Here is a 106382-nt window from a genome sequence, read left to right on the forward strand (position 1 = left end):
GAGCTGTACCACCGCTGTCACCAGACTCAAGCAGGTAAGATGGGACCTTTCACATCCAAAACACAGAACCCAGCAGCCACCACCACCACAGGCAGTAACTGGTAAATGCTGGGGTAAGAGCTAGACATGATCTTGCATTGACAAGGTTGCATTTCTCAGTGCCAGTCCTTTACAGACAGGGTTTGGAGCCATCCATCCATCTTGTCTAACAACAGAGAAAAATGCCTGGGGTAATTACCGTGGATTTACAATACCTTCAGGGCTCAGCCTTATTTTGTGAAAAGCAGGCAGGAGCTGTATGTTCCCAGAGGGGATCTCTGAGAGGAATTCTCTTTTCCCCAGATAAGAAGGCAACCCCATTATCCAAATGGCTGTGGCCAGGATGGCACTGTCATGGAGCTGTCAGGGAACACGGCCACGGTGTCCTTTAACATGGCACGTCCCTCCTGCCATCTGGGCAGGGACAAGGTTTGTACCAGACTGGCATTCCAACACAGGAAAAAGGAAGGATGCTCCCTGCAAGCTCCCTTCTGTTTCCAGGGCACCTGTAAAAAAATTCCTGTCCCCACCCAGCCCCCTAGAAATGTTGGTGTCAGTTTGCATAGAAATAGGAAACAAAATCGATGTTTGAAAATGCCTTTAGTTTGCTCACTTTAACAGTCGTTGAACCAAACAGAAAAAAGTTAAGGAACAACTGAAGTCTTAACATCTTACAGCCAGAGATGACTATAAATTGTACAAGGAACAGGAGTGCACCTGGGAGGGAATTCTGTTTTCGTAACATGCAAAAACAGATTATGTGCAAGAACTTTTTCCTAACACATTTGCAAACCTCAGAGGAAAAAGACATTGTCTAATACTGTCACACACATCTTATATCACAACTATTAAGTGTGTACAGAATTGAGTAAGGAAAAAAAAAGCAAAAAAAAAAAGTATCAGTAAACATGATGGCTTGTAAAACCCATATAGACAAATGCAGCATTAAGTCAATCCTGACCTCATAAACTGTCAAGATTTGATTCCACTCCATAAACCTAAAGTTTTTTTTTTAAAGGGGTGTGAAGCAAGGCTGCCATCTAAAACTTTAAAATTAACCCAAAAGGCAGCCCTCATAACTACTGTCTGGGCCACTTAAGAAAGGGTATAGTTGGTTATGTTTCCCCCTTAAGTGGAATTCTGTATGTATCATTTGGGATTACAGGAAATTTCCTTGGAACTCTCCACAGCCCTTCTTACCACGCAGTCGAGGAGAGAGGTGCCGGTTGGATAGGGGGCAGGAATCCACTCCCTCCTTCCACCTCATGAATTGTCAGCACCCCTGGTGAAATTTTGACACACCTCAACCAGGTCAAAGTTAACAACGGTGTTTATTTATACACAAGCCAAGCAGAGCACACACACTTTTTGGGCAAAGTTGTATTCTGTTACACTGGAGTTAAGTTCTGGTTCCTTAACGCATATTACTGCATGGGATGTTACAGACCCCAAACTGCTCTCTGGCCAGAACAGTCCTCGTCACTCTGAAGGACTCAGATCTCTTATCAGATTTGGCAGCTAACTGCTTTTACGTGGTGTAACTAGGATCGGAGTCAGACCGCCTATCTTCCAAATACCCAGGTCAAATTTTCACGTTAACTACGGATCTCTGGAAGTTTTGAATGGATCAGCTCATGACCTGGACGAAAAAGAACCCTTCCATCTCGTTTTCACAGTTTAGACTATTACCAGCTTTACCTTGCTTACCCTGGAAGTTCTAGTAAAGCCTCCAGGAGCTTCAGCAGGAAAGGCAGATTAAATATCCACAAAGCGTTATGTTTTGTAAAAATAAAGGCTTTAGTGTTTACAGGCAAGAAAAGATCTTCATTTTCTGCAGGACTCCACCGCTGCCAAGATGTCTTGCAAAATGTTGTTTCTGTTTTCCTTGCTAACCTAGAGAAAGAGAAATTAAAACTGATGTAATTTGATGAATAACCTCTACATCACTGTTTACTCCAAAAAACAAAGCAGAAATTCAAATGCATTTCTTTCTTGGTGAAGGAATGTTGAGTGTCGAACACCTGCCTTCTTGTACTACTGAGAACACAATAAGCTAAAGCCACAAACCTGCATATGTAATTGAATATTCAGTGATCTTTTTGATTTAATTACCCATGGCATTTTACAGTATTATTCAGGGCTTGAATAACTAACAAGAATTGCTCAAAGAAGCTCTGTGTACTTTTGTCATTACTAGAAATCCTTTTTGATTACCAAGCATCATTTTTCTACTATAAAGTGGAGTTCTTACGCTTGAGAAGATTTTATTTCCAGGGATGACAGCCTGAGTCAAAAACATCTTCAGTGAAAAAATTAAAACAGGCTTAACAGTACAACTGTGTACTTAGAAACCTTAGCACTGCAGGACAGAAACGCCTTGAAAGAGAACTAAGACTACCTGAAGAAGCTGGGGGGCTTCTGTGTTGCACTGAGGCATGTCCTTGGTTTGACAGTCTGTGGCAATGCTGGGCATTAAGAAGAGCCCGTGTGGAAATCCACAGTCCAGAGTTTTTTCTGGGTCCACCAGTGTCGCAGCACCTGCAGACCACTGTGAATTGCCAAGGAAGCATTGCCAGCTCAGCTCCCGGGTACAGCAGTGACAGAGCACAGAACGGTGGGGCTGGGGGTGCAAATTACCCCTTCTTGAATGACCCTGCCCTCATGCAGAGCCTGGTGACCCACATTATGTACGTGAGTGGCCACAGCATGACCAACCAAAAACTGGGGTGGTGCAGACAAGAAACCCCAGTATACATGGCATGAAGCTCTCCACCAGCAAGGTTTCATTGCATTCCCTGTAGCTGCACTTAATACCTGAGCATGTGGGTCTGTACTCCTTCCAGAACTATGGTCAGTACTGAACAGGAGAAAGTCTATTATTATCATCATCATCAACAACAGATTGGTGACAGTCCTACATGAAGAATTTAACCCCAGGCATCTATTGCTATTCAGTCACAAACATCCTACCCAAATGCTGGAAAGCTGCCCTATAAACCTAGAGACAGCGGTCTCACCTATGGCACCTGAATTCAAGAGAGCAGATCAACATGGGACTGATGAAAAAGCGATGTTAAAAAAAAAACAGGAAAGGACTGGGAAGATCTGCCTGGAAGTTGCTGTTTTTATTGAGTATTGTTCCAAGGCTATTATAAGATAAAAAGAAAGGCCCACGACAGCAAAGAGCAAGACAATAAAGAATGGAATTGCTCTTCAGTAAGGCTATTGAGACACCCCGAGGTAAACAAGGCACAGAGCACAGACAAGCCAAACTCTAAATCTCACAGCAAGTGTCCTGACATCCTGACTTTCAAAGGACCTTCTGAACATTTAATAGCTCTTCCCACTGTCTCACAGCCAACAAAAACAATACTGCATTTTATCTGCCCCTCTTCCATACCTACATGCCAGAAGTCCAGTGAGAGCACCAGAGCGCGTGCCAAGTGCTGGGAAATTCTCACGAGTGTTTTGCAAAGGCTGCTTGATAGATACCAGCCTCCCCTTCAGATCTGGAGACATTCTGTGCAGGCAGCTTTCCCAGACAGAACCAGTCTCCCAGTATCCGTGCTGAATGTACAAAGAGATGGGCAGTTTCTTAGGGAGTAAAAGCAACTGCAGATACTGCTTTTGACTAAGCATTTAGGTAATCTGGAAGAAACGATCACCTAAACTCCAAGCATGCAAAAGGACAGAAGCTTTCGTCCCCTCACAGTTCAGGAACTGTTGAGGGAACAGTGCTAGCAGAGAGCATCCAACTGGAACCTCACCTACTACCCATTTAACTCTATTTTTCTGTCTCAAAAGACAGAAATAACCAAACTTCACTCATGGGTTTCATGGAAGCAAAATTAATAGAAGGGAAAACGGGAGAAAATGAATCATGCCAGCTGCTAGGGATAAAGTGATCCTATTTATGACTCCACGTCTGCAAAACTACGCAGAGCCAGGCAGTGCAAAAAGAGCCCCTGTACTTTCACTGGAAAGTTTAGTTCTCAGCAAAATGGAATTGGGCAACAATGGAAAAAAATGTGTTAAATATCAGATCCCCTATCGTTAAGTGCTCTAGATAAAATAAATTAAACATTGGGGACCGAATCTCAACAGCTTTTAGGGTATCTGGACCCATTTACACCAACTGAATATCCTTTCAAGACAGAAGGGGCTGTAAAACCCAAAACAGCTGTGTCCAGGCACTTAGTGTCAAACATCAGAACCATCCTTGTGACAATAAAAGAAGGATCAGAAAACCCTGCTGAGTTACTTGAATGCAGCTTAACTCCACGCTAAGTGACAAAGCAGACAGAGCTATTTTGGAAGATAGCCACCTACTTCTGCACACTTCCAGGCATCATAAAAGTTAGCAAGAAAAAACTACCGTGGGCTCTCTGGGCACTCCAGGCTCTCCCCGTGCCACAGCCCTTCAGTGAGGTAGCTGGTGATCCGGCATTTACTTCAGCCAGTAACACAGCTGACTCCCCAAGGGCAGGTTCTGCTCCTGCTCATGCACACGCTTTAACTAGCTGGGAAAGAGCATGCAGCGTGTCACGGGAGCTAGACAGATGCTCTCCTGTACAAGACTTTAGCGTAGCAGGCCTCTTGTCATCGGGGAACTATTGCAACCTGCCACGTTTCACACTCTTGCTTTTGGCTGAAGGATCCGCCAGAGAAATCTGTACTAAAACAAAGAAACCTGCACGTTCTAATCTCAGCATCATAAACAGGATGGCTCGTTTTTTTTTTTAGTAAAGGTTTTTTGTGTTAGAAAACATTGCTCCATTGAAATGTACAGCAAGACTTCAGCTGGCTGTAGACATTTAAGAGAAAGACGCACTGGCAGACTGACACACCCAGTCACCTGGGGCTGAGCAGCACGTGCCCTCAGAACATCATCTGACACGAAGGGACAGTGGAAAACTCTGAAGCTTCCTTGAAAAGCCAAGCAGTGCTTTCTAGCACTTTGCCTTCTTCCCTGAGAAGAAGGAACACCATAGCCTCACCATGACTGCATCCTATGCAGCAAATGACTGCTGCCTTCAGTGAGGCATTTGCCACCAACTCTCCCTCAGTTCTTCCACCAAAAGGCAAGTCACAGAGAATTCACATCCATGTGCATCCCTGGACAGTAGCCCAGCAAGCACGTCAGCTGTAGGGTGGGAAACACAGGGTTTAGTGTCTGAAAGGAAAGGTAGGAGCCAGATGTTTATGGGGGAAAGGAACATTCTCTTGTCTGCTCCTAGGGCTGCTTCGGCACTTACACAGGCTTTTAATTCAAAAACCAGAAAGTAAAGATGAGGAGGGGACCACCAACTAGGAGAAAGCCGAGGTACTTTTCTGAGCACTGCAGTTCTGTTAATGTCACTTTGAAGAGGAAAAAAGGAAATGGAGGTTTTTCTTTCTCTGCAGAAAGTAAGATCATTCAGGGCAGAGTTGTTGTGATCCAAGTGAAGGAGGAAGGAAAAAACAAATCACAACCAAGTACACGCTGTCACTGTGACCTGCATCCACTGCAGACCAGGCTGCAGCACCGTACTGCTCTACAGCTTACTGCCCCACTAGCGAGTGGGGACATCCAAGTCCCACTTACTGTATCCCTAATTTATAGATCCAGAGAGTTCAGTTTTGGATATATGCCTTAATTCTCTCCTAGAAACAGTAACACTGAGCAGAAAAAAACAAATCAAAGTGGGGGCTGTGTTTAGCTTGGTTTTGCAATGTATCCAGGGCACTTAGAAATGTTAAGGGAACCTCTCATGTATTCCTGTGAACAGGCTGATCTGTTGTGGTGAGTTTTTGAGAATTTCTCTGTAACTGATCAGAAATGCACTTTGAGGCCCTAATATCCTGAAAATTATGTCTGTAAAACAACATAATGAATTCCAAAGTTATTTCACTGACTCCGGAGAAAGCACACTCCATTTACAAGTGTCTTTCTTCTAGAAATCATTTCTGCAAACCCCACTGCTGCTTTTTTTTTTTCCTTGAATACGATTACTGGTAATATTTCTGCAAACCAGTCTGAAAAAAATAATAAAATGTGACTGTACTTTAAAAGGTTTAACTCTCAGGAATAATGAATACTTAGATGGTAATAATACTACAGCAAGAAAACCTTTAAAAACAACTACACCATTACTTCCACGGCCTCTCACAAGCAAAGCCAGCTGTGAGACTGCTACAGTAAGTGCCAACTGCGAGGGTTTTTTTTAATAAGGTGAACACCTGCCCATTAAGAACCAAATGGAAACTAAAAAACTTATTTCATACAAGCTACCCACAGCTATCAACTGGTAGTAACAATTAGTTTTTAAACATAGCCAAATACAAACCAGCAGCCCAGCACAGAAGGCTCTTTAAGAACATTTAACGTTACTCACATTGAACACTTTAACATCTTTCCTACTTCTTATTTCTTCAACAAGATCCAGTGGCTTTCCCTTCGGTACTGGAATCGTTCCAAGTACCACGGTGCCAGGGTCGGTCAGCGTTTCCCGAACAGCTCGAATAAAAGCCTGGCTGAAGAGCTCCATCTTACCAATCTCATCTATGACGCAGATCTTTTTCTCTGAATCGCTGCCGTGGTTTACCTGTGGAAAAATGCATCGGCAGGCTGTAAACAACACAGAGCTTAGAAACAGCAACAGAAACAGTTTCTGTGCTAATAAAAATTACCTCCACAAGAAATCGATTACATTGTAATTCTGGGGGAAGTGGAAGAATCAAAGCCACTGTTGGTGACTGACAGGCTTTAAGTTTGTCATTTATATTTCAGCAAAGATTGTTGGAAGATGAGAATGCAGGGACAGCGTAAATACCTAAACACCAACTACAATAGGAAATATTCATATCAGTTTTCCTTCAAAGCAGCATTGGCCCTGTAAGAGCTATGTGACAGTTCAGAACTGCACTTTGCCTACCTAGCAACTCTCGTTAAACCTGAGGGACTCCTGTTTCTCAAAACATTGGCTTCTGCATTTCAAATAGATCAATATCCACACTGCACAATTATTGAAAAAAGACTTGCATTAAATCTAGATTTGGAATCTTGTCTTCTTGTAGCTTCAGGATGCCATTCGAAAAACAATTTTAAATTGAGAAGCCTGCTCCTTGTTATTTTAGCATAAGAAATGCTAAATCAAATTTTTATACCCTTATCTTCAGTTTCCAAGTTGTAAGTAAGATTTCAGATTTCATAAAGATTACTCTTCCATTATCAAATCATACAGCAAGCAGTTTTGCCTGTGCCAGCTGAGCCCCTAATGCTGCAAACTCAGGCATGCAGAGAAGCGAACAGACAGACCCAGGCAGGTCTCAAGGACTTTACCTCTGGCTTCAGAATTTGTAGCATCATGGTAAAATTTCAAGAGGTCAAAAATGTTTGTCCAAAGTAGAACAAGAAGTCAGTAGCCAAACTGCAAACAGAATTGTGCTGACCTCTCCAGAAGCAATGGTAACATTCACCTTCACATTGTGCCTCCCTTTTCTGTCTGATCTATTGCTCTGGCATAGTATCTTGCCACAAAATTGACTTGAACATCAGATTTGTGATTAGAACCTGACATCACAGCAAGCAATGCAGAGGCACATTGTGATAGAAAGCCTCTAGAGTTGAAAAAAAAAAAACACATAACTAAAACAAACACCAAATAAAACTAAAATCAGAAAGAGTGTAAGAAGGGCAAAAAACAGCATTTCCCTCAAAAAAAATAACTTTTTTTAAAGCTATCTTTAAAAAGCTATCTTTTTTTTAAAGCTATCTTTAAACCAGGACATTTCCAGCTTTTTTCTCTCTACTTACTTCCAGGGAAGTGGAAGAGCTGTGTAACATGCATCCTGAAACTTTTTTCAAGCCAAGTCCCTGCTGAGCTGCTGTTTTATTTAAAAAGCTTTCACAGATCAGTCAGCTAAAAAGCCAACAGTCTCTAGGTCACCCCCAGAGAAACAGAACATTTTGCTTTGGATACAATCCTCAGTCCTGCCCAGTAACATTTCCAGAACCAAAGAGCTCACCCACTGTAGGATCTATCCCAGTTCTCAATGGAGCGAGCAAGACTCAAACCGTAAGAGCTGAAGCTGCCTGCCAGCCTAACCAGGCACCTTCCCACTCCCCGCTGCTCTTTGATCAAACCAGACCATGCCTTGTTCATTTCCCTCTCCTCGTCTCAGGTCTGTGATCTTCCTCGCCCTCTCTTGTCCTCTCCCCGTTCTGTACCACGTACACGCATGACCACATTCCCACAAAATGGATTAACGGTGCTTTCAGTGAGAACAGGGTCGTGCACTATCCTACCCCTCTGGCCCCTTTTCTTCCTCTCTTTGCTCTCCTGTACTTCCAGAAAGCTATAAAACAATCAGAAAAAATGAACACTGCTAATACCCTTCTAGCAAGATCATTCGTGAACTTCAAATATATTAAGACAGCAGTAAAAGGATTCAGAGTATAGCACTGACTTAATGAAGCCTTTTTTATTTATTTTAAGCTATCCTTCTATTTACTAACAGTAGATCAAGTTACAGTGAAGTTAAATATTTTAAAAGTCCCATTTTATTCATATTCCCTTTCTCCCTTGCCCCTAACATCTTTACTTTCCTCCTCTCAGTCTTTAGCTTTCCTTGACAAAAACAATCTGATCCTCAATCTCGTTTTAGCCCCTTTACACCCTTCTGTTTTATTACTTTTTATAATTATTATTATTTTTCTTTTTCTTTCTTTTTTTTTTTTTTCCTAAGTTCATTAAGAAGTCCCTTCTCCCTTGGCCCCTTGAGATTTGGCAGTGTAGAAAAATCACAACACGATTTTTAGCAGTACTGTTCAGCAGCTGCTGCACAGTTTATGATATGTTATTGCCAAAGTCAGGTCTGTTCTTGTTTAATTTTGGAGAGGGGAAAGGTTGGGATGAGAAGAAGGAGAAGGAAGAAGGGACACAAGTGTAATAATTGCTTGCACTGTTGTAACAGGATAATGGAAGGATAGGGAAAAGCCACAAAACACTCAGTGTGCAGCAGCCTGTCTCAAATTATAGACTGCTGTAACATTTAAAACCTAATAGTAATTATGTAGCTGTAAACAAAAATAATCACTGGATTCAAGAAACAATGCTTCTACTGGAAGACAAAAGGAATCAGTGAGAGGGGAAAAAAGAGATATAAGAGGAGCAGCGGGAAAATCCTTTTTCTTAGACCTACTAACTCCTGCCAGTTGTGTGGCAAGCCACCTGTACGTTTTGTTTACCTTACAACATGGAATCTGGTGGTATGGGAAGAAACTTCCTATCGGCTGTCCCTCAGCCCAAGGACAGCCTGGTCACAGGACGATGTCACATCAAGGAGATGGAAAGTGATCTCTGCCCCTTCAGCTTCCCAATCCTGAAGTCAATCGGTATCAGTGAAACCCAAGAAAGAGGCCCTTTATTACCATCAAAAACTAGGGCTGTACAAGGGCCTTCTGATAATGCTCATTATCATCAAGCATCCATTTTTCAGCACCTTTAGTGTAATACTCACATTTCTCAGCACAGGTAGAACCAACTGCTCAAATGAAACGAGGTCTACAACATACTGTCCAACTCGATATTCACGTCTTGAAGCAGAAGAATCAGAACTGAATTTGAAAGACATAAACAGATCATTCTAAGTTTAATGAGAATTGACTGCAGTCATTTCAAGTGCATTTATTAGAAGAGTTACCCCACTAAGTCAAACTCCTCTTAATTCTTCAAAGGAAAGAAACTCTGTAAGCCACGCATTAAGTCATGCTGCAGATAGCATAATTCAGATAATAAACATACCATAGGATACCTTCAGTACTATGCAAGCTTAAATTTGAACGTTGTATAGAAGGATACAGGAATATAAAAGCTGTCAGATATATCTGCACTGAAACCAAAATAAACACCTGCAGTTCATGGAAGCATGCAAGCCACCTTTGAATTAGGTATTGAGACATTACAGACAGCAGCACAGCAGTAGCCGAAGGCTCAGAATGGGCTCCCAAACACTTAAATGGTCTTGGGAAAATATTTGGAAGGTTTCCATGTGCTGCATCACATATGCAAACATCAGTCTTTTTCTTAAAATTTCATACATCACTCTTTTTCTTGAAATTCACACGTGGGATTTGTGGGCCAGTCAGTGGCTCCTTAAAAGATGTTGCATGCAATTTCACTTTAATTTTCAGATTTTGTACCCATCAATTAGCTTGTGGAAACAAATAATCTTCCTTTCTGTCTACAACAAGCTATTCACTGTATCCCAAAGAGACTTGGACTTGTGAGAAAAGGCTGAGCAGTGCTTCCTCTAATGGTGTAAAACGGGCACTAGAAGAGACCATCCTTCTCTAGCATATTTTCCATGTTTCCCTATGCGATAGACGTAGGCAGCAATACAACAATGCAGGCATCGGCCAGGTCATGAGAACTGAACAAAGAACCTGACACAAAAGCCATATGTGCAATGGTAATCGCCTTCTAGAGGAGCATTTAACATATTGACACGCAAGAGAAGCCTAAAACAACAAGCTGCTTATAACAATTAAAATTTCAGTACCTGACTCTAGATAAAGGACCTCGTTTTCCAGATAAAGTGACAACATCAAATCCTCTTCTTCTGCCACCTTCTTTAACTTCCTCTGTGTAAAATCCATCAATGGGAACGTCTGAGGATCTTAGTGCCTGAGTGACTTTCTGGATCAAAGTAGTCTTTCCAATCCCTAAAATCGTAGGGGAAACAAAAGGTACACAGGATTAATCTTCTTTGGAAAAAGCCTATTTTTTAAATACCACAGCAATGACGTGATTTAGAACAAACAAATAAAAAAATAAATAAATAACCAGTGTTTATTTTTAAGAACAATTTACAGACTTAAAAAGTGGTAGGAAAAGCAAGTACAGAAGCACCTTTTAAAGTCCACGTTGTACCAACACCATGTTTTATTAGTCTTTAAGAAGTATGCCTACAGTGAAGTCACAACAGAACAGTAAAAACATCCCAGGCTACCACTGAACTTGTTCACTTAGTGTCTGGACAGGCCACGAAGCTTGCCCTGCGACGGGCAAATACACAGGAGATTAGCCCATGCTGGGAGCCACACCGTTACACAACTGATATCCAAGCTAGCTACGAGGCTGACTGATCAATCTCCTTTTCTTTATCACTGCTCTTCGCTATCTTTTAAGATCAGAGATGAATTCATCCACTTTTTATATTAGGTCAAAACTGATTGCTATTACCAGAAGCCTGACTTCCAATGGATTAAGCATGCAATACTTGATTCGTGTCCTAGCAATTGGAAGCACTCAGTACCCCCAAGATGTCAGATCCCACATGGCAAAAAAATACTTCCAACAACAGCAATTGAAGCAAAAGAGATTCCAGCTAGATATGGGAAGGGAAAAGCTTTTTACTTTTTTATCGTGAAGACAATCAAGCCCTGGCACAGGCTGAGCACTGTGGTTGTACAGTTTTCATTCTCAGGAGTTTTCAAAACCTGACTGGATAAAGCTTTGAGCAACCTGGTCTCATAGCTGGCCCTGAATTTCCTTCCTGTGTGAATTATGCTGAGGTCCTATAACCAATTCTCCCAGATCTAAGAAAGATCTTTAAGACTCTTCCCATCTGATGTCTCCTAGCACAATTTAATGTACCTTCTATGTGAATGTTGGCCATCTTCCAGGCACCCTCTGTTCTCACAAAGGAGCCCTCTCCCTTCTTTGCTGCTTTAGAAGAACATCCCTCAACAAAGCTGAGCATAAAAGAAGACAGTCGCCTCTCAGAATTTATTGTTAGCACTTCATTTTTTATCGTTCTTATTAAGAAAATCTGCTTTAGAAGATGGAAATTATCCTGCAGAGTAACTCTTTAAATTGCTGGAGACAAGGAACATAGAGAATTGTGATGTGTGTAAAGATGCCAACAGAAGTCTTTTTAATAGGGAAATTCCTTCCCTAGATTTTAAGCAGATTTAGGAACTACTTCACTGTCAGTCTCACAGAATGCTTTGGGTTGGAAGAGCCCTTAAATATTATCTAGTTCCAACCCCTGCCATGGGCAAGGACACCTCCCACCAGACCAGGCTGCCCAAAGCCCCATCCAGCCTGGCCTTGAGCACCTCCAGGGATGGGGCACCCACAGCTCCTCCGGGCAGCCTGTGCCAGGGCCTCACCACCCTCTGAGGGAAGGATTTCTTCCTATTACCTGATCTAAATCTATCCTCTTCTAACTTAAAGCCATTTCCCCTTGTCCTATCCCTACACCCCCTGACAAAGAGTCCCTCCCCAGCTTTCCTATAGCCCCCTTCAGACACTGAAGGCCGCTATAAGGTCTCCCTGGAGCCTTCTCAAGGCTAAAATACCACAGGCAAAATCTTCTGTGGCTTCAGGGGCATCTTAGCCAAGCACAACTTTTAAAATTGAAGGCCAGAGGGACCCTTGGCATTTGAACAACAACCAAATAACAGCCGTGGCACCATCGGTATCCGCCGTCTTCCTGAGGCCTTGTGTCTACATGGGAATTGATACTGATCCAGCTAGGTGGATGTGATCTCTCTGATTTGGTTACCTTCATTCAGTTAATTGCCAAAGTAAGCTAAAATGATTCCAAGAGAGTTTAAGAAAGCTTAAAATTACACATTTATCTAATCAGAAGAGTACATTCAATTTCAATTGAATGAACAGAGGCGAGGCCAGGGTCAGCCCAACCTCCAGCGCCTGCCTTTATTTATGGGGGTGGAGAGGCAGCACGAAGCGGGGAGTGCTTGAGATTAATTACAGACAACACCAGGATCAGGAGAAGGCTCACAAGAAGGAGAACCAGGCTCACGGCTTTATTAAAGCGAGCTCGGCAGCCGGAACAACAGATCCGGCCATTTACCACCCTTACAGCTCGTCCTGAGGCGGAGCCTCCCGCGGCCGCCTCAGCCCCGGCCGCCCCCCGCAGGCGCTCCCCGGCTCCCAGCGGCTCCCCCCGGGCACTGCCCTCGCCCCGCGCTCCTCCGGCTGCCAGCGCCGTTACCTGGGGGTCCCGTGAGGAAAACGTGCCTGGCCATGGCGGCCGGCCCCGCTCCGCACCGGGAAACGCCGCCCTCACACCGCCCTCGCCCCGCCTCGGCCCCGCCGCCGCCGCAGCACGGAGCCGGCCGGGCCCCGGCTGCCTGAGATGGCCGCCCGGGAAATGGCGGGGCCCGGGGTGGTGCCGGGGCTTGGCGCTGCCCGGCACTGGGGTTGGCTCTGCCGTGGCGTTTGCCAGAAGGGGGGTGTTGTTTAAGGGTAGGGGAGAGGTGAAATGGAAGAAAACTGATTTCTGACACGTTTTTTTAGTCAGCTTGACCTACCTCTCTGAAATATCTCCCTAGATATCCCTGAGTATCTCCCTAGATATTTTTTTTTTAACCCAGTTCAGTAAACAACATGGTCCAGGATGTGTGGAAACAGACAATGAAAAGACAAACGAGTTGTCCTGACACCTCGGTGTGGACACCAAGTGAAGGGTGACCGGGGGTTAATCGACTGGCTTGCTACAAAGCTGAGCGAATTCAGGCACAAATGAAAGTGTTTGGCACGTCAAAAAAGATGCTGACAGACGTCTGTCCACATCCCCAAAAAACATATACTGTCAACACCCTTTAGGCCCTGGAGATGGAGCTTTATAAGAGAGCAGGGGAGAGGATTTTGGAGCCCAGTCTCCAGACATACAAGGGTCAGCACTTCCATGAGGTGGAAATCGTCACCACCGTTTTCAGAAGACACTGCGGCACAGTGCTGCGAGGAGGTAGGGTTGATAAATCAGGTATTTGGCCCTCAGACGGCACTCAGAACCAGAGCACATCCTCTTCAACTGCAGCCTCAAGCAGAGGGAGTTGAAATCCATTTTGTCCATTTGCCGGGAGAGTACCCTTATAACCAAATTCACATGCTTTTCCTGTTAAGGCTGAAGCATGGCACAGCCACAGTTTCAAGCTGATCAATTATCATGCTCCAATACTTCATTAAAAAAAAATAAAAAACTCTGACATGCCTCTTGGGGGGTAGGAGGGTGGAGAGGGAACAAAGCTTTCCATATTATCTAAAAATGAAAAATATGTTTTCATAGTTTACATCCCAGTACTTTTTTTTCTTCTTCTTTTTTCCTCAGGAGCAGCGAAGTTGTCATGATGTTAACTTACAGCTTCCAACAGGGGTTTGTCAGGCACCTTTAATCTAAAGAAAGAACTACAGCAAAGAACTGCATATTGACTAGACTATTAACACAAGCACAATGCTTTATAACTGGCTACTTCACCCTTGGCCTGGGCTTCCTGCACAGAACTTATTGTGATTGATTTTACAGGTAGGTTTTCTGTATAATATTAAGCTATTTCAGACTACTGGCTGGTTGCCCAGGCAAGCCACATAAAGAGACCCATACAATGTTATTTTGTTCAACATACAGTTTTACTAGGTTTTATAAATCAACCTTTCATTTTCAGAAGTGCATGTGGAGAATTTTAGGGCTATCACTACTGTTTGACAGAACCCTTGGTTTCTTGTACCATAATCGAAGAACCATTTCACCCTGTTTTCAGAGAGAGGACTCTTGACAGTTACTTCACTGTGTGGCTAAGACCTTGGTCTTGCAAACAAACGTGTGAGTAAAGCAGTTGCAGTATCAGGGATTAAATTAGTTAGCATTCCACTTAGATTTCCATTATAATTTATGCATTTTTGACATAAAATGTTCTCCCCTTCTGGGTGCTCTGTTTAGGCTGAAGTTATTTCAAATGCACCAAGAACGGGAGGTAGTTATGCCGGCTGTGCCTTTGTAGAGTTCTGCTGTTGAGGGGACTTTATGTTTGCTAAATGCATTTGAAGTTTTATGTACATTTCCTCTAAGAATTACTGTTTAGGTCTGCTCCCTTTGATAAACTTATTCTATAATCTAGTCACTGCAGAGAACGCAAGCTGCTCAAGAAACATGAACTGCAGCATGCAAGTTGTCTTCTTTGTAGCTATGTGCTATAACCAGTTGTCTGGAGTCAGCCTGCTTGCTCTCCTGATCAGGGGATTTTTGCATTCTTGGCTAGGGGTGGTTAGCTGAAGTAAAAGAAGCAACACATAGCCTAGTAGCGTCAGTAGCTAAAAGAAAATGTACAATATGGGGTTTACTCCTTTTCGGATGAGGAGAGAAAAAGACAGCTCTTTGTTCTGAAATAGGTAGTTTAATTAATAGTAATTTATTTCTAAAAGATTAACAGTCTGCTGGCTCAAAGTATCCTCCTGTCCAGTTACCTAGACTTTTTGGTATGTGGATGTCAGTTAAATTCAGCTCCTGCTGAATTGAACTGTATGGCTGGGCAAGACCATGAAAGAAGTATTTGCAGAAGTCTCGTGCCTGGAAAATGCCCCTGCTGGAGTACCCGTGATTAGTTGTGATTCTGAGTTCCGAGTGACCTGCAGAGACTTTGGAAGGAGCTGCCAATCACAGTTATGAACTGTTGCTAAGCCTGGGGAAGCCTGCTTTTATTGCTGGATGTTCACTAAAAAAAAAAAAAACTTGGATAGAGTCCTAGATCTTTATGGTGAACGGGGAAAAATTAATTAAGTGCAAGTTTCCAGACCAGTGGCTAAGAAAAGAGGTCATTTAAGATATTTATGGTATTCCCTAGGGCAGAAGCTGGAAGGAATGAGAGTGTAATCTACCGTCTCTGACCTGCACCCCCAGTTGGGCAGTAGTTTACGTTTCAGCACTCTGCCTCAAGGAAGGCTCAGCACATTGTTACAATTCTAGTCCTTCCTATATCTGGCGTGTTTTTTTTTTCTTACAGAAGAGAGAAAGTTTAAGTTGAAACACTTTTCTTTCTCTCCTCCAGCACTTTTCTTTTTGATTCATAGTGCCCTGAGTTTGTACAGCATTTTGCTTAGGTCAGGGTAGAGTACATGCTATTTTTTTTAAGGATTTAATTTTAGAGAGTTCTTTACTTCGTCCTTCTTCTCACTTGCAGAGAATGCTCCTGCTCACAGATTGTGGACCTAGCTGTATCCCACTAGGAGTCTAATGACATTAGTGGCAGTATTCTTATAACTGCCTCTGGTTTGTCTGTGGAGTACACAAGGCGTCAGCAGGTGCCTGAGAATAAGCACTGAGCATCTACGGCCTGCCAGTCTTTAATCTCAGACTTCCCGGAGAGATAAGCCACTAGCTACACGCAGGGCCTCCTCTAGATGAAAACTGGTGCTCTCTGTGTCAGTGATTTCTTCATGAATCTTTCCTGTGTGGTTCACGAAGTAGAAATTCTTTATGTTCCAGCAATGGTTGTGCTCCCCAGAACAGAAGAAACTCCTGAAGTATTTCCTGAAAATAGAGGCATAAGAAATAAGTCAGGTCAAATGTTATAAACACCTTCTAAATAGAAGTGGAGAATACTTATGGATAAACTTAAATGAATTTGCTACTGTAGAGACCAGCATTCAAAGAACAGAGTTCTGTGTTTCTACCAGCACAGCACATCATCCACCAGAAACGGTGTTTTTCTATCAATCCATATGGTTATATTCCTTATCACTGTAAACACGCACACGTCTACATGCATGCATCTATATTTGGCAACATATACCTTGGGGGATTAGCTGCTCTGATTATAAAGACTTAGACTGTTCAGAGAAATGTATGGTGTTAAGAAAGACAATCAGAGGGAAACCAATAAAAATAGTTTGTCTGTATGATAGGACTGAACAGGCAAATTTGTACAAGCATACCCTGTAGATGAGAAACCAAACAGAATTTCTGAGGAGGAAAATGGGTGATGATTTCACACTGATCAGGAATAAAAGCAGCATAATCTTGAGAACCTCTGCACACCACTGATTTTGTTGGAGCTTGCTCAAAACTACAGGGTGCACCTGTATGTCTCCTTACAGGATTTAAGTTTAAATAATACACTTCTCCTCACTGATGATACAAAAATTATACCATTAAAAGATGTTTCCTTCAGCTGATACCAAAATGCATCACTATTTCCAGATATAGTGTCCTCCTGTAATTTGGGGTTGTGATTAATTGCCTCAAGGTCAGCATGGCGTGACATTGAGAGGAATTCATCCATCATGACAGCATGACAGTGATGCTCCAAAGAGTCAGTGTGAGAGAGACAGGAGGAACAAGGGGCTGACACAAGGCAGCTGGTTTGCTAGGAAAGCTTAAATAGCACAGCCTAGTTCTAGCTGGGATCAGCATCAAGTGTAGGTGTTGCCTTGGAAATGGGAACATGCAGATCTGTCATGGGTAACATGTCCATGCAAGATTTTCCTCTTTCATAGTTTGTGCATGTCCTTTTTCATAGTTTTCATGCATGTGCATGGCCTGATTATTTATTTCTTCCTGAGACAAGGTATGTGCACATGGGTTAGTCCAATGCAAACACCTTTCTCATCTAGCAGTCTGCTTGTAGAAAAGCTTATTGTCAGGGAACCACTGGAGCAGAACCAGAAGCCAAGGGTGACAATGACTCCAGACGTTGTCCTTGTTGTCCAGGCCACCACCCCACTGTATCTGAACGCTGGGGGTAGTGCCAGGTGCTGGTACCAGGATCCATGGACAGTCCCAGGCAAGGCGATAGGACAAGTCAGATCCAGGACTCATCCGGGTAGTCCAGTCAGGAGCAGCAGGAGATAGGGCCAGACACAGGCCTGGCAACAAAGCTGGAGTATCTCCAGCTGGTCCAGAAGACAGGGCAGGAGACAAATGTACAGCGCAGGTCAGAGGCCCATCCAGAAAGCAGGACCAGAGACAGGGTGGAGAACAGATGCCCATACAAAATATCTCAAGAATGGACTGAAAGTCCAGGGCCAAGCTGAAATCTCTCAAGGGGACACGGGGAAAATGGTGAGTGGAGGCACCAGGTAAGGCTGCTCAGGGCCATTTAGGCTAATGGGTGGCCTGGGTGCTTTTTAAGATTGTCTAGTCCTCTGAATCACGTAGTTGTAGCTCTTGCTCTTTGATTAAAGCATAGCATACTTGTCTGTGATACTTGATATTGGCCTGGTCCTAGGAAAATGAAACCAACGTGATCATGCTGTGTGGATATGTATGTCACTTCACCTCTAATAACCTTTGAACCTCCTGGACAACTGCAAACAATTTAGCAGAGAGGAAAGAGTCAAAAGCCTAATAAGTTGCAATACATTTTTTGACATGCGTGTCTGGATGTAACAGAAAGACCATTGAATGCTCTGAGGGGAAATATGCAGCATAAATAGAATCCTTATTAAGCAGGAGAGGAGCCACGCAGAGTTCAAGCCGTAGCACAAATCTTTAGGAAACCAGGTTTCACTGTTTCCTTTCTTGATGAAACAGCTTGCTTGTTTGCTCTTTTCAGTGATCTCCCACCTCCTACTTCTTCAAAAAGAAAATAGTCTCCTTGAAACTGCATGACATGTTGCATGAGATTCTTACATTTTTAGTATAAATAGCAAGAAGCATTCACTCTGAAAGAGAAAAAAAAAAGCAACTCAGCTTGCTATGGGATGATGAAAATAGATTTCCTATGTTAATCTGTTATTTTGACTTAAATACTCACCTGCAAGTTTCAGATTTCAGCTGAGTTCTGCTTTGTGGTAGATGTCAATGGGATAAGCTGTACTAGAGGTGGAGCTTGACTGCAGCAGGGAACAGATTTGATCATATTGCCAGATTTCTCAGTTGCTGTTTTTTAAGGTGTAACATTTTTGTCAAGCAAATGTCATTCTTTTGATTGTTGGTTTACATAGGCATGTGAACATAAGTGAGTTGCTATACTACCTCGAGTGACAGTTGGCAGAATGCTTGGTACAAGCTGCTAGGAAGGAACAAGTGCATCAGGCAGCAATTCCAGTAAGATAGTTCAATCAGAGAAACCACAGGATGAAGTGAATGCAAAAATCCCAGGAAAGCGAAGCAAATTATCTCCCACAGGGGGTCTAATCTCCTCAAATTCATGAAAAAAAAATTCAAAAGTTAGCAGGCATGAATAGTTAAGAGAATACAAAGCAAAACTAAGCCAGTCTGACAGGCTAGATACGTATGTATTTATAAGAATTGAGTTCTCGGATTTGTATTCCTCAGAGACGCTCCTTTTGTGATTAACAGCCTTTATTCACAAAGGATGCAGCGGTAAGCCCTGCGGTGTGCTGCTGGACAGGTGCAAAGATGTTCAAGGAGAGCCTCCGTGTCTCTTCAGGCAAGTATGGAGCGGTCTCATGTAGATGCTGGTAGAAGTTGCTGAGTGTGGCAGCCTGAGAGAGGCTCCTCGTTCCCCCTTCCAGCCGCTGGCGAGACCGAGCATGTTTTCCCAGCAGACACCCACCCACGCAGAGCACCTATATACATGCACAAATAGTTGGCCAGGCAGATCAGCGCTGGCACAAAACACAACACACTTGCAAATATAAACAGCGGCAGTAGACTCATCCTCGTCCCTTTTCTGTCTCATCAGGATTAATTCTGTCTGATCCCATTAATGGAAAATATACATAAATATACATATATATATATATACACAATATCTATATACACATATACGTGTATAAATGCACACATACATGCATACATACAATATGGATCCATGCAGAAGCTGGGTTCTCTCGTCTGCACTTGCCATGCAAACGGGTCTCTTAGTTGACCCCCCACGTTTCGTAGTCTGTCCGTGAGCTGGCTGGCACTTGCTGATCCCTCAGGAGCCAGGTTTCAGATCCTTTGGTCTTTCCAGTATTTGGCACAGACTCGTGGCTGCTTTGGTACCTGGTTCCCAAGCCTTTTTGTCCTTGCCTGGTAATGCAGCTTCGTGTCAGCGATCACACTGAGGTGTACACACACAATATGCACAGCCTCTGATCTCTCCACTTGCTGGCACCATGGACACACGGGCTGCTCTGACCTGTGGTCCTCGCTTCAGATGCTGACAATTTCACCTCCACATTCTCTGCTTTCTCCTGTCGCTGGCACCCTCCTCACAGTGGCCCTTATGTCTCATGGCACCCTCTCCTGCCACTAAGACCTCTCACTCCACCCAGTTTCTCCAGCTGGTAGCAAGGGGACCCTTGGGCTCAGACCTTAGGTACACACTTGCACAGACAATACAGTGTCCCCTCACCCAAGAAAATATTTAAATTTGGAGATCAATAGCATGGGACAGACTATGCTGATCGGGTACAGAACATGGCCAGATGAGTGTGACATCTAGCCCCTTTGATCCTCTTATCCCTCTTTTTTCCCATGCTTGTTCCTCCCCAGACCACCTTGATCCTTTCCTTTCCATCGGAGGCAGGGACCTCTGATGAGGTTATTGGGGTTCTTCTTTCTGCCGTGCGCATCTTTGATCCTGTGTGTGTATGGTGACAAGCCTTTAATCACAACCTAACAGATGAGGTGAGTAGACAAGCTTTTTCTCTGCCTTCACAAAGCATTTCAGGAGGGAATGCAGTCTATCCTGCCTATTGCTCTGTGAAATGACTTCAGTCTTTCGTGAAGTAAGGGGCAAAATTACACCAGCCTAGATTTGGTGTGACTGTATTTACAAGAAATTGACTTGTTTTCCTCTAGTTCATCACTTTACATTGAATTTTCTCTGTCATTTTATTGCTGTCACATGAAGTCCTTCTGTAACTTGTGCCATTCAATTTTTTATTCCTCTATCCCAAATAATTTAGCATCACCAGCAAACCTTGCAACTTCAGACTACTGTCTTTTCTGTATACTTATGATGAATAAAATAGGCCTTACTGTAGATCCAGATGGACAACCAGTGGTGAACATCATTATGAAGATTGCCCTTTTTTTCCCCTCCATTTTCTTTCTTCTATTTTATGCAATTACTTATCTTCAAGATTATTCCATGGTGGTTTACCTCTTCAGGAGGCTTAGGTGAGTGACCCTTTCAAAAGCCTTTTTGAAAATTTTCAGCAAATTATACACCTGGCCCCTCAGCCTCAATAATTTAATTTCTCAGACATGCGATGCCCCATTTGTTTTTCAAATTGATTATTAGTTTCAAAAGTTGCTAAGTCTGAAGAAACAGAGAGACAGTATAACTCTGAAATCTAATTTCCATCAAACATGCCTTTTTCCATCCTTTTGCTGGTGATATCTTGAAATGATTCCAGTTGGATTTTATTATCCTGTAAGACACTTATTACTGTAAATGAAGTTGGCAGATGAGTCTATAAGTTCCTCTTGTTCTTCTGTCTATTTGGTGAAAGCTTTAGATCATTCAAGGTCAGAAGAGACCATTAAGCACATGCACTCATATCTATGTTATAGTATACACCATGAAATATTACCCTCTTATTCCATGTGAAGCGTAATGCATTCGGGTTGTTTGAAGCTTTATCTTTTAGCGAGCTATCCAAGTGGGGTGCTGGCAAACCAACCAGCACAGTTCAAGAAAATATTCCGGTAATTAATTACCTTCATTTAAAATTTTCATTTTCTTCCCTGTTCAGATTTTTCTAGCTTTGGTTTTCAACCAGTGAGTCTTGTTAGATCTTTGTTTAACGAAGGAAATCTGATATTATGCATGCCGACATTTGTGTCGATATGAAAATAATGCCTAAATGTTCTCTCTTTACATCTTCCCCCTCACATTAGTCGTCAGTTTAAGGGAGATCCTCTCCTCTTGCCCTGCTCTTGTTACAGGAACAAGCCTGTTTTCCTAGTGAGAGCCAGTCACTGGTAGTTACTTTTCTATTCCTTCTTCTTCTACCAAGAAAAGAACAAAGGAAATAAATTCTTCCTGCTGAATTCCTCTTGGTGCCACCTGTGGTTTTGCCCAGCCACAGCAAAGAAAGTCAAAGAGTCAACAGTCTGTCCCGTGCTAAAATCTATACAAACTCTGGCACAGCTGTCAGTCATCTCTTGCCTGATGTGAAAAACAAACCCACTTTTGGTACCAGCGCTAAATGGCCCTGCTGCTGCTGAATAACCAATGCAGTTCAGTATCACAGGGAAAAAGGTAACACGAACAATCAGGTGGATGGAATTCATTTCTTAAATGATAAAACCATCTTCATGGTTACCATTTGCTTTAGTTACTATTTTTTTGTCATGTGTTTTCTAGCTTAGCTGCATTTGTCATGTTACTGGTAATGTAGTTATGTTTAATTTCTCCTGCAAACCTTTGTGGAGGGCTGTGTATAATTCTGTTTCTGTCATCACAAATTCTGATTCATCAGTTCAGGTTCTCATGCTGGAGTCTTGGTTGCTAGGAACAGAGGTTTGCCTCCTTGCCAGGAACTGAGGATTTGTTTTCTTCCCAGAAGAAAAGCTGTTATTTACTTGTTCGTAATACGTGCTTTGCCTGCATGACTGCTGCTCGGATCCATTTGTCGTTTAGGTGGCTTTCAAGTAAAAATCCTTCCCGAGTGATTATCTTTTGAAGCAAGTGGATAAACACCATGTGGGTAGAAGCATCATAGCAAGGCAATCCATTTAAAATTTAATAAAGGACAGATCCTTGCCTTATGACTTTTGTGTCAGAGATTGTCCTGCTGTCATGTAGGCTGGTATTCAGTCTCACTACTGCTAGTTGTTGTAGCTGGTCCATGGTAGGCATGTTCCCAGGGGTGGTGGAAGACACCTGCCTTCCAATTTCATATAAAACACTCTTGTGCTAGGAAACTTTTCCCCATTCAGTGTTATTCCTGTTCCACGGTGGAAAAAATCTAATTCTATGTTCACCTGGTATTAAGTTTAATTGCTGGAAACTGCATTTTGGAAAGTAGCATTTAAGGATCACCTGGGCAGTCGGTGTCAAAATAAAAGCTGACAGTTCTGTATGTTAAGCTAGTGGGAGGTGATGTGGTAAGTAGCCTTTTTTAGTCAGGGCAACTGTGAAAGGAAGAAAATGTGGGGGCAGGGGTCAAGAAGATGCTCTCTTCTTCCCCAGTCAGAAGTCCCCTGACCCACACTCTTAAAGGAAAACAGGAATGGTCATGTTATTTACCTGGACTGAACTGTAGACGACTGTCGTGCTGAAAGAAGAGCAGGAACCATTCTTTTTGTCCTCATGTCCCAGCCTGAGGCTCGGGCCTTTAGAAGTGGCTAAGTTGGTTGGAAGGATGTAGCCCTGGGTTGCTTGGACCAAAGGCCAGGAAAGGTTTGATGTGGTCTTGCTTCCCCCTTGTTGAGTGAGTGTGGAATGTTTTTCACTCTTGGAAACTTAGAAAGGAGCTAGGACTGGGTTTGGGGTTTTTTGCAGCCTCCTTATTCTACCATCAAGTTGGTCTCCCTGCAACAGAGCGAGGAGCTCAGTCTCTGCTTTATGTACTGTCAGCCCTGGGGGCTCTGGCCTCAGCCCATATCCAGCCACACAAAGCCTGACTGCAGGCTGGTAAGTGTGTTTACTCCAGCCTTGAATATAATGTCACAGTCATTGCCACTTTCATGTTATCTTCCTTCTGTTGCAGGAGTCTCAAGTTTGTTCGTGTGACCTCCATGGCCATTCCTGTTCTTTTCCACCTTTATGGAAATGAACAACTTATGTGAGTAAGTTTCTATAAATGGTTTCTGTTTGTGCTATTTGACTTTAAATCCTTCTTGTTTTATGTTGGGTGCAATCAAGATCAGTATTTACTGTGTTTTGTACCTAATATAACTACTTAAGCCTTTAGAAATGGCTCTGTTGGGCTGGGTGCTAATGTTTTAGAGAACATCTGTTATGACTACATTGTAGAAATCGGTGTGAGAGCCGAAAGTCCAAAGGAGACCCAAAAGCAGAAGTTCAGTGATTAATACCACCATCTATTTTGAAAGTGTCTCTGTTAATCTCAGTGGCCTGACTAGAACGTGGTTTGGATTATTTATGTTCTGTTTCTTTCGTATGTCCTGCTACGTTCTGTATTTGACTGTTGTAGCACTTGGCACAGCCTGTCCCAGTCCGTTTTGGTTGTGGTGTCACAACTCACACAGCACAACATTCTCCCCCAGAGGTGTAAGCAGCATTTCACTGTGTAAGTTGGCAGGAGGGAGGACAGCTATTCCCCTGGTATGCAGGCAGCCCAGAAATGAATCCGTCTGAATGAAAGATGCTCTGTAAGATCATTAAACATTTGTAAAAGCCTGAATGTTGCTTAGTATATACTTCTTATATAGTATATAAGAAGTGTAGTTCTATACTTCTGACTGTACTGCTGACACTCTTTCTTTGGTGGTAGTGATAGGTTTTTAGTGCTTTTCTTGCTTATCTTTAGTTTTAATGTTTTGTGGTGTTTTGTTTTTGTTTAAAGAGAATAATCTGAGAATCCTGGCTCCATTATTCAACACAAGCTGGTCCCAGAGCTTTTCAAGGAGTTGCCACTAGCTCTTAAAAATTTTGTATCAACCCAAGCTGCATGCAGAGAATATACCACTCTTTAAAGTACTTTACTTCTTTATTCTGGCATGTAATTCCTCAAGGAGTGGAATGATTTTTAGGCATCACGCCTAGTGAACAAGGATGCTAAATGTCCTCTGAGGATACCAGTCACTGATGTCTCAAATGATGATCAACAGTAACCAAGTACTGACATTCAGCTTAGTCTTACAGGAATCTCGGGTACTGCAGAGGTACAGGCACACAAATGCAAACATATCCTACAAGCTATCATTCTACTAACTTGTTCCATTATCTCTTGAATCTTACTTCCCCTCTTCTGAATTTTTTAATTTTTATTGCAGGAGTTTAGTTGCTTAGAAGTAAAGCTGCCTAGAAACTTTTTCCTTCCTGGCAAGTAGAATCAGAAAAAGGGATGAGCTTCACCTCAGACTCAAACTGCCTGCATCGAAGTTGAGACCGGGTGACTGCAATTCCACCCCCATCTGTGTGTGACAGCAGGCTTGCTGCTGCCCCTGACCTTGCAAGTCTGAAACCTGCTTCGCCCTCCAACTAGCCTGATACACTTGCTAACCTCTTTAGGTCTCTCTCCTCCCTTTTTTACCTGCACTGGCTCAGATCTTGCAGTTTTAGCTATACCCAGTGATCCCAAAAAACGGAATGGTCTTCAAGTCCATTCACAGTATGCCAGCCATGACTTCTGTTTTCTCTCAAGGTTTTGTTCAGAACTCTAGCCTGAGACTAAAAACAGAAGGTTGGATGTTTCTTTGGCCTTAACATTACACGTTCTTCCTGCTTTTCTTTCAAATGTTGCTCATTATACAGTCCTTTGTACTTTACAGTTCTTTCCTTTGAAGTCGTACATGTGTTTTACACAGATTAATGTAATTGCTGTGAGCCTGCACTGGTGGAACAGGTAGAAAGCTGATCCTCCAGTCTCGCAGATAGTAACAGAATAGCACAGTTGCAGACTCTGGGACATACAGTGGGGTTTAGTCATGTGCTTTTAACTGTAGGTTAATAGTAGTGTCTCTGTGATCTCTGAGGAAAGAGATGTCATGTTAACTTGGCTGCTGCCTTTATCTTGTATAGTCTAGATTTCAGATACCAAAATTTAGTGTCTTTGGAGTTCTTGTGTTGTTTTACTGTAATTGTCACGGATCTCAGTTTTCTCTGTTGTTATGCAGTTTTTAAGTAGGTTGCTTCTCTTCTGTATTTTATACTCCGAGAAGGCTTTGCATTCCCAAAAGCTTATTCAGTTTTTCTAACAGCTATACCTGTCGGTTCAATAAAAGAACTTAATCTACCTACTAACTTTATCTTGTCCTCCGCTGTAGACTTCTCTACCTATTCTCTTTTACTTGAGTACTGAACAGGGGGTTTCAAACTGCTGCAAGGGATCTGTAAAATACATGATGATGAAAGACATGTTAGCAGTCAGAATCTGGCAGCTGGTTTTAAGTTTCAGACGTAAGTTTTGTTGAGAGGATGGGGTAGGGCAGTTTATCTGTAGATAAAGAGACTGTCTTTCTTTTTATCCACCTTAGTCTCCAGTTAGAGTAATTTATCAAAGATTAAAACATAAAAAGTAAGTAGCATTCTTGTTCCTGCAGACTGTAGGCTGGTAATGGATAAACCTTCAGGGATTTAACATTCAGTGCAAATGAGCATCCAACTTTAGCTTGTTGTGAAGTACATATATGCACATCTCACATCTGAGAAGATATCTTCCCTAGGTTTACTATTCTCTGCTGCCAAACTGGAATAGTATGAACTTTCCTTGGTACATTTGCCCATTTTTTTTTTGTAATAGAAAAGGGAAGTTAACTACCTGAGCTTTCAAAGATGTCTTTAACAGACTAGACTGGATTTCGGTTTAGTGAGAGATTTTCTGTTTATTCAAGTTATTTTGTCTTTTCCCACTAAATATGTTGGTTTGCACAAAGATCAAGAATTTAAATACTTGACTGTGTGTATCTTTGCATGTACATATATATACTTCTTTCAAATATATATTTACACACATACCTTTGTTATAAAATTACACTCTGAGAGACACAACAGCTAGCATTTTCAGTGTACTCATACTTCCACTTGTGCATAAGGATCAGCCAAATGCTAACACTGCAATCATTTTGCAGCTATTTGCAGAACATGAATTGTTTTTCTCACTTCAGTGTGTCATTGTAATTAATTCACATTGGAGAATAACGTTCCATTTTTAATTTAGCTGCTTCCATTTAACTCTGAGTCCTTGTTAGAATGAAGCTTAAACAATGATTGCATCTTAGGAAAATATACAACGAGAAAATAACATCTGCTGCACGATGTTGGCAAACACCAGGGCTAATGAATGGTCACCAGTATCTAAACAGCTGTCTGTTTGCAGTTTAAAAATATTCTTTACAAGTTAAAGTACGTTTATAAACTAATTTATCTCTGATTTGCAGCGTATGGCTCAAATTGCTTTGCTGTGGTAACAGGTGATGGACAAGTTAGTGAATTGCAAGGTTTCTGTTCCCCTTAAGAGGGCTGATATGAACGTGACATCTGTGTTGGCTTGCGGAGTCAGTATGGACGATTTGACTGGGTGAGGATTGTCTTGCCACTGGAGAAAACCTTCGTAATTAGCTGAATATAATCATCTACCTAGGAGTGTTGCAGATCAGAATACTGGAGGGTTTTACTGAAGTGGAAAATGGATGGTTAACTAGTCATAGCATACAACTAGATGCAATGAAATAGAAACAACTTCAGCGCTCTCCACTCCGTACATCATGTTCGTAACAATGCTCAGTCTGTGCATCTTGTATCCTGATGAATCTGCCCCACAGCCCATTACTGGCAGTGGAGATACCAATCCTCAAAACAACATATCAACTCTATGTAAGGTCCATAGTCCACTCTTTCTTTTGTCTCTCCTCACTAAAAAGGCATAAAATTCAGTTCCCTTGTCCTCCTGGGAGAAGTTCTTTAAAACCTTCCTTTGTTACCCAGGTCAGCACTAGGGAAGTCCATTTTCTAATGAAGAGTTTAATTTTACATCCAAGACATCAAGTGCACAGTGTCAGTGGTCTGCAGGTCAGGACTCAGCCAGCAATGCAGATTCTAGACGATTTCCCCAAATTTATCGGTTTTTAGCCTTGCAACAGTATCTCTAGCTTGTCAAGTTCCAAAGCTGCATGGCCACTTTCATACGGGTATGTGTAATGCATTTTGACCACTTTGTTTTCCCTAATGGTGGCATTCATGCTCAAATAACCTCATCATGACGTACGTTCTCTTTCCTCCCTCACTTTTCCTCCGAAGCAGACAGCATTTAAGAAGATGAATTGAATTTTGAAAATGAGTCAGCAAAGTGCGTGTTGTGTTTTATCTGTATCATACACAGAAAATTAGTGTTACAATGTGTCAGTAATTCATGGTGACATTTAAATGGGGCAGAATCCAGCATAGATCACAGAGTGCTAAGCAATATTCATTATTCATTTTAGACCTCTGGACATAAAGAATAATTAAAATGAAATCTCTAGATGTTAGGGAGCCTTTTTCCCTTTTGTCGGGATAATCTTGGAAGGATTGCACATGCTTAAACAATTAGAGGTTAAAATAGTGCAAAAGCTCCGTGCCATTTAATATAAACAGTCCTTCACCCCTTTCACTGTAAAAACTTACTGGATTGTTGTGTTTTCCTTATTGGAAAGTGCAATCTTTAACTTTGCAGCTGAAGTTTCAGACGGATCTTCCCGTTTCTTCTATGTATTGACATTTATCATAAAGATTCTCAGTAATTTACTGAACCTAGACACAGCATCAAAACCCGTGGGAGGAAATTTTTTCAAATGGCTTTCAGTCTCCACAAAGTCGCTTTTTCTGAATGACTTCCCACTTCAAAACTGTGGTTTGGGGTTTTTTTAATCCTCTGATCTTAGTCTCTAGCAAGTGCGATGCACTGATCTTGTAGGAGCCACTGAACTCTGACTTCTTATTCCTTTTATGCTTCTTGTGTTTCATTGCTTCTCTGCTATATCTTCCAGCCAACATCAGGAGAAAGGCAAGGGAGGAGGTACATGTGGAGAGAAGTTCCCTTGTTTAGCAATGAACAAAGCCACGGATTACCATTTATTCCACAATTACAGTGGATGGTGCACAGGATGTATGTGTGGAATCCCAGAAGAATTGTGGTGTGTGTGAGAAGTTGGTTTCTTTGACTTTTCTTTGTCTTTGTGGTGATGCACTCTGAAATGAAAACAGCCAAGCAAACTATTTTTGGTGTCAGTTTTCCTTCTCAGCCTTGTTTCTGCTCCTTAATCTTCCATCGGGGTATAGAAACACTTCAGTGCTTGGGCTCATTTAATTTTTCTTCCTTTCACAAAACGTCAGATTAAAAATTTCTTCCTTCTCTTGTACCTAGTAATTGCCTGTGCACTTTGCAGCCAAAAATAAGGGGCAGAGTGTGGCTTCTGGAGTAAAACAGAGCGGGGAGTTGGTCTCACTGTACTCCAACAGGGTGACAGAGTGCCCTCTTCTCTTCCCTGCTTTTTACTCATGCAGAATGGGAGGAAGCTTTCTTCTGTATATTTTGTCCTGTGAAGTGGAGGAACAGCTTTAGGACCTACAAGGTTGTATCCTAGCTTCTCTCTCTTCTTGCCATTGCCAGGCTGAGACACTGAGCACCTAGGGTCATGCGACAGGGGACCTCTCAACTGTTGTGGTGCCTCATGCTCTGCCTTAGAGCTGCACCTGGGCATGAATGTGTTGAACAAGCACACGTACAGGAATGCACAGGAACACTGGAAAGCAGCAAGCCACCAGGAACCCCACTATTTATCCAGATCTGCAAACAGAGCACCTGACTTGCTAACTAAATGTCTAGATCTGTCAGAAAAGAGTGCTGTCCTTGGCACTGGAGAAGAATTATTTAAGAGACAGGTAAGCGAAATAATAATCTGGAGAAAGACAGACTTGAGAAAAATAATCTGATGGACACGCTTCAATAGAGAGGGAAATGTGAGACTACAGCAATGCAGATCAGTGAAGCTTTGTGTTGGGGACAATCAGTCTATTCCAATCTGCTGCTCCAGGCTTCTTCATGCGTCATGGAACACAGCCTGAAAAGGGGAGCGGGTGGCAAGGTACACTTAACATAATGGCAGAGAGACAGTGAATTCTGTGTGCCTGTTTGTTTTTTCCTATTATATGAAAACACACAGATTTTAGGAAAACAACTTTGCCTTTCCTGTGGAATTGTTTGCCAAAAGGATTTGCTAAATGTAGGTTAGTTAAAAAAACAAACAACAACAACAAAACCCACAGAGATAAAATTGTAACAATCCTCTTTTTTATAAGCTCATGGTTTTGAAGTCTCTATATAAATGCTATTTCAGGGCACAATGCACAATAAAGATGATAGTCATTTTTCTCCCCTTACCTCTCTCCTAAATATCATATGGTCCTAGTAAATACCAGAGAATGCATAGCTCTAAAACTTAAGCTCTTTCCAATTACTATCAGCTGTAAATTTTGTATGCTTATTGGAGGCTGTAGCCACCAGACATCGTTTTTGGCAATGTCCTCAGTCAGAGGAAGAACTGTGAGGCTAGATTTGTTTCTTTAAAAATAAAAAATAAAATGGGAGCTGTGAAGGGTGGGTGGAGGAACAGGCTGCTGCACTGTGTTTGATATCTTAGAACCATGTCTTGTCTGGATCAATAGAAACATTGATTTGCTTTGAGCCTCTGGCCATCCTGTGTACAGGGAAGGTACAAATCTGCTTGCTTACAGCTTTTTGAGTCTAACAAAGTACAATATCTCATATAGAGGATTAGCATGGTTTTTGTCTGTAGCATGAGGCAAATACAAGGCCACTGCATGGAAGTTTGCAGATGATAAAAATTCATGGAGCGGTAAAAATGAGGAAGGTAGGTTGTTTTAGGAGAGCAGTCTGTATTGCCTCATGAGCTAGGTGCATTTATGTATGCCAAATGAAAGCCTGCATGCATCAGAAGTGAAAAAGTAGATCCCACTTACAGGTTGGAAGCTATGTCTCAAGAAAGGAAGCTTCAAAAAGGATGAGGAAGGGCTGGAGGTTGATGGTAATTGGTTGAAGATACATTCCTAGACCTACACTAAAGCTGAGTAACTGGCACTGTCCTTGGCAGTATAGCTGGGGGAATCCAGAGCAGGGATGAAGAAGCTCCCCCTGCCATTATGCAGCATTAGTGGGCACGTTACTGGGCTTCTTTGTCCTGGGCTGGTGCTAATACAGATAGGACGGGAGAGAACAGCGAGGTAGAAAGTCATTAAGTCTCTCAGAATGAAATTCATCCATTCAGGTGACTTGAGGTGACTTAATCACTCGTAATACACACAGGAAGGTTTGTAGGGCAGTTTTAATGAGCTCTAATAGGGGAATTGGACAAACTCGCACTGGAAATAGAGTGCCAAATTTTTTAAATGGGCTGGTAATTAGCTTCTGGGACACAGCAGTCATGATGGATTTCTCATCACTTATAAAACCCTATATCTGACTGTGCACTTCTCCATACAATTAGGTTTGACTACAGCTTATTAAAGTGACGTGGGAACTGTTGGACGAGGGCATCTGCTCCGGCTACGTGTGTGCTTTCTGCTTTAAACTTACTTGCAGTTGAGGTACAGCCCTGCTCTGCGGGAAGGGCCAGGGTTCAGTTTTACAGAAAGTACAAACCACCAAATCTCTGAATCCAAACCTCTTAAACTGTATGGACAACTGCAGGGGAATCGGGTGTTGTTGATTAAGGAGAAGTAAGGAGAACTCCTTCTTCCAGAGCTTTAGATTTCAATGGACCTCTGTCCAGTGTAAAAGTGTGTATCATCTTGCTAAACTTACCAACAAACTGAAAGGCAAAGAGCTGCAGTTACTTCAGCACATGTAAGTTGCAGTGGTGAGGAGAAGACATGTAATCACCCTTCATCCCAAAAGAATGGCTGTCAATGGGGCACATTCTGCTCTGTGACACCGTTGTTGCCTGCGTTGCACTGGTCTAAGTGCAGTGTGTGGTGGCTTTCCCAAAGACTGCCTTGTGTCTGATACAAGCGACCTGTCTCGCATCTCACCAGACCAAGAGAGAGCTCTGGGAGAATCCAAATCGTGTTTAATTTTGCAAGGGGAACGTGTCTCATAATGCCTACCTTTTTCTTATTCCTCTTTATTTTACTGCACATCTGCTTCAGCCCTGCCTGCTGCGCTGAAGCGATGCCAACTGCCAGGAAAGTCCCCGCATCATCAGATCAGTGGGCACGGAGGAAGTTCGTGTAGGATCAGGAAGCAATCTGAACGCAACCTCGTTTGAACTGGTCATCTCGAGGTACCCAAGTGTCCATCACTGCAGCAGGTGCATTGCTGTAGAAGGCCTGGCTGCACCTGCTCCATCTCACAGAGAAATGCCTGCCAAGGGAATCATTTCATTAGCTGCAATTTTAGCTGGAGTAAGCCCTCCTGCTTCTGTGAGTGACTACACTACCATAAACCCTCTAATAATGTGGTTGCTGGACTAACTTGCTGGCGGTTTATGACAGCAAGGGCTTTGTTTGCTTGGGTTTCGTAAAACCAGTGTTTTTTTTCCTGTTGGTTTGGCTTGGGGGAGCTTGTTTGTGGAAAAGTCCCCAGCACAGGGAGATGAGTTACTTCTCCAAGCTGCATAAGGCAGCTTGCCCAGGCTGCCTGGAATCACACAAGAGCGTGGTGCAGTAAAAAGAGGTCACCTTTGCCCCTTAAAACATTTTGAATTAGGGTTTAGAGAAGGGTCTCAAAGAGACTCTTGCCTTTCTTCTTAGTTCTGTCCTGTTGGGTGCTGTGTGTCTTCTTTGGTGTCCATTAGCAGCTGGGATTGCCCTCAGTCATCACATTCCTGGTGGTCTTCCTCCCTTACCCAGTGGCCTGTTTAGTTTTGCTTGTCAGCATCTCTGTCCAATTCTGTTTAAATTGTCCAAGGCATTGAAAAGAGAGGTTGAGGACAAACTGACGCACAGAAAAGGTAACTCAGCAGGTAAGCCAGGTGGCTGGTTTGAAACTGGCTGTGGAGAGTGCAAACTTGCAGTGTGCAAACAGTTAAAAAATAAATCAACAAACAGGGAAATAAGCATACAACAATTCTTCAGAAGAGTGTGGTTTTGTGGTACTCTCAGCAGCACACAGCGGTTGAGACCAATATGTTTCTGTGCCCATTTTTTTTCTTGCTGTTTGATCTCTTCCCCCTTTGGGACAGCAGCATCCCCCTATTTCAGCTTGCAGCATTGGCCTGATGGAGCTCCTCCCAGAGGGGCTGTTCTCCACAGCAGGTTGTGTGATGCTCAGCAGTGCTTTCCTTCCTTCTTTTTAGCAAACTTCATTAATTCTCTGCTCTGGGCTTCTTCTCAGCCATTTCAAATTGCCACAATGATAAATTGAGGGTATTTGAATCATGGATTTTGGTGTGGCCTTTCCACAGGAAGTCATGGCCAATTTTGGCAAAAAATCTCAAGCCATGTAAGGACAGTAAGGGTGGTTTGGATTCCAATATATTATCTAAAAAATGTCATCTTGGGGTAGTGTGAAACAGTTTGGAAGTGTTAGGTCAAATATCCAAACTATCAGACGCTCCTGCACAGCTTGGCAGCCTTGTGGACAATCTCTTCGTTCAGTCTTCGCTTAGGAACAGAAGTCCTTCCCAGGCTTATCACCACTTACCAGAGGTGTGGAGGCTTTTTGTGTTGTAGTGGTCAAGTAGAAAGGGACTTTTAACTTCCTTAAGTTATTGTGGAATTCACTTCTTTAATAGAAAGAAAATAAATCAGTGAACTTTTAAATTTGATTACTCATTAAAACAAGTGTCATGCTTGGTACGTATACAAAATTTCTGGTGACAATGCAGCAAATCAGAATCTTGTTAGAAGAAAGTTATTAATCATAACATCTCCTTATTAGCATGACTTTTAGGAAGAACATTGTGAGTACTTTTTCTCTAAGAGTTGGCTTCATAAAGAATCTTCTCTGATTGTGCATGTGAGAAAAACAAAAGTGCTACCTAAACAATTGTTTTTACGTGTTATAGTTGTGCTGGAAATATGCTTTGTTTCCTGTAATTCTGGTCTACCAGCCTAATGAACTGTAAACTGTTGCTAAACTAAAGTTGTGGGGTTCTTACTCAAAGTTTATTTGCAGTTGAATACCAAAGGGTCAACTTGAAGCACTTAGATATTAACAAAACTCCTTTGCTTCTTAATGTCATACAGGAATAAAGACATTATTTATTCCTCCAGACTGTATATATTCCACCAGCTTAATTTTGAGGCATACTATTTAAGAACACCTCCTGTTCATTTTTTCATTATTTCTGCTGGTTGGTTCTGGGCTTATGGAGGTGAGTGCTGTGCTTAGGCAGAACTGCTCCTTATTGCTACTGAGATCCATCACTTCACACACGTATTCCTAATCACCTTGAAATGACGATAAATGCCAGCTCATAAATTAAATTTTTGCATCTGCCTACTAATATTAGAGTCAGTTTGGAAGATGCCACCTGTGGGATATTTTTTATTCTTTTCTTGCACGTGACAAATATGGGAAGATAATCCAAGATGCTTCAATGAACTGGTCAGGGAATTGCTTATTTTCCTTGTGAAAAGATTCTGATAAATGAAAATGCTTGATTCTTATGAAAATCAAACAACCCTAAAAGGTCACGAATCCCAAAATTATGTAGGGATTTTCTTTAAGGGGAAAAACAGATCTTTTAATTAAAAGTTCTGTATTTTACCTTTTACCAATGTTTGTTGTTTTGTTTTATGGTGGGTTCAAGCCACTTCAATTTCGGATTTCCTTCATATGGAAGAAATGTATCAACTTACTTGGGAGTTTGTTATATTTTATAAGACCACAACACTGCAGCATGATTTTTTTTTTAACATTTTTAAAACCTGAAGGCAGTTTGACCAGATCTTGCAAATAAAATGACACTGGCCTTTGTCAGAGACTGGGTATTTTTAGATCAGGAGGAAAATGTTTTGGAAATGTATAAACTTCCATATTTCTAAGACAGCTGAAACAGATACTGTCTGGTTTGATGAAGGAAAGTTTCCAAAACAATACAATAAATTGGAAGATTTCATTATGCTGTGTGGCATCTCTGTGAAAGTATTTCATTCCTACCCTCAAAAATTAATTTAGAAAAATGTTTTAAAAACAAGAATATGATGCGTTTTATGGAGACTTTCCCCTAAATTATAATCCAGAAGTATGCAAATGTATCTAAAAGGCCTGAGGATATATGATGATGTTAAGATTTTCTCTGTCTTAGACCAGAAAAGTTGAATTGCTTGGCTTAAGTGCAGGGATGTGGGGAGAGCTCAGCAAACTGAGAGGGGGGAATAACGCAGTGTGCTGTGGAGGCTACTTGGAAGGACAGCTTCTCAAGCACACAGGAATAAGTGAAAACTACCGAAGTGACTACATAAAAGGTTTATGCTTTTCTCTTGTAAAGAGAGATACCCTTACAATAAAGGTGGAGTGGTTTCAGTGTGGTGGGGAATGCTTTAAGCCAGGTACACACTAAAATAGGAACGCACGGAAAGGCAACCTCACACAGTTAGGAAAAACCCCTAACTTTTAAAAGCAACTCTTCACTGCTAATATTTCTGTAAAGCATACATTGACTTGCTTTGGTTGCCAACAGCTGCTCATGCTCCAGCGCAGGGGAGTCGGTGCTTAGACACGCAGCCAGGATGTGCAGATGCTTTGCACTCCCTCGGTCAGGCGGGGCCAAACTGCTGCTCCCAGCAGAGAGGCGCTGGGCGGCGTGGCAGCAGCATCAAAGGGAGGATTTATTGCTCCCCTGTAAGGCGCGGTTTGCGTGGTCTCAGACGCAGTTTGTTTGGAAGGAGGGAAGGAGAATCACGTGAAGGTGAAGGAGCCCAAATGGAGAGGCGTGCTCGCAAAAATGATGAGATAAGTTGGCTTTACCGTAACTAAATCTAGGAGTCCTGGTTCCCAGGGCCCCACGATAAGGCATGGTTCTCTGCATCCTTGTCCTGCTCTGCGGGCTCCTCCAAAGGAAAAATAAAAGAGAAATAAATAGGGTGTAATACATACATTCAGCAAATGTAGCCAGTTTGTTTAGTGCATTCAGAGCAGGGCTCAGTGCAGGGTGTGATGCGCTGGAAGGAACGGGACAATTCCTTTTATCCCAGCCTCAGTGAGGTGGACACATGAGAGCAGTCTGACCTCTGAAGTCTTTCGCTCTTTCATGGCTGTTGATACTAATGAGGCTTCCAGGCAGAACCATCTCCCCTTCTCTGTTGTTTCCACGTTCTTCATCTATTCCCTGGCTCCCTCCTCTTTGTTCTCCACACCAAAAGCTCATTTACTTGTTTTCTTGCTGGCTGTAGCTGCTGGGGTTCACTTCCTCTCTGTGCATTTTCTTCAAAAGCCTTGAAATGTCACATAGCTCTATGTCCTGCTGAGATGCTCTTGTCTTATTAATGTAACAATAGGTGTTTTTTAATGAGAAAACATGAAAGTACCAAGAGCCTTCCCCTGCACCTCCCCAGACTGATCATGAGAAACTGATGAACTGTGTGAAGGCTGCAAAGACTTGGGGATTCATTTTAAGTCTGATTGGGCAAGTACGCACAAATCAGAGTCTGTTCTTTAGGAAATGGTTTGAAATTGGCTTTCCCAAATGGCACACTTTGGCTAGGAGCTCAGGGCTCCGGGTCTCAGTACAGCCTGACGCAGTATCCCCTGAATAATTAACTCCCCTGAAGTGATGAAGGCAACTTATGTCATGGACTTTGGAGCAGAGGCTTACATTATCTGTTCTCACTGACTGTCTCCGGAGTTAACAATCTGGGGCTTGTGTATATTCTCTAGTAAAAGCCATCAGGTGCTCACGAGGTGGGTGCCTGCCTTCCACTGCAGATCTCCCGTGGAAATGATGCAGCACAGCCCCAGCGACGGGCACCTGGTTCCTCATCTCAGGGCTGGCCTCGTAACTCTTGGTGGCGTGGAGTGCAGTTCCCTGTTCGTAAGCTGAGCCAGCAGCCAACCCAGCGGTGCTTCTGCAAATCTGGGAGAAGTTTGCTGTGAATTTGGGAGCCTAGCTTGTGACTCTGCTAGGTCAAACTCTCGGTCTAAGTTGATGTTTGCTTTGGTTCCACTTTTTGTTCCACAGCGTTTGTTGCATAACAGCGGAGAAGGCAGCTGAGAAAAAGACAAGCACCAGCAGGGCAGGCAGCTGGCTAATTGAGAGCACTAGCTTTTTTTTCTCTGCAGCATTTTTTAAGCAGGTCTGGAGAGACCTGTCTGTCCCTCTGCAGTTTTGCTGTTTGATACAGACCCATTGCAGCTTGCCGAAGGAAAGTTTTTCTGCTTTCCTTTGTGGAGACCTTGATCTCTTTGTACTTTCCACCCACCATGCTTGGTCTGCACATGACCTGGAATGAAGGGATGTGGTTGGTTTCAGTAGGAATCAGAGCATTTTTAGAACAGGAGTGGAATATCAAGGACCAGAGATTTCAACAGCCTCAACTTTGGGTTAGCAACAGGTAGATGCTGTTTTTGGTTTTTGTCTTTCTGAGTGTCTTTGAAAGGGTATCAAGCTGGACAAGTGGTACCACTAATTCATACCTATGTTACTTTCAGGAGAAAATAAGGCACAGATTCTGGACCACAGGGAACTGTTACACCAGACTATATGATGAGGTGGGGACACGTGCGAGGCTGCAGCTGGGAGCATGCCTTTGAGTGCTGTGTGCTTTCCTGGGCAGTGTCCCCTGCCAAGACACCTCCCACCCTGCAGTGCAGCATCCCGGTGTCCCCGCTGCTCCAGGTCCCCCAGTGCCAGATGGAGCCCCACAGAGGCTCCATCAAGAGGCTGTGCTCTTGGCAAAGAGTAGGTCCTGTGCTCGGCACCTGAGATTTGCTGGGGTCTGCGTTATAGTGCCAGCTTTGCAGCTGAGACACACCTGCCAGTGTGAAGCTAGGAATTACGGGGCAGAGCCACCCCACATCATGTACAGGCATTTCTGTGGAAGAAACAAGAGAGCCACCCAGGTTCAGAACCAAAAGTTCACCTTACCAGTGTCCTGGCTCCAGTGATAGCCAAATGGGGAAGCCTGGAGAAAAGTTTAAGAACAAAGCAAGCCTGCAGTGCTCCCTCCCCAGAATGCTCCAGAGATGCAGGGATTTTAGGCTCAGTGGCAGCACCTTTGGATTCAAGAGTCCTTAAACGATTTTTCATGTGAATTTGCCCTTTTTTGAACACACACACACATTTTTTACATGTATTCATGTGCTAAGATGTTTTGCAGTTTAACCATGTATTGTGTCATCAAGAATCTCTTGTTTGCTTTGAACTTGTCACCTGTTAACTTCATTTAATGCCCACAGCTATGAGTGGGAATTGAACTCGAAGACCAGAGGATCCCTGGCTCAGCATGAAATGTGCACTGAAATGTGTCTCACGTGGGCAAACACAAAACACAGAACAGAAATTCCCCTGGCCTGTGCTTTGTGAAGGCACATCACGCTGCCACAAGAACTCCCATACTGCTGCAAGAAGAGTTTCCAAAAAGTGACTCACTTTGTATTATACAAAAATGTGAATCCTGAAATCTCAGGTAAAGCCTAGAGGGAAAGGTGTGAGAAAGGGATGGGAGGAAGGTTTAGGTGAGACTTTGTCTTGATACATGCATGAAATATGGAAACCTAAGATCTGTTTATAGTTAGGTCAAAAATTCAGAAGAAAATAAAACACTAGGGAAAAATTACAGCTTCCCTTTAAAAATATATATCAAAATCTTGAATTGTGCTAGAAAATAGGAACAGTAAGATGTAACAGTGAAGCTCAAACAAGGCTGGATACAGAAGTTATTGATGGCAACAGATCTTTAAATTACATACAGCAGCGGGGAACACCCAGTGTTAAAAGATAACACATGCATATCCGCATATTGACACATGTTCTTTTTTAAAATCTGGCCTCCTGTGTTGGTGTTTTTACTGGCAGCAGGAATATAAATTTAGCCTAATCTCTGATTTTCATTCCAGATAACATCTTCCTTTTCCCAGCTGCCAGTAGTTACAAGGATGTCATGCGAGAGTAATAGCTAACTGGTATGAACTGGTGCCTTGGCCTTGAAAATCTCATAGTCCCGGCTCTGGTTTTTATGAGCTGTGCTGCCTCTTTCTTGGGATCTGTACCTTTTGTTTCAAGGGAATTACCTGCAGGAGTGAGGCTTGAGGAACCGAGATCTTTGTGAGGAGAACCATGAATGCTTTGTGATCAAGAGAACTTGCCATGCTATAAAATCATACCATTAAGTTATTCTGTCATGCATTACATGCGTTTGTGTCTAAACCTTACCACGACCACAAAATCAAAGGCAAACCACGCAGGAGCTCCTCGGATTAAGGTTTCATTATGCTTAATATCCACCCCTACTCCCACTAAAATCTTACAGGTTTGGAAACAACTGTTTTGATGGATTAACTCATTAAAGTTTGGGGAATTTCAGCGAGCGTGGTAGTATGCAAAGCAAATGTAGAAACACCATCTGAAGTCTTTCACCCATCACTTCTCTCAAATGTCACCCCTGCCAGCGTGAGTGTGTAAAGGACAGTTACAGCTAAAACAATCCAAAAAGTCTGCTATAGGACTATAAAAATGGGACTGGGAAAGAGCATGAGAGTTCCCTGAATCCACTCCCCTAACTGTTCTGACCAGCTGATTGTCTAACCTCTTCTTAAAATCCTCCACTGATGGAGACTTCACAGCCTCCCCAGGCAGTCTCTGAGTGCTAACCAAACCTTCCCACTGGAAAGCTTTCCTAATGTCACATTTGCATCTCCCTTGTGCAATCGAAGCCATTAATTCTGGCCTATTGCAACAGGCGTTGGGAAGAGCCAGTTCCTTGCTTTGCAGCAGCATTTTGTGTACATGAAGCTCACCGGTCTCTCCTCTGCCTTCTCGTTTCCAGATTAAATCTTTCCAGCCCCTTTGATCATTCCATGCTGCGCGCTTTCGCTGAATCTCTTCCTTGAAGTGGGCCACCAACACTGGATGCAGTAATCCAGACCATGCCTTACCAGCACATCACTGAATACGAGTTTCTTATTTTGTAAATGTCTTTTAGGCTCTACTTGTGTTCCTATTTATACAGCTTAGAGTGGCATTTGGATTCATCTATCTAAGGATGACCTTTGGCTTTTTTGTGACAGCACGGTACTGTGACAGCAGTGACAAACCTGTGGTTGCAGAGCCACGTGCCGTTTACAAGTGGATCAGGTACAACTTCCCTGTGTGGGGCTGTGTAGGGCACATGGGAGCAGTCCCTGCGAGCAGGACCAGAAAAATGGCTCGGACACCAGAATTTGTCTCTTCAGACTGACGTGTAGAATACCTGTTTTCAGTTTGGGTGGGGTCCTGTGGGACTCCTCAAGTGCCAGCTGTGCTCGAGGGAAGTGAGATGGATCCAGCCAGCTGAACGCTGCCAAGGAAGCAGCCAAGCTACCAGGGTAAGATAGGGCAGTGGTTTTTCTGACCACCCCTGCTGCAGGGAGTAAAATCTAGCCAAACACTCTTCATTTATAGTACTCACATTTAACTACAAAGGCAGCACTGCCAAGCCAGAAATGGCCTAAACCAAAGGCACAATTTCAGTTGACTTATGCCCATTGAGTATCCCTGGGATGGAGAAAAAGGTCCATCAAGCAAGGAATCTCTGGGCTCCACCTGCTGCAAATGTGAAACACCGTCTGGTGGTAGGCACAGGTCCGCAGTACTGGTCTGCTAACAACCATCCCCAAAGTGGTGCCCAGCTCCGGGCAAAGCCTGCAAGGACTGCTTGTCTTCCCAAGTACAGACATGCATGTGCAGCTGTACACAAGCTTTTCTGTGTTACTACAGCCTTTGAATGAATAAACAGTGATAAGAGGTGCTTGAATATTGTTCCTGGACTTTGTTTTGACAGCTGTCGCTTGTATTGTCTCCCCCCATGTCTATCTTTTAATTACATCAGGTTAAGGCAATGTCTCATCTGTCACCCTTGCCTGATAGCAGAAAGGGACAAATTCAGCCAAGGCTTGAACAGATTTAGCTTGCCTCGCTGCCATGACATGGTATTTGCTACTCCACTTGAATCCCTACCGACAGTCAGTTATCATGGTTAGAAAAAGGAATGGTCTGTCTAAGGGTTGAGCAGTGGTTCAGGGAATTGCCATGTGCTTTGTGTGATGTCCAGCAGCTAAGGCATTTTTAGCTGAAGCTGTGGCATATGGCATAATTCTAGATCTCAAGAGCCAACTGCATTCTCACCAGCTAAGGGGGGCTTGAGAATCGGCTGCAGAATAAGAAAAAAACAACAGTCTTAGCACTTGAGCAATTACCTAAGCTGTGTTCACATCTTCCCATAGTCACTTGAGTGTTACTGCAAATAGGAACTGGTCAAATGACCCCAGAGAGTACAGTGGAGAGCCTTCCAGATTAATTTTCCCCCTGTGTTGCTAGCTGGGGGATGGAAGTAGCTGGCTTTCATCAACACATCTGTGGAGGTTAAATCAGCCTGCTGGGGAGCTGACCCAACATCACACATCTTCAGTGGTGGCTTCTGCACCATCGCTGGGATCTCACATGTGAGCAGTGAGTCTTGGAAATACCCCGTGCGAGTGGGCTGCCAGCTGGAGAACAAAGAGGGAAATCCGTTCAAAGGAAAACACTCCTCCAGCAGCTTGGAATAGAATATATTTTTAAAACTACCCTGGAAAATAAATTTCCTTTGGAAAAATCGTAACTAGGAAGATCTGTGAAAAAACTCTTTGCTGACTGGCACAACTGTGTTAAGAAGGAGCAAAATACAGTATGCTACAGTAAATGCTAAAGCTTGCATGTATAAGCTCAGAACACAGCACTGCAAGGTTTTCTAAATCCAAAATGTCTAAATTTAAGGAAGACTGGTTACATTGTTCTTCACTTCCCGACAGAACCTAACCTGCACATGGTTTCTCTATGCGTGTTATGCGTGTAAGATGTATCATTAAGTAAAAATAATGACATTTGTGATAGTGATAGCTCCCTGGAGCTGAAAATCTGTTATCCTTTTGAATCAGATTTATTTTACCTTTCTGCCCTCCCAGATCCAGGAAAAACAGAGGAAGAGAAACACCTCCCGTTTTGCTTATTTTTTTTGCAATAGAAGGAGAAGCAGTTCTATTTCCATGCATTTCCTTCCAGCTCCAGCCACTTCTGAAAAGACCAGTGGCTCCTGTGGAGGTACGTCTGTCCAGCCATCAGTCTGACATCTCTGACATCTTTTCCGTGGCCAGATAGTGGTGAACGCACACAGGACAGACCCCACCTGGGGACTGATGTCAAGCAGGGCTGTTGCAAAGGACTCACTAGCGTGTTGGCACAAACATCTCAGAGTTTCTGATTTCTCTTGAACAAAACTGCGCCGTGTTTTCTCACTGCTTTTCTTGTTTGTATTCTCACACTCCTCTCCCTTTGAAACAGTTCGGTGGCCTTGCCGAGATAGCAGGCAGAACACAGGTAACTTTTCTCAGCGAGGTAATGACTCCTTTGTTCATCTTTGATCTGGATGATTCTCTCTCTCTTTTTTGTTTTCTTTGTTTTTGTGGGTTTCCTTTTTCTCCTTCTTTTTGAGACACCATTTGTTTCAGCAGCAGATAACTTACCTTACTCACCTTCCCTGCCGTGACAGGCCTCCTGTTTCCACTCTAGACTGCAATCTCTCACACGCTGAGAGAGGAAACTGTAGATGACTGAGCATTCTCTATTCAGAGAAGAATGTCCTTTAAAGAGATTATTTTCTCTTCCTGGAGGGAGTTGTCCGCAGGTCAGGTGGGTGAGTTGCAGTGAATCACAGAGGAGAGAGTGAGGAGTCAGCTTGGGGTCAGCTCTTTTCTGCCTCCCATGTCTCTCTTCTTCAGGTTCCCAGTCTCAGTGATGTTCAACCTTTCAAGGTCTTTCTTGAGAGCAAAAGAAGGCAAAGATAGCACATCTCTTTCATTTTTTTCCTACTTGTCAGCCAAACGCTGATCAGACTTCAGCACCCGTGAAACTGCGGGGAGTCATTTCTCTGCTTCTGTGCTAGTTCCCGCTCATCTTGGCCAAATGCCTCCTGCCTTCCTACCCTCGTTAGAAAGGGGAAACTAGCTGAAACTGTCAGCAAGCTGAGACAGAAACCCAAATCGCCTTCTTGGACCGGGAAGCAGTTCGTGAGGACCTCCACGAGCAGCCTGTGCACGCTGCACAACTGAGGCTTCCCTGCAGTGAGAGGAAAGGCTGGGGTGCACGCCGGGGTGGGCAGTGCTCAGGAGACTTCACCTGCACCCCCCTGCAGCCAGCAGAGGGGCCCTGCTCCAGCCAGACTCAGCAGGGCAGCGTCCCTGTCCCACTGCCCTCAAAAATCCCCCAAATCCCTGCTGCCAGAGCTGCCTCGCCTGTGCTCTGTGCTGCGCCGAGCTCCTGCTAAGGTTGCTGCAAGCAGCATTAACTTTGCCTGAAAAACCTGCTGGTTGTTAAGGGTGATGCCCTTTCCAGGGACTGCTTGCTGGCTTCTCCAAAACTTGCAGATAGCAAACTTTTCAATATTTATGTGGGAGGGATTCTGCAAACTCGCAGGAATATGGGGCAAAGCTCTCTCTCATCTCATCTGCGCTTTTGTCTCGTCCTTTCTTCCAGTTCGCAAAGCCCTTTGCTCCTTTCCTCACTGCGCAGTGGATAGGAACATTTGGCTTTTTGCAATCAAAGCAGCTATGGGGGTCTCAGTGGGATTATTTTTAAATGTGAGCATTGTGCAAGTCCAGCTCCAGGAAAAGAGGCCAGTATTTTCTTTAACACATGCTGGTACAAAATCGGAACAACTCTTCTAGAAAGCTTGGAGATTGAAATGGCCTTGAATTAGACCCAGGGACCTCAGCTTAATTACAAACCTAAATCAGAACGAATGTTCTTTTATAGTTCTGCTTCACAATGGTCCCTGGACTTGGTGAACCTGGATGTCACATATATAGATAAGGATGAGCTGTGCTGAAGCAGAATAAAGGGCGCATTTACCGAGCTGTGAATTAAGGCTCTGTTCTGTGCTGAAATCTGCTGCTACTTCGCTGTGTTTGAACAAGTCTCAGAGCAAAGGCAGATCTCTGCTACTGAGGGGAGGCATGGCAGGGCCAGTTCAGCTTGTTTCGCTCAGGCTTGCTCCTCTGCCAGAAATTTCTCTCCTCTCCTGACAATGATGCTGTAACGTTTCTTGTGCTACGGAAACCTACAGCGCACACCACAGAGGTCATCTGTCCTCCTCCTTTTTTAAAGGCTGTCAGGACCGAGCCTCTATCAGCGTTGTACATTTTAACTTGCAGAGTAAGAGCCTGAATAAATTGCAGAGAAACTGCCATTGCCTTTCACAAGGAGATGAGCAGTTCTTCCCTGCTCTATGTCCTGCAGCACGCTTTGGGAACAAGGTTACATCTATCTGAGTCATGACGACCAAGATAGCTCGGGCTGCACGAACTGCAGGCGGATTTCCAAGCAGAGAAGAGAGGTGGGGCCCGCAGCGTTTGGGAACGAGAGGAGCCCCAGGACCTACGCTTGCCAGGAGCCTCATTCACGCTGAGGCCCGGCGCTCCTTGCAGGCAGGTTGGCACCGTCCTACCCGCCGAAGAAGCAGCATCTCTCGCTGGCTTCCCACCAGCACGCAGAGTCTCTAATTTAGGAAGGCGAAGTACAGCCTCGCATGCCAGCCGTGAAGAGCTACCGCCCCTGACGTGGGAACAAGGACAGGCACATCTCTGTGGCTCACGCCCTGAGTAAAGGCACGCTGCCTTCTGGCTGCAAGCAATGGCAGCGTGCAGAGGGATGAAGGGGCCTGGTCTGCTCAGCCCACAGAAAACTCGGGGGATCTGGTTGCTGCCACCAGCTGGGGGGGCTGAGGAGATGGAGCTGGGCTCTTCCCAGAGCTGCAGAGGTCACACCCTGCAGCGAGGCAGATGCCAGCTCAGTACAGGGTCAGAAATGTCACGGGGAGAGCGTGCAGCACAGGGACACATGGCCCTGGGAAGATGTAGGGTCTCCATCCTTGTAGATATACAAAATTTGTCTGTAGGGGGCCCTCTGCAACTTGCTCTCTCCTTAAAGGTGCCCCTGCGTGGAGCTGGTCCTGACCCATCTCTGTTTTTCTGTGTTTCCAGGTTGTTACACGTTGTTTAACTGATGTGGCAGTGGAAAGGCACTTCACTGTGTTTGCCCTTCTTTCTTTACCTTCAGATTGGAAGTAGTACTTTATTTCCATGAAGGTTCTGCCCTCCATTTTCATTGTGGTTTTTAAGATTTCAGGGTGCACACAGAGGTACGTAAGTCATAAAGAAAACGTGAGTCTTCAGGAAGGCAAAGGCAAGGCACTGCTGTAGCAGTTTTCTTTCTTGCTCAGGTATAACCAAAAGGTACACCTTAAAAAAAAAAAAAAAAAAAAGTTTCTTGGTGAGAAGAGCTGAAATTATGAAGTATATTTGTCAATTTTCCCCTTCTACCAGGTCTCCAGGAACATGGGTTTTTTTCTTCTCATCTAGATGGGTGCCATGAAGTGCAGTGAGAATAGTGCCACCTGTTTTTTCCCAATCATGTCTACATGAGAATTTGCTTTAAATGACGTAGAAACGGACCAGTGTTGACTTATACAGAGCTCGTGGGCATTTGCAACGTGAGGCTGAATTAAACAGCCCTGCAAGTGAAAGGCAGTGCAGGACAGCACCTTCTGGTTACAGACATTCAGAGAGAGACTTCCATTCTCTACAATGCTAGTGATGTCAAAAAAAGATCTCCTGCCTAACTACAACCACCTCCTTCCCCTTAGACCTTTCACCCCTGGAAAAGACAAAGCTTTTTCCAGCAGTGGTGCTGGAAGCATTTTATTACCTTTTTTTCAGGCAGAGGTTTCTCTCCGTAGGGATACATGAGAGTGGTCAGGTAATGAATGGGCTGATGGGCTGAACATCTGCAGGTGCTCCGTAATGACAACAATTAAGCTATTCTGGAGCTATTACCATATTAAATTAACTGACTGCAATGCTATTAATTAGAATTCATGTTCGAGAAATGAAACAGCACAGCAATTACATTGGTATTTAATGACCTGTAAAAGTAAAATATAAAAATGCCAAATTTCCTCCTGTAATTCATTTAGCGTTGGAAGATGGTGGGTCAGGCTGCTCCCCCGTGTAACTCCAGCTACTTCTGTGGTTTTGCAACATGAATGATTATGACTCGAGTTACCCTTTATCTCGAAAGGATGATTATTTGGCAACTGATAATCAGAACTCCAACAGCTCTGCCAAAATTTAGAAATCAGGCAAAGTTCAGCTGGACTTGTCCTGAAGTCCGAAATTCAATACAGTTTTGGGAAAGGTTCAGTAAGGTTTGTGGTCTCAGCAATGCATTTACAGACAAGATCCAGCAGCGTTTACTTTTTGCATAAGACTTTAAGGCCTTTACTTTCCCTCAGCTCCTTTCCTTGACTAAAGTAAATAGAAGTGCTTTTGACTTCATATTTGCTATTGAATTTCTCAAATTCTGTGACATGGTGACTTCTTCAATGTAAATCCTTGGAAACTGCAGGAGATGTGTCCTGCCTGGTTCCCTGGGGTGTCGTGATGTCAAGACCTGGACCCGTCTGTCCTCGTGCACAGCAGCTGCAGGAGTTTTGTGAAGTGTGCTCACCACGGGCCATGCCTGGAGCTTTGTTCTTGCTCTTGAACTTGCTCTTGCTCTGCCAGGGTGAGCTCACCGAAACAGCCCCTGCTTGTTATTTTGTACCACCTTACAGCTGGGAGCTCCGGGTGCCATCCGCTCATGAACTGAGAAATGAAGTACAGAGAACAAGCTGGAGCAACTGAAGCACTTGTGGGTTGCTGTCTGCACGAGCAATACACACTGGGCCAGCCAGCTCCTACCCATGAGCCATCATCCAGCGTGAGGTAAGTTTGTAGAGCAGCCCACGAGGTGTTGCTTTTGGCCTGAGGGAGCTCTGAGCCAAAGCTGCTTCCAGCCCTCGTTGCTGCTGTCTGAGCTGGAGCGTTACAAAAGGGATAGCAGTGATGGATGTTACCCTTCTGTAGCTCGTGGCCCTGGATCCTGGCTTGTCCACGCGTTTTTCGTTGCATGCTTTTCATGGGAAAAGCAGAGCCATGGCCCAGGGCATGTGCAGAAAATTCTCTGGAAGGGAAGCTGCTGTACTTACCCTGGAGTCTTCCACAACAATGCCTATTTCAGGCTGATTTTCTTCCCCTGGTGAGACGGGAGAAACGGTGGAATTTTAATGATTCATTTTATGGATGGGTCTGAATGTTTATTGTTGTTTTAACTATCAAAATGTACAGAGGCTGGAATCCATCCAGAGAAATAAAGGCGATTTCTTTTATTTCCTTACACTGCGTGGGGCAGTGAAATATTTCCATCTTTCTTACAACAGCCATTTGCCTCATGAGCAGTGGGGCAGAGAAATTTGCAAGTTTGAGGAAAAACTGGATGGTCATCTACACTGGAAGCTTAACTGTGAGGTGTCACTTCTTATCTGCTGCAGGTTTGGGGCTTTCTGATCTTCTCTCTACCTATGCATTCATAGTCAAAGCTGTTAAAAATAATGTTTTACTGTCCCAGAACTTCTTGGCTCCAGTCTCCTTTACATTTACTTTCTCAAGGCTTGATGCAAGGACATGGCTTATTTATTTTTAATCGCAGTAAGTTCCTGAGTGTGGCTCTGTGCTTGTGGGAAGCTGCAGATATAACTTGACATGCCCTGTACGAAATCCCAGGAAGGTATTTTTGTTTAAATATCAAACATTGTTTAGCCTCAAGTGTTTTAAATCAGGCTTAATCCCTTCTGCCTCTTAACCAGACTGTACTACCCCATAATTTTAAAAATAGTTTTATATACATGAGCGGGGAAACAGCCTTGACAGACCGCCCTGGTTGTCCTCATAAACGTTTGAGGCAAACTTTCAAGCCTTCAGAGAAGGCTTAATGTAAAAAAAAGAAGTAGGAAGGCCCATGATTTATGTCTCTCTTCTTGAATTTCAATAAAAAGGGATGATGGGGTGTTGCAAAAAAAAAATGGATTAATGGATTGTACCTGGAGTTTTGTGACCCTCCAGACTGAGCCACTCTAAATGTCCAAGTGTGACCTGTTGCGTAGTCTCTCTGTTGGAGCTCTTTCAGTGACGCTCTTGCAGTGGGCTGGGAGATAGAAATGACTTGGTGAGGCTCTCCTGTGGCTCAATTTCCACCCCCAAAAAATGTGTTTTGTATTATGATTGTTGTAATTGCTGTTTTATGAAAAAGGCAGTGTGCTTGAACAACTCTTCCTTTTTGTACGGATGGTAGAGGCTCAAAATAGTTCCTTATCTCACTTTGGAGGCTTTTTTGTCCAAAACCCTTTTTATTTTGGAATGAATAATAATAATTTAATGTGGCCTGGATTTGTTCTTTGGCACTATGTTCCTAATTACAGGAAGCTTCTCATGTTAAGGTGCTAAAGTTTGCTGGGGAAAAGGTGTCTCAGCTTCCACCATTTGTTGCGGGGATTTTCACAGGGCACAGACAAAAATCCCAAAGTTCTGCGTAACGCATCGGTCTCACTGTAAAACCCGAACGGACTCTTTGTGGATGCTCTGTGCCTTGGCAGATTGGTAAATTCAGGAGTCCAGAGGGTGACATATTCCCTAGAAGTCCAACTTTATGTCCCGGGGGTCTGTCCACCTTGCCAAAGCCACGCTTTTTCCTCTTCCACGCTGGTTTTGATGATTAAACAGAATCATCAGGCCGTGAGAGACAGGCATGGGAAACACAAAGCTGAAAATAATTGTTCCCTACCACACAACCGAGGACTCAGTTCGAGGATCCAAGCCCACACAGCATTATGGGTATTAATTTTAGATAGTCACCTTTTTGAAGCTTATCCTAACCTAATTAAGTGTCTGTTTTCCCCTCAGGGCTGGCACTTTTACTAGATGAGATAACAGCTGCATCTCTGCGAGGAGCCTTGTGAAGGGCAAAATATTTGTTAGCGGTTGCTATTTTCAGCCTTGCCAGAATAAACAAAGTGCTAGGCACCTGCAGTCATTTCTTTTCAAAAGTCAGCACAATCCGTACGTACTCGGGGGGTCAGCAGAAGAAGGAGCAGGGGAACGGGCGGGCTCAGCCGGGAGGCTTTGGGAAGATGCTTCTGCAGGGAGCGATGGGCTCTTTGGTTTGGAGGCCCGGGGGATGGTTAGGTGATTAATAATGCTCTTCCAGCAAGGATGAGGAATCTGCAGAAGAACAAAGTACTTTGAAATTGTTCATGCATCTTGGGACGACGCAGTGTGAGCCTCGCCTTGGCTGTAAACAAGACAGCTAGCAAAAACAAACTGGAGGAGTTCAGACAGAGGCTAAGGCAAGAGAAAAGCAGAGAATATTTTAGTCCTTGCTCTGTTTTTGGCAATTAACCACAACTAGATTTCAGAATGCGTGATTTTAGACCCTGCCTGTCTAAATATGTCTTCAGCTCGAAAACAATTAGGCTTTGGGCTTAATGTGCCTCGGAGAGTTGTATAAATGAGATCAGGAAAACTCCTTACACAAGAAAAACATTCCTGACTGTGTGGGAGAGCAGATGGCACTTGGGTAAACTGTGTTTGTGGGAAGTCCCCCTGTGCCCTTGGATGGCAAATGGCTACTGCCTCAGCTGTTCCCCTGCTTGGGACTGCAGGAAGCTGTAGAGAAAGCAAGCGCTGATAAAATGCACTGACTGCTGCAGTGATGCAGCAGAGAGAGTCAATGTGCAGGCATTTCAAGGGTCAGCACTGGTGAGCTGCATTGTTCTGCTGCAGGGTTTTGTAGCCCAGCTCATGTTTGGTGGCAGGCAGCAACGTTTAAATCGCAGATGTGTCGCCGAGTGGTGCCTCTGGACACTGCTTCAAACCCCAACTCAGGCTACAGGGAAGTAGCAGAGAGGGATTTGTGTGCCAGCACCATACCCAAGGAAAGGACAGGAGTGAATGCACCCTCAGGTGGGTCTGGATAGGGATGAAGGACCTGCTGCTGCTCCCCATCACCTGGCTGAGGGCCTCTCATGGTAGGAGAGCTGTGTGCGTGGGTACATGGCCCTGAGACCTCTTGGGGGGGGGGTCACCCTTCAAAGGAGAGAGGTAAGACCTCCACCAAAGTCTGTCTGTGAATGTCACACCATTGTGCCTGCAGGGTTACGATCCACACTGCATTGGATAAAGGTATTTGGGAAGACTGTCAGGGCCCTGGGGCCTCTGCTAGGACTTAATGGCCCTGATGAGCCTCACCTGGGACCACTTTGCCCATAGCCCAGCCCCCTGGCCCAGCAGTCCTTTTTCTGCTGATGCTGCAGCAGGGTTGCTCTCCAGTTCTTCATGGTTCTGCCTTGCTGGGGGCCCTGCTGGGCAGGATTGGGGGCATCCCAACTTCTCCTTGTGGTGATAGTCCAAGCCCAGCAAAGAAGCTGCTGCTTTCAGTGAAGGTAGGGCAGGGGATGACTGGACTGGAGGGTTAGTGGGTGTTTCTGTAGGTCTTAGGTTAGTTGCTTCAACGTGTTGAGGGCATTGGAGGAGCCTGGAGGGAGCTAGGCTAGAGCTGATCCTTCCATACTGTTAGGATGAGTTGGGTTTGAAAACAACCTATTTAAAAGTCTGTTTTTTGTCTACAGCATTTACCTAGATGGCTACTTTCCCTCTGTAGTTCTGTGTTTTTCCAAGTATATTTTATGAGTAAGTATGAAGCCCTCGTGACTCAGTAACCATTTGGGATGTTTACCCAAGGGAGGCTTATCCTGTCGTCCTGTTCTTGGTCTCTCCTAGTCTGCTTCCTTTCCCACAATAACCCTTCTGTTGTGGTTTGTTGTGGGTTTTGTGGGGTGTGCGTGGATTATTTTGGGGGCCACTTCTGCATTATTATCAATGTCACCCCTTTCATTTTTCAAGGAGAGCGGATATTTGCAGGTGGAGAGTATCTGTATGAAAATGCGGTACTTACTTGGGTTGCTATGAGTGAGGAAGTCTGCAAAAAGTCAGATTTTCCAGGTCGATAAATATTTATTATCTGAAAAATCTGTTGTGAAGAGATTTATGAAGAAGCTCAAAACTTGACACTGATGAATAGCCTGCGTTACTTCTGAATTCGGAGGCATCTATAGGAAAAATAAATGTCCTCTTTTTTGCGCCTGAGGGACTCTCAGGGGGCTACAAGAGCCTGGTAAAGCCACATAGTCAGCTCCTCTGGAGAAACAGTGCTGGAGAACAAAGCCTGGAGAAAAGCACAGACATCTTAAAATCCCAGTGATCTGCTTTCCCCTTCAGTCAGTCTTGTAACACCTCACACCCTTGCACGACCCCGTGGTAGGACGGGGCACAGGGGAACCCAGGGATGGGAAGAGCTGATGGGTAAGCCTTCCCCTTACCAGCAGCCCACCTAAAACCAGAGCTCTTCCAGCAGGCTGACAGCAACTCCAGCTCCTGATTTCCTTGGTTTATGCATATAGACAGCCTCCTCCTGCTTTCAGGAGTGCATGCTCAGGGGAGCCTGGGAAAACAATTAGTTTTTTCCCTTGTTTGTCTTGGGTAATGCCAGAATAGGGGCTATGATGAGAATCAGCCTTTTAGAAATAATGCTAAGGTTGGACTGCCCGGTGCTTTTGGTGCCCCAGAGATGGGTGGGCTGATCAGCTGAGAGGTGCAGAAGAGATGCTGGTTAGGCTCTCAGCTTACCTTTATGCTTGTCCATTCATTATAGGAACAAACACTGGACGAGCACAACGTCTCAAGCTCCAAAGTTCACTGCAGTGGCACTGGAAATAAAAAAAAAAAAAAAAAAAACAACTGACTAATGGTATGCAAGGAGTCCTGAGGACAATGACTATCACTTAAAAGAACCCAATTTCAGTTTGATTCTTCCTAGTTGATCTGGGGTATCTTGACCATCAGGTCAGCCTAAAATATCTCCAGTGTTACAAATGTAGTTAGCCTGATCTGTTTCCTTTTTTAAAATTATAAGGTGCCTGTAGTGATCTATCGTTCTTTGCTTTCTCCCTTCTGGAAGAAGGGTTATGTTGCCACCGCACACCCTTGGCAGTCAGACAGATCTGAGAGAGCCCTTGCATGCTTTCCCACAGGAATAAAAGGATGGAGCAAGGATGTCTCAGATGCAACTGGCTGAAGCAATTGCTTTAGCACCAGGGACTCAGCAACATCTTGTGAGGGCTGCATCACTGGTTCTACATACTAGCAAACACTGAGTATAGTGAGAGGAGTTGCTATACGTGTGCCCTTCTCTTATACTTTTTACTGCCCCTTTAGTTATACCCTGTACAGCCACTCTGTAAAGTCCGAGATAAAGCAGCTTTTAAACTTGGCATAACATTATTTAACTAAGTGGTTAGTTCCCAGCAGAAAGGTCTTTTCAGCTTATCTTTGGAAGACAGGGCTTTATTGTGCTCTGGCTCTGTTACAAATTCTCCCAGTTTACCCTCTGTTGAAGGGAGATCTTACTCCTGAATTTTTATGCTCTGAGGGTAAAGACCTTTAAATATGGTACATCCAAAGCAAATTACAGCCTTAATCTAACAACAGCTGACTCAAAAATGAAGGTTATTAAATGTATTTGGGAAGGTGATAGTTTTGCCATGTTGCTCCCAGTCTGTAAGTGAAATCTGCACCTCCTTCCCTCACTACTTGTGTTGGGTAAAGATTTACTCCTGGTGTTCAAAGATGTCTCAGTTGTTAAATCTGGTGAGTTCCAGGTAAAATTCAACATGAATTGAGTGCATCTCTGCACTGTAAAGCATGCCCCTCATCTAGTCTGTCTATAGGAGAGTGACCCAGGGCAAAGCTCTAACTGTTGCCAAGAAGCCTACAGCCCAAGTCCTTGGGAAATCTGACTCAGTAAAGAAATGCTTGCTTTTTTGTTTACAAATTCACTCTTCTGGTAAAAAACTTAACTTCTACATTTTTCAGTCTTACAGTGTTAAAAGCCCCATATACATACTTATAACTATTTTTACTGGAATCCTGACCTATGGAGCAAATCCACTTTTGATTTGGCTGTACTTTGAGAACAGAAACCAAATTTAGAGTCAAAATTTACTTTCTTATCGTGGACTATGCAAAAAATGAGCATGACACACAAACAGCTCCTGTGCTGCCCCAGTTGCTGTGGCATAGCTTTCTGCAGGAAAAGTGTTAAGAAAAGCCACATTAACCTCTTGTATCACATCTAATGTTTCACCATGAGCAGTGAAATCAAACCGAACCAGCAAATTAAAAGTAAATTTATGGGTGGTATTGTCTCTTTTCTTTTTACCCTTCTGGAATAGAAATGAACTAATAGGATTTGGAGACAAATTTATAATTAAAAGTGACAGTTCCTACCCTGGTAGTTGCATATTTAAGTTTGTATTTAAAGGATACGTTTTGGTTGGCTAAAGCAAAATTAATTCCAAATACAAAAGTTAAAGAATTACCTGTTTGATAGATCTTCCTAAAAAGCCGGTGTGAATACCAGGCTCAGAATGATTTGTTGAGCACACTAAAGCTGCAGTCATGCATAAGCAATGAAGCAAGGCATGTTGTAGCTCTCTAGTTCTGCTCGTGGTCTTGATCTTCTTAACTTTTTTAAAGCTACTTCTGTCCAGTTATGTTTCTGCTTTCCTTTAATGATCTATCTTAGGCAAATTTTGATCCGTCAGTGATATGCCATGGTTGCTTTCCTTAACAATATTATTGTTTCAAGTTGAGGTTATTTAAACAAAAGGTTCTTGAGATACTTTCCTGTAGCACTCAAAAGAGTCTTTTAGATTTTACAGATTCCACCAGTCTTTGCTGAGGCGTGAAGATTAAATTTTGCCTTTGCTCAAGCTGTCTGTCATTCAACTTTATTCCTTCTGGTGCTCGGTACACTGTAGTTTATCAGATAACAATAAACTGAAAATAGTTTCTTTAAAAGATTTTCTAAGTATGAAAGTGCAGATTAAATGGTCAAGATGAATGAATGAAAAGCTCAAAAGTTTTGCAAAGCTGCCATTGTTTGCATGAAGTGCACAACTCAGTGCAGGCTTAAATACAAGCAGTACTGAAACTTAGGGGAGGAAGGGATGCTGCAGCTTTTTGTTTGGAGGAAATGTGGTCTGAGTCCAGCTGTTAAAATTCAGAAAGAGCTTTTACAGATTTAAAAAGAAAATGCTTAATTGCTGGTGGGAAGGTAAAATGCAAATAAGGATACTTGAATGGAAGGAATGGTGAAGAGGTTTAAAGAATGATTAAGGAAATTGATTCCTTAATCCTTAAAGTACATTTCAGCATTTCCTTCTCTTTGACTGTTGAAGTTTGTGAAGTTCTGAAATATCTCTGTCCTTCCAGCCACATTCAAGACTGTCTACCATAAAAGCTGGGATCTGGAGGGGTCCTGTCCTTCTGGGAACAAGGAGGTCACTTCTACATAATGCTCCTCCTTAGGGAAAAGGGGTTATACCTATCTCTTCTGAATTGCAAATGAGGATCTGCCAAGGTACGAGCAGGTTCATAATGCTCTTGCGTGGGGAGAAAAGGGAGCTGTGTTTCTCAAGTCAAGCATGCACTAGCATCTAGGGTCGAGGCTTGTGCTTTAGGGATTTAGGCCTAGCCTGGTCTCTCAGTGTGCTGAGCAGGGAGCTGCTCACCAGCTTAAGCCACAACTATGACATTGATATGCTGATGAAGGATTGGGCAGAGACAAGCTTGGAGCTTGTCACAGATTCCCATGAAGGTTCTTTACTCCACTCTGGGAAACCTTTTTGTTTCCAGGCTGCTCTCCAGGGCTTTGTGTATATTGTAAATACAACAGCCCACAGTCTATCTTCCAGCCTATCACCATGTGGCAGAGCCTTGGTCATTTTGAGATCATCAAATTCTTTCTCATCAAGACAGAGAAGGTCTTATCAAGTCTGTTTCTTGGGAACTACCTCGGCCCGTGATGTCCTCCAAGGAAGCCTGCACCCTTGGGATTGGGCTACTGGGTGCAAGTGAAGCCCAGGAGGTGATGTGTGGGCTGTTAAACAGTGTGGTTGTTCATTTACCAGGTCGTAGGCATGTGCTATGGCCTTGCCCAGTTTATTATTTTTGATGTAGCCAGAGTACAACGTCCACAAAAGCATTTGACTTTCTTCCTGATTTGGGCTCTTCTCTCTCCAGCAAGTTGCAGTGCCTGATGCTTCACGGAAGGCGTTATCCTCTGCTTGGTTACAGCTTGGAGGGAAGCTTCTTCCAAGCACTGATCATGAGAAGTCTAGACCATAAGTCATTTCCAGCCTGTATAGTAATGCAACGCATCAGAAACACAACTTCTATTCCAATTCATGTAAATACTCCTCTTTAGAACATCTTGAACTGCTTTTCTTGTTAGTGTGGTTTTGTAGCAGTCAACTCATCCTGGCAAGTCAAGGGGTTGAATGAGTCTGATCATACTGCTGTGCTTTAATGCTGTCATCGTTAGGTTTCTGCAGATTCTGGTGGATCTGCCTAACCAGTGAGTAAAGATGAGTAAGGAACATAAAGGATTTCTTTAACCTCACTTCACAGGCTTTTTTTTTTTTTTCCCTATTCAATTGCACTTTGATCTATTAGAGTTTTGGTTGCTTACAGACATAAGCCACTGAGGTATATTGTGCTCACTTCCTCGTCATTTGTTTTTCTGGACAGACTGTCCTTACTACTGATTACCTGCCTGTTTTCCTTTTGAAATCCAAGAGGAAAAATACCGTAGCAAATAATCATGTAAACATTCTGTAAATGCTTGGAAGATAACAAGGAAATGAGTAATAGCCAGCATGGATTTGTCACGAACAAATCGTATCAGACTAATCTATTATTTTCTGTGACAGTGTAACAGGCTGTTTGGGTAGGGAAGAGGCAGATGATGTCATGTGTCCTGACATTAGGATGCTCTGACATCCCTGCAGATAAGCTGGGGAACGTGCTCTGGATGTGGATTTTCTGATGTGGTTGGCTTTGTGTCCTCAGCAAGTATTTCTCCATGGGTCACTGTCAAAATGGAAATAAGTTGGCAGCGAGGCATCATAAGGGTCTGTAGTGACTCTGGGCATAGTCAATGTTTTCATTAACAATTAATTGATGGAAGAGGAAGGATGTGTATTAAACTTGCAGATAATTTTAAACAGAGAGAGACTGGAAGGTGTGTGAGGTAGTTCTTCCTGGCTACTAGATCCTAGGAGAATTTCCACTGGTGTAATTGTGCATAGGTCAAGGTAATTTACACTTCTTCCTCGAAGTAAAGATGAAATTAGAAAGCAAAAAGAAGGACCAGAGAGCACTGGTCTGAGAGGGAAAGCTCTCTCATGCTGGAGCAGGGGCTTGGACCAGACGGGCTCCAGAGGTCCCCTCCCACCTCAGCCTTTCTGTGAAGGCTGAAAGACCGGTGCTTGCTTAGTCCAGGGAAGAGAAACTGGGATGAAAGGCAAGTCTTAAGCACACAGAAAGCTGCCTTAGCAAGGAAGGGAATAACTTGTTCTCTCTGTAGTGTAGAGGCTGGGAAATAAGGGACTTAAATAGCGCCAGGAGCTGCTGATGTCTGACACTGGGAAAAACTTCTACCATTCGGGACAATGAAGCACTGGAACATGTTGTCTGGGCAAGGTGCGTGATCTCTCGTATGGGGGTTTCTAAGAAGAAGACAGACCAAGATCTGTCAGCAATGACGTAGCTACGAGCTGATTTCTGCCTGAGGGCACGGAGATGTGTTAGCTGAAGCCTCGAGTCCTCCAAGCGCTGTTTTCTGTAGCTGCATGTCGCTGCTGAATTCAGCACTTCCATATTCATGTCTAAGCTCTGGCTGAGTACACGGGGAGCCTGAGGTCTCTCAGGCCTCTCCCCTGTGCTCCTCTCTAATTTGGAAAATGAAGCCCAGGAGGGATAGATCTAATTATGGTCTAGTTTAGAGGCACAAGTATTAGGGAGGGGAGGGATAAAGAACAGGAGCCTGGGTGCGGAATGTCCTGCCCTGTGTACCAGGCTCAGCCTTGTTGTGCTCCCAAGAGGCCCATCTGTGATGGCATTAACACCAAGCAGCTCCATCGCAGGGGAGGTCGCATGCAGAAGCCATTGAATTAAAATTTCAGGCAGTAAGGGAGGGCTTGTAATGTATTGGCAGCATTATCTGTAGCGGCACTGCCAGCATATTAGCGATGATGATGGAGTGACTACGGGGGAATTCATTAAATTTACAAGAGTCTCCCCAAATGAATCCACTGGCTAAAATACTAATTGCTGCCCTTGGGAGCACTTTGGCCATTTAGTTTCCAAGCAGAGCTTGCTCTCAGAATAGGATTATGCTACTGATGTTTTGCCTCGGTAGCGTCAACTTCTGTTTTTCAGTGCCATGAATAGTTTCTGTCTGCACAGTTTGCTGCCTTACTGAAAACAGGGCCTGCGAGAAACTGTATTAGGAGGGAGAAATGTTTCAATTCATGTGAAGTGCTCAAAAAGCATAAATATAAACAGGAACCAGTATTATTGGTGGCAGTGATAGCTGCACGGTCCCTTTTGTTAAAAGAATTCTGAAATTTAAAAATGAATGGATAGAAATCCTCCGCTTTCCTTCTTAAACTGGCAGATACTTTGAGGCTAATGGATAACATTGCAAAGTCAAGTGTATCCCCGTATCTGTGAATGTACCCTGGAGAAATTGTCCAGAGCTGGAGACTGCAACCCTCTCCAGAGGTTAGGGTCTGTGGAGGATTTCCTGAATGAGCTCAAAGTGCAGTGGGCCACAATCTGGATATAAGTTTTTTATTTGTAAGTTCTGATTCTGGTTTAGAGAACTGGAGACTGGATGAAACAGAACAGATCTCTTCCAGGTGCTGTGATAGTACCACAGGTTGGATTCTTGACTATAAAATTGAAATCTGTAATAACTTTCATGGGTCAGTAGCCGCAGAGTCTATTTCTTTAGAATTAGAATTAAACCGTAATGTGGAAAAGGTGAAGCTTTTTTGGATGAGGAGATGGATACTTTTTGTCAGACCCCTAGTATTATACACTAAATATTAAAGATAGCAATCCTAGCAATGATAGTAATCAATGGCTGAGAAAGGACAGGATATCTAGGGCTTGTTCACCCAGTGTGGGAACGTATTTCATAGCTAAAAGACTGCGAGTCTTTTATAGTCCTTGCTGTACCATTAATAATCTCTCTCTCTTGAAATGTGCTGATAGGCTGTTTTTTTTCCTGAGATCCTGAAGACAACCATCTGAATGACTGTCTGACAGCAAGGTGAGCTTTTGGGGTGGGAGAGAAGACTTGTTCAGTTCTGTTTCGCAGCTGCAGGTAAATCCAAACACAGTTGCAGTGTTAACCGGCATAGTCTTACTGCTAGAGTACAGCTTTCCAGCTGGGCTTTTCTTATTTTGCACGAGATGCGATCCTTGCTTGTCAAACCTGGGAGATGATTGACTCCTTGATTGTATTGCCTTGTTCTCAGTACATTGCAGTGCTTCCCAATTTACCTGCCATATGGCCAGCTCTTCTCAGAAATCCAACTGCGCGAGCGATTTGTGCCCAAGAACCCGGGAAGGGAGCACATTATTTACAAAGTATGTAACCAAGCACTGCGATCCAACCCATTAGCTGGGTGACATCCTTCTCTTTATTTGGACAGTTTAGAGGCTCTGCGGTTTCAAGTGGGAGCTGTCACTTGGACTTTCTGATCATAAAACTTAATTGAAATTTCATTCCTCTACCAGGAAGCGCCAGGTCACCAGATGGTTCCTAATTGTTATGTCCACACGTTATGTGCTGCAGCCCAGCACAGAATATTGTTTGCACTGATGTTACCAGGACAAGTGCTATGTGCACTCTCCAAATTTTTAACATAATATCTTATTGTTTAAAAAGTGTAAATACTGAAGCAGTTATTTTTACTTAACAGTGTGAAGTAATACATTTCCACAAGAAATTTCTGAAGATTTTTTTAATTTTGTTTTCTAAATCATGAATAAGACCCTAGCAGCTCTTTAACCACAGCAAACCACTGGTTTCCTATTCAAAAAATCAGACTTTATGGGACTGTAAAAGCTGTGATCCGATCTGGGAGGTGATTCAAACCAGGCTGTCTCAGCATATCAGTATATGTGCTATAAGTAAGACACCCTGAGGCAAATGTTCTCCAGGACTTTGGATGGAATACCTAAAGTCAGAATTTAGAGTAGGAGATGTTAACGGGACAAATGGGGGAAAATCTGCCTGCCATGTTAGGTTCTTGACAGGCAAGGGAGGATATGCATATTGTGTGGATGGGCGTCGGCACACTTCATACTTCTCCAGCTCTTGCTCAGGACCTTCTGGGCTGGGAAGTGCACTCCTGGTGCTGTGCTTTTTCGAAGTGCATGTCATGAGCTCACTCCTTGCAGTGGGGCAAGCATATCCATGGTAGAAAATAAGGGTGACCACTGCAGTCCATTGAAGTTGCAGGGCTGGATCCTGATCCTTTGCCTGCCTCTGTCCTTGGAGATCTTTTCCCTTTTGGTCATGTACCTAAGGGTGTCGTAGCTGGGCCTTGTCCTTGTAGCTTGTTTTGTGGCTCTTTTTGGGAGTAATAACGCAGTAGGAGGTAAAGTTGTTGCAGAGGATTCTCGTAAGAGCAGGAACGTGGCCTGCTCTGAGTAGGCTGGAGCTTTCATGCAGAAATGGACAGAACTATTTAGGACTCTTCAGGAATAACAAGCATGATACTGAATGACAGAACCAGCTGCCCACTGAGACATGGGAATGGAGGTCACTCAGAAAGGCAGCTTTTGGAAAATAGAGAGTAATAATAGATGATATGGTGCCTGAGGGATTTCTGACCCCTTGCAGGACCGGAGATGGAAAGTTTCCTAGCTGATGCACTGGAGCATCTCATTTGCATCAAGAGACATTTTTGCACTTAGCCTCCAGATGTGCTTAAAAGTCTTGTTGATGTTCCCCAACAGCTGTCAGGAAGATGAGGAGGAAAGAGAGAACAAGTAATCCTCGTCACCACTGGTAGCTTTACAGCAAGTTCAAAGCTTCAAGTGGCAGGGCTTTCCTCTTGGCTTCTTCCATCACTTTTGTTCCACTCTCCTGTTTTTAACTGGGGAGGCAAAGTGTGCTTGGTGGTGCATGCATTTCTATGGGTACTGTTCACTTTTAACTTTTTGTCCAGAGTGACTGCCAAAGTGAAAAGAAAAAGGAAAAAATCAACAAGTTGTGGTGCTTTGTGCCAGAATGGATTATTACTCAGTTTAAGAGTTCAACCCAAGGTATCACTTCTGATTATAGAAATAGTTTTTATCCATATATATCTTAAAAGTCAAGCTCTAAGTGAGATGCCAACTGAGATACTTAAGTTAGCCAGAGGAGAAGCAAATAAGACCAGGGTCCCTCCAAGAGGGACCCTTCCCTAAAACTTACTCCCTCCTTCCTGTTCTTGACTTCGTTTTAATGTCCCACTGGTCAAAATGCAAGGCCTGCAGGGCTGTCCCCAGAAAGACATTCTTTCTTTGACCTGGTGTGTGGGGAGCAAACTCCTGTTGTCAGTATTGCATCAATACAGCTTTATTTTGCTTTATGCTGTACATCTGATCCATAGCTTTTGGTATTTACTCCGCTTGCTGAACTGTTGGCAGGCCTGTGTGAGGTGGCTCCAGTAAAAGCAGGACTGCTGGGATCTAAACTATTGCTAAACTCAAACAAAAACAAAATGCATATCTCCACAGTTCTTCCTATTGGGATCAGAAGTAGAAGTAATAAATACAGCAAGGGAAGCTGTTCTCAAATTATTTGGGATGTTAAGTGGAATGGGAAAGTGCTTCAAAATACTTCTCAAATGGGTTCTGTAAACATTCCTTGAATACCTTTCCTGTGCATAGGCTTGCTGTGTGATTAAGAAGATGCACACTCTCTAGAAGAGATTTGTTTAAAAATCTCAGAGGCTGGCAAATAAAATATCTGTTCTGCTTTGGAAAATGAAAAGAAGCAAAGTTTCAGAGGAACATTTGGAACCTAGTCCCCTGTTTCACATCAAACTTCTCTAAGTTTGCCCAGGACTCACTTTTCTAGACATACAAACGTGATGCCAGCAGCAGACAAGGGATGTTTCTTTGCCTGACTCCTGTTTTTATATATAGCTGTAAAGTTTTGCAAAAACAGAAAGCAAATTTCAGCTAGGACTCTGTTGCTGTTAGTGCTTTCCTTGATATAGCCCTTGACTGCATCAACCCAAACTGAACTGAAACAGCACATGTGTAATTTGGCAGAGTTTAATCAACATTAATTGTTGATTAAATGTGGAAAAAGGATGTAGTTAAAAAGTTGTGTTAAAACAGTGATGAAGGAGTGGGTTGGCAAATACACTGCTCATTGAAAGAACCAATTTTCACGTTGATAAAGGTTTTGATAGTAGTGAAACTGCTCCAATGTTTTGCTATTAGAAATGGGTGTATAAGAAATGTACTGAAGTACCTTGCTTTCTGGGTTCTTAGCTTTGTCCTGAAGGACCCTGAGCAAGCGGTTAGATTCTTGTTTTGAACAAAACCCTTAGGCATTTGTTCTGCTTTGCAAAAGCAACTGGACAATGTGAGGAGTACTGTAAGGCAGGACTATGGAGCAGAAGGAGATGAGAGACCTGCAACAATCAGAAGGCTGTAACTGTGTTTCAGAAGAGGACAGCAGTGGATGTGAGTTGTGGTTATGAATCAGAAACCAGATTTTCTTACATATAGTGATTCTGTGGCTGAATCTTGTTAGAGTTGTGTATAAGCAAATTAAAACTGCGTCCTATGGTATGTCAGAGCTTTCCTTACATTGTGTTTTAGGTTTGCAAGGTCTGACTGTGTTTTGTGAAGTATTTCCTTCACTACCATAGCACTTTATGGGCAAGCTGAGGTCTAGAGATGGCATGAGGTATGTCCTGAGGAAAAGCTGGAACAGCCAAGATGACATGGTCAAGGGAACAACAAGGATTTGTTGCTCAACAACCCTGAAATGAGGTTCTTGAGATACTGTGAGGAAAACCAGGCAGGACTGCCTGGAGGCATTGAAATTTGGGGGAAAGTCAAAGGTTACTCTTAGTACATAAGCCTCAGGGACAGGAAAAATATTGAATCTGCCAACAATTAAAGACAGGAGAAAAAGAAGTGGAATTTCCTTGACACTAAGGGAGTTTCTTTCAGTCATGATACCACTCAACTTTCCAAATGGCTCTGAAAATATTTGTTGAAGCATGAGTTATCTTCTTTCAAAAACATTTTTGCATTCCACAAGATAATGCTGTTAGAGCCCTCTGCACGAGTTTCCATTCTCTGACTTTTTTCAGGTGACTAATTCCCATGGAATTTCAGGGGATTTGACCATGTAAATACCTGCACTTCCTTCTGAAAACTTGCTGCCTTCTGTTAATGGATACAAAGAGCCAAATTCCTACCTGATTTAGCTCAGATACTGCAGTGCATACAGGAAACCTCCTAGGCTATCACTCAAAACATTTCAAAGTCTGTGATTAGAATAAATATATATAATAGACATCTGTTTTTTTTCACTTAATATTTTCAAGGTATTTTGGTAATTAACTGTAACTGACTCAACCTTTAAATGTTAATTTAGTTAGGAGTAATGTGTATCTCAGATGTTATTTAAACATTTCCTCTGCCAAGCCGTGTTATTTTAAACAACTGGTATGTGAATCGCTTGCAGAGGTCTCTGCAGAACTGAAGATTAATACCAGCTTCTACAGCACGAGACATCCAAATTCATCCTCTAGAAACCAATAGAGAACTGACTGCCCTTCCGGGAAGATGTAAGCTAACTTGTAAAGTCAGGGCAGGTCTACGTTAAATTGTGATATAAAATTAATGCAAGAATTTAAGGGATTCAGTGAAATCATAAGAACAAAACAAAAACAATTTAATGCGGGTGAATGTCGATGCCAAACAAGAAAAAGGCAGTGAAGCTGTAGCTCATCAGGGTGACTTCAACATAACAGAACTGCATACATAAAAGGAATTTAAAATGAGGGAAGAATCTAAATATGAACAAAACTGAAATTAAAATCCAGCAGTGTACTGCCTAAAAGGATGGAAAGTGGAAGCAGCTAGCAGGTAGCAAACATCAGCAAGAGCAGTTGTGATTGCCACTAGTTTGAAATTGGTGGGAAATTAAAGCCAGAATACATTCTCACAGGGATCACCTTGGTCATCTAAAATGTGTTTGTTTTAGGGGGAAATTAAAAAGTTAGAATCAAAGATAGAGTTGTCTGGGAGAGGTAGAGAAACCTGGTGTCTGATAACCGTGGGTAAATGTTCAACCACGGGATTGCGGATGACTGTCCTGCAGCTCTGAATGAGCAGGGTTACATTTCACAGGAGCTAGTGAAGCATTTAAAGAAGCTAGTGAGCGTTTAAAAGTCAACATAACCCATTAAGGATGTGAATGTAAGATTCAATGATTTGACTTGCTTCTAGACAGCCAAAGCTGAGCAAGCAGTAAAGGAGCTGCTGGTGACAAATGCTGAGAAAAGGAAAGCAGAATCCCAAAGGTTTCCAGATGATGACTAGCGTTTAACTCCGAGTAGCACTTGCACAAAAAAAAAAAAAAGAAACCAAATGATTACAATAGCAGGCATCATAAAATACTGGGACACAGAAAAATTAAAGTAGTGAGAATTAGTTACCCAGTCAAAATTAATTGTGCGGTTACCAAGGCTAGATGTAGCTTCAGAAAAGGGAAGAAAAGGAGTTCCAGTGTAATGAAGGAATTACAAATTATGAAATAAGTAATAGGAACTATGTCAAAAAAAAAATCACAAACAGAAAAGAAACAGCATCATCTAATCAGGGTGTTGAGAGCTGAGGAATAAAAAATGAAGTGGAGGAAACCGATGCCTGGCTGGGTCTTTACCAATAAAAAATGTTTTTAGCCACTGACAGCACAAAGGGTGGAGGACTGACCAGAACTACTCTACAGCAGGAAAACTTCATAGTAGAAGAGGTAAAAGAGTGACCCAAGCTGTCACTCCGTTATCCTGCTCTCCTCATCTCCCCCAAAGGCTATATAATGCTGGCTATTTACATTTATTTGAATAAATATAGTATGGTGAAAATGATGTCTAAAAGACAGTCATAGTAACTATTGCTTTAGGGTCATAAATTTTGAAAGAAATTACTGTGTATATCTATGAGTTTATTTCTCAGTTTGGGACTTGGAGTGAAATACTAAGTTCAATTTTATCTTAGCTGATTGAACCACTCTTAAGCAATCAGCGTATGGTTTTGAACACCCATCTGTGCTATTCCTAGAATACAGTGCAAATTCAAAGATCAGTTGTTAAAGTAGCAAGTCAAAAAGCAAAAAGCTAGATGGTTTTATGTAGTGATAAGCTATAATTTACGTAATTAATGTTCACATTTTAATTTCACTCCAGTAAAGTTTAAAGTGTAACTAAAAACTATGAAATTTGATTTTGAAGTAACTATAGTTCAGTTTAGTGTTTAATACTGTAGAGCAAGGAACTTTTTATAATTATTGAGTTGAAGTGAAAACTACAGCAAATTCAGTCAAAATACAGTGTGTGCAACGTTTCAGGGCTATTGGAAAGTGGGAAATCAGTAGCTTCTAGTAAATATTTTTTGTCATACTTCACCCTGTGACTAGCTGTTCAAGCACGTACCACATCGGTAAAGGAGACTGCGTGGTTGTGGGGATTGCTGGATGTTCATTAACTATTTAAAGCTCCTGTGAGCAGATAGCTGGGGACCTCCAAGACACCAGCTTGTTTTTACGTCTGTCTCCCAGCGGGCAAGTGCCCCTGCTGTAATGAGTACTAATTAATAATTTTTCCAGGAACAGTGACAAAGAACTGTAGATTGAATGCATGTGGAAAAATTAGTTATTCTGGCTCAAAAAGCTGAGTTCTCAAATCATGTTCTTGGCGTGCAGTGGGACAGGATTTGCTTCTTTACCTCTCTGCTCCTTTTCTAGACTGTGTAGCAGTCTCTAGGGAGCAGTTCTAGGGTTGAGATGTTTCTGGGAAAGCAGTTTTCCAATGCACTGACATTCCTAGGACTAAATCAGACCTTTTAGGGCAGAGAAGTAGTGCAGAAGTGCTGGAGTACCAGCACTTCTCTTTGATCCCACTGCTTCACTTGGACACCCCAGCTCTACGGCTCTGGTTCTGCAGGGGATGTGCTACTACGATTTGCCTTTCCCACCATATTGTCATGTCCACTGCACAATTGTAATCCATGCAATTTGGCACCTACAATTCACAACTGATGTCTTTATGAAAAATTGGTTGAGTACTTCCATTAAGGTAGGGAAATCTTATTAAACCTCTGATGTTAACAACTTGATCACAGGGGTACAGGAAGCAAGTCATAATGACAAAATTGGCTGGCTAATATAATGTAGTTGAGTGTAGATTATTATAGGATTTGTACAAAAGGGAATTTGTTGCTGGCTTTTTTTTTTTCTTCCATACTTTATACCAATAGTAAACATTTCTGTTTTGTGCTGCTGGGCTGAGATATTGAATCTTCTTGTCGTTAACAGGTACTTCTTGCAAATACATTGGTTTGTGACTTTTCAGTGATAAATCAATGACATGAGGTTCCTTCCCGTTTTTATTGACTGGGAATTGTTTGTATATTAAATAAAATAGTTTTCTCTCATAACAACATAGATAATATCTGAAAAGATTATTATCCCAGAGGGTAGGAACCTCTCCATGCAACAGTAACTACCTTGAGTCTGTATTGGAAAAGACAAAAATCTGCTAAAACATGTGAGCATTATGCTGACATTCAGCTCTTGTGTCAGAAAACTAGTACACGTTTTCTGTCATTTTTCAACATTTTCCTGATGAAATTGTAAATGCTACTACAGAATAAAGTTTCCAAAAGTTATCCCAGATAAAATTAGATGAAAATAGATTGGATATTTTCGTTATTTAAACCAACAAAATATTGATCCTACTATATTTACTAGTGGAACTTGAAAAATGAAGGTGGGGTGGGAAATAGAAGCAGACTGGGGATTTGCCCTTGAATTTCAAGCTGTTTGGGGTTGACAAATCTTTTTAAAATAAACTTTTCTGAAGTAACGATCTTCAAATCTTGGATTCTTAGTGTTAGCAACTCATCTGAATAGCCAGGCAGTAAAACTGGCTGGGCAGCATTGTATTTCAGTGGCGTGAGAACTGCATGGATCTTAATAAAATCAGAATTATTGCCATGTATAAATGACAGTCTGAATTCATATGTATCAGAGGTCCATGGCATTAAAAGAGTTGGTTTTTTTTTTTTTTTTGTCTGGAAGTGGAGTTGATGAAGCAGAGGCACCCAAACAAAAATTTCAGAACTGCAGTGCATAGATTCCTTTGGTGTAGGGGTATTTTCAGCTGCTTACCTTTAGATTAAATATACTGGTAGTGTTCTTCTCAGAAGTCAACACCGAATACTTGAATAATCCTCACAGATGTTAGTAATTTAAATAGGAAAGGTACTGTCATTCCTACAAAATAAATACATAGTAGGATGGAAATAAAAAAAAAAAACTCAAAAATGTTCAAGTGTAAACAGATTCTTGAGGTAAGTCCATGGAGTACTCATTGTCACACTAGGAAGGCACAGTGTGAAACAAAAAAGCCAGGGAAAGAAGTCAGATTGTAAGTGGCAGGGAAAAGGTAAGTCTAACAGTCTTGAGGATAAACGTCATAAATGGTGAGTTAGTTGGGAATGTAAAGTAGGATAAGGAAGTGAACTCGTCAAGGAGTGGCAAGAGGCAACAAAAGAGATGTAAAAGCAAAGGCAGCAAGCCTGAGCTCTCTTCAGATTCAAGTCAAAGACTGTCTCTGAAATTTGTAACAGGGATACAGACAGACTCTAAAATAAAAACTCAGGAGTAAAACAGAAGATAAGACATAAGTCCAGTGATTAAACAGGAACTCAAAAACCAAACCAGAAATCAAAAGCTAGCATCAGATAGTAGTTCAGCCATTGTAATAGAAAAGGGGATGTGGCATACAGCAGTTCAGCCAACAGAACAGAAAAGGAGAGGTGGCAAATTCTTCATTATCGTGAATCTTTAAATCAAGATGTAATATGCTCATTTGTTCAAAGTTTCTTGACTGTGGGTCCAGCCCCTCTACTCCTTCCCCACTGTTGGAGAATGCAATCAGGGAGTTGTGAAGCATGGAAAATTTACTGCTCTCTCTTTTCTACTCTTTGCACACCCTTACTCTTCAAGGTCAAGTAGCTTCCATCAACTCCTCGAAGCTCTCCCAGATAATATAGATTTACAGTCATCAATAATTCTTAAACTATTTTATAATCATGAAAATCTAACTTCAGTGAGAAACTTCAACCTACAGTAATGGAAAAAGGGCTCACCTCGTTCTGATCACTATATTTAGTGATAGAACAGTGAAACAAATGCTTCGTTATACCAATTAGCTGATAAAAGTATGTGCTGCTATTGGCTGTGACTGTTTTAAGCAACTATTTGTAATGAAGCACAGAACTATTTTCATGAGGGAGAAAAACTTAATGTTCAGCTAGGAATGCATTTTGTACTTGGCTGTTTCTGTAACACATTATTACTTCTACCCTGGACAAGTTTTATGAGTGCTGCATTTGCTGCTTCTGTTTTCTTTTCTGCTTTTGACAGCAAGTTTTTTTTTCCTGTGCTGTTCAGATTACTTTTGTGTTAGGATACTGATGTTGATGCTGGGCTCTAAATACCAACCAAGATCCGCTTTTTAAGAGATTCTAGTAGTTTATTTGAAAAGCTCTTAAGTAAATTCAACAATATATTAAATGTGCATGACGTGGTCTTAAATTAGCTTGTATTACTTGTAGCTACATTTAGCACTTCATACAAATAGTTTAAATACCATATTTTAATCTTAAATACCATATTTTAATCCAAGCAGTGACAAAGTGTGATTACATTGTATATCCTGGAAGATTGTTTATTACAAGTTCACTGATGTCTTTATACTGATTAGGAACATGTAGTTGTCCCAAGAAATCACCATCTTTGTCTGACAAACTGTTTTCCAGTGCATGAAGTTCAAGATCAGACAAGTCAGGTGGCAAGTAAGAGCTAATTTGAGTTAGTGACTGGCTTTCTTCTGTGGAGGCCTTCCCCTTTTCTATGTTCTGATCAGTATCAGTGCCAACTTGCTTGCTTCTCGGTGTAGATGCTTGTTTAATACGCTGATCAACTCTGTTCTTGTCCTTATCGATCCATTGGGCTTCCTGCTCTTCATCTAATAACCTTGTCCGAATGGCGGTATCATGAACTACATCAACAGATTCACCACTAGTTCTTTTGCTGTTTATTAACTTGCGGTTTCTCTTCAAAGAGTGGACTGGGGATGAAGCTGACTGCACTGGAAGAAGATCTGATGTACTTTCAGCTCTTTGACTTGCCTTTGAAACTCTGGACCTGATGGATTCCGGTTCTGTATCTGACCAAGGTTGCTTTGGGCTTTCAAGCCAGAGGGGTTCAGGACTGCTGTCAAAAGCTTCCAAGTCTCTGCCTGTACACTCAGCACTGGTGAAATCTTCTGAGTAAGCTGTGTTGTCAGGACTAACAACAAAGTCGTCTGAGTATATGAGTTCAGAGTTCTTCTCAACACTCGTGCTGGGGCTTGGTTTGTGATCACTTACAACAAAAACATCATCGTGCTCCGTGGTTTTACGATGAAGTAAGTGTATTTCTTCGTCATTACCATTACTTCCCTTCCCATTAGCATCTGATGGGACAGCTGCTGGGAGATGGACTTTCAATTCCCTTTCCTTGCGAGCAGACTTTAATATGGTTTCTCCCAGTAAGGGGGCTGTAGTTACTTTGCATGTATGTTCTTCACTTGCAATCTCATTGTTCCTCAACAGCCTTTCAACAGCCTGCTTCTGCAGGTCAGGGGAAACATCTCCTGTGCTGGGAAGGTCCTCTTTGAGAGCACTGTTTTGTGATGAAGTCTCAACAATTTCATCTAACTGACCATTCTGCTTTGAACTGCCTGCATTGCTACAGTGCTTGTAAGGAGCCACGTGTTTTTCTCCAGCATTTCTGAGCAGCTTTCTTTTGGATGAAGGGCTCCTCGCCTTCAACATCTCCACCTGCTTTTTTCTGTACTGCTCTCTCCGTTCAAGCTGTATCAGCTTCTCAGGGTTGGTCTGCTGCAGCCGTAATCTCAGTGTATTTGTCAGCCCATAGAGCAGTTTCCTCCTGGGAGCTCGGTTCTCTTTAGTTTTGCAGTTCCTTTCAGATCCCATCTCTCCCTGGGGTGCAGCTTTCTTAGGTCTTCTTACAGCCTGTGCAGACTCCTGGGTGGCAGCCTCCTGCTCGCCTTGCTTGAAGGGAGCGCTGGCAGCTCTGCTGTTCCCCTGGGATCTCACAGGTTCCTCTGCAGCTTTGAGGACAGAGGAGCAGCCAGGGGGCTGCGGATGGGTGCTGCTGCCCTTTGGGGCCTGGTAGAGCGAGGCCAAATTTGGGTGGCTGGCAGCGGGTGTGGTGTGGCCGGTGATCAGCGACAGCTCCACCAGCAAGGCACTGAGCAGCGGCAGCTGCCCCAGGGTGGCAGGGGGCTGCTGGGGGTGCAGCAGCGAGGGCCCAGCGCTGGGTTGGGGGGGGCTCTGGGCTTCACCGTGCTCCTGGGGGCTGTGCACCACCACCACATGCTGCTCTGGCCCCCCTGCTGCTGCTGCTGGGGGACGCGGCTGGGCCGGCTCGCAGTGGTAGTAGAGCACGGGCGGGCAGATGATGTTGCCCCCTTCCTCTTCTTCCTCCTCCTCCTCGGAGGAAGAGGAGAAGTGCGGGGATGCAGCAGGGGGGGCGGCCGGGCTGCTCTCCCCGCCGTCCCACAGCCTGCTGAGGCGCACACCCAGCGCTAGCTCCCCGACGGGGCGGCCGGCGGCGTCCCGCAGCGGGAAGCGGCCGCTGCGGCCCCAGCAGGAGCCCGGCCCGGGGGCGCCCCGCAGCCGGGCGGCGGCGGGGGCGAGCGAGAGGCGGCAGGAGCCCAGCAGGCGGGCGGGCCGCGGGCCGGGCAGCGCCAGGAGCAGGACGAGCAGCGGCTGGCGGCGGAGCGCGGCGCGCAGCGAGCCCCGGCGCCAGCGGAACAGGCAGCGCTTGCCGCGGCCGAAGGGGAAGGGGCGGCCCGGCAGCGGCGGCCGGCACGGGGAGGAGGCGGCCGGGGGCAGCAGCAGCAGCGGGGGGAAGTCGAGGAAGCGCAGCGCCACCGCCGGGCGCAGCGCGGGGCCCGGCGCCGCCAGCCGCACGGCCGCCACCAGCAGCTCCAGGCAGTACAGCCCCTGCCCGCCTTCCCCCGGCATGGCCGCTCCCGGCCCGCAGCTCCTCCGCGCCGCCGGCTGTTACCGCGCGCACCGCGCCCTGCAAGGAGCGCTGGGAGCTGTAGTCCTGGGCACGGCCCCGTCAGGGAACCACGGAGCCCTTAGGGTGGAAAAGTGCTCCCAGATCACCTGCTCCAACCGCCCCCGTACAACCACTGTCACCCACTAAACCATGTCCCTAAGCACCACGTCCGACCTTTCCTTAAAACCCCCCAGAGGGTTCGTGACGCCACCACCTCCCTGGGCAACCCGTCCCAGTGCCTGACTGCTCTTTCTGAGCAGAAATGTCTCCTCACTTCCAACCTGAACCTCCCCTGGCACAACCTGAGGCCATTCCCTCTAGTCCTGTCACTAGTTATCTGTGAGCAGAGGCTGGTCCCCAGCTCCTCACACCTTCCTTTCAGGCAGTTGCAGAGAGCAATGAGGTCTGCCCTGAGCCTCCTCTTCTCCAGACCAAACGATCCCAGCTCCCTCAGCCGCTCCTCACAGGCCTTGTGCTCCAGGCCCTTCACCAGCTTCGTAGCCCTTCTCTGGACACGCTCCAGGGCCTCGATGTCCTTCTTGTAGTGAGGGGCCCAAAGCTGAACAGAGCACTCGAGGTGCGGCCTCACCAGAGCAGAGCACAGGGGGACGATCACCTCCCTGCTCCTGCTGGCTACACCGTTCCGGATACAGGCCAGGCATGCTGGATGGCTTTCTGGCTACCTGGGCTCACTGCCGGCTCATGTTCAGATGAGTATCTACTGACACCCCTGGATCCTTGTCCTCTGCTCAGCTTTCGAGTCACTCTGTCCCAAGCCCGTAGCACTGCATGGGGTTGTTGTGGCCAAAGCAGAGGACCCGGCCCTCAGCCATGTTGAATCTCACGCCCTTGGCCTCTGCCATTGATCCAAACTTTCCAGGTCCCTATGCAGAGCCTCCAAATGTAAAGTGTTGTGAAGTAGGAGTGGAGTTAGTATGGAACTAGTCCCCAGGGCCATGACACTTGGGGTCCTGGGCACTCACCAGCCACTGGCACCTCCCAGGGCCATGGGCACCCCCAGGAAACCTCAGTGGGACACGGGCACCCTGCCAGGATGTCGTCTCTCCTCCTGGGGCATGGGCGCCTGGGCGGCACCTCACAGCTCTTCTCTCCCTGCCCGGCTCCCTCATTCCTCTGCAGGTGTGTTCTCTACACCCCACACACAGCAGCCCTCACTTGCCCCACTGCCTCCCACGTGGCTGCTGCCCCAAGCCCCTTGGTACCAAAAGGACGGACGCAGGTTCTGTAGGGATGATCTTTATTGAGCTGGGAGAAGTGGTCTGCTACCAACAGAAGTTTTCTGGAGTCTCCCAGCCAGCTCTGCTGCACACGCGTGCTCCTGCTGTCCTCTGTGGAGCAACAAAGCAGAGCCACGTCCTTTGGGATGCCAGCGGTCCCAGAGGCACCTCAGGGAGGATGGAAAAGGAGACTTCTCCTCAGAGGTCCTCATGAGATGAATGGCGAGTCCCCGCTGGCTGTTGTTCTGGCTGGGCGTGGGCAGCCCACCAGGGGACAGCTGGCATTGTCGGTGGTGCCCACGCAGGGAGGAGGTGTTCAGGGCGATGTTGGCATCCAGTTGTCAGGGGAGATGCCTTCAGCGCAGCGAGAGCCTTCGGAGGGCTGAGGTGTGTCCTGCCTCACCGGCTCGCTGTCAATCTGAAGAGAATTAACTGTCAGGTGGTTGAAAATGCTGTGCCACAATTACTAGCCAGGCACTTCCTTCCACCTGCCCCTTTTCCCAGTGCGATGCCTACCCTCTCACGGGCCTGAAGGTCCTAAGCCCAAGGGCTACCCCAACAGGTCGTGGGCATTCCCTGGCCACTGCCATCCTACAGGGCCGTGGGTGGTGGCCGGGCCACGCGCCCCTTTCCCTGGGTCATGGGCTCCTCCTATGGGGCAACCCCCAGCCACGGGTTCCGAGCTCCTCTCCCCCCTTCTCCTGGAGCATCAGCCTCCCCAAACCCATGGCCAGCAGCACTCACTCGCCGCGCTCCCTTTCCTGTCACCGGTGCACGGGATGCACGCTCTAGATGAATTTGCGGAGGGGGCACACGAGGGCTGTTCTTTTCCCGTGCTTGTTTTGTGCCTTCTTCCTCCTATGTGGCAGCCCAAGCTGTTGCAGGCGGAGCTGGTAGAGGTGCTTCAGGCACCTCACCATGATGGCAGCGTTGGCCTCCGTCCGTCCGAGCAAGGCGCCATCATCCAGAGCGTCCTTTCCCCGGCGGTCTGTCCAAAAGGAAGCTGAGGCCCGCCGGCCCGTGCCCTGGAAGCACCAAGAGAAGCGGCACAGTGAAGGGCAGGGATGAGGGCTCATGAGGTGGCGAATTGTCCTGCTGGGCTCGGCTTCCTCCGGAGCTTCCAGCCTCGTAGGACTGCTCCGGGCAGCCGTGGGGGCTCACAACAGCTGGCCCTTTCCTGCACGCGGCGTCTCCAGCACTCACCTGTCTGAGCCGTCTCTTTACTCTTCTCCAGAGGCTGTGGGCAAGCAGCCCCACGCCAAGGGAGCAGATGGTGTCCCAGTGAGTGCACAGCAGCCAGACTCTCCCGCCCAGGGCAAGGTATTCCCAGAAGTGGAGCAGGGGGTAGGGCAGGTCGGAGGGCTGGCGCTCGGTGCCGACGGGACGTAGCTTTGGGCCCTCTGAAGGGTCCACGGAGTTCAGCCTGAGCCGGATTCGGCTGGGGCAGCTGGAAAGCCCGAGGCTGCAGGGCCAGTTGGAGACCTGGTGCTTGGCGCCTAGGCTCCGGCTGACCCTGACCCTTTCCCAGCAGTGGTGGCCGCAGAGGCCAAGGCCACATGCCTGGAACACAGCCACGGCCAGAGCCGTGACCAGGAGGAGAGCCAGGATGAACTTCATCCTGCTCTCCTGGTGAACACAAATCAACACTGGGATGGCTGTCACGCTGAGCAGAGCTCCAGCAGTGACCACCAGCGCTAGCGGCAGTGACCAACAGCACTAGCGGCAGTGACTACCAGCACTAGAGGCAGTGACCAACAGCACTAGAGGCAGTCACCAGCAGCACTAGCGGCAGTGACCAACAGCACTAGCGGCGGTGCCCAGCCGCAGCCTGCTTTTATACCCAGGTCTGAGGTCACAGGGCCTGTTGCCGGGAGATGGGCAGGCAACAACGGCCATGATGAGGCTGGGGAGGGTGCAGGCAGCTGGGCTTCGAAGCCTGCTGCTGCCACTGCAGTCTGCAGAGGGGGTCTGTCTGACCAGCGGGGCGGTGGGCCTGAGCCCCCCGTGTTTGGGACTGTGCCCTGGATTTCTCAGTGAGAGGGAGCCGTGGCCAGAGCCACATCCAAGCGGGGCAGCCGTGGCACGGTTCTCCTCAAAACCCTCCTGGGGGCAGAGCAGAAGCCCCTATCAAGAAGAAAGACCCAAAATGGCTGTTGGTTGAATAAAATTGTAGAATCATTAAAGTTGGAAAACGTCTCCAAGATGATCTGCTCCAATCACCCCCTACTACCACTGTCACCCACTAAATCATGTCCTTAAGCACCACGTCCAACCTTTCCTTAAAACCCCCCAGAGGGACGGTGATGCCACCACCTCCCTGGGCAACCCGTCCCAGTGCCTGACTGCTCTTTCTGAGAATAAATGTCTGCTCACTTCCAACCTGAACCTCCCCTGGCACAGCTTGAGCCCATTCCCTCTAGTCCTGTCACTAGTTATCTGTGAGCAGTCTGGTCCCCAGCTCCTCACACCTTCCTTTCAGGCAGTTGAAGAGAGCAATGAGGTCTGCCCTGAGCCTCCTCTTCTCCAGACCAAACGATCCCAGCTCCCTCAGCCGCTCCTCACAGGCCTTGTGCTCCAGGCCCTTCACCAGCTTCATAGCCCTTCTCTGGACACGCTCCAGGGCCTCGATGTCCTTCTTGTAGTGAGGGGCCCAAAGCTGAACAGAGCACTCGAGGTGCGGCCTCACCAGAGCAGAGCACAGGGGGACGATCACCTCCCTGCTCCTGCTGGCTACACCGTTCCGGATACAGGCCAGGCATGCTGGATGGCTTTCTGGCTACCTGGGCTCACTGCCGGCTCATGTTCAGATGAGTATCTACTGACACCCCTGGATCCTTGTCCTCTGCTCAGCTTTCGAGTCACTCTGTCCCAAGCCCGTAGCACTGCATGGGGTTGTTGAGGCCAAAGCAGAGGACCCGGCCCTCAGCCATGTTGAATCTCACGCCCTTGGCCTCTGCCATTGATCCAAACTTTCCAGGTCCCTATGCAGAGCCTCCAAATGTAAAGTGTTGTGAAGTAGGAGTGGAGTTAGTATGGAACTAGTCCCCAGGGCCATGACACTTGGGGTCCTGGGCACTCACCAGCCACTGGCACCTCCCAGGGCCATGGGCACCCCCAGGAAACCTCAGTGGGACACGGGCACCCTGCCAGGATGTCGTCTCTCCTCCTGGGGCATGGGCGCCTGGGCGGCACCTCACAGCTCTTCTCTCCCTGCCCGGCTCCCTCATTCCTCTGCAGGTGTGTTCTCTACACCCCACACACAGCAGCCCTCACTTGCCCCACTGCCTCCCACGTGGCTGCTGCCCCAAGCCCCTTGGTACCAAAAGGACGGACGCAGGTTCTGTAGGGATGATCTTTATTGAGCTGGGAGAAGTGGTCTGCTACCAACAGAAGTTTTCCGGAGTCTCCCAGCCAGCTCTGCTGCACACGCGTGCTCCTGCTGTCCTCTGTGGAGCAACAAAGCAGAGCCACGTCCTTTGGGATGCCAGCGGTCCCAGAGGCACCTCAGGGAGGATGGAAAAGGAGACTTCTCCTCAGAGGTCCTCATGAGATGAATGGCGAGTCCCCGCTGGCTGTTGTTCTGGCTGGGCGTGGGCAGCCCACCAGGGGACAGCTGGCATTGTCGGTGGTGCCCACGCAGGGAGGAGGTGTTCAGGGCGATGTTGGCATCCAGTTGTCAGGGGAGATGCCTTCAGCGCAGCGAGAGCCTTCGGAGGGCTGAGGTGTGTCCTGCCTCACCGGCTCGCTGTCAATCTGAAGAGAATTAACTGTCAGGTGGTTGAAAATGCTGTGCCACAATTACTAGCCAGGCACTTCCTTCCACCTGCCCCTTTTCCCAGTGCGATGCCTACCCTCTCACGGGCCTGAAGGTCCTAAGCCCAAGGGCTACCCCAACAGGTCGTGGGCATTCCCTGGCCACTGCCATCCTACAGGGCCGTGGGTGGTGGCCGGGCCACGCGCCCCTTTCCCTGGGTCATGGGCTCCTCCTATGGGGCAACCCCCAGCCACGGGTTCCGAGCTCCTCTCCCCCCTTCTCCTGGAGCATCAGCCTCCCCAAACCCATGGCCAGCAGCACTCACTCGCCGCGCTCCCTTTCCTGTCACCGGTGCACGGGATGCACGCTCTAGATGAATTTGCGGAGGGGGCACACGAGGGCTGTTCTTTTCCCGTGCTTGTTTTGTGCCTTCTTCCTCCGATGTGGCAGCCCAAGCTGTTGCAGGCGGAGCTGGTAGAGGTGCTTCAGGCACCTCACCATGATGGCAGCGTTGGCCTCCGTCCGTCCGAGCAAGGCGCCATCATCCAGAGCGTCCTTTCCCCGGCGGTCTGTCCAAAAGGAAGCTGAGGCCCGCCGGCCCGTGCCCTGGAAGCACCAAGAGAAGCGGCACAGTGAAGGGCAGGGATGAGGGCTCATGAGGTGGCGAATTGTCCTGCTGGGCTCGGCTTCCACCAGAGCTTCCAGCCTCGTAGGACTGCTCCGGGCAGCCGTGGGGGCTCACAACAGCCGGCCCTTTCCTGCACGCGGCGTCTCCAGCACTCACCTGTCTGAGCCGTCTCTTTACTCTTCTCCAGAGGCTGTGGGCAAGCAGCCCCACGCCAAGGGAGCAGATGGTGTCCCAGTGAGTGCACAGCAGCCAGACTCTCCCGCCCAGGGCAAGGTATTCCCAGAAGTGGAGCAGGGGGTAGGGCAGGTCGGAGGGCTGGCGCTCGGTGCCGACGGGACGTAGCTTTGGGCCCTCTGAAGGGTCCACGGAGTTCAGCCTGAGCCGGATTCGGCTGGGGCAGCTGGAAAGCCCGAGGCTGCAGGGCCAGTTGGAGACCTGGTGCTTGGCGCCTAGGCTCCGGCTGACCCTGACCCTTTCCCAGCAGTGGTGGCCGCAGAGGCCAAGGCCACATGCCTGGAACACAGCCACGGCCAGAGCCGTGACCAGGAGGAGAGCCAGGATGAACTTCATCCTGCTCTCCTGGTGAACACAAATCAACACTGGGATGGCTGTCACGCTGAGCAGAGCTCCAGCAGTGACCACCAGCGCTAGCGGCAGTGACCAACAGCACTAGCGGCAGTGACTACCAGCACTAGAGGCAGTGACCAACAGCACTAGAGGCAGTCACCAGCAGCACTAGCGGCAGTGACCAACAGCACTAGCGGCGGTGCCCAGCCGCAGCCTGCTTTTATACCCAGGTCTGAGGTCACAGGGCCTGTTGCCGGGAGATGGGCAGGCAACAACGGCCATGATGAGGCTGGGGAGGGTGCAGGCAGCTGGGCTTCGAAGCCTGCTGCTGCCACTGCAGTCTGCAGAGGGGGTCTGTCTGACCAGCGGGGCGGTGGGCCTGAGCCCCCCGTGTTTGGGACTGTGCCCTGGATTTCTCAGTGAGAGGGAGCCGTGGCCAGAGCCACATCCAAGCGGGGCAGCCGTGGCACGGTTCTCCTCAAAACCCTCCTGGGGGCAGAGCAGAAGCCCCTATCAAGAAGAAAGACCCAAAATGGCTGTTGGTTGAATAAAATTGTAGAATCATTAAAGTTGGAAAACGTCTCCAAGATGATCTGCTCCAATCACCCCCTACTACCACTGTCACCCACTAAATCATGTCCTTAAGCACCACGTCCAACCTTTCCTTAAAACCCCCCAGAGGGACGGTGATGCCACCACCTCCCTGGGCAACCCGTCCCAGTGCCTGACTGCTCTTTCTGAGAATAAATGTCTGCTCACTTCCAACCTGAACCTCCCCTGGCACAGCTTGAGCCCATTCCCTCTAGTCCTGTCACTAGTTATCTGTGAGCAGTCTGGTCCCCAGCTCCTCACACCTTCCTTTCAGGCAGTTGAAGAGAGCAATGAGGTCTGCCCTGAGCCTCCTCTTCTCCAGACCAAACGATCCCAGCTCCCTCAGCCGCTCCTCACAGGCCTTGTGCTCCAGGCCCTTCACCAGCTTCATAGCCCTTCTCTGGACACGCTCCAGGGCCTCGATGTCCTTCTTGTAGTGAGGGGCCCAAAGCTGAACAGAGCACTCGAGGTGCGGCCTCACCAGAGCAGAGCACAGGGGGACGATCACCTCCCTGCTCCTGCTGGCTACACCGTTCCGGATACAGGCCAGGCATGCTGGATGGCTTTCTGGCTACCTGGGCTCACTGCCGGCTCATGTTCAGATGAGTATCTACTGACACCCCTGGATCCTTGTCCTCTGCTCAGCTTTCGAGTCACTCTGTCCCAAGCCCGTAGCACTGCATGGGGTTGTTGTGGCCAAAGCAGAGGACCCGGCCCTCAGCCATGTTGAATCTCACGCCCTTGGCCTCTGCCATTGATCCAAACTTTCCAGGTCCCTATGCAGAGCCTCCAAATGTAAAGTGTTGTGAAGTAGGAGTGGAGTTAGTATGGAACTAGTCCCCAGGGCCATGACACTTGGGGTCCTGGGCACTCACCAGCCACTGGCACCTCCCAGGGCCATGGGCACCCCCAGGAAACCTCAGTGGGACACGGGCACCCTGCCAGGATGTCGTCTCTCCTCCTGGGGCATGGGCGCCTGGGCGGCACCTCACAGCTCTTCTCTCCCTGCCCGGCTCCCTCATTCCTCTGCAGGTGTGTTCTCTACACCCCACACACAGCAGCCCTCACTTGCCCCACTGCCTCCCACGTGGCTGCTGCCCCAAGCCCCTTGGTACCAAAAGGACGGACGCAGGTTCTGTAGGGATGATCTTTATTGAGCTGGGAGAAGTGGTCTGCTACCAACAGAAGTTTTCTGGAGTCTCCCAGCCAGCTCTGCTGCACACGCGTGCTCCTGCTGTCCTCTGTGGAGCAACAAAGCAGAGCCACGTCCTTTGGGATGCCAGCGGTCCCAGAGGCACCTCAGGGAGGATGGAAAAGGAGACTTCTCCTCAGAGGTCCTCATGAGATGAATGGCGAGTCCCCGCTGGCTGTTGTTCTGGCTGGGCGTGGGCAGCCCACCAGGGGACAGCTGGCATTGTCGGTGGTGCCCACGCAGGGAGGAGGTGTTCAGGGCGATGTTGGCATCCAGTTGTCAGGGGAGATGCCTTCAGCGCAGCGAGAGCCTTCGGAGGGCTGAGGTGTGTCCTGCCTCACCGGCTCGCTGTCAATCTGAAGAGAATTAACTGTCAGGTGGTTGAAAATGCTGTGCCACAATTACTAGCCAGGCACTTCCTTCCACCTGCCCCTTTTCCCAGTGCGATGCCTACCCTCTCACGGGCCTGAAGGTCCTAAGCCCAAGGGCTACCCCAACAGGTCGTGGGCATTCCCTGGCCACTGCCATCCTACAGGGCCGTGGGTGGTGGCCGGGCCACGCGCCCCTTTCCCTGGGTCATGGGCTCCTCCTATGGGGCAACCCCCAGCCACGGGTTCCGAGCTCCTCTCCCCCCTTCTCCTGGAGCATCAGCCTCCCCAAACCCATGGCCAGCAGCACTCACTCGCCGCGCTCCCTTTCCTGTCACCGGTGCACGGGATGCACGCTCTAGATGAATTTGCGGAGGGGGCACACGAGGGCTGTTCTTTTCCCGTGCTTGTTTTGTGCCTTCTTCCTCCGATGTGGCAGCCCAAGCTGTTGCAGGCGGAGCTGGTAGAGGTGCTTCAGGCACCTCACCATGATGGCAGCGTTGGCCTCCGTCCGTCCGAGCAAGGCGCCATCATCCAGAGCGTCCTTTCCCCGGCGGTCTGTCCAAAAGGAAGCTGAGGCCCGCCGGCCCGTGCCCTGGAAGCACCAAGAGAAGCGGCACAGTGAAGGGCAGGGATGAGGGCTCATGAGGTGGCGAATTGTCCTGCTGGGCTCGGCTTCCTCCGGAGCTTCCAGCCTCGTAGGACTGCTCCGGGCAGCCGTGGGGGCTCACAACAGCTGGCCCTTTCCTGCACGTGGCGTCTCCAGCACTCACCTGTCTGAGCCGTCTCTTTACTCTTCTCCAGAGGCTGTGGGCAAGCAGCCCCACGCCAAGGGAGCAGATGGTGTCCCAGTGAGTGCACAGCAGCCAGACTCTCCCGCCCAGGGCAAGGTATTCCCAGAAGTGGAGCAGGGGGTAGGGCAGGTCGGAGGGCTGGCGCTCGGTGCCGACGGGACGTAGCTTTGGGCCCTCTGAAGGGTCCACGGAGTTCAGCCTGAGCCGGATTCGGCTGGGGCAGCTGGAAAGCCCGAGGCTGCAGGGCCAGTTGGAGACCTGGTGCTTGGCGCCTAGGCTCCGGCTGACCCTGACCCTTTCCCAGCAGTGGTGGCCGCAGAGGCCAAGGCCACATGCCTGGAACACAGCCACGGCCAGAGCCGTGACCAGGAGGAGAGCCAGGATGAACTTCATCCTGCTCTCCTGGTGAACACAAATCAACACTGGGATGGCTGTCACGCTGAGCAGAGCTCCAGCAGTGACCACCAGCGCTAGCGGCAGTGACCAACAGCACTAGCGGCAGTGACTACCAGCACTAGAGGCAGTGACCAACAGCACTAGAGGCAGTCACCAGCAGCACTAGCGGCAGTGACCAACAGCACTAGCGGCGGTGCCCAGCCGCAGCCTGCTTTTATACCCAGGTCTGAGGTCACAGGGCCTGTTGCCGGGAGATGGGCAGGCAACAACGGCCATGATGAGGCTGGGGAGGATGCGGGCAGCTGGGCTTCGAAGCCTGCTGCTGCCACTGCAGTCTGCAGAGGGGGTCTGTCTGACCAGCGGGGCGGTGGGCCTGAGCCCCCCGTGTTTGGGACTGTGCCCTGGATTTCTCAGTGAGAGGGAGCCGTGGCCAGAGCCACATCCAAGCGGGGCAGCCGTGGCACGGTTCTCCTCAAAACCCTCCTGGGGGCAGAGCAGAAGCCCCTATCAAGAAGAAAGACCCAAAATGGCTGTTGGTTGAATAAAATTGTAGAATCATTAAAGTTGGAAAACGTCTCCAAGATGATCTGCTCCAATCACCCCCTACTACCACTGTCACCCACTAAATCATGTCCTTAAGCACCACGTCCAACCTTTCCTTAAAACCCCCCAGAGGGACGGTGATGCCACCACCTCCCTGGGCAACCCGTCCCAGTGCCTGACTGCTCTTTCTGAGAATAAATGTCTGCTCACTTCCAACCTGAACCTCCCCTGGCACAACTTGAGGCCATTCCCTCTAGTCCTGTCACTAGTTATCTGTGAGCAGTCTGGTCCCCAGCTCCTCACACCTTCCTTTCAGGCAGTTGAAGAGAGCAATGAGGTCTGCCCTGAGCCTCCTCTTCTCCAGACCAAACGATCCCAGCTCCCTCAGCCGCTCCTCACAGGCCTTGTGCTCCAGGCCCTTCACCAGCTTCGTAGCCCTTCTCTGGACACGCTCCAGGGCCTCGATGTCCTTCTTGTAGTGAGGGGCCCAAAGCTGAACAGAGCACTCGAGGTGCGGCCTCACCAGAGCAGAGCACAGGGGGACGATCACCTCCCTGCTCCTGCTGGCTACACCGTTCCGGATACAGGCCAGGCATGCTGGATGGCTTTCTGGCTACCTGGGCTCACTGCCGGCTCATGTTCAGATGAGTATCTACTGACACCCCTGGATCCTTGTCCTCTGCTCAGCTTTCGAGTCACTCTGTCCCAAGCCCGTAGCACTGCATGGGGTTGTTGTGGCCAAAGCAGAGGACCCGGCCCTCAGCCATGTTGAATCTCACGCCCTTGGCCTCTGCCATTGATCCAAACTTTCCAGGTCCCTATGCAGAGCCTCCAAATGTAAAGTGTTGTGAAGTAGGAGTGGAGTTAGTATGGAACTAGTCCCCAGGGCCATGACACTTGGGGTCCTGGGCACTCACCAGCCACTGGCACCTCCCAGGGCCATGGGCACCCCCAGGAAACCTCAGTGGGACACGGGCACCCTGCCAGGATGTCGTCTCTCCTCCTGGGGCATGGGCGCCTGGGCGGCACCTCACAGCTCTTCTCTCCCTGCCCGGCTCCCTCATTCCTCTGCAGGTGTGTTCTCTACACCCCACACACAGCAGCCCTCACTTGCCCCACTGCCTCCCACGTGGCTGCTGCCCCAAGCCCCTTGGTACCAAAAGGACGGACGCAGGTTCTGTAGGGATGATCTTTATTGAGCTGGGAGAAGTGGTCTGCTACCAACAGAAGTTTTCCGGAGTCTCCCAGCCAGCTCTGCTGCACACGCGTGCTCCTGCTGTCCTCTGTGGAGCAACAAAGCAGAGCCACGTCCTTTGGGATGCCAGCGGTCCCAGAGGCACCTCAGGGAGGATGGAAAAGGAGACTTCTCCTCAGAGGTCCTCATGAGATGAATGGCGAGTCCCCGCTGGCTGTTGTTCTGGCTGGGCGTGGGCAGCCCACCAGGGGACAGCTGGCATTGTCGGTGGTGCCCACGCAGGGAGGAGGTGTTCAGGGCGATGTTGGCATCCAGTTGTCAGGGGAGATGCCTTCAGCGCAGCGAGAGCCTTCGGAGGGCTGAGGTGTGTCCTGCCTCACCGGCTCGCTGTCAATCTGAAGAGAATTAACTGTCAGGTGGTTGAAAATGCTGTGCCACAATTACTAGCCAGGCACTTCCTTCCACCTGCCCCTTTTCCCAGTGCGATGCCTACCCTCTCACGGGCCTGAAGGTCCTAAGCCCAAGGGCTACCCCAACAGGTCGTGGGCATTCCCTGGCCACTGCCATCCTACAGGGCCGTGGGTGGTGGCCGGGCCACGCGCCCCTTTCCCTGGGTCATGGGCTCCTCCTATGGGGCAACCCCCAGCCACGGGTTCCGAGCTCCTCTCCCCCCTTCTCCTGGAGCATCAGCCTCCCCAAACCCATGGCCAGCAGCACTCACTCGCCGCGCTCCCTTTCCTGTCACCGGTGCACGGGATGCACGCTCTAGATGAATTTGCGGAGGGGGCACACGAGGGCTGTTCTTTTCCCGTGCTTGTTTTGTGCCTTCTTCCTCCGATGTGGCAGCCCAAGCTGTTGCAGGCGGAGCTGGTAGAGGTGCTTCAGGCACCTCACCATGATGGCAGCGTTGGCCTCCGTCCGTCCGAGCAAGGCGCCATCATCCAGAGCGTCCTTTCCCCGGCGGTCTGTCCAAAAGGAAGCTGAGGCCCGCCGGCCCGTGCCCTGGAAGCACCAAGAGAAGCGGCACAGTGAAGGGCAGGGATGAGGGCTCATGAGGTGGCGAATTGTCCTGCTGGGCTCGGCTTCCTCCGGAGCTTCCAGCCTCGTAGGACTGCTCCGGGCAGCCGTGGGGGCTCACAACAGCTGGCCCTTTCCTGCACGTGGCGTCTCCAGCACTCACCTGTCTGAGCCGTCTCTTTACTCTTCTCCAGAGGCTGTGGGCAAGCAGCCCCACGCCAAGGGAGCAGATGGTGTCCCAGTGAGTGCACAGCAGCCAGACTCTCCCGCCCAGGGCAAGGTATTCCCAGAAGTGGAGCAGGGGGTAGGGCAGGTCGGAGGGCTGGCGCTCGGTGCCGACGGGACGTAGCTTTGGGCCCTCTGAAGGGTCCACGGAGTTCAGCCTGAGCCGGATTCGGCTGGGGCAGCTGGAAAGCCCGAGGCTGCAGGGCCAGTTGGAGACCTGGTGCTTGGCGCCTAGGCTCCGGCTGACCCTGACCCTTTCCCAGCAGTGGTGGCCGCAGAGGCCAAGGCCACATGCCTGGAACACAGCCACGGCCAGAGCCGTGACCAGGAGGAGAGCCAGGATGAACTTCATCCTGCTCTCCTGGTGAACACAAATCAACACTGGGATGGCTGTCACGCTGAGCAGAGCTCCAGCAGTGACCACCAGCGCTAGCGGCAGTGACCAACAGCACTAGCGGCAGTGACTACCAGCACTAGAGGCAGTGACCAACAGCACTAGAGGCAGTCACCAGCAGCACTAGCGGCAGTGACCAACAGCACTAGCGGCGGTGCCCAGCCGCAGCCTGCTTTTATACCCAGGTCTGAGGTCACAGGGCCTGTTGCCGGGAGATGGGCAGGCAACAACGGCCATGATGAGGCTGGGGAGGATGCGGGCAGCTGGGCTTCGAAGCCTGCTGCTGCCACTGCAGTCTGCAGAGGGGGTCTGTCTGACCAGCGGGGCGGTGGGCCTGAGCCCCCCGTGTTTGGGACTGTGCCCTGGATTTCTCAGTGAGAGGGAGCCGTGGCCAGAGCCACATCCAAGCGGGGCAGCCGTGGCACGGTTCTCCTCAAAACCCTCCTGGGGGCAGAGCAGAAGCCCCTATCAAGAAGAAAGACCCAAAATGGCTGTTGGTTGAATAAAATTGTAGAATCATTAAAGTTGGAAAACGTCTCCAAGATGATCTGCTCCAATCACCCCCTACTACCACTGTCACCCACTAAATCATGTCCTTAAGCACCACGTCCAACCTTTCCTTAAAACCCCCCAGAGGGACGGTGATGCCACCACCTCCCTGGGCAACCCGTCCCAGTGCCTGACTGCTCTTTCTGAGAATAAATGTCTGCTCACTTCCAACCTGAACCTCCCCTGGCACAACTTGAGGCCATTCCCTCTAGTCCTGTCACTAGTTATCTGTGAGCAGTCTGGTCCCCAGCTCCTCACACCTTCCTTTCAGGCAGTTGAAGAGAGCAATGAGGTCTGCCCTGAGCCTCCTCTTCTCCAGACCAAACGATCCCAGCTCCCTCAGCCGCTCCTCACAGGCCTTGTGCTCCAGGCCCTTCACCAGCTTCGTAGCCCTTCTCTGGACACGCTCCAGGGCCTCGATGTCCTTCTTGTAGTGAGGGGCCCAAAGCTGAACAGAGCACTCGAGGTGCGGCCTCACCAGAGCAGAGCACAGGGGGACGATCACCTCCCTGCTCCTGCTGGCTACACCGTTCCGGATACAGGCCAGGCATGCTGGATGGCTTTCTGGCTACCTGGGCTCACTGCCGGCTCATGTTCAGATGAGTATCTACTGACACCCCTGGATCCTTGTCCTCTGCTCAGCTTTCGAGTCACTCTGTCCCAAGCCCGTAGCACTGCATGGGGTTGTTGTGGCCAAAGCAGAGGACCCGGCCCTCAGCCATGTTGAATCTCACGCCCTTGGCCTCTGCCATTGATCCAAACTTTCCAGGTCCCTATGCAGAGCCTCCAAATGTAAAGTGTTGTGAAGTAGGAGTGGAGTTAGTATGGAACTAGTCCCCAGGGCCATGACACTTGGGGTCCTGGGCACTCACCAGCCACTGGCACCTCCCAGGGCCATGGGCACCCCCAGGAAACCTCAGTGGGACACGGGCACCCTGCCAGGATGTCGTCTCTCCTCCTGGGGCATGGGCGCCTGGGCGGCACCTCACAGCTCTTCTCTCCCTGCCCGGCTCCCTCATTCCTCTGCAGGTGTGTTCTCTACACCCCACACACAGCAGCCCTCACTTGCCCCACTGCCTCCCACGTGGCTGCTGCCCCAAGCCCCTTGGTACCAAAAGGACGGACGCAGGTTCTGTAGGGATGATCTTTATTGAGCTGGGAGAAGTGGTCTGCTACCAACAGAAGTTTTCCGGAGTCTCCCAGCCAGCTCTGCTGCACACGCGTGCTCCTGCTGTCCTCTGTGGAGCAACAAAGCAGAGCCACGTCCTTTGGGATGCCAGCGGTCCCAGAGGCACCTCAGGGAGGATGGAAAAGGAGACTTCTCCTCAGAGGTCCTCATGAGATGAATGGCGAGTCCCCGCTGGCTGTTGTTCTGGCTGGGCGTGGGCAGCCCACCAGGGGACAGCTGGCATTGTCGGTGGTGCCCACGCAGGGAGGAGGTGTTCAGGGCGATGTTGGCATCCAGTTGTCAGGGGAGATGCCTTCAGCGCAGCGAGAGCCTTCGGAGGGCTGAGGTGTGTCCTGCCTCACCGGCTCGCTGTCAATCTGAAGAGAATTAACTGTCAGGTGGTTGAAAATGCTGTGCCACAATTACTAGCCAGGCACTTCCTTCCACCTGCCCCTTTTCCCAGTGCGATGCCTACCCTCTCACGGGCCTGAAGGTCCTAAGCCCAAGGGCTACCCCAACAGGTCGTGGGCATTCCCTGGCCACTGCCATCTTACAGGGCCGTGGGTGGTGGCCGGGCCACGCGCCCCTTTCCCTGGGTCATGGGCTCCTCCTATGGGGCAACCCCCAGCCACGGGTTCCGAGCTCCTCTCCCCCCTTCTCCTGGAGCATCAGCCTCCCCAAACCCATGGCCAGCAGCACTCACTCGCCGCGCTCCCTTTCCTGTCACCGGTGCACGGGATGCACGCTCTAGATGAATTTGCGGAGGGGGCACACGAGGGCTGTTCTTTTCCCGTGCTTGTTTTGTGCCTTCTTCCTCCGATGTGGCAGCCCAAGCTGTTGCAGGCGGAGCTGGTAGAGGTGCTTCAGGCACCTCACCATGATGGCAGCGTTGGCCTCCGTCCGTCCGAGCAAGGCGCCATCATCCAGAGCGTCCTTTCCCCGGCGGTCTGTCCAAAAGGAAGCTGAGGCCCGCCGGCCCGTGCCCTGGAAGCACCAAGAGAAGCGGCACAGTGAAGGGCAGGGATGAGGGCTCATGAGGTGGCGAATTGTCCTGCTGGGCTCGGCTTCCTCCGGAGCTTCCAGCCTCGTAGGACTGCTCCGGGCAGCCGTGGGGGCTCACAACAGCTGGCCCTTTCCTGCACGCGGCGTCTCCAGCACTCACCTGTCTGAGCCGTCTCTTTACTCTTCTCCAGAGGCTGTGGGCAAGCAGCCCCACGCCAAGGGAGCAGATGGTGTCCCAGTGAGTGCACAGCAGCCAGACTCTCCCGCCCAGGGCAAGGTATTCCCAGAAGTGGAGCAGGGGGTAGGGCAGGTCGGAGGGCTGGCGCTCGGTGCCGACGGGACGTAGCTTTGGGCCCTCTGAAGGGTCCACGGAGTTCAGCCTGAGCCGGATTCGGCTGGGGCAGCTGGAAAGCCCGAGGCTGCAGGGCCAGTTGGAGACCTGGTGCTTGGCGCCTAGGCTCCGGCTGACCCTGACCCTTTCCCAGCAGTGGTGGCCGCAGAGGCCAAGGCCACATGCCTGGAACACAGCCACGGCCAGAGCCGTGACCAGGAGGAGAGCCAGGATGAACTTCATCCTGCTCTCCTGGTGAACACAAATCAACACTGGGATGGCTGTCACGCTGAGCAGAGCTCCAGCAGTGACCACCAGCGCTAGCGGCAGTGACCAACAGCACTAGCGGCAGTGACTACCAGCACTAGAGGCAGTGACCAACAGCACTAGAGGCAGTCACCAGCAGCACTAGCGGCAGTGACCAACAGCACTAGCGGCGGTGCCCAGCCGCAGCCTGCTTTTATACCCAGGTCTGAGGTCACAGGGCCTGTTGCCGGGAGATGGGCAGGCAACAACGGCCATGATGAGGCTGGGGAGGATGCGGGCAGCTGGGCTTCGAAGCCTGCTGCTGCCACTGCAGTCTGCAGAGGGGGTCTGTCTGACCAGCGGGGCGGTGGGCCTGAGCCCCCCGTGTTTGGGACTGTGCCCTGGATTTCTCAGTGAGAGGGAGCCGTGGCCAGAGCCACATCCAAGCGGGGCAGCCGTGGCACGGTTCTCCTCAAAACCCTCCTGGGGGCAGAGCAGAAGCCCCTATCAAGAAGAAAGACCCAAAATGGCTGTTGGTTGAATAAAATTGTAGAATCATTAAAGTTGGAAAACGTCTCCAAGATGATCTGCTCCAATCACCCCCTACTACCACTGTCACCCACTAAATCATGTCCTTAAGCACCACGTCCAACCTTTCCTTAAAACCCCCCAGAGGGACGGTGATGCCACCACCTCCCTGGGCAACCCGTCCCAGTGCCTGACTGCTCTTTCTGAGAATAAATGTCTGCTCACTTCCAACCTGAACCTCCCCTGGCACAACTTGAGGCCATTCCCTCTAGTCCTGTCACTAGTTATCTGTGAGCAGTCTGGTCCCCAGCTCCTCACACCTTCCTTTCAGGCAGTTGAAGAGAGCAATGAGGTCTGCCCTGAGCCTCCTCTTCTCCAGACCAAACGATCCCAGCTCCCTCAGCCGCTCCTCACAGGCCTTGTGCTCCAGGCCCTTCACCAGCTTCGTAGCCCTTCTCTGGAAACGCTCCAGGGCCTCGATGTCCTTCTTGTAGTGAGGGGCCCAAAGCTGAACAGAGCACTCGAGGTGCGGCCTCACCAGAGCAGAGCACAGGGGGACGATCACCTCCCTGCTCCTGCTGGCTACACCGTTCCGGATACAGGCCAGGCATGCTGGATGGCTTTCTGGCTACCTGGGCTCACTGCCGGCTCATGTTCAGATGAGTATCTACTGACACCCCTGGATCCTTGTCCTCTGCTCAGCTTTCGAGTCACTCTGTCCCAAGCCCGTAGCACTGCATGGGGTTGTTGTGGCCAAAGCAGAGGACCCGGCCCTCAGCCATGTTGAATCTCACGCCCTTGGCCTCTGCCATTGATCCAAACTTTCCAGGTCCCTATGCAGAGCCTCCAAATGTAAAGTGTTGTGAAGTAGGAGTGGAGTTAGTATGGAACTAGTCCCCAGGGCCATGACACTTGGGGTCCTGGGCACTCACCAGCCACTGGCACCTCCCAGGGCCATGGGCACCCCCAGGAAACCTCAGTGGGACACGGGCACCCTGCCAGGATGTCGTCTCTCCTCCTGGGGCATGGGCGCCTGGGCGGCACCTCACAGCTCTTCTCTCCCTGCCCGGCTCCCTCATTCCTCTGCAGGTGTGTTCTCTACACCCCACACACAGCAGCCCTCACTTGCCCCACTGCCTCCCACGTGGCTGCTGCCCCAAGCCCCTTGGTACCAAAAGGACGGACGCAGGTTCTGTAGGGATGATCTTTATTGAGCTGGGAGAAGTGGTCTGCTACCAACAGAAGTTTTCCGGAGTCTCCCAGCCAGCTCTGCTGCACACGCGTGCTCCTGCTGTCCTCTGTGGAGCAACAAAGCAGAGCCACGTCCTTTGGGATGCCAGCGGTCCCAGAGGCACCTCAGGGAGGATGGAAAAGGAGACTTCTCCTCAGAGGTCCTCATGAGATGAATGGCGAGTCCCCGCTGGCTGTTGTTCTGGCTGGGCGTGGGCAGCCCACCAGGGGACAGCTGGCATTGTCGGTGGTGCCCACGCAGGGAGGAGGTGTTCAGGGCGATGTTGGCATCCAGTTGTCAGGGGAGATGCCTTCAGCGCAGCGAGAGCCTTCGGAGGGCTGAGGTGTGTCCTGCCTCACCGGCTCGCTGTCAATCTGAAGAGAATTAACTGTCAGGTGGTTGAAAATGCTGTGCCACAATTACTAGCCAGGCACTTCCTTCCACCTGCCCCTTTTCCCAGCGCGATGCCTACCCTCTCACGGGCCTGAAGGTCCTAAGCCCAAGGGCTACCCCAACAGGTCGTGGGCATTCCCTGGCCACTGCCATCTTACAGGGCCGTGGGTGGTGGCCGGGCCACGCGCCCCTTTCCCTGGGTCATGGGCTCCTCCTATGGGGCAACCCCCAGCCACGGGTTCCGAGCTCCTCTCCCCCCTTCTCCTGGAGCATCAGCCTCCCCAAACCCATGGCCAGCAGCACTCACTCGCCGCGCTCCCTTTCCTGTCACCGGTGCACGGGATGCACGCTCTAGATGAATTTGCGGAGGGGGCACACGAGGGCTGTTCTTTTCCCGTGCTTGTTTTGTGCCTTCTTCCTCCTATGTGGCAGCCCAAGCTGTTGCAGGCGGAGCTGGTAGAGGTGCTTCAGGCACCTCACCATGATGGCAGCGTTGGCCTCCGTCCGTCCGAGCAAGGCGCCATCATCCAGAGCGTCCTTTCCCCGGCGGTCTGTCCAAAAGGAAGCTGAGGCCCGCCGGCCCGTGCCCTGGAAGCACCAAGAGAAGCGGCACAGTGAAGGGCACGGATGAGGGCTCATGAGGTGGCGAATTGTCCTGCTGGGCTCGGCTTCCTCCGGAGCTTCCAGCCTCGTAGGACTGCTCCGGGCAGCCGTGGGGGCTCACAACAGCTGGCCCTTTCCTGCACGCGGCGTCTCCAGCACTCACCTGTCTGAGCCGTCTCTTTACTCTTCTCCAGAGGCTGTGGGCAAGCAGCCCCACGCCAAGGGAGCAGATGGTGTCCCAGTGAGTGCACAGCAGCCAGACTCTCCCGCCCAGGGCAAGGTATTCCCAGAAGTGGAGCAGGGGGTAGGGCAGGTCGGAGGGCTGGCGCTCGGTGCCGACGGGACGTAGCTTTGGGCCCTCTGAAGGGTCCACGGAGTTCAGCCTGAGCCGGATTCGGCTGGGGCAGCTGGAAAGCCCGAGGCTGCAGGGCCAGTTGGAGACCTGGTGCTTGGCGCCTAGGCTCCGGCTGACCCTGACCCTTTCCCAGCAGTGGTGGCCGCAGAGGCCAAGGCCACATGCCTGGAACACAGCCACGGCCAGAGCCGTGACCAGGAGGAGAGCCAGGATGAACTTCATCCTGCTCTCCTGGTGAACACAAATCAACACTGGGATGGCTGTCACGCTGAGCAGAGCTCCAGCAGTGACCACCAGCGCTAGCGGCAGTGACCAACAGCACTAGCGGCAGTGACTACCAGCACTAGAGGCAGTGACCAACAGCACTAGAGGCAGTCACCAGCAGCACTAGCGGCAGTGACCAACAGCACTAGCGGCGGTGCCCAGCCGCAGCCTGCTTTTATACCCAGGTCTGAGGTCACAGGGCCTGTTGCCGGGAGATGGGCAGGCAACGCGGCCATGATGAGGCTGGGGAGGGTGCAGGCAGCTGGGCTTCGAAGCCTGCTGCTGCCACTGCAGTCTGCAGAGGGGGTCTGTCTGACCAGCGGGGCGGTGGGCCTGAGCCCCCCGTGTTTGGGACTGTGCCCTGGATTTCTCAGTGAGAGGGAGCCGTGGCCAGAGCCACATCCAAGCGGGGCAGCCGTGGCACGGTTCTCCTCAAAACCCTCCTGGGGGCAGAGCAGAAGCCCCTATCAAGAAGAAAGACCCAAAATGGCTGTTGGTTGAATAAAATTGTAGAATCATTAAAGTTGGAAAACGTCTCCAAGATGATCTGCTCCAATCACCCCCTACTACCACTGTCACCCACTAAATCATGTCCTTAAGCACCACGTCCAACCTTTCCTTAAAACCCCCCAGAGGGACGGTGATGCCACCACCTCCCTGGGCAACCCGTCCCAGTGCCTGACTGCTCTTTCTGAGAATAAATGTCTGCTCACTTCCAACCTGAACCTCCCCTGGCACAGCTTGAGCCCATTCCCTCTAGTCCTGTCACTAGTTATCTGTGAGAAGAGGCTGGTCCCCAGCTCCTCACACCTTCCTTTCAGGCAGTTGCAGAGAGCGATAAGTTCGCCCCTGAGCCTCCTCTTCTCCAGACTAAACAACCCCAGTTCCCTCAGCCGCTCCTCACAGGACTTGTGTTCCAGGCCCTTCACCCGCTTCGTAGCCCTTCTGTGGACTTTTTTGGGTGTGTCTTTTCACCAAGGTGTCAGGCCCACATGTCCCATGCTGCTAGGCACTTGTGAAGGGGGGCAGCTGCCAAGGCCCCAACGGTGCTTTCCCTGCCAAAAGCACAAGTAACTCAGCCCCTTAGGAAGGGCAGGGTCTTGCATGCGGCAGAGGAGTGCTGCTGGAGGCAGGGAGTGACTAAGTTTATTTCTGCTTGTCTGCGGCATTTCCCTGCCCCCCATAAATAAAGTGTCCTAAACTGATGGTGTTCAGTTACAGCCGTAGTATGCCCTCACCATTCACAGCTGTAGTGTGCCTGAAAGAAAGACTGATCCTCTCTCCCTTTCTTCTTTTTATTCCCTTTTTTTTTTTTCTTTTTTTTTTTTTCTATTTCCTTCCTCTGCCAAATCACAATCTCTTTTCAGGAAAGTAGAAACCAGAGAGAAATGAATAAAGAACTCTCCATTGTTGGCCAATTCCCTTTATCATTATTATTTAAAGGATGCCTTTCATAAGCTGTTCTGAGAAGACAGTTAAGGAATGGACCTCTATATTGTGGCCAGGGCTTCAGAAGTAAATAATTAAGTTATTCTGTTTTCCTCCATTGCCTTTATGCTGAGCATGTGAGTCTAAGGACTACAGGTCCTCTGCCATCAACACTGCTAGTGTTCGGGTATTCTCATTGTACTGACGTTGCAGCAGATGAAACAAATAGCCAGTCCATTCCCATGCCACGTTCATCTCCTGTCATCAGTTGTCTGTTTTTCCTTCTGTTTCCTTTTCTGCAAGACTTTTCCCATCCCAGGAGGGCTTGACAATTTAGTTGTCATTCTCTGAAAAGGCAGAATGACAAAAGACCCCTGATATGCTGAGGTCAACAAACATATTTAGCAGTGGTCGAACAGCTGCTCTTAAGGTCCCCAGGGAAGATGCTGCATCGGTGTTTTGCCCATTTTACAGATGGGCACACTGAGATTATGAAGCTTAGTCCATGATTTTTAAACTCTTTATTTTGAAACTTTCAGCCTGAGCAGATAAGAGATGCAGCTTTGTGTGGTAACTGAGACTGAAATTAGGGGCTAAATTCTGTAGGAACCGTGGCTGTATTTTAAGTTGCTGAGCCTCTGCACTCCCAAGAGTTTCATGTGAAACTGAAACTTTCAGTTTCATGCATGTCCCTGAAAATCAGCCTTATTCCTGTATTTTATTTTGTACATGCAATATAAATAAAAATTACGGAATACTTGTGAAAACTGTAGGTGTGAATAAGCTGTGGAAGGTCAGTCAGCAAGTTAGTAATAGAACAAGTATTCAAACAGAAGGGGGTGTAGACTTTAAGTTTGTTCCCTTTGCTGTGTATTATTAACTCAGTCGTCTGAGCACATTTCTCTTCAAAATAAACAGAAAACAACATTTTGTTACTGAGGCGCGACTCAGAAAAAAAAGGCAAAAATCATTTTTCCGATAATCCCGGTGTTTGGTACCCACCTTTGTAAGGAGACTTGAGATAACACATTTTTAGACTGCATGTCACAGAGGAGCTGTTTAGGGGCTAGGCATGCCTCAGACAGGCAGGGTTATGGTAAGTTTCATTACCTGCTAGTGCCCCAAAGACTGCAGGTAGCTGTTAAGATCTACCTTAGTCACATTCCATAAACTTTCTTTGAATAGCTCTGTTTCTTTTCACTGCAATCTCTCAGACCAGACATCAATTTGTCTGTTTTTTTTTGGTTTTGTTTTGTGTTTTTTTTTTTTTTTTTTAAATGACTCTAAGACTGAGAATTTTTGCTGAGTCGGTGAAGTCTTCCAGTGACCTTATCTGTTTGTTTGAAGCACTAGCATCTCATCTCAAAAAATTCCAGCCCAGACAATTGGTATCATTAGCAGCAGCTCAGCAACTTTGGTTTAAATCTTTTGAATGCTCTGAAATGTCTCCCTTTTGCCCTTAACTTCAGTAAGATTTCAGATTTATTATCTCTCTGCACAAAGAGATCTCGCTGTACAGTTGTATATCTGTTTGTGGATGAAGAAGTCTGGCCATTTAAAACAAAACAAAGCAAAAAGATCTTGAGAAAGTATGGATTATGCTGAATCTGCTATGACATTACCTGTTCTGATGTCGTTTCTAAAGACTGCATTTTTTACAGATCAAATGCAGGAGTAAGGAGCTGGCTATAAGATGCTGGCTATAAAATAGTTCTGCTCTGTGCAGAACCTGCAGGGCGATGCTTGGAATTCGTGCAAATATTTAGCCTGGTGGCACTCTGATTCAGAAGGGGGTCAGACAGTCTGCTGGAATATTCAGCTGCGATGTAACAGCAGTTCTTAAAATACTCCGGCTTAAAATACCACCCAGAGAAGACTTATTCAGTCTTTTCTCAGTTGTCTCTGTTGAGTCAGCCACTTGTCAAAGGGTAATAAACAGGAAGAAATTCAGGAGTAAGAATGGCAGCTTTTGATAACTCCTAGTTTTCACTTAGAAAACTATGAAAAATGAAGAGTTATAAAATACACGAGCAAAGCACTTTTTTTCAAAAATATTTGCGATTTCTCTCTTGAAGAGTCTAGAAAAGGTTTCCAAAAGGAATAAAGTCAAATGGGAATATTAAATCTATTCCAAAATTGCTGTTTGTATCTGCTTTCATATCTTTTGCACCGTTTGCAGGGATCTTTGCTATTTCCTGCATCCAAATTCTACTTCATGCTCCTTAATTTAGTGCTGACCCAGTTCTGATGTTGTATGGCACAGTCTAGGAACAGCTCTAATGGTATTTAGCACAGGTTTGTTGCGAAATTTCATTGAAATGAAGGATACTGGGGCCTGTTTCCAGTTCTTGGGGTGTACTCTCCTGTCCACAAAATGCCCTTCAAGTAGGATAGTCAGAAAAACTGGTACAAAGCCCCTTCAGATGTACAGCTCCAAAACATCTCCCCTCTTAAATTGCTATCCTAAAGATGCTTGCCAACTGCTCTTACTTCAGATTGATAGCTCTCGCATTTATTTTTGTTCTCGACCATATTTAACAGCCTTTGGGAAGTGTTAAAATAAACATTATTGGCCCGGTCCTGTGGCCCTTCTCCATTTGGCAAACACCAGCCCGTTTCCCATCCCTTCAAAGATTTCATTGCTGTCCTTCGCGTTTTACTTTCCCAGAGTGGTGAGAGTTCAGGCTCACGGCTTCGTTTCTTTCGCAGAGTCAGCAGGGGAGGCGCACAGGATTGTTTTCTCATTACGTCGGGGTGTGGGGAATGGCTGGCCTGTAAGGCATGTGTGAATCTGTGGCTTTCGCAGCCAGCTTGGAAATGCAACCCACACCAACTCGCCTTCTGATTCCAATTTTCTTCCCAATTAATGGGGCTGTGGCAAAAAAGAGCTTCTCCTTCTGTAGCGAGCAGTCCTCTTTCTGGGATCTGGGGAAGCTCAGCCCAAGCAGATACTTGGAGGAAAATCTGGCAAGTCATTCCTGAGGCAGAATGACGTGGAGAGAGAGAGCCAAGAGGAAGCAGGATGTCACAAATACAGGAGCCCAGACAAGTGTATGGAACACAACAGTGCGACATATCCATAAGGGTCATGTCTGCGGGGACTTCCTTTATTTAAACAAAGTGCTTATTAAAGCCAGTAGACATTTGCTGAAAATAAAAGAACAGTGAAAGGTCAACCTTAGGATTCAGCCCATTGAATATTCCTTGCGTAATGCCCGGCAAAGTGGATTTCCTTAAATAACTGGGTGCCTTCAGCACATGGAGGTTTTACCATCCAGCTTTCCATTGATTAAATATAAAACATCCTGAAGTCACTTGGTATTAATGAAATCCCCCCTGGGTTCACAAGCCATCATTCAGCATTAATTAGTGCCTCGCTGTTTACATTGCGATGCTCCCCATCCAACAGCTGGGAAGCTCTTGGAAAGTTCACAAAGGGATCCGTTTATTTTGCTTGGCTTCGTGGTTGCAGCCCGTACCTGCCACGCACATACACACCGAATGACAGAGGGATTCCAGGTGCTCGGTCATCCAAGGAGGGCTGCTTAATCGTGACAAAAGGCGTGCGCATTTTTTTGTGATGCAGGGCAAATCTGCACCAAAAGTTTTCTTCTGGGTGTAGGGGTCCTTACAATTCCCGTTGTAGTTGTATAGGACAGGTCCTCAGCCCCTCTCGGGGCTAGCAGCAGGCCATGTTTTGTAGGCAATGATTTTTCAGACTCACCCTCTCCTAAGAAGCTGCATTCGCAGTGTTCCTCCAGCTTAAGCTGGGAACCACTAGGGGCAACTTGCAGTACAGATATCTGACAGAGCCCCTGACAGTGAAAGCTCTCGTGAGCCTCACGATGGTTTCTAAAGTCAATTCAACAGTTAGATGAGATTTCATTAAAATAAAAAATTGGAAGTGTCTGCAAATATTTGAGTAAGAAACAGTTAGTACTGTGTGCATTGTACCATCACGCTGCTGACACTCATTGTTTAATCTGCCATAATTACCATTGTAAACTATGTTTTTGCAAGGGTTTACAGTACAGCTGTTTTGTTCGCTGCACATTCTCAACTTCTGAGCTGTTTCTCTTTTCCCTTTAAAATCAAATTAAAATCAATTTGACTGCGCTGGGAGCTCTCCTTCAGAGACAGCAAAAGAAAAAGAGCCAAGGATGTTGTTACAGCTGAGCTGCAGAGCTGGACCAGATCCTCTGCGCTGGTTGGGCTTGAGGCTGAGCGATACCCGAGTGCCTGTGCCTGGCAGGAAGGGGGCAGGAATATTCCTACACACGTAGTGAACGGGAGGCACGGAGCTGCTTGCGGAGGTGGTAGAACGAAGAACCACGTATTCCTGTGTTTTGCATGGCCCTCCTTGTTTTCCAGGGAGACATGGTGGCAATCCCATGGTTTAGCGAGGTGGGAAGCTGTGCGAGAGATGGCTCTTAATGAACATTATCCCTGGCTTGCCTGGCAGCTACAGATTTCCTTGGGAAGATCTGATTTCTCTGTGCCTGGTTCCTCGTATAAAACCCAAACAGTGTTTCCAAGATGCTGGGTGGTTCAGTCCCCCCTGAAGGGCACGGCTTTCTGGGACGGACCGAGCACACAGCATCCCTGCCAGGCTCGCAGCTCTCTGCCCCGGGGAGCAACAGCGAGTGGATGGCTTTGCTCACTCCCAAAACAGAGTGCTGCAGCCCCGTGGTGAGGCTGCCAGCCCTCCACAGAAGGGAGCAACTCGTTATTGAGGGACCCGACCCACTCCTTCACATGCTTTAGGAGCGGGCACTGCGGCCCACGGGGAGAGGCTCAGGGAGGTCGGCACATCCACGCAGCTCGCTGCATTGCCATGCAGGGCTCTGAGGCTCCAAAAACGTGGCAGCCTGCCTGAGCTAATTACCTCCCCACCTCTGGAGAGGGCTAGCCCAGGCACAGCTCGTGCTGACACAGCTGTCCTGCTGCCGGTTCCTTGGCTGGCTCCGACTGGGGGATCCCAGGGCTGGGCTCCTTCGCAGAGCGTGGCTGTGCTGCTAGGAACTTTTCGCAGATAGCAGCAGCGCTGGGAAAGTTTTTATTGCACTGCTGTGCAAATAGGCCTGTGGGCCATAGCTGGGGAGGAGAAGAGGCTCGTTTCTTCCGTGCTATGCTGTGTAGTCTGCGTGGGCAGAAAGACAGAGCGCTGCCTGTTTCGAGCCTCCTGACACAAGGTCAGATTAGGGCCATGCCAGCACAGCCCTGGGCGGCTGAACTCGCCCCTTGCCTAACTCCACTGGCTTTCTGAGCCGGTTCAGGGATGTCTGTGGCCCAGTGAGGTCGGTTACAGCAGCCGTGATTGCCCTGGCACGTGATTTCCTGGCTTTGCTGGTGTGTATTTTAAGCCTATTGCTATTTCTGTGCAGTTTCGTGCATTTCCTATTTGAACCGTTCCTGTCGGAAGCAGGCATTGTTTGGGAAGACATGGCATTAATTACTCTGTGAATTATTTGTTGTGTGGGTGCCGTGGAAGAAATAGATGGGAACTATTCCAAATGGTCTTTAATGAGTTCAGTCATCCAGGATCCTGATTTCCATCTCATAAATAATAAACTGTCCTCAATATGCTAATTCAAATTTGCTTTTAAATTGGTTATTTTAATTTTGCAGGGGAAATAATCAAGAAGAAAAAGTTCTGTAAGATGCAAGCCTGCCCCGTCTGTGTGGCAGGGCACTCCGGGGTTGCAGTACCTCACCCTGTTCCCATCACTCAGTCCCGAGACAGTGAGTGTACGACCAGCCTGGTAATGGTTTCTCGTCCTGAAATTCAGAACGCAAGGAATGATCACATATCTGAAACCTCAGCTCTGAAAGGGGAGGGTCCTTAATATAACCTTACACGGTGAGCTGTTTGCCACCTCCTTTTGATGGGATCTCCAGCCTCAATTTCCGCTCCTGATCATTTGCTGTTTGGGGCCAGGGAGGCCAGAAGAGCTGCTCCGACAACAGACCTAGCCTCTGGCAAGGTAGTAGTGTGTGCTCAGCACCAGCACATCTGCTTCATCAAATGCAACAGCAATGCTCTCGTAGACGAGTCTCACCCGGTTTTGCAGGAGCGGGTGAGGATTGCTAAAGAAGCCTTAGATGTGCTTGTACGTGCCAGTAACTGGACTAATGATCTACCACTCTGCTAACCATAAACAGCAATATTTCTGCTCCACGCGGGTGGATCATTGCACCCAAGGAGGTTGGTACCCATGTGACAGTTAGACGTGAGGTTAATCTGTTCTGAAAACCCCCTTTTCATTTGGTTGTTGGTTCTCAGCCTTTTCTCTTCAGTACACACATATCCTCGTTTTACATGAGCCTGTCTGTAAGTCCAGGCTAAACAATAGCACGTAGCACAGTGCTGCAGAAATACTGAAAGAAAAGAAGGATTGTATTTCGGACGTATATTAGCTGCTCACACATCATTCAGATTTGTTAAGATCCGCTAACAGATAAATAGAGGGGAACAGAAGGTTTGGGTGGTCCTGCAGGCACGTCTGAATGGAAACACAGTTGTAGAAATTTGATTTCAAGAGACAAACCAGTGAAAAAAAAAATAATAAATCCAAACAGGTTACTCTATTTCCTGCCCTGGAAGGAATGGCAGCTTTTTGAAAACATTAATATCCTCAGTCAGGCATTGCAAATATTAGTTCTCAGTTCCTTCAAGGGATAAAAAGAGATAAAAATAGAAGCCACTCTGAAACCTCCCAGAGGCTGACAAATGCATTCATTCATTTCTTTATAATGACATCTTTCATGAAGGCTTTAACACTGGAAATTCTCTGAGGAGGATTCCTTCCCCCCAATACTTCTCACTTCTCCTGAAAGCTATCTGTATCATTGTGAGCAGGCAGGGGGTAAAATACTTTCGGAAAACTCAGCTGTGCTTTTGTAGGCTGACAGGAAAAAGGCTTCTTCTCCTAGTGCAACAAGAATTTGGGCATTGCAACTAGAAAGGCGTGGGAGTTGTAGGGGACAGCTGTAGTGGGACAGCCCGTGTGGACGTGGGATGGCCGTGCGTGGTTCTCAGCAAGGGGTAAGCAAAGTGCAAGCCTCACATCTCAAGTCTGTGTGTGAGGAACACGAGGAGCCTCTTTTTGTCTGTTGACTGTACAGGAGACCAAGGTTCCTTAGCGGGCTTGGCTGAACGTCTAAAATTGAGTGGGATAATCTTGATTTCTGTGCTTCAGTCTTTGGGAAGGCTGGCAGACAAACAGAGCAGTCAGTTGCTGGATTTTTTGTACACAAATTTTAAGAGTCTTCTTCTCAACCAGAAGAATAAAGCAAAGCCCAGCACCTTGCTGACATAGTCACCGGGAGTTAAAGCTGAAGCCTGATTTGGGATCATTACAGCAGGTGGAACTCATTTGACCAACTGCAGGATGAAAATTGAGATGAACTGGACCCCAAAATACTCCCTTCCACTCCTCACATGGTAAACGAACCTGGGGCCAGTAGCTCAGTGGTAGTCATGTACATCTACAGCGACAGGCGGTTAGCCACACAGCTGAGCTGAAGCTGCAGGCCTGAGGGGCACCACCCAAGTCATGGCAGCGCTATGGGAGGCAGAGAGGCATGCTGCAGGCACGCAGTCCAGTCCGCCATAGATCATCTCACCCCAGGACGCTGCATGTTTCCAAGCTTTTCACGGCAATCTGTGCTAAAAGACCAAATGCCACAACAGTTGTGCCACCGGAGGAGGATTGCAGAGCTCAAGGGCATTTCCAGGTCCTTCCAACTATCAGGAGATTTGCTGGGTAACATCTGCAGATGCTTCCAGGCTTCCAGACCATGCGCAATGCTGCAGAGGAAGAGACACGAAAAGCAGCAGTCTCTGATGAGCTGGTCTGGAGGAGAATTGCTTCCTGATTCCAGATCTGCTGGTTAGCTCAACCCTGAGCATGCAAACAAGAGCAGACAGCCGATACCTCAGGGAGCACTGATGAACCTCAGTGACCGTGTTTACACCCCTAACTGCCCCTACGTCAAGTAAAATACTGTGAAAAAAAGATTAAGGGGTAGGGAAAAAGTATATTGCTCAAGAAAAACATCAGCCCTGGGAGTATTACCTCAATTGTTCAGCTGTGCTGGTCTAATTCTGTAATTTCCCATGTACAAAACCAAGTACTCCAGTGGGGGATTATTTCTTTCTTTTATAAACAAAAGCTCTGCTTTATAATGTACTGCTGCTTGGCATGGTCTCTGGTTGTGTAAAAGGCAGATCTTTAAACAATGTGCTGTGATCTTATCTGATCTGCAAGCTGGAGGATATATCATCGATATAATTTGTGGCAGGGTGTTTGCATAGATGCGGTGAGCTTTGCTGCAAACTGCTCTGAAATCACACGGGCAAAAAGGAGACAGTATTAGCTTGAATAAGTGAGGCTGGCAGTTTAACAGCTCAGTGTGTGCATGCTCCTTTCAGAACAGGAAAGCACGGAGCTTGCAGGTATTTGAAGCCAGCTGAGGGGAGCTTGCTGATCATGGTCTTTGGCCATGAACACATTGGATCACACGGGGCACCAGCAACTACACAAAGAGCTTCAGCTGTTGACAGCAGGTTTGCTTGTGGCAGGGTGACTCCATCGCTGGTTTCTGGGGGGCTCCTCTGTGCCCCAGGGAGGGAGCTGCTGGGCTGGGGGCGTCAGTAGGCGAGCAGTGGCATTCTGCCCTCCCAGACAAAATGAATTGCTTCCTCTGCTGGTGTTCTCCAAAAAAAGCTACAAATGAATGGACGTTGCCAGCGCTGCTCAGGAGACCAAACTACATTATTAGAGTAGACCCTTCTGCCAAAATATCTGTGTCACTGCGAGGTACTCCTCCTGGGTCGGGGTCGAGATGCATATCAGTATATTTTAGGAAAAAAGTGCAGCTAGAGATGTCAGTGAGTCTACTTGTACTGTGGATAAAAACATACTGTAGTTCCACAGCAGTAATTCTGGCCACTCTCACATATTCTTTGTGTGCCTGAAGAAAATAAACTGTGCTGTAGTGCACAGAAGAAAGGGCTTCTCTTCCTCAACAGTACTTAGAGCTGTAACCCAGCAAGAATACTCGGGAAGCTGGAAACATCCACTTTGCCCAGACAACTGAAAACTTTCCTTTCTATCATGCCAGGGGTTGCACCTTCTGGAGCCCTGATGCTGTAATGGGGTGCGTGAAGGCTGGAGATAATGTAAAGCTCCAGACCTGCAGCTGGAGCTTCCCTGGTGTCAGAAGTGTTGGTGTTGGTTATGCTCCATGTCTTGCTGCTTTGTAAGTTGCAGAAGATTTCCATTTCTGCTATAACACCCTGTAAAAAAGAAAGGAAAAAAAAAAAAAAGCACTGAAATCACTTGTTAAAATTCCTTTTGGTCTCTCTTTTTTTCTTTTATTTCCCCCATATTAGTTAGGAATGGTAGAGGTGGATTGGGCTTTGGACATTTTGATTGTTTTGGGACCTTTTTGGCAAGGGCAAAGCATTAATCACACCCCAAATTCTGCCTGCTGGCTGTTGGAGCACCTCCCTGTGCTGGTGTACAGGCCTGTCAGAGCTGGGGGAGCTGTGCACACACGTGGGCATTGGATGTACGGGCTGTCTTGCTGGGATGGAGAACTGCTGAGAGATAAAAGAGTAACAAGCAACAAGGTTCTGCCAGATGCAAAAAGCAAATGAGCAGAAGGAAAACAAAAACTACTCATTTTTGCTGACACTTTCTCTGCATCATCTTTGGACAAATGCAATATTTGAGTTAACCATGTTGTCCTTTCTTCCTATCCTTGAGTTCATTTGTGTCTTTGCATTTATTAATATTTTTTGTCCCATTATCTGCTTCCAGGGGCAGGAGACCAAACCTGGTTTCTGCTCAAGGCTGTAAGTCTCTTCCTGCCAATTTTGCATAGACAGAACTCCAAGCTGGACAAGTGAGTTTATTTTCCTCCCTAAAAATTCAGAATGTCCTTGCCTGCTCCTGGGGTCCTCCACTGGCTGCTGTTTTGGTTAAATTCAGTCTTTGCCTGGTGAGGGAGATCAGGCTTCTTCCTTTGAGAGCTTGCTCCTGACCTGAATGACAAAGAAACTGAAGCAGGGACGGGGTGAGGCTGGGGAAGGTTTGCTCACTAACGCAGCATTTTGGAGGCCTTCGCTGCCTTGCTCCCAAGTCTTTTGGTTCTGCCAAGTTTCTTGGTGAGAGCCGCAGGAGTAACAATAGAAAAGTAGGTCAGAAGTAGATCTTGTAAATCCACTCAAAGGGCCAAGAACACAATTTGTGCAGAGAAGGAAGAAAAGAGAGGAAGGAAAAAAAGAAATAGTAAGATTTTGGGGTGAGGTAGGGGTTCATGTGTGAACCATGGTGTGTAATTATGCACCTGCTTACAGATTGCTTTCTTACAGGGTCTGAAAAGGACTTCAGTTTCTTCAACAGGGCTTTCATTAGTGCTTCTGAATCTCTTATTGTGCAGTTGCCCTGCTAGCAGTAGGACCTGCCTGCCTGCCTGCCTGCCTGCAGGCAGTCTGTCCCCTTGCGTGTCCCCTGGGTGAGCAATGTGCTGGCCTCCTGTATACACATTTGAAGTGTGTAGCTGCACCCCTACTGAGACCCAGGGAAAAGCAACGGCAGAAAAACAAGAGCTTTGGCAAGACGGACGGCTTCCTTTGAAATGTGGCGGGCATGTGATTTCTTTAAAGGGAAGAAAATCAATGGAAGGAATTTTTAGGTTGGAAAAAACACCGTCCCCGGTGTTGTCTTTGGGAGTGAGCTTTCAAAACACCTCCTGGTTTGGGCAACACACTCTGCTTATCCAACACGCACGCAGTATACACCTCGACTTCTATTCAGCTAAACTCTTTGCCATGTTGGCGAAATTTCTTGCAAATAGCTGGTGTCATGAGTTTTTCCTATTTAGGCGTAAAATCCTAGGAGGTTCCTGTAACGCACAACTTAGCTCCCAATACACTGAGCTATAATCTGATTTTAAGCGAAACCTGACTGTGGCTCTGCCAGCACAACCACATTTGCAGCTAGCAGCCTGCTAGCTCCCAGCAAACACTGTGTACATCTACATTATGAACGTATTTCTTCTGCTTTTTATTAGAATCCTCGCTGGCTGTTCGGGGGGCTGCCGTTCATTTCTCTCTGATTGCTTTTAACCTGTTTTTCACTTTTATTTTTCTAGCAGTTAGAATACAAATTTTGAACAGCGTGTTACTGTGATACACAGGCTCAGCTGAGGCAAAAGCCCTTTGGCACACACATTTAGTCGGAGAAAGTGGGATTGAGAGGGGAACAGGATTTATACTTACCAGTGTCATCCTTTCATGTGGAAATTTCCCCTTCAAAACGATTTTGCATTCGGGACAGCATCCTGTGGATCAGGCACTTTCTGCATTCGGTGGTACAAGCCGGCACATTTCCCCATCCTCAGTCAAACTGAGTGCTGCTTGCTGCCTGCTGGGTCTCCCCTCTCAATAATTAATACGTCAGTTGATAGGCAATGAACATTTTATAAGGGCCATTTACACAAATCGGAGCACCGTCTTCCTTGCATCTATCAACGAAGGGCTTCATCCCTCTTCTGCAATTTCTCTCATTTTCCCTTTGCAAGCTGGAAATCTCTACCAGGAAAACACGAGCAGGAGGCTCTTCATTATCATCATGTCGAAAAGCTGTACAGGAACACTCAGCTTAGACAACTACATCTCTGCGGAAATGTTTTACCTCCTAGGGTTACTGGGACAGCATTAAATTTACTGAGAGCTTAGGGAGATTTATTTTTCCTTTTCTACTTTTGCTTCCTCCTTCTGACAGCGTTTTTCTCAGTACCTAGCCTCAAGTTTCCCCATAGCCCATCGCTGAGCCCGTGTCCTTTCGCAGTGAGGGTGCAGACCAGTTTTAGCTGCACAGGTGCAGGGCTCCAGTAAACATGCAGGAATTACAGCTGTACAGCACTAAAGCTGCTCTGAAATTTGGGTTGTGTTTTGGTTTTAAGGTTTATCTGAAAGTCTTGGCAACTACTCTTTAGACAACACCACATTTGTCTGAAAAATAAGTCTGGTATGGACAGGAGGAGTTGTCTGCTTCAGACTCCCTCCTCCTGCAGCTACATGCCCCATAAGGTTAAGGATATACCAACGGAGGAGCGGGGAAGTTGTACACTGAGGAGTAAGGAGCCTGCAGGAGTGGTAATGATGGACAGGAGCTATTTATATTTTGGGCAGTGACTACAAAAAGTCCACCATGGAGCAGCCCTGGACCGCTGGCTCTATGTGTTTCTGTGATGGAGGAGCCTTCAGAGAGGAGCATGCAGTGAGTGGCCTCACGTGGGTGGCAGAATTGATTGGCCTGGTGGAAATCTTCCTGCATGCTCACTACTGTGAGTGAGGCAATGCACATTTACTGTCCTGACAAAATGTTTGCTGCTCAGGTGGAGGTTTGAAATGCTCAGGTTTTTGTTTGACTTCTATTTGGCCTTGAAGCACGGCCGTGAAGGCGCTGCTTCCAGATCGCTGGAGGTATCTGACCCACCTGCCAGGTGCCTTTGGTTTCTGTTTGCTGAGCTGTTTCTGTGTTGTTGCTTGGTCTGCTCTCCATGTTCCCTGGGCAGCGTGGCCGCCTTGCCCAAATCATGCCTTGAGAGCAGCTGCCTCCAGCCCAGGGTCCAGCCCATCGCACTCAGCAGCATCCTGGCAGGAAAAGTCTCCCCCACAAAATGCAGTGTGTAAGCTGCAGCACGCGGTGAAAAATTTCATTAGTTTAGCTCTTGGCATTTTATGCTCGATTTTCACATGCTTTTCCAATTGAGCACAACACTTTCTGAGCTACATCAGACTCTTTTCCATTTTCATTATGTTTCATTTCTTTCCCTCACACTGCGTTTCAGTGGCTAGCATTTCCCAAGTGTTTTCTAAGGGAGCTGTATACTCTTGATTATAGTAAGTATATCACAGTTTATGCAGTTTTACGTAATTTGCTATTTGTAGTGTACATTAACTTCACATTCCTTATGAGTTACAAAATTGTGTTTAATAATGACTTGCATGCTTTACTGAGTAGGTTTTCTTTCACCGGGATCTTAATGCTGGGTTTTACTTATAGAAAGCCCTAACTGCCCCTTATCTTTCTCCCTCCCTTTTGTAATTATTATTATGCTTAATTTCTAGGTCATTTTCAACCACAGCTACAAGGCAGGCCAGTGAGGAGTTACGATTTAGATAAAGTAGAACTGACAAATCAGTTCCTATTTTGGGGATGGGCACAAAAATATATGGCATGCTGTAAAGCTGTTGTTGTTGTCCTTCAGCCCCTCTCAGATGGGAGTTGCTTGGGGAGGGAGAGCGATTGAGTCTTCTCTTTTTTTTCCTTTCTGTAAGCAGTGCGATGTGTGTATATGGATTGCTTACTGATATGAGTCAACTGTATGAGCAGAATAACAATGATCTTACTGTGTTCTCACAGGAGTATTTCTCAAAGATTTCCTATATACCTGAATTTTGTCCCCCATCCCATCGCTCTCTCTTTTAATTAAATTTCCCCCAAAATTGATTACATCTAGATTTTCCCGTGGGGCTGTAGAAGTGAGTTTACTTTTATTCTCATATCTGTAAAGCTTGTTTTTTAAATCTTTTCCCTCTGTACCTCTTTTTTTTTTTTTTTTTTTTTTTTTAAGAAGATTTGCTGATTGCGATTTGATTACCTGTTCAGCCTTTTACAAATTATGTTACTCTAATTGAAGCCTAGAAATAGAAATCCAATAAGTGGCTCTAAGTTAACCTCAGAAATGTTTGATTTTGTATTATTCTATTCTATTCATCTCAAGATTCTGTGCTATAATAGATGATACTTTTTAAGCCTCCATAGAAAGTATTAAATTAAAATAAAATTACAAAGCAAAACACTTGCATTTATTATACAAGCTCTCCTTAGAGATTGCAAATGTGGACAGATGCCGAGTCTATTGTCATTTTATAAATAAGACAACTGTTATCTTGGTGGAAACCAGGACTCTTCAAGTCAGATTTTCAAAGAGCTCCTAAGGAGGTTGGAGGCGTAAGCCTCATTCAAAGGCAGATTTACACCAGCCAGAGATTTCTCTCGTATGGGGGGGGGACGTTATCAGAGGGAAAAGCAAATTCACTTTGTGTATGTCTCCGCGTGAATTTTGCTTGCGGGCAAGTCTGGCTATCTGCAGCGGAAATGTGATATTCCTCAGCACTTCAAGCTGTCCCGAATTCTCCCTTCAGCGCTGAGCTGTGCGTAAACACTTCTCTGGCTGGAAAGGCTTCTCTTCGCCGCTCGCTTCCCTGGTGCCGCCGTGCCAGCAGGGCCGTCCCCGGCCACGTCCCCTACGTGCTTGGCACGGCGGTGTTTCCACGCAAGCCGTGTGCTGCGGGATGCCGTCGAGCTGGCTGTGCTCTGGCTGCTCGGCTCGCAGCACCAGGCTCCTCCATCTCGTGGTGTAGAGCACAGAAACCTGGCACTTCGCCGCAGATCACTGCATTACTCTCATGTCACCCAGGCCCCGTAATGCTGTACAGGCTGGTTAGCATATATATGAAAGCCATGCCTCACCGCTGCGATTTTTTTGTGACACATGCTCTTGTCAAAGGCCTTCACCACAGAAAAACTTTAATAAGTCCCGGCCATTACTGAAGAGAGTCTGAAACAGGGCTAATGAGTGAGGAAATCAGCAGATGGCCCCCCGCGGGTTTGGGATGGGGAAGTGAGTTTCCCGATTGCGTCACCGTGTGCGCTCTGCCCACCTCGTCTGGCAGTGCTGCGGCAGGGAGTGTCCTGCTGGCCTCTTGCTGCCAAACAGCTGCCAGCTGTACCCAGCCTCCTGGCTGAGAAGTCTACAGTATGGTACTCACGATGCTGAGACCACATCGCTGCTCCTCTGAATGCCACAAAGCTATGAGGGGCATCCGCCGTACCTGAGGGCACCTGGGGAGGGTGTCCTGTGCATGACCAACTGCTACGGGCAGAGTCCCAGTGGGAAGTATGATGTCCCCCAGGGGCCAGAGAGAGTGAGCAACCTGCTGGGAGAATGGGGTGATGACGACAGCACTGTGAAAGCACACCAAAGGCCCATTTGCAATATGTTGCTCATATTGTTTGCTCGAGCAGTTATTGCAAATGGTTTGGCTGGTAAAACCCTTCCTGTTGTTGTATTGTTAACCTTAGCGATGCTGATGTGCTCTCCACATGCAGCTCAACCATGTCGCGCCTCCAGCCTGGGCTTGCAGGGAGGTGTCTGGTGGGCAAGGTGGGGACCCTGGCAAGCGCTGCATGCTTCGGGGTCCCTTTTATGTCTCTGTGGCCTTTCTGTTCTCGAAGCACCAATCTAGAGCTGGGAAAAGGGCTATCCACCTGGCTTTCCATTTCCTATGTGGATGGGAGTGCCCAGTCTCTCCATGGTTATCCGGACTGCTGCTCAGAGGGGGATGCCCAGTATGATGAAGCTGAAAATGAACATGGCCCCGATGGCTAGTGATAGCTCCTCACTGATGGTCATTTGGGACAGAAACACTGAGGTACTACGAGGGTGGACTGCAGGCAGACCTCTGGGCATGATACTGC

At 47.1% G+C, this 106382-nt stretch overlaps 2 protein-coding genes, 7 long non-coding RNA genes and 1 other non-coding gene across 12 annotated transcripts; 2 read left to right on the plus strand and 8 right to left on the minus strand.

Annotated features, from left to right (window-relative positions):
- Positions 1-622: 622 nt before the first annotated feature.
- On the minus strand, positions 623-13206 carry NTPCR (nucleoside-triphosphatase, cancer-related). The gene is made up of 5 exons (XM_027454155.3): positions 13045-13206; positions 10582-10744; positions 9541-9637; positions 6414-6623; positions 623-1932 (listed from the first exon to the last, which is right to left on the minus strand). Exons 1-5 carry the CDS (start codon positions 13076-13078, stop codon positions 1864-1866), a joined length of 573 nt encoding a protein of 190 aa, XP_027309956.1. The 5' UTR covers positions 13079-13206; the 3' UTR covers positions 623-1863.
- A 148-nt stretch (positions 13207-13354) lies between these two features.
- On the plus strand, positions 13355-25601 carry LOC140002152 (uncharacterized). Of its 3 annotated transcripts, none has more exons than XR_011808269.1 (4): positions 13355-13800; positions 14164-14358; positions 23445-23523; positions 24694-25601. It is a non-coding gene; the product is annotated as an uncharacterized lncRNA (long non-coding RNA). The 3 variants fall into 3 exon arrangements; XR_011808268.1 differs by having other exon boundaries at positions 23445-23519; XR_011808270.1 differs by lacking the exons at positions 23445-23523; positions 24694-25601 and adding an exon at positions 19132-19429.
- Positions 25602-43916: 18315 nt separating this feature from the next.
- Positions 43917-46335, minus strand: LOC140002157 (uncharacterized). The gene is made up of 2 exons (XR_011808277.1): positions 45298-46335; positions 43917-44831 (listed from the first exon to the last, which is right to left on the minus strand). It is a non-coding gene; the product is annotated as an uncharacterized lncRNA (long non-coding RNA).
- Positions 46336-49455: 3120 nt separating this feature from the next.
- Positions 49456-52659, plus strand: LOC106020476 (uncharacterized). The gene is made up of 3 exons (XR_011808275.1): positions 49456-49906; positions 50093-50153; positions 51175-52659. It is a non-coding gene; the product is annotated as an uncharacterized lncRNA (long non-coding RNA).
- A 14547-nt stretch (positions 52660-67206) lies between these two features.
- MAP10 (microtubule associated protein 10) lies at positions 67207-69833 on the minus strand. The gene has a single exon (XM_072035775.1). The coding sequence runs from the start codon at positions 69777-69779 to the stop codon at positions 67386-67388; it is 2394 nt and encodes a 797-aa protein (XP_071891876.1). The 5' UTR covers positions 69780-69833; the 3' UTR covers positions 67207-67385.
- Positions 69834-71074: 1241 nt separating this feature from the next.
- LOC113843179 (uncharacterized) lies at positions 71075-73123 on the minus strand. The gene is made up of 3 exons (XR_011808276.1): positions 72261-73123; positions 71802-72082; positions 71075-71475 (listed from the first exon to the last, which is right to left on the minus strand). It is a non-coding gene; the product is annotated as an uncharacterized protein (transcript).
- Positions 73124-74415: 1292 nt separating this feature from the next.
- Positions 74416-77177, minus strand: LOC140002153 (uncharacterized). The gene is made up of 3 exons (XR_011808271.1): positions 75596-77177; positions 75137-75417; positions 74416-74810 (listed from the first exon to the last, which is right to left on the minus strand). It is a non-coding gene; the product is annotated as an uncharacterized lncRNA (long non-coding RNA).
- Positions 77178-77744: 567 nt separating this feature from the next.
- Positions 77745-79656, minus strand: LOC140002156 (uncharacterized). The gene is made up of 3 exons (XR_011808274.1): positions 78931-79656; positions 78472-78752; positions 77745-78145 (listed from the first exon to the last, which is right to left on the minus strand). It is a non-coding gene; the product is annotated as an uncharacterized lncRNA (long non-coding RNA).
- Positions 79657-81085: 1429 nt separating this feature from the next.
- LOC140002155 (uncharacterized) lies at positions 81086-82991 on the minus strand. Its single transcript, XR_011808273.1, has 3 exons — positions 82266-82991; positions 81807-82087; positions 81086-81480 (listed from the first exon to the last, which is right to left on the minus strand). It is a non-coding gene; the product is annotated as an uncharacterized lncRNA (long non-coding RNA).
- A 1429-nt stretch (positions 82992-84420) lies between these two features.
- LOC140002154 (uncharacterized) lies at positions 84421-86326 on the minus strand. Its single transcript, XR_011808272.1, has 3 exons — positions 85601-86326; positions 85142-85422; positions 84421-84815 (listed from the first exon to the last, which is right to left on the minus strand). It is a non-coding gene; the product is annotated as an uncharacterized lncRNA (long non-coding RNA).
- Between the last annotated feature and the right edge of the window lie 20056 nt (positions 86327-106382).

The sequence above is a fragment of the Anas platyrhynchos genome, chromosome 3 (assembly GCF_047663525.1).
Source record: "Anas platyrhynchos isolate ZD024472 breed Pekin duck chromosome 3, IASCAAS_PekinDuck_T2T, whole genome shotgun sequence".
Lineage (NCBI taxonomy): Eukaryota > Metazoa > Chordata > Aves > Anseriformes > Anatidae > Anas > Anas platyrhynchos.

What these genes read in the sequence shown, in the direction of transcription:
- NTPCR (XM_027454155.3), bottom strand. Translation starts at nt 13,078, where the DNA reads ATGGCCAGGCACGTTTTCCTCACGGGACCCCCAG. An exon ending in TTCTACCTGTGCTGAGAAAT is followed by an intron (nt 6,624 to 9,540) that starts GTGAGTATTACA and finishes ATTTTTCCACAG; the next exon opens with GTAAACCACGGCAGCGATTC. An exon ending in AAGATGTTAAAGTGTTCAAT is followed by an intron (nt 1,933 to 6,413) that starts GTGAGTAACGTT and finishes CTCTTTCTCTAG; the next exon opens with GTTAGCAAGGAAAACAGAAA.
- MAP10 (XM_072035775.1), bottom strand. Translation starts at nt 69,779, where the DNA reads ATGCCGGGGGAAGGCGGGCAGGGGCTGTACTGCCTGGAGCTGCTGGTG.